The following is a 144,179-nucleotide window of genomic DNA, read 5'->3' on the forward strand; positions in this document are numbered from 1 at the left end:
AACATCTTTTAAGTACTTGTCAAGCTTAGACCTTTTATACACCAATAATATACCTCCAGAGTAATTAATTTGCAATCCTACAAAACGTCGGTATATTAAATAAGGACGCTTGTTTTTCAACTTTTTTTGAATTTAGATTAAGGCTAGTGGACACCTAAACGTCTACCTTCCCCTCTCCCCGCTACTCTAAATGGGATAGATTTACCATAATCTGAGTACTGATCTAAAATTAAAATGTTGAAATGTTGATTATTCTGCCAAAAAATGTAATTCCAAGTAGTCCATTCAAAATCTAAATTCGTTGAATTTATTAATGCACAATAGAATTTCAACAAAATTAATATTATAAGAAGATATGTGTATGAGAGATCTCTTAATCATTAACGCAGCCATCCTTAGTGGCAATGATTGCTTCCATGTGGTGACGAAAGGCCTGGCACCCACTCTACATGTAGTCCTCTATTATGGCGTCCCATAGGTGGCTGACAGTGGCTTTGAGGGCCCTTATGCTTTGACATTAGCACTGCAGGCCTTCCCCTTGACGTGAACTCTATAGGGGGGTAGTCGAGAGGGTTTATTAGGCATGTGGAGGGCCAAAAGGGTCAAAACTTGAGATTTCTTTCATCGGCCTCATTCACTTGGGGGGATTGGCCTGAGCTATTTTTTAACAACTCCGAGTCCAGTTTGGCCTTTTTACAGAGTACTTCTTCTTCTGAACTGTTTTAGACTTGCTGAAGGCGTAGACGGCGGTGGTCCTGGAGACGATCATTTGCTTGGAGTGCGAAAATGGAACTTCTTCAATCAAGTTCAAGTGTCATTTTCTCGACTTGTGGGTAAGCCAGAGGGAGCTCAAGCTTGTTTTGTTTTGTAAGTAATGATTTATGCTTTAACATATCGAAATATGAACTAATTTCAATAACTTAACCTTAAATAATTATTGAATGAGTAATTTCAATATACCACCGTGTGCGAGATAAAATGTTGGACTTGTTTATAACCAAAAAATAGGTAAACTTTTGCAAAAATAACAAAAAAGTACAACAATTAGGCTTTATCACAGACTTATTTATTGATATGTAATTTTATTTTTCAAAACAATTTACTTTCATATGGTCTCCAACCTGGGCCTACATGCACCAAAGTACTTCTTAGTGCTGTTTGGTCATCCAAATGAGGGGTAGCACAAGTTCTCTTCTCGACTATGCCCTAACGGCATAGTCGATGGGGGAACCGTCTGTGGAAGAGAGTAACTAAATTGACGTTTTTCCTTTAACCATTTAAACAATTTATGGGCTTCTTTTGACCTTGGTTGTTGTTAAAAGCAGTTCTTGATGCCGTCGTACATAAGGGGATTGCCTCAAATTCTAGAAATTGTCAAATCCTTAACATTAAGATCCTTGCCATACTTCCTTATCAATGTTGCCAGACTTCTGGGTATTGCAGTGTCCAGGTCCTCCATGACCCCGATTTAAGGTGTCTTACCCTGTCTAGGGACCTCATTAAGGCTCTGACTTGAAGCCACAATGCTTTTAATCTTGTAAACAAGACTCTGGGAGCACGCTACGACCATCATGATCTCCTCAACACTCACTTGAGCGTGGAGCATCCTTTTGCCTCCATACTGACAACTGATTTTTGAAAGTTTTTATATATTTTTGTTTATTAAGATTGGACTAGTCTATACTTTTAATAATGCAACCTAGTTTCGTAAAATATTCCCCCTAAATTAATCGAGATTGATTTATGTCAAGTCCAACACCATGATACTTGGCACACTCTACAAATTATCTACAATAGGAGGCAAGGATATGGTTTTTAAACTGGGGAAAAGGATTCTGTATATATATATATATATGAGTGTAGAACCGTTCATAGATGTAGTTTGCAGGAAGGAAAGGTTTGTTCCTTTACTGGCTATCTCGAATTCAAAATACGTTATTGAATGTTGTATATATATTTTTGTTTGAGTGATCCAAAATACAAACCTCCTATTAAACCTGCAACCTCAGACCTAAAACACTAAATTAGTTGATTCGTTTCCAACTTCCAAAGTTCGAAGAAGAGGAGCCAGAGATCTCGTTTATTAGGAGAGTGTGCATTTTTAAGTCTCATGGAATAATTTCAAGTTGAGATCAATTAAATATTATTTTGTCCTTCCTCCTTTTCAATATCTCTACTGTGCAGAAACTTGCGTCTGCTCAATATAATGATAGGACTCAAACATGTAGTCGCTTCCGAATTTGAGGAATTTTTATCAAAATTTTGGAGGATCTACAGTATTCTCCTAACTAGAAATTTGTAAGTTACATTACATCTGAATGAACCATACCAAAAAGCTAGTATAACTTTTTGAAAACACACAGCTATCATTTTCAAAGAATGTAAACCAAATATAGGTAGAAATTCTTCATTCAGAGGGAGAAAAAAGTATATCAGTTAATCAGAAGGTAACATTTGGGCTTGATTAGGTATAGCAGCACTTCCACCAAATAGTCAAATATCTTTGTATAAAAATGATACAATTGACGGAATTCACATTACCACAACCAACCAGATAATGCCAATGGGTAGCGGTTTCCAAACAGTGTGTCTTGAGGGAGGTTTGTGACAACCTGTCATTGTTTACAATACCTCATACTAATCCAAATAATTGGTTTAATTAAAATAGGTGTATCAAGAAATTTTTGTTGTCTTGGGCACATAAAGTTGGGTAACATCTGTCTTAGGGGACATGCAATTACGAAGTTTTCGCACACTTTCATTCAGTCAAGCCTAATAATTAGTTTGACCTGGAACAGAGGGCTCTCTATTTTTTGAATTTATACTTGCATGAGTTTTATTTATATAAAATCGTATTTCAATTTGGAAACCTTCCTCTACAAAAAAAGAAAGATTTATCTTCGAACGTAGTCTATACAAACGAAGGAGCTATCGTTATCCCTGAGGGAACTGATGTCTTCTTAGAGTGGCCAGCTACATGAGAGGCAAACTCGGAAGCCACAGATACAGCATAGAAAAAAGAATTGTACCTTACCTGGCGACACCACTTCAGCCGTCTTTTCTTGTAGCCTTTAACAGTTTATTTTTCTATTATATCTCATAATAGTTAGATACGGAAAAAGCAATAGAAATTTATATACATGAGTAAAAATTCGACCAATATTTTTATTACATATACTCGTACTATATATATATAATAAATATATAATATAAGTTTTTTTTTTTTGGTTAATGACATGTTGTACTTTAATTATCAATCAAAGTCAATACTAAAAAATATTTTTGATTTTATTATTAACTATGCTCTATTTCTTTAAATTTTTTAATTGTTTATCCTATATATGTAACTAGCTTTTTAAAAATAAAACTATTTTCCAACGTTCCTACTATTAAATTACTCGGATCTTACGTTTTTTTAGTAAATATATTGAGTTCAGTATTAATTCACTTTACAGTCAAAGTCATGTCGGGAGTCTTTAATAGAGAGATGTAGTCGACTTGCAAAGTCGCAAAAAATATGAACTCTAGTTCAAGTTGAGTCGGAAGTATCGAATCCTATCTACCTACCCTATATATTTATCATTTGACAGTTACCAGCTTAATAGAATTAGTACCAGAGATATAATTCATTCTCATGAATATTTTATTTAAATAATTCCTTATTGGTAGACAATATATGCATATATTGATTCCTCCAGTTTAAAAATCCAGACTCAAAGCAATCCTCAATTATCCATCTTCATCTCCTAACAGCCCCTTCTTTGAAAACCATTAAGCAACCTTGGTGGTCAGATCCCCTGCTGGAACTTGGGCACTACGCACTCTACGTATTAGGCAGCTGCGGCCCTGTTTGTATCGAATATCATGTCCTGGGCCCGAATTTTCTAGTGACGCCCTCGTTTAAAGTAACTGTTACCAAACTGAGCCTAGATTAAAAAGAACTGAGACCGGAACCGCTGAAACCGGTACAACCTTGGCCATAAACCATATAAAGAAGTGGCAATCGTCTCCTCTGTTTATGTTGTAACCTGTCAATGATCTTAATATGATTATTATGGTTTCGTATATTATATAAACCTTTTATCATTTTCATACCTTAAAATATTCAGACACGTCTTGGAAAATGTTGACTATTGAGGCTGATTAAAAATTCAATATATTTATATAGTCGAATGAGTGTGATTGAAAAAATCAAACCATACCATATTGATGTTTCTTCAATAATTCAAATATTGACATGATAATAGAACTTCCTAGAGTACATGCTGTCATAAAATAACTTTTTAAATGAATCTAACTCTTACAAACATAGTTGTAATGTGTTTCAGTTATTATCTTCCCATTTTCCAAAGTTAGGAATGAGGTTAATTACACTAACAAAAAGAATTAAGAACCACTGCTCTAGGATTTCAATATATATGTGGTTCATTAACACATAAGCAAGATATAATCATTTTTCTCAAAATATTTATTTTAACCTGTTTTATAACAATAAAATCCCTTACATACATATATGAAGAAAATTAGGGAACTATTGGATGTCAAATTGGGAACAACAAATAGAAGGAATTAACCCTTACTGTCTAGCATAAATCTATCCCTCTATTGCCTAGTATGATTATATATCTAACCCAAGAATGTATTAAAAATATGTTATTATATCGTAATATTTTCATATTGTAGATACAGATTAACTATTACAGTGGAAAGAATAAGATGTTTTTCTCATATTATCCGACGGTTGTCGTCCTTAATTGATTAAAAAAATTGTACAAATTAAGATATTTTCAGTAACTATTACTTTAATTTAATCATAATACCTCTATTTATCATTGGCATTTGATGGGGGTTGCGCAAGTTTTTATTAGAAATTTGTGTAATTTGTATAGAGTGGTACATTAAAATCTGAATTTGAAACCTCCACAATAGTTTATTAAATAACAATAGAATTTCAAAACATTAATACCAATCATATGAAGATGTGTATCTGAGCTCTCTGAATAATTAATCCAGCCGTCCTTAGCGGTAATGATGTCTTACAGGTAAAGGCAGAAGGTTTTGCACACGCTGCAGATGTATGTAGTCCTCTGTCATAGTGTCCCAGAGCTGGCTGATGTTGGTTTAGAGGGCCTTAGTGTTTGGATGAAGGACATCAGTCTTTTCATAATTTTGTGGGCCGATCCAACACTGACGACAGGTTTTTATTAACTGACGAGATTGTTTGAGTTTTGCGAGCATAAAGCGTTAGGGCGAGTACAAGGTTTATTCATAGATAAATATATTCTCTATGGGTTGTTTGCTGGTACACTGTCTTGTTGGAAGGTGTAATTTCTTCCTTAAGCTAAACCATTCATACAGGGAATATAACCTAAAAAGTACATAACTATTACAATGGCGATGCTAGATCTGCACAAGGTCTCTCGTTCCTCTCAAAGCTTTCGAAACCGTGTGGCTGGGGTTGTCAAGAAAGGTGAATTTCATAATGAATGTCATTAAATGTAGCTTTTAAATCATAAACGTAGGGTTCTACCCCATCTTGTAAATTCGTTTCAAAATTCATCTGGACTACCCTGTATATCCAAATGTTAAGTAATCTATGATATAGCACGTAATTTTGTAATTCCTCAAGTGTGTGTGCTTTTTTTTTTCTAGAAACGCGAATTCATCTTGCGACAAATCCCTCATATTTGAACCATGTAAAACATCAAAATAGAACCTTTAATAACAATACATACATCATATGCATTCTAAACGTATTTTATAACTTTTTTTAATATATTTTTTTAGGTGCATGTTGAGACCATGCCCTATACCGTTTGTCAGCCAAATATCAACAACCTCAAGGATACCGTAGCCAAGTGTATTGTAGCCAAGACCTCATCATCATAGTTATTTTTATTTTATTGACATAACCTATTACAACTGGTTGCTGAAATATAACTTGATAACGTTCTAGATTGAAAGTGTTAAGATTTTTTCGCCACACCTGGTATTCTATAAAGTTTTTATGGGAGAATAGCAAAGAGTAAAATAAATCTGCAATTTATTTTTTAAATTTAATTTGTAATCATCCGAGTCAATTAACCAATTAGGGATTCAGAATTTTATTTTAGGAGGATTGGTATAAAATTCCAAGTAGATCAATTTCTGATCAGAAGAATGGTATAATCTATAGGTCACTTTCACAAGAAACATTCTAATTCATATAGGAGTTTACAAACAGATCGACTAAGTTAAGTTCATCTATTAATTTCTTAAGTATGGTTACATTTGTCTATGATTTTTTTGTTTTGTTTTTCAAGGTCTCCATTAAATCACCATTTAGAATCGAAGGGTGTGTAACTGTCTTCTGTCTATGGAACGACTTTTCATTTGGGCCATAGGTGTTTATTATAACTAATTCCGAGTCGGCTGTGCATTACCTAATATTATGCCTATCATCCTTATTGGAATATTGCTTAATGCTTTTAGAAGTTTCCATTGACTTAGATATCAGTGTGAGGATATCTGGGCGTAAGTTAGATCTAGTAAAATAACTTGAATAATGCAAAGGAAGGAAGAAAAAGTTTGAAATGCAACACAATTAAGTAAAAAAATAAAATTAAACACAAAAATCTACACAACGCCAAGAAATTTGGTTATCAATTTTTCAGTTCTATTGGATTAGTCAACTTTGAAATAATGATCATTTATGGAGTGTTCATCTCAAGAGGTTTTTTATTGAGCAAGACCAAAATTATAAAAGTAATCCCTACAATTGAGTGTTTAAAGTTTTAAAGACACTCTCCACTATCTCTCCAAGATTAGAGGGATTCTGCAAACGCTCAAAAGAAATCATCAAGTGTTATGGACCATCTTTGGAATGGGAGATGCCGATGAAGGAATGTTTATATCCAATAGAATTTAGAACCCATGATATGATATGTCTTTTTTAAAGGCTTTACGACTCAATTATTCTACATTTCCCAAAAAAATTGAAGGGCATAGACGAATGTTGCCATTCATATTAAGTTTATCTAAGATTTCAGTATCATCCTTGAGAAAGTGTACTCAATCCCCTCAACTAAATCCTTCTTTGATTGAATATCTGAAACAAAGAAAAATCAAAATAATTATTTTTGGAATATAACAGCGCCTCACTTTTGCAAAAATTCAATTCAAAAACATGAGCTGTGACCATTTTTAAAAAAATCAAAGGGATAGTTGAATGGAGTTGAAAAAGTCAAAAAAGCTTTTTTTGATACTTTTTTTTATTTCTACAAAAAAAATGTGCCTTTTTCTAGCTCTAGTGAGTAGAAATACTGGTATAGGGTCGTGAACAGTAAATAAAATTAGAATGGAATCGCCATAGCTCATGGGCAGCACGTTCGGGAGTTAGTTTCTTGACCTTAATGTGTGTACGTTCACGCCCTGGTGATTTATAGAGAAAGAAATATACTTTATGTATATGGATTTCACATAAAGATTCCTAGGTTAGATGGAGTAATTGTAATAATGGAATGTTTAATTGTACTTAATCAGGGCTACTCCATCTAACCCATTCAAGGAACATTAAAAAAAAAAAAAAAAAAAATAGAAAATCTTATAAGACATCATAAATATGCAAAGGGAAGGAAGATTATTCCATCTATGATGTGACACTCTCAAAAGTATATAATGAATTTCAATTTGGATTTGGTGTTCAGTTTTTTTTTTTCTCCACTGAATAACTTTAAAAATCAAGTTATAGAATCTACTCTTGTTGCTCAGGATGAATTACTTCTTATTATTGAAACATAATTGATAAATAATCCATATTTACTCAGAGACATATTACAGGATGCTCACGATCAATTGGAACTACTTTAAACTTCATCCAGATCCATAATGTGGATATTCGGAGTTAAATTGTAATAATATAAAAGGTTGCGTGAAAAAACTACTATAACTTCCACCACAATTGTTTTGACAACAAACAATAGTCATCATTGAACAATCAAGGAGAGACGCCATCCTTGAATTGGCTCGCGCGGGACACAAGCCCTCTGCTATCGACAAGCTTCTTAACTACCCCAAGACCACGGTGTACCAGATCTTCAATGCCTGGGTGGTTGAGGGGAAGGTCTGCCGCAAGGCCCACAACATGAGAAGTGACCGAATCCGCACTCCCGTCCATCAAGGTTGGACTTGCAAGAACCGTGGAGTGAGTAAGCAGCTGGTCTCCAAGGCTGTGAATGAGGACCTCGGGTACAGGTCATACCGAATGGCCAAACAACACATCCTCATGGCATCCATGAAGGCCACCAGGCTCACCAACGGTAAGCGTCTCCTCAATGACCTGAAGAGCCATGGAGGAAGAATCATATTATTCTCAGACGAGAAGAGTTGGACTGTCGACAGAAGCTACAACGTCCAGAATGACAGGTGGCTTGCCCAGGAGAGAGAAAAGGTCCCTGCAGTCTTCACCACAAAGTTCCCGGTCTCCGTAATGACCCTGGGTGTTATCTGCAGCACCGGTGAGATGATGCCACCTTTCTTCTTCAATACCAAGGAAAGCGTTTACGCGATAAGATACTGCGAAGTCATGGAGGAGTTTGTCATCCCCTGGATGAAGGATACGACCGCTGGGAAGGAGTTCATATTCCAACAAGACTCAGCGCCCGCACACATCGCCATGAGGACCACTAACCTCTTCTACTCCCACGACATCACTTTCTGGGATCACAACACCTGGCCCTCCAACTCACCCGACCTCAATCCGTGTGATTACTACTGGTAGGGGAAGTTGGAGAGGGAGGTGTGCAAGGCCCTGAAGGGCTCCATTACGAGGGAGTGGAATGCTGTCGATTCCGTGGAAGTCATCAGGACATGCAAATCCTTTAGGGGCAGGATGGTGGCTGCTGAGGGAGGACATGTTGAATAAATTTATTGTTTAATTTCATGTCTAACTTTTTCATATTAACAAATCCACTCCAAATTCCATTTTTATCAAGCAGGTTGAATTTTAAGACAGTTCCAATTTATTGTGGACACCCTGTAGAATTGAGCTCAAAAGAGTCTAAGAGGAAAAAAAAATGTTACTATTATTAAGGCATCAGAAAAGAAAAGCTTTTTTTATAATTTTTTTGAACTTGATAGTAATTTTTTGACTTTATTATGTAGTCGGTTTTGTAAGTATAAACTCATGAAGTAACTATTGACGGCATACAAATATTAATAAATACTTATGGATTTTTTATTCATTCAGCTATTTATATGATTAAATTTTTTCAACTACAAGAAACAAATAGCGATAAATATGCATAGTTTTTAAATCTTTGAATAATTAGTAAATTAATTCATGAAGTCAGACTTTTGAAAGTTTTTACTGAATTTTGATCTTGAATGATTTGTGACAATTAAATCTTTCTGTCTTTTCTCTTGATCATATGTTTTCCGGGATTAGTTACCTTTATTGTATCATGCAACCTTTAACCCAAAAAGAAACAGGAAAAAGACTCGAATAATCGGTTACATTTAGCCAATTAAGTCAATCACACCAACTTCTATTAGGTTATTTTCGTCTTAGCAAGGTAAAACCCCCTTAGATGACTGCATCTCCTCACATCTAAATAAAAATTTGAAGAAGGAGCACCTATCAATCTCGTATATAATTATTAGAGTTGTAAATCTTAAAAATATTTGGTATTTGAAAAACTCCACAGAAAGTCATGGTACCCCTCACAATTTAAAAAATGTTTTAGAGGAGAGCAGCGGACAAGACGTTTTATTATTATAATAGCTAACAGTAGGCATAATCGTAAGGAAATAAATACAAATAGCAATGCAAGAAATACTCCGATGTCGATCCTCAATTCTACTTTGAGTTCAATAAGGACTATACTTAAAACTCCCCAACAATCCTCAGTATATTATCTATCTTTTATGAGCACATGTACATTAATCTTTCATAGTATCTACATATGTTACTGAATCCAGGGAAGCAGTTTGGCCTTCATAACGTCAATGTACCAGGCTTCCGTGAGCAAGGGACCATATCAGGGGTTGTAAAATCCCGTTGGAGGTAAGAATGCGTAGTGCCATAAGATCCCTCCTTCCTCTCTATGCTTTCGTTGGGGTATAGCCTTTTCTTAACATTGTAGATGGTTCCGTCAGCCTGACAAATTCTGTTGGAGTGCTACTCCCACGAAGAAGAATTGATGCCCTAAGCCTTGAATCTCGCTGTGAAGAAATTTCTTCATCCTGTGCTTTAGGTACATGGCTACCTATACAATTACAGAGAGTTATAACTTCCTCATGCAGAACCTCTCAAAATAACATAATACAAGTGTATAAGTTTCAAGTTTCCAAACAGTATTGATAGCTAGAGTCATGTCTGTCTTAATTTATTCACTTCAGTCAAGTTCTCTGGACCAGACCACCATACAAGGGTACTGGAACAAAACTTATATACCTTGAATATTTTCATAATAAGGAGGCTATGGATTGGGTTGCTGCTCGTCTTCTTGTACAAAAGTAGCAAATTCCTGATAAAAAAATTATAAAAACAAAAGTAAATAAAATCAAATAAATTCTCATAAAAGCGAGACTATATTTCATACAATTTAGAAATCCTTCTCTAATATTATTTTCCTATTACAGTGCACAATTATATTTCGTATTATATATTTTGATTCCCTTATAAATATAATTCCCTAAAATATATTAAAACTCTCTTTCTAAAAAAAACAAAAACAAACAAATACAAATTACATCATACATTGAGAAACTATTTTTAGCTCTATAAAAAGTAGTATTGCACACTACAGAATTTATCAAATTAAATACATCCTTTTAGATTCTACAAAATTCCTAGAGGATATGCTGGTAAAGTATAGTGCATAATTGACTTGATTCCGAAAAGTGATTTTAGAGTATAAAAGGTAGTAGTTCAATACACATAACTATTGAATATACAGGGTGACCCAGATAAATAGAGAAAATATTTAAAGACTTGTAGCGAATGTACAAGATGGGGGTAGAAACATATTTTTATTATTATTTGAAAGGTATATTTAGTAAGATTTAATTATTGTCTAATGAGATCTTTATAACTTTGGCCTATCGGCGCAGGAAGATTTATGTGCCTTACACGGGCGACCTCGTGCTGATTCAGGTTTGCTATTGTTATAAATCTGCGCTTTTAATTTGCATTTCCCGATGGAGGAAGAAATTACACCTTCCAACAAGACAATGCATTGATCCACAAGGCCAAACAAGTGCAGGATGTCTGGGCCACAAAATGTTCTCTCTTTCCGAGCCCCGATTTTTGGTCTACAAACAGCCCAGAGCTAGACCCATGCAATTTATATATCTAGAGAGGGTCAAGCATGAGCCCTGTGCCAAGTAAAAATTGTCTGTGGAAGCTTTGAAGAAGTCCATTAGCTGTAACATGGCAAAGGTGTCTTCATAAATAATTGAATGCATTAGATAAAGCTAAATATAGCTTCAATATGGTTAAAACCCATATAGTTCATTCGTTATAAGCCTTTAAATATTTTCCCAATTTAACTTGACCGCCCTGTAGATAATTTGAAACGAAGCAAGCAAGGAATCATCTCATTTACCCTGAAAGACTAAGGATTCTTATATTAGAGGAAAAAACACAGTTACACGTGGTATATGTTCTAATCATCCTATCACGACAATGAGAAATAAATATTATATATAATATACAGAGGGGGACACAAAAGTAGAATTAATGAAGATTTCATCCTCCTTACCTTTAACAACTAGGTTTTATTACTCAACCCAAAGAATGCTAAAGCAAAAAGAAACAAGTTTGTCTTTAATCTGTGTCTCTAAGTGCCCAAATGTAGGAGCTACATCAAAAAGGCAAAAAAGGTTTATCTTCTCCTCGCCGATATCAGTACCGAGAAACTCGCAGATACCGTTGGTATCCCTTTTTTCAGGACTGCTTAAGATATCCGAAAGTTCATTAAAAATAGGAATGGTGTTGAAATGTTTTTACATCCAAGAAAAACCAAAACTTCTGTAGCAATAATATGGATGAATGCCTCCAGATGGCCTTCCTCCAGCCATTACAATTAACCATGTGCACTTTAGTGTTTTTTTTTTTTTTTGAATAATAACGTCTGCCGTACCTCTCATCTCGCTCTGAGATGTCATCATGAAAGAGTGGTACTCAATGGACAACGCCTTCATCTTCAAAAGCTGCTAATCTGTTTTCAATAAAAAATATAGCCAGATATAGTCACAAATTGGTTTGGAGTCTTTTATGAATTGTATAGGAATGATGCTGTGTCAGCCTTGAAAAGGATGCAAACTGAATAGAACTGCCTACAACATTAATACGTCCTTCAAGGATGGGAATGGTATTGAAAGCTGGCCTTTGTAGATTAGATTGTCTTGGAGAATAATGTTTCCCGGACCTCTGATACCGATTTGGATTCGCTCCAAGCTGCCATCATGACAGGGTGGTACGCCACCGACAATGACTTAATTGTCACGACCTGACAATTTATTCACTGGCGTCTGAAGGCTGTTAATGCTTTTGAAGGAGGACGTTTTATAAGAATAAAATAATGGTAAATATACTCTTTAAAAAATTCACAATTTGCAATTTTGAGTTGTTTATTCTTGATTCCAAACAAAATCAGGTATTTCGTAATTACATAAGTCATACATCTGTAAGCTTTGGAGCCCAACTCTATAAAATTTGGAGTGTATTTCCAACTTTTAGCTTGATGAACTTCATTTAGCAGTTTGCCACTATGAAGAGGCTTCCCATACGGGTGAGCTCAAGGAGAAGACAGGAGCGAGACATATAGTACTATTAATTAAAGATTTTTTAAATAAAATCAGCTGCCTATTATCTTTTTATTTTGGAGGAGGTAATATAAAGTACTTCTGCTCTAGAAATAAGACTCTTCTATATTTCAAATAGAACTAGACTTTCATAATGTCACACAGAGTTAGGCGGTAAACTATAGATTTTATATTGGGGGGAGTGGGGAGTATTATTACAATAATGATGAGTCAGAGAAGAGCAGTGAATAAAAAAGAGCACACCCAACAACAGTTTTTTTCTTTTCTAATCTCAAAGTAGATATTTATCTATACTTTTTGCAGAGCTTTAGCTGAAAGTATATTTTTTGTACATTATTTAATTGTTCGTTGTTGCGTTAGCTTCTTCCTCTGAAGTAAACATATCATTGTTGTAAATCGTTTTAAAGAATGCATAATAACATAAATATAACCATAACATTTTCCCAACAGTCATACTATTTTAAATAATGTAGTAGATTCTTCTTTTTTAGTAGAAAATTCCCAAAAAATCAATTAACAGACAGCAATACCAAAAGTGTTGCTCTTGCCTTCTTCTCCTGCGTATTTTTTCTCTACAAAAATGACATCCCTAGGCATACATACATATTTAGTAAACTCGTTTTTTCTTTGCTTGTTTCAATGTAAACTATTTTCAAGACATTTAATTCAATTTGAGTCTAGTTCTAACAGATTGGTATTTTTATTGTTTATTAGTCAAAATGAGCAAGGTAGTTCACGGAGTGGCTACCCGAATTATTCAACCTAATTGTACTTTTAGGTGTCAAAATCAGATATGACCCTGTAAATTGCTAATTCACTGTGGAAACCCAGCACATTCTTGGAATACAACCTGATATATAATGTACATATTGACTGCATGTTAGATTGCCTTGATATATTAATAAAATATTCACCATATGTAATGAATGATACATGAGTGTTTAGAATCATGTCACAAATTGAGTTATAGACTAAAAGTGACGGGGGGGATTTTTGGGAAGCATATTATGCAGACGTTTAAATCAAAAAATATATATACTACAGCAACTTCTAATTATTCGGAAGAGGGGGGTAGATATCGTATAACACGCCATCTATGTTTAAGAAAAGAACTAATAAAATTATAATAATTTCTTTTGTCAAAAAAAAAAAAAAAAAAATAACATATACTACAAGTTAAAAAAAAGTCCTTAAACTTTGGATTTACAAAAAAAAAAAAAAAAAATCTACGTTGGACAAAAAAATTCTTTTTTGAAATTATACAGTTGAGTAATTGGTTTTAAAGGCTAAAGAGCTCTATTTTCCAGTGGTTCATAAATGAAGAAACTAAACTGTCGCAAGGGTTTGTAATTTGATTATATAATTTTGTAAAAAAAATGGGAGACTTCCATAATCCTGATGTCACGTAATATCGCTCTCTCTATATGTTGCCAGGCTTTTATAACCGTGCATAGTTTTTAAAAAGATTTTTAAAATAGTTTGTGGCCATGGTAAATATTCTTTTTTTGTCACTATTGCTAGTACTAGACGTGGAGGAAGAAGAAGACTCTTCAGAGGATAAAGGACTGGTTTTTGGTCTTGAAACGAAAGCCAAATGGGTTGTTTGATAGCCAGAAGTTTTTTTTATACTTCTTTCTACTTCTCCAGCCATTAAATATCCATAATTGCTGTCCTCCCTTGATAAATCACTCGATAAAGTCATCTGTAAGAAATAATAATAATTAAGGATGGATCATAATAATATCATCTCTGAAAAATAATCAAACTGTTTTGTTTTTTGGCAAGTTTTAAAAGGTTTTCTTTATAGAAAAATATTAGATAAATTATGTATACATAGAAGTATATATACAAAATTTATTTTCAGATAAATTTTATGGTAGGTTAAACAAACTACTCCCTCCCCGTCTCTGCCACCATAATGATGAATAAATATAAAAATATATGGGAAAATGCCAAAAAAATGAAAATTGTTCTGATATTCTTGAAGTTGATATGGTTTGATGGCTTGAAAGCTCCTTGGAACGAACTCTTTGCATTCTTTTAAATCTGGAATATGTGTCTAACCATATTATATGTACGCTTTACGTTCATAACACTTTGAATTTGAAAGATATGTGACGTGTCAACATAATATACCATTAAGTACATTTCTGATTCGATGAGTATCAGCCTATTCTTTTTTAATTTGCTTTTATTACATGTGACCAAAAATTCAATATACATACAATGTTATTAAAACAAAGAAATATATTGATTTGGATTAAGAAATCAACAAATTCTAATGACTGTACTTTTAAATGAGAGCCATCATGAAAATAACCTCTATTTCGACAATTGACTTTTGGCTGATACCGAGTGGTCCATACAAATCTGACCACTTTGTACACTTCAAAGTGAAATAATTGGAATAAAATTAAGACTCTAAATAGATGTGTGTCTCAGCTTTCTTAATCGTTCATGTAGTTACCCTTAGGGGCGATGATGGCCTCTAGGTGGAAGTGGAATAAAACCACCTCCAGTGTCATGGCCTACCAGTGCTGGCTGACAATGGCTCTGAGGGCCTCCATGTTTGGATGACTGACACCAAAGGCTTTCCCCTCGAGATGCCCCCCGAAAGGTGTAGTCAAGAGGGTTGGCATTAGGGCATATTGCGGGGGAGGGGGCAAAAGTGTCGAAAAAGAGACTCATTCAAAATCTTTGGATTTTTGTGCAATATTATTTTTTATCGAAAATATGGAAGAAAGAATAAATACAAGAAGCCTCACCGTGACAAATGGATAGTTTGACTTCTTAAAAATCCCTTGAAAGCGGAGGAAAGTTTGATTTGAACGTACTATCATTTTACCTCTGGTTGTGCGTCTATGATTAAAGAAAATAAATGGAGTTAGGTGGATAAATAATAGCATTTACTAATTAAACACGTACTTTTTAGTTCCGACGACTTCTGTTATTGTAGCCTTATTTGATCGAAACCAGTCTGGAGTAATGATCCAATAACTCTTTGGAGTGGCTTCTCCCCAACCATCTTCCACATGTAGCTGCACCTATTGGATGAATATATTAATAAATATTTTAAAAGTAAACTTGAGAACGGGACGTGAGTATAAAAAAAATATCAGTAAATTGATTTTGTACAAGTGAAATACAATAAAAATGAGATTATACAGGGAGCGGGGATTAAATTGTCGCCAAAATATTTTTCTACAAAAAACAACACAAAATATACATTTTTTAATTTTTTCATTAAAAATCAAAACTATGACGAGCATATAGTTATGGAGTAGTCATGCATTCGATATAATCACGTTGGCATCAATAACGGTTTCAATACGGCCTCTGAACCGGCCGCAGGCTCTTCTGACCATCTCATTGTCCATGTTGCCGAATACCTCCTTGATGGAGTCCATCAGGCTGGCCTTGGTGCTATGGGTATGTCTGTTGGTATGTCTCTCGACATAGCCCCAGACAATATAGTCCAAAGGATTAAGGTTGGGAGAGTTAGGAGGCCACAAATCCTTGGTTACAATGTCATAACAGTTAACCACTGCATGGAGTTTTTGGACACATGGCAGGGTGCTGAGTCCTGTTGCCACGCCCAGGGCCTGTCTCCGGCCACCCCTTGGATTCAGTAGGACCTGGTAGGGTCATCCTCAACCATCTTCTTCACCTTGTCGACAGAGTCGGTGTCCCTGACCTTCCTTTCGGCGCCCTCCTCCTTGGGTGCCCTCTTTATGGTGGCATCAACATCCCAGGTGTCCTCTAGCTTCTTACGGATACGCTGAACAGTCCGTAAATTCACTCCTAAGGTTGAAGCAATAGTGGAATTGGAGATTTCACCTCCATTATTAACCAATGCCATGACTACGACGTACCTCGAAAGCTCCTCGTTCCACTTATATATATATAATGATGCATATATAAATAAATGAAGTTTATACGTCGTTATTGTATATATTTGCTTAAAATTGATATTCTATTTGATTTTTTTTATGTCAAAGTATGAAATATTTATTACAATCAAAAGGACTAAATGTTTTTTTTTGTAGGAATAGTAATGGAATATATGTCTCATATTATGCTTGTGCGTCAATCCATGGGTCTTATCCATTTTGAATAATCCATCATGTATAATGTTAATTACTAACAGAGAAGTGGTTAACGATTCTTTTATTTGAATCGAACTGTGCATATTTATTTTGTTTCTCTTATTATACTAATTTGATTAGCTAATTTATCACTGGTTCGAATTCATTACATAATGAATTTTTTTTGGTGGGATATACATTGAATTTTGGGTCATTATTCTATGATTTTTTAACGGAAAACAACCATTTTAAGGGTTTTATAGGCAGTCACATTACATATTTTGATTAAAAAGTTGAAGCAGAGAACAACATCAACTTCAACCAAAAATTACAAAATAAAACGTATAAATCTTATTTATTGATAAATTAAGGGGATACATCCTTGAAGTAATGAGGTATTAAGGCGAAATGGTTAAAGGAAAAATTTCCCGAGGCAAAACCCCGAGGCACCATTTGTCTTCAAACTATGCGCCTCTGAATAAAAAAACAACAGTTTTCAATTTTAAACAAATATAATTCGAGTTGAGAAATGATGGATATGTTTGAAAATTGGCTTTAGAATTAAACTAAACACTAGGCTTTGAAGTACAAGTATGTAATTTATCTCTATATTCGACACCACTTACTTAAAGAAACTATGAATCTTAAAAATAATCCAAAATTTTTTATGGTCTTTGCTAAAGATTATGAAGCCAATAGAGAAAAAATAAGGGCATATTTGGAATCTTTGATATATATCGTTCTTGTACCATTTTTCCTATTGAACAATATTATAGATGTGTGATATGCGCGTTTAGTACAACAAAGGATGATACTTTCTAAGAAATTCTAACAAACAATGGAAATACATTTTCTTTATTCCCGATAAGTTATTTGAAATTTTATTGAACCTAATTGGAAATAAGTAAGCATCAACTCCATTTTCATCTGATTATTTATTTCTATTAAATTGTAAAAGTTGATTCCGACCTTCCCCAATCCTTTGTAGATTACATATAAATAAATAACTTGATTAAGACCAATTTTATTTGCTTTTTTATTTCTTTGACTTAAAAAAAAAACAGGTCAAAGGGGAATTCAGGAAACGAACATATATATATTTGATTTTTATTAAATCTAATTGAAATAAATGTATGAAATTACTTTCTATATTTGTATTAAGGTAACTCACTAGGAATTATGAATCAACAGAAAACTATTTAACTACTAGGTTAGACAGAAAAACGTAGACTGTGAATTAATGTTAATTTTCTCATTAATATAGGAAGGTTTAGTGATTATTTTTTGAAATTCCTATTGAGCCATCTTTTGTGTATAAACAACAAGCTGTAATAAACGTCTCGTAGTCATGAATGATACAAACGCTAAAAGGCATCACATCTTAGATCTTCTAGATGTGTAGGTTGAATGAACGAGGACTATGGTCATTGTAAAGACCTCCAGGAGCCTGGTTTTCAAGGTGAACAAGAATAGGAATAGTGGAGAAGATCTCTCCTGGAAAGGATGGAGTAAAGACTACAATTTATAGAGGGCCCATAGTTTCTGTTCATCTTGGAAACGAAGATCAAGGAGGAATCCACCTAATCAATGAATTCCATTTTTTTTATGTCAATCATTCCTTGCGTGTAAACGTGTTTCTTTCTGGTGCATTGATAGTATTTAGTGTTAGTGAGTAGTCACTATAAGTGTGGACTTATTTATTTACGGTGAATTATCGATTGTTTATGTGACACTGGAGATTACATCTCTTTGTTTTTAAATCAAAGGTCAGACATCTCGGAGCGTGATTTGGAATTCACCGCTGTTATCCGGAGAATCAAGCTAAGAAATCATTTATTAAATATCCATCACTATTTTGAGAAAAAATGATTTATATAACACAGAAAAGAAGTTCACCTAGTTATATACAAAGCCACTACTTGGCCTCATTTTCTTATAAGAGTGATGTCAGAGGAACAAAAATGGCTTAAAAAGCTATTTCACCAATGCTTTTGATGCCCCTAAAAAGTGCTAAATCACTCATCGGAGGCGGAATTACTATTTTTGGGAATATTATATCCAAAATTAGTATCAAGATTTTTATAGATATGGCCGGGGAACCAGACATTAAATGGAGGAGGCAGGTTTTATCTAGTAAGTTCTATCATAGGCTTATGATTGGTATTAACTTCACCTATGAGAAAATTGCTGCTCATTCCCGGGTATACGTTGCAACTCAACTTATTCCTTGGACAACTATTCCTTTATTTGATGGAGATTATATTTTGGATATAATCCGAGCCAAGGTTCAGAAGCCTGTCTTCTTTAGCAATCTTAACGCTCTAAATAAATTAGAGGAGAAGTCCTGAAAAAAAAAATATTTTAACCTTTCATTACATAAAGACGCAAACTCCCCTTTGCGATGGTTGTTTTTACTTCCCTTTAAAAAGAGTAACACAGGATTTTATTGTTCCTAGACCCTGGCATCTGAAAATAACATTTATTAGATAAATAGGCAAATCTATTTGTGATTACTACTTAAACTTGTTAGGACTTTGAGAAAATTGGAGAAAAATAATCTTTATCTTCCCTGATGTATTATTTCAGATCTCTGCCCATTGTATCAAATTTTATACACCATGCAGAGATAGAGGGAAATTTTTAATAATATACTGCATGCCTTTATGGATTGCAGGACTGTCAAAATTCGGCAAAGGATTCGTCGCCACCAACATCAAGGGTCTACAAAATGGACCTTCGAATTTAATCAAACTGGAAAGTATACATACTATGATCTAAATTACTCTTACGAGCTTAAATCAATTTTTGTGGCATCCCCTACTAGATATACCACCCTTTCCTTCGAAATCCCCAATGCTGATGACACCTCCTGTATCCCGGTAGCTAAAGATGTGAGATTATATCCATTAGTATCCCTCCAATATAAGAAGTTACTCAAATTAGTCCTTAGAAGTTTAATCATTTCTAGGCCCTGCAATTATTCAACCTATTAATCGGGAGCTTAAAGCTATGGGAAATAAGCTATTTTTTGTTTGTTTTTTTCATCTGGCCTTTTTTATATAAATATTTAAAGGTTCTTATTTGAAGTAATAACTTTAAACTATAATGTTTATTTATTTATGCAAATTACTTTGTACATATAAAATAACCATGAAAGATAAAAGAAAAATCCCCTCACCAACGGCTTCTCCATGGCCGCTAGGATAATCAGGAAAAGTGAAAGCAACTTGAGACTATTCTCATCCAGGAAGATCCACAGCCAATATCATGACAGGAGGTTTGAGAGTCAACGTTTTGTAGCCCTAACCTGTATGTTTGGGCTATTTACCATCGTTTTTTATTGATTCTTTAATAGCCCCTGTCCTCTCAATTTTGAAAATAGAATACACCAAAAATGAACGAGGTAATCCTTACAATTTGAAGTTTTTATAGGACAAAAACAGCTTAGTAATTTTATGAAGTTTCATTAAATTAACTGTGAGTAGCCGTCAGAGGAAGAAAATAAACACTCATCAAACATTTTTTCAAGGCAACAAGATCACTAAACACAACAACATTGATTCATATACATTGTGTAAATTTGCGATGTTTGAACGTGGTGTAACTTGGATAGGTGCATTGTAAAGATATTGATCATCCAATTATTCCATTATCCTTGTGGGTTTTCATTAGAGACGCTTTAATTTTTTTGTCCGTTAGGGGAAAAACAACACCATATTTATTTATTTATCTTTGACATTAAGAAAATTGATTAGAATATATTTCCGCAAGGAGTAATATACACTTGATCAGCGATTGAAAATTATCCAAATATCCGCTCAATACATTTTCTGATTTTCATTACAAAATCATATTCAGTCATGAAGCCGATTTTTGACTCAAAGGCTTTGTTAATAAGCAAAATGTGCGTTATTGGTCAGGCAGCAATCCACAATTGATTCTTGAGACATCATTGCATCCCGAAAAGATTACTGTTAGGGTTGGACTTCATGCTGGAGGGATTTCGCCGTTGCACACTACTAACTTATTTTTTTGGTTCCCAATTATTTTCTTTGCGTTCATGTAAAGTCAATGGTCTACACCAATAAGCAGGCGACGTTAAAAAAACTCTGAGAAACGCAAGATTGTTGCATTATCGATCAACTTTTTGGATAAAGTGGTTCGAAAATTGGTTTGAGCTTCTTTAAACGTGCTCGTGGTAGTCATACTAGAGAAATCGATTTCATACATAAATGTATATGTTTATAAATTGTACTCAAGAAGTAAATTGGGATTTTTAAAAAAAAACTGTATATGTTAAATTTATAAAAAACGTTGAATCACTCTAAATAAAATCCCTTTACGTAGAACAATGTTAATTGCTTTTCTAACATTATTAATCTTATTATTTTTAAATTGATTAAAATCAATAAATTATGACTCATGGATTAATTACAAATAGAACAAAGGTTGTTCTATTTATGAATATAGCTTTGGATAATTTAAAGGGTGAGGATTTTAAATCTGGAATAATTGCAATCTCAATATGCTCATTTGATTGAGGAGCCCCAAAACTTTGAATGAATAAATACAAAATCATTAATATGTCTTCCGTATACGCACGTAGTTTGTCCATTATTGTACGCATCCGTCCCAGGCGTACACGCAAGGATGCAAATAACTCCATAAATAGTTATATTAAAGGGCTTAAACTGATGTTAACAGGTTTACTGTCATGATATAATTTTAAATTGATGTAGTTTGTCCAAATAGGCTAATTGAAACCGTATTTATTCAGGGAAAACCAAGATTTTTAAGACTTTTATGTCTTGGGTAAAGGAAATTTGGGCTCATAGCTCGTCGAATCTGATATTTGTATTATTTACAGTCTTTTTTTAGTATTCCTTTGATATGAGTTGAGAAAGTGTCACATAGCAACGTGTCCTTCCGGTAAGTAAAAATGAAATAAAACCAAAATGAACTTGATAATCCTAACAATTCGAAGGATGTTTGTAAGGAGAGCAGCTTAGCTTTTATAAAGTTCCATTAGATTAGCTGCAATCAATAAACGCATCTCCTACTTTGTAAATTGTACATACACCTATGATCAGTAAGAAGTCTTTCTTTTCGAATTCAACTCTCAAATTATTTTGTTACTATGTTGATACACATTTCCACCACCTATCTATGTTGACAATATCCCTCATTTCGTTTGGTTAGTTTGTGATTGACTGATAAAAAAATTAAACATAATTTATTGTGCTCCGCAGTTTTCTACTATAGGAAAAAAAGGAGAGAAAAAATCAATTTAGGGGAAAATTCGGGAAAAAACTTTTCAAAGAAAGTTTTTTCTTTTAAAATAGTTACCAATTAAAAAATTAGAAATTTGTAAGAATAATCAATCCATTCAAAGTTTTTAATTAATTACCTCTTTAATTGATTTATTCTTTCTAGTTGTGTCAATAGTAGAAATTTGCATTGCAAAGAAAAACACGTCTAATTTTTTTATTTATTAAACCAGGTGACCAGTGACCAGGTTTTATTACGCAACACGAGGGACAGTGAAACAAAATAAAAGTTTTTTTTAAAATTCCATGTCTCTAAGAATAAAAATATCCGGGCAGTAACAAAAAAGGCTACGCGTCTGACTGCTTACGACAACAAGAAATCATTTACATCTCATTCAACCAAGAAGAACCGAAAATTATATAACGATAATATGAGTGACTCCTGGCCGGCCTCAATGTTGCCCTCCTCTAGCCATCATGATAGTTTGGTGCGTTATGGACACGAACTTCATCGTCACCAGCTGCCAATATATATGATAATAATAGTATTTCAGCCATTCACAAATTGGTTTGGAGTTGTTTTGTCTGGATTCCATAAAATCAGGCTTTTTGTAATGATTGACCGCCATAATTCCGATTGTGCAACAATTTATATTTGGATTATTGAATATAGAATCAAAAAACTTCCATTATAAAAAATCGATCTAAAATATTCTATAAAAAACAAACTTTGCTGTAGTGCAACACAACATTACTGAGCTAGGGAAGATCCAACGTGTCACGTAAAAGTCCTCCATTGCCATTCTTTTGTGACAAAACGGCAAACTTTATGCTAATATATATGTATAACTAATTTAAAGAGAAAATATTTAGCGTTCAAATGAACTCTAGCGTGTCTCTTTATGTCTAAAAGTACGGTATTGTCAAGCATTTGAGTGATTTTGATCATTTTTAGTTTGACACCTTAGGAAAAGTGTTTTTTTTTACAGCCTTAGTTAGTCTGTCTAGTCCTAGGACCGGTACTATCAGTCCTTGGATTTTTCACTGTGAATGTCGATGTTTTATTAAGACAAATAAGAAGTATGCAATATGTATTAAGAGCATTGACCATATCTTGTAAAAACTGATCCTGTTTCGCAATAATACAATATAATATGGACATAATATATTTTTACTGATTCTATAGTTTATTTATTTACATAACGAAATTTGTAGTTAAAATAAGGAGAAACCCCCTCAACGACGTCATGAAGGATCGATTTTACCTTCTTTAAGAGCTGAAAAGCCACAAAATATGACCTATGATCCCCAGGAGCAATTATACTCGTAAGTTCAAGTATGGACAAAGTTTGAAGTCATCAAGGCCATACATGCAGCTGGGAAAGGTCACTGCCAGATCGATTAGTCTATGGGGTACTACGTAAAGAGTATTCAAAAGGTCATCAGGTCTCTCAAGCAATGTGGCAAACCAACCCTCAGGCTCTTATAGACAATATCAGAAGGGCCTGAGCCACTGTCTGGGACACGTTCAAAATCACTTCATGTAGTTATATTTAATTAAAAATTTAATATTTTGAGTCCCCACTCTGTTAATTTGAGAATCAAATTAGGTCTGAATTTGGAATGATGAAATAATTGTTTTTTTTTATCAGACCAAGTAATAGTATATTTTGTTACATTTGTTAGAATAATCCTTCTTTCAGTTACAATAATATAATATGCATTTACTAAAGAAAGTAAAAAAAGAAACAATCCATCAAAAGTATTTTTTCTTATATAATATTTACTTACTTATTTTTTTTTATATTCGACATGATAAACTTTGACAGAGAAATATATTATTTATTTATTTATAATGATAATGGGAAGAGTATATTTAATATAGATAGTTACTCACATTATTATGAGCATAGTAGGGGCGACGGGAAGACTTTTGCAAAACCTTTTTCTCCTGTGTTAATAACTCCCAGCTGGTTGGACTTACTAAGTACTCGAAAAGTGACAAACTTTTTGGTGTGATAGTTTTAAGTAGTTTCTATTCATCTCTTTAGTTAAGAATAAAGAGTTTAAAGTGGAAAATGACAGACATTAGAAAGATCTAGTCTGCTCCAACATTCTTTTAGTCGGTATTTCTGGCCAAGACATCATAGTGTCCATGCCCATGTCAAACTCGGGTGAGAGTCCTTTGATCATAGCCTTCCCTTTTTTTCCTCAATTACTTTTTTGACAGCCTCTACAGTCACATTTAGCCTTGCTAAACGTGACCTAACCATCTCAGGAGCCTTAGCAATCCCCTGGTACAGGATTTGGTAGACAGTCTGACTTGAAACAGCTGATTTCAGCCAATGTCTTACCCCGGGGAGAAGGGACTGAAATGGATTCCCCCTGCTCCATCTGAGTCGTTGGATTCATGTTTGCCATAATAATAATCATAATGAAATGCTTGACCACTCTGTTTTATAGATATTTTCTAAATGTCAATGGATTCACTGATTGCCTGATATGAGCCAATTACAAGGCTACATCATTTTTAACGGCAAATTTAAAAGTGATTCATTTTAAGAGAAGACACTTTTATTTGCGTGTGCTCCTTAAAGGGGTAGAATAACCAGGAGGGATGGTTAGCAAAGGATTCTGAATGTTTGGAGGTTTGGGAATTTCTTTTATGAGAAAATTTAGTAAACTGTAGTTTACTAAAGTGCAATTTGAACCCAATTCATGGTCTTGAAATGAATATATATGAAAAAGAAAATATATTTTTAACTATACGTAAAATATGTGTTAATGTAGAAGCATTGTCTATATTAATTGTTTAAATTAGACAAAAGAGTGGTTAGACTATGCTTGTTTTAGAGGGGATAGATTCAAACCATTTTTATTGAGGGGGTTGATGGGGTCTCTCAACAACTCGAGGACTGGTTAACATTTCAAGTCTTTTTTGGACTACGAGTAGCTTTGAAGATCGATATGGGAGTTAAGCTTCCCAAATTTTTTGATTATTTTTCTCTCTTTCTTCATGACAGCCGCTTGTAACTCATATAATGAAGCGCTATCACAGCAAAATACTCTTCCTACTGTCGAAAATTGTACTTTGTCAATTTCCCTTTTTTTTAAACATGTCCATAATGTTGATGGACAAACATGTCCATAATGCTGGACAAACATGTCCATCTCAGAAGCATTATGGACATGTTTGTCTATCAACATTTATGTAAGTCGTGCGTATTTTTTTAGCTGGTCCAGTTTTGGTGATTTATTGAATTAATACAGGTGTGCGCGTCTAAAACTGAACACTCCTTTAAATTTTACAGTTTGAGGGCTTGACAAGGGGTTCTCTTGTAGACCTGAAGGTCCATATTTTTCTTAACTAGCCGGTTCCTGGTCCTTCTGCTGACGTTGAACTCCCTGGAGAGGCCACTGACGGTGACCTTGCCTATCTTGTCCTCGACATTCTTTTTCACGGAAGCAACCATTTTGTCCGACCTTCGAGGCCTTGACTTAGATCTTGTGGTCGCCTCAGGAACCCTTTTGGCTACCATGCTGTAAACGGTGATGTGGCTGCAGTTCAGAACCTAGACAATTTCAGTGGGAGTTTTTCCCCGGACAGAAAGTTCCAAAATTGTAACTCAACGCCTCTCCATATTATCGGCTGTTGTTTACCTGTTGCTCTTTAGATTTTGCTGGAGTTTTGTTTATAACTAGTCCAGATCCTTGCCCCGAACTATAAATCGGTTTCAACTCAATAAAATCACGAATATGTGCATGGGATAAAATTTAAAGGAGTGTTCAGTTATAGACGCACACATCTGTAATCTGAAGAAAGAATTTTCATATCATACACTGTTCTCATAATTATTTAATTGGGTGAGTAGTCAACTTCCTTTCCTTCATATATTTGATTGTATTGTCCAAGACGGTTTTCATTACTCTTGAGGATTAAATATAAAGTAACTACATGTGGGTATGCTCATAAAAGACAAAGAAGAACACTGTGGATATTTTTTGTCCTTGATTACTCTCACGGCTCCTTGCAGCTAATTTAATGAAACGTAATTACTCTAAAGCTACTTCCTCAAAAAAAAAAAATCAAATTGTAAGGATTATCATCTCCATTTTAGCTTTTCTTTAGCATAACAACAACGCTTAGAATAGACAATTATAGTCAAACAATCTCATTTGTAGCTTCTTTTAGCTCGCCCGTTTTTTGGGGGCAGCATACCAAACAGTGTCTTTTCTTTTCTGTAGCTGTTGTCATTATTATTTAATTCGTACCAAGGGGTCTTCCTTTCTTACTTCCTTCAATAACCTTTTCTTCAGGATTTGTTGCGGTGTTATAATTGTAAGTCCTTGTTTACCTCCTTCACCCATCTCATAGCTGATTGTAGCTCATCGAATGAAATATTATGAGAGCTAAGCTGCTGCTGCTCTCCCCCAAACAATTAATCAAATTGTAAGGCTTACTAAGATTAGACCATCATGTAATCGGGCTTGCTAGAATTTTCAATCTGATGTATTGGACCAATTGATGGGCAAGATTGACGGATTTTGACAAAACACGTAACCAATTATAGTCTATGACGTCACTATTTCTATAATTTTAAATTTAATGTATCGTACCGACTGCAAGGCAAGACAAACAGATTTTGACTAAGCACGCAACCACTTATACACTATGACGTCAATATTAAAAGCGTTGTGGAAGTCAAGCATCAGTCATACAGGCGTTATGGCATAACCTTGTATTTCTATTAACCTTGAGGGTTAACATGTGAGCTTGGGTTTATTTTTTAAATGGCAAAAAGGGCAAAAAACAAGGCCTGTTTTTTTTTTGAATTGTGAACTTAAAGAATGAATTTTCTTTTCCTCAGGTTAAGAATCCTAGTTTGATTTTCTATCAAGGACTCACTTCTACAGCGTACCTCAAAGAAAAAGTTTCCAGATACACTCCTATATGGAACCGGGCCAAAGAAATCATAGGCCAAAAGTAGGAGTTTAATACAAATAAAGCTCTCTGGCCTTTTTTTTTTTAAATTGTGAGCTTGAAGAATGAATTTTTTTTTCCTTAGCAGATGTCATTATTATTTAATTCTTGAATATCGAACATCCTTTCCGAAATCGATTCAATTATATTCAAAACCTGTTTGAACGTTAGTGCATGCCCAACAAAAGGCGGAGATTACCCTTGAGGATTTGTTGCGACTCGGAGAAGAATAGAGGAATAATGATTGCACATGTCTTTCTTTGTTCATTGTAGCTGATTTATTACGAAACATTCTTCAAATTGCCTGTTTTTTCATCTTCATTTTTGTTTCTTTTTTTTTAACTTGCCACACGATTTTCATCACGATGTCGATTTTATGGCTCGTCCTAGAAAAAGGGACGGCTCCTGAAACAGGTCTCATCTTGCAACTGTTCTCAGTCTTCCTAACTATATACAAACTAGATCCCTTTCTCTCGACATAAATATATGACATTTATTACTTACAAATATGAAAGTTTTTATTTTATTTTTTCAAATATTATTACTGCGACAGTTTTTTCCTTAATTTCTACTTATACATATATATATATGGTCAAATTGTCCTCGTTTTTTAATAGCATATAATATGTAATATACAGGGTATACATAATACTATTCTTGAAGGGATTACATTATTATTATATGTATACGTAGAGCCTATTAATAAGTCCTACAATTTATTTTTAGATCCTAGTCATTTGATAAGAAAAATATAAAATATTTATGTTGATAAAAGTACGTTTGATAAAAGATGACCAAAGTCATGTCCCAAGAATAACAATAATACTACGATTAGAGATGTAGAAAATATGATTTGCCGGAAGGAGCGTTGATAAGACCCCAAATAATGAAGACTCCTGCTTATAAACATGGATGAAAATAATTATGTGTTAGTCATGATACCGAGTGGTCCATTTAATTTTGAACACTTCCTGTTGTGTCGTATCACTAAGACCGTAAGTATCTTAAGCGGTTTTTTTATATAAATGTAATTAAGTTTGAAATTGCCGATAAATATCCTGGCAGGCTAGTTACTGCCAGGTTGTATGACCTTTGCTACCGGGCCGTGCAAAATTATTTACCGATGATGTAAATATACTTTTTAAGAGGTTTTGTGGCAACCAATCTGATTGTTTCGTATTTTTACTGTTAAAATAAACAAAAATCCTTCCTGTGAGAGCGTAACAACTTCCACACGTGAGACCATGTCCAATCAGGAAACAAAGAAGATCGAAATTGCAGCCTCCTCCAAGCGGGAGCGCCTCATAAAAACATTAAGGAACAGGTTGGGACCTTGTTGAAGACAATTTACAACGTTTCCAAGCGCTTGGAGGCTAGGGGTGATCTCAAGCATTCCCCTGGGGTGGCAGGACGTCCACTGTCTCAACAAGGCAAGTAAAGGCGGTGTTCAAGAGGACTCCCAACAGGTCCATTGCCGACATGGCCAGAAAGACGGGAACGTCGATATCAACTGTTTCAAGGGCATTGAAAAGGGCTGGAGGAAAGTCCCTGAGGCGTACTGAACGCCCCCTGCTAGCTGAACGTCAGCGAGAAGTCAGACTTGAGCATGCCAAGAAAATCTTGAATGATATCAAGAGCTCATCTGGACGCATCATCATTTTTTTAGATGAGAAAACTTTTACGGTGGATCCTGTTTTCAACAGGCAAAATGACCGTGTTGTGAGCTTTGGAGATGTGCAAGATAAGCACCATGCTTCGGTGATGATGTTGGGTCTTGTGGCCTCAACAGGAAGGCCATGAAGCCGGTATGGTTCCCACTGGCTACAGATTAACAGCGGAGGATTATGTGAAGATTCTGGCGTCCAAGGTCCTTCCGTGGATCAAATCCATTGTTGGCAACTCTCCTTGGGGTTTTCAACAAGATGGAGCACCCGCCCACGCTTCCAAGAAAGCTCAGGAGTGGCTCAAGGACAACATGAATTTTTTGCCCAAGGACTACTGGTTCCCTCAGAGCCAAGATCTGAACCCACTAGACTTCCCTATCTAGGCGCACGTGGAGACCAAGGCCTGCAAAAAACGACACAAGAACATAAATGTCTTAAAGGCTGCTGTCAACAAGGCCTGGGCCTCCATGGACGCCGATTACATCCAAAAAGTCTGTGGCAGCTTCAGACGTCGCCTGGCCAGTGTCATTGAGTCAAATGGTGGCTACATTGATTAAATTTGATCACACACTATTTTATTATTCTAAAAATGTATGAATAAATTGTTTCTCAAGTCATTCAAATGTCATTATTGTCTGCGATATGTTCTGAACAAAAGTCGGTAAATAATTCTGCACAGGGCCCGGTATAAAGAGTTACACATAATAAGTTTCTTCCCGTCTTTCATTCTCTTTCCATTGGTAACGTCACTCCAATTTGAATTTTAGAATTCAGCAATATATAATTCATTAATTCAAAATAGAATTTGAATAAAATTAATACAATAAATCGAGGTCTGCCTCAGCACTCTTAATCATTAATGAAACCTCCCTGGAACTGGCAATGGCGGCTTCCAAGCGGAGGCGTAAGGCCTGACACACCCTATGCATGTAGTCCTCCGTTATTATGTCCAAGCTCTGGGTGACAGTGGCTTTGAGGGCGTCGGTGCTTGGATGATAGACACTACAGGGGTTGGAATCAAGGCTGCACAGTACCAAAAGTGTCAGGAAAGAGTTCAAAAAAACTTGTGGCCTCTCCACCCTCACAAGGCTCTTTCTACCCACTTTTTTAATAACTCTTTTGACAGTATGGTGTGAAATTGTGAAATTTCTTGCGTGGCCCCTCATGGAATGAAGGGGATTGACCTGCCCTGTATTGTTTAACTCATCTCTGTCCTTTTTGACAGAGCCCTTCTTCCTCTCCAACGTTTCAGACTTTCTGACGGGCCAGACTGTGGTCCTGGAGACGACCAACTACTAGAAGTGCGCAAATGGAAATTCGTCGATCACGTTCAAGTGTCCTTTTCTGGACTTGTACCTAAGCTAGAGAGGTCGGGTTGGTTTTGTTTTGTAACTATTTGTTTCTGGTTTCATATATTGAAAAATGAATTACTTTCAATCCCTCAACCTTTATTAATTATTGAATTTGAAAGTGATCAGATTTCAATGGATCCCCCTGTATAGGAAGATAGACACGTCGGTCATCAATTCTACTCCGAGTCCATCAATGACTTGCACTTAATCTTCATTATTGTTACTCTTCGAGCTAAAGCATTCCTGCATATAATTCAAAGGTTTAGTGTTATTTTGTCAAAACTCAAAAAATAAAAATGTAAATATTGTTGCCAATACGTCATCCTAATACCCTGATATTTAGTTATAATATTTAGGAATTGAAAAATATAGAATAAAGGAATTTATGACATCTATCAAGTAAAAAGGAAATTTTGATGTTGTTTCTTTAAAATTATCAATTTGAATCCAGTTACAGAATTTTTAATTATTAAGTATTATAGATGAAACAGATGTATGGGAACAATATATTAACAATCTTTCCATTACTTGCCCCAAAGTAGGATTTTTTATTTGCAAGCTTGCAGTTAATAAATATATATTCTCTCTTGGTACCGCGTATAAAGCGCATTTTTGTAGACATTTCCAATCTTTTTAACTAATGAAATCACGTTTACAACAACTATCAATAAAACTTTCAAGACACGACTTTTTATTTACTATTCCTTAATTTTTAGTCGTTGATATATATATATATATAAAATACTGTTCAGGTCCCAACTAAAAAGGGGCTCACACGCGTTCTTTGTCTTCTTTTGTATATATCTTATGTTCAGGTTGTAACTCAAAACAATTACAATTGTTATAGGTCATATTTGATACAATTCTAAAAAATAGGCTGAAGAAAGGAATTATTTTTCATAATGCCCTTCTCGTAGAAGCCCTTGTCTCTATTGGAAACAAAGTCGGACAACCAATTTTCACAGGCCTCTATTGCAGTCAATTTTGTATTTCCAAGTGCGTTGACTATAAACAGGAAAAGGTGGTAGTCACTTGGTGCCAGGTCTGAATGGTAGAGTGGATGCGTAAAGACTCCCCATCCTAGCTTCCGGAGCTTCTTGAAATAAAAAAAGATTGTAGTATGCATTCACAACTTTATAACCTCTTATCGTATACTCCGATGTGACCAAATTTGAACAAGATATATTTAGTTAAAAAAAGAAGCGGGAAATACAAAAATTACTTTTTTTCGAACCTGATATAATTATTTTCCCCTTGTTATTATCTCAGTTCAGCTCTTTCCCAAGGTGCCTTTTATTTGTTTGTTTGTTATACACAAAACTTAATTTATAATAAGAATAATGATGATGAGGCTGAAAACGAGGAGGCTGATAATTTCAAAGGGATTATACCTAAATAAACGTGTATATAAAATGTACATGGGTTGTTTAATATTCCCAAGAGAAATTTGGTCGTGGTGGTTGTTAGCTCAACGGTATGTGTATTTACAATCTACATTCATGTTTGTATTTATCAGGAACCTCCTTTGGTCTTCCTTATTTCTTCTTCTTCTATCAATCGTATTCTCTATTGACTAGGGTTTATCTCTCAGGTTCCCGTTTTCCCGGGTTTTATCGTAATTTTAGACTTACATTAATTTTCTTGGTAATATTTTAATTATATATAAATATTAGAATTTTTTTTTTTTTTTCATCGTGATGGTAAACATATTCATTTTTGTTTTATAGAGTTTTTAAAAATGATACATGATAGGTGGCATCCCCGGTTTTGAATAAACCGAATTTCAGTATTTTAATATTTTAGTAATTAGTGATTTTCATAGTTTTTTTTTGTTTCTCATGAAATCATTTTAAATTGAGAGGTTATAGAGAGAACAAAAAGATGCTACATATTATCTTTGATGGTTATATATGATTTATTTATTAAAAAAAGAATTATTGGCACTAATTTTAGTTCTTTAGTATGATTATTTGTGGAGACATTTGTCTTTGAAGAATTTTACAAATTTGAAATTATGAAATTGAATTGAAAAGAATCATGTTTTTATGCTACAAAATGAATCAATTAAGGGATTTTTATAAATTACACACAAAAAAAAAAAAAAAAAAACACCAAAAAAACAAACAGAACAACATCTCAAGAGCAAAATATCAATTAGTTAATTTTTAGAAATGTTTTTGTTAAAATATTTTTGGTAATATTTATTTTTATAATATACGTTAATACATAACGTATTTTTTCCGAAGACAATGACATAAGTTTTATAAGGTAAAAAATGATTTCTTTTATTTACAACGTGCATTCGTTGCTTAAGCATAAAATTTGAGCACCTGAAACAGTTGTGCATGCAGAGGACTAACGTTTGTTTGTTATTCTAGTGGCTAGCCAGAAGTGTTAGGCATCAGTTTAAAGAAAATGGCCTGGATTTACAAAGTATTTATTCCCCAATCGTAGAAAAAGGAGAGTGTTCTTGATGAAATCGGCGCTGGACGAGATAATGTTGAGATTGGAACCTTCTTAAACATAGACAGGTAATTTGTTGAGAGAGCCATGAATCGATTTGATGGTCACAATGTCCACCAATTTTTTTCTGTTGATTGGAGCCATAAGGAAAGAAGGTCACATGATTCCACCATATTTTATTCCCAGTGGCCTCAAAGTCATGCCACCTTTTTTTTTTGTATGTATGTCGAGGGGTTAGCATTAGGAATGTAGAGGGGACAAACGTCTCAAAAAATAATTAAAAAGAGCTCAAAAGAATCTTGCAACGGAGTAGATGGGTTTCTTTCATTGATGGAACCAAAAGTGGTCTGTCTCTCCACCCTCATGAAGCTCTGTCCACCCACTTTTTTGTTAGCTCTCTGGACAATCTCGTGTGAAACCCTGAGATTTCTTGCATAGACCTTAATGTACTTGAGGGGATTGTCCAAAGATGTTTTCTTTAACTCCTCCGGATCTATTTTAGCGTTTTGAAGAGAGTTTTCTTCTTTGGGACTTGCTGATGGCTTAGACGGACATCCTGAGACACCCATCTGCTGGGAGTGCACAAATGAAAATTGGTTTTCTATTCCCACGTAGTTGCCAATAGTATTTAATTCCTGAGTATTGAACATCCTTTTCTAAATAGATTTAATTTAAATATTCAAAGCCTGATCAAACATTTGCGACTGCTCATAAAAGACAGAAAGTAACCTTGAGGATTTGTTGTGGAGTTAAACTCTAAGTCCTTGTCAGACTCAGAGTGGTATTGGAGATTCACATCGGAGTAATTCCTACCAATGAGCTTGTATATTTCCCCCCTTCTCTCTTGCTACTGCTGATTGCAGCTGATCTCCTTCAAAACATTCCTTAAATTGTCAGGGCTACAATGTTGATTTTTCTTTTTTTTCGCCAGGGCAATTTTCTGAGCACGTGTTTCTGTTCCTCCTTATTTAAAAAAAAATTACGTATCAGGCTGGAAGGATCACTATAGTTTATATTTAGGTATGCTGCTAATCTGTAGAATTTTGTCCATGTTTAAAAAAAAAAGAAAACCAAAAAACAACATGATAATCCTACAACTTTGGAGACTGCTTTAGAGCAGAGCAGTTTAGCTATCAGAAAGTTTAATTCGATCAACTACAAGCTATTACATATACATATTAATATACAACTATTAAACGCCATGGCAGTGCCCCAGTTTATTTTCGGTTAATACTTTAACATACCAGCAAGCAATATTTTTTGAATATTTGGTAATCTCTGTCAGCAGATATGTCTTTTCTTATAGCTACCATAAGGGATTATGTCATTCTATCAGCCATAGTTTGGTCGCTCACTGCAATTTAGATAATTTTTCTATACCTAATCATGTATTTGAAGGACACCATTCTTAAAAGTTCAACCATGGTTAGTTAGGTGTATGTGCCTTAATATAACTTGGATTTCAAACAATGAGATAGAAAGTCAATGGACTGTTTGTCAATCCCTAGATCCATTGGACGACTAAAAATCAATGGATCCTATAGAATCCATAAAATAATGGAGCACACACAAAGCTATTGCTTATTGGGGAGCTTGTAACTAATTAGAAAGCTTCCCACAAAGGCTATGCTTCCTATTTTGCATCCCTTTATACTTCTTCTTAATCTCTGAATGTCTGTCACTTGTAGATAATATTAATTAGATAGAGACTCACTTTATATTTTGTTACAAAAATAATAGAATATATCCATGTATATATTTAATTGTGTTCCCAATTTTCATTTGTCTAAGAATAAAAACAAATATTTGTCTGTTTGGAGTGTCCTTCAGCTCACTTCTTCTTTAAGTGGCCAACTCCTTATATGTATTGAAGAACAAAAAAGATCATTTATTCAGACTACTAACTAAGTTCCTGTGTTTTTCAGAGTTACAATATGACTTTTTTAAAGGAGAAAGCGGGCTTCCAAATATGTATATCGTGCGTCTATACGATTATAAATAAATATATGAGTTTGGGTTAGAGTACCTTTCAAGGAGACTCCCTAAATAATCAACAAACAAAAGTTAATTGATACAGAATGGGTACATTAAATCCTGAAAATTTAAAGATAATATATTTTACAATTTATTTACCAAAATAATTCAACAATTTTAACCTGAGTCTGGGACAAGCCTTGCTGAGGAACTTCTTCACTGTGTTGGCTACTCCCTCGAGAATGGAGGCCTGCAAGGAGTCAACAGTTTTATGTAAAGGTTTATTGGATAATCTTTCCAAGATTCCCCACTAGGGTGAAGCTTATTTTAAATTTGATAACTGTTGAGCTCCGAGGATCCCAAAATATGTAAATTTGAAAGGATTTACAATAATATTTAGAAATAGCTCAATGGCTCCAAAAATTTTCAACTGTACGAATTTTTTTTCAAAAGTGAGTGCTTTGAACTAAGCACTTCGTGTTAGATCAAACCTTATTACAGGAAGTTATTAACTAAACGAATTTGCTATTAAAATATGCATTAGTTTTTTAGTCACTGATTTGAAATATAAATAATTAAGGTTCTATTTCAGCAAGAGTATTTGGTTCTAGAAGGTCAATTTCAGCAGTAATATCGATTAATATTTATTTCACTTGAAGGGGAAGTTTATCGAGGCTCTGTGTTTCCAATTTTTAAGTTCCGTGATAATGTGATTATATTCTATAAAAAAAAAATAAGCAAATAAAAATTATTAAGGATTGAGTTTTTATATATTATAATGTTAACTTCTTATTGATTTTTTCGCCGTACCCGATATATGGTAAGGACGTATTGGCTAGAATTACTACGATGTACATCCTAAATTCTATTCTGTGATTTGCAATTTAACTCCCATGCAAAGTTGTCAACAGATACTATTCTTTTGAAATACACTCATGAGGATTTAGACAATTTTTCCGTCTTTGGTTACGATGTTCTTTCTTCAAGAAAGTTAAATCATAATGACAAAAGCATTGGAAATCAAATAGCCCAATAAACAAATAAACAACTAGAAAAGCCGTTCCCGCATTTTAGGACATGTTATATAAACTTTTATATATAAATAAAAATTGGATGTCTGGTAATAAAAAACTAAGTATAGCCATTAGAAAAGCAAAAACAAATGATCTCTTTCTGCTTTTTTATTTATTTCGTCATAGGTGGGCGAACATTTCCCTTGAAAATAATAATGCTGGTCTATTTTTGGTGTAAATGGATTGAGAAATCCATAATGAAATAAATATATATATGAATTTGAATATAATTAAGATATTTTCCCTGCACTAAAGTCATGTTAAATGTACAAGATTCTTTTCTTTATAGCAGCAATTCATTTTCTTTCACCAAAATCATATAACAGGCAGCTGTTATTAACAAGGGCCTTAATAAAGTAATATCATATGTTTCCCACTCCTATTCCCCTCCCACTCTTATACAAATCCCATTTCTATGCATGTATAAGCAAATATAATGATTCAATGCCATAAAAATAATTGGGTCAGTCCATTTTATGATACTTTGTTCAGTATCGATATATTATAATAAGAATCGTTCGATAATATCATTAAAGAATAAAAATTCTTATGATATTCCAATTATTCACAAATCAAGTAAGTTTCTTTTGTTATAAACATTTTAAAAAGGAGAAACGTTATTCATTTTTAACCAAAACCCTTAAAAAATGGTAGTGATGTAACCTTTAAAAAATTCATTTTCTGAGTATTGGATGGATGATCACAAAGCAAATATTTTAAATTAGCATATTTTTTTTTTTGCATAAATAAACCAACTTTTATGCAGACTATTAAGTTCCTCATCCGTCAGATCTCTTTATCTTTTTTTTTTCAGAAGAACAAAAGAGAAAATTAAATTGAAATATTTTTCAACTGGACGTAGTTTTTTTTTGTTGTCGTTCGTGTTACAGAACAGGGGTTCGAGTTATATTTCCCTCTCCACTCAATTCTGCCGTCTACTTTGAACAAATCCACCGTTTGAATCTGGCGATCGAACAGAAGCAGCCATTATTGGTAAATAGGAGATAACAAGACATCATCAAGGCTGCACATATCTTGGATGACGTACCTGAAGCTCTGGTAACCCAAATGGGAAGTTCTTATGCATTATTCCGATAGTTCCGAACTGACATCAAGTCACTACGGGCTGTTCATGTGTTTAGCAACGTGTTTGAGGCTACAAATTTGGAATCAATAGACGCCTGTGAGAATTTGTTGTCCGAGTTTTTTTGCCCATAGGGACAAGGGTTTCTACGAACAGAGTATTATGAACTTGGATTATCCTTGGCAAAAAGTCTGTAGAGCCTAAGCGGAGTTATGTCTCACTAAAGTTCGAATATCATTTATAACGTGCTTTTTGCTCGCAAAAGTCCCCAATTTCAACCATGGTTTTTTGTATCACGGATACACTCCTTTACCAAAAATGATCAAAATCGCTGATGGCGATGTCGTGAGAGTGTATACACTTGACATGGAATGCCCCAATGACAATCAATGATCATATTTTTAAAGTAGGATAATAATATTTAAGAAATAATTTACCTTTAATTTTTTTCCATCATAGCGCCACATGCGAGCACCATTTGTTCCATTCGTGACAGACTGTCCCTTTCGAATCCCCATGTCGTTTTTTCTTTGGAGAAAAATTATTAATAAATTCTTTAACTTCTGTCTTTTTTTCTTGACCCTTTACTTATGTAGATATATAGCTGTATACTTCTTATTTCACTAAAGGACAATTCGATGGACGGAGTAAAGAACTTTTTTTTTCCTTGTTCGCTTTTTTCTTTCTTTTGACCTTTTCTTTTAATTTGTTTCAAAATTATCTATAATATAAAAAAAGAAGAAAATATAGACATATTATTGTTAAACTTATATGTGGGCCGTCAACGCAAAAGTGAGCCCCCTTAAAGGACATAAAATGGCTTTCCGGTTAATTGATTCATAAATGGATATATTTTATTCAAAAGTGGTCACATTGGGGCTATTATGTGTCTCTTAAATCAAATAAGGGTTTAAAAGTATAGAATAAATTACTTTATATTTTATCTCATACCAGAAATTAGAAAAAAAAGACCTATAGCTACTTAAATATACCTGAAATATTTTCCCGTATAAATATATATTATATATATCAAAATAAACAAATATATTTGGATTTTATCGTGTTCTTGATTCGTGTTTTTATGTTGACGTTCCACATGTACCTTAGGACAAAATATCAGCGATTTTTTCACAAATGATTCTTAATGAACATTTGGGTGTTCTCCTAATTATTAGTGATGGGACAATTAATCGGAATTGAGTGTTTTTTCTGGATTCGGAGCGGCATTTGGAAAATAATTTTTAATTAGCGATTTTGATTCTTATTTGTAACCGATATTGAACTATTTATTGGTTTTGTAGGTGCTGAAAAAAACAAAAATAAAAAAGAATATAGGTCCCTCCAAAATGAAGGAATAATATTTTTTGTATTTAAAAAAAAATATCCCCCCAATATTAAGGAATTTCTGTTTTATTAATAGAAATGAGAAAATTTCATTTTCAGTTTAAAAAACAAATTAAATATTTAAAACTTAATTTAATTTTTCAATATGTTTTTCAAAAATTGAATGTTATGTGAATAATTATGTATTTCGATTTTTTTTTACAAGACTTTATACAAGGAATTTAATTTTTAAAATTGTTTTATCAAAATAATTTATATTCGAAATATAATTTTTGAATTTTTTTTCCATTTTTTTTACTTGAGAACAGCTGTTGATTTTTGAAATTGTTATTTTTTTGTGAATAGTGGTAAATTAAAAAAAAATCATTTTCGAATTGTATATTTAATATTTTTTTTCTTAATATTTTGATATTGGAAATATCTTTTGAAAAAAAATCCCCTCCCGAAAAAAAAATAAAATATATATAACCCTGTGGATGCCCCTCATAGTAAAATGTTACTCTTTAAATATTATTTAAAAGATTAAAGAATCGGTATCTTTATTAGAATTGCATTTGAATGGGGATATTTTTTGGGAATTGTCTCATCACAACTAATTGTATTGAATATAGTTAAGACTGCTCGTCTCAATAAAAAAAATTTGTTGAAAAGGGCTATATAGGAGCCAATATAAGGCTGTTATAGCTTAAGCTCTTGTATTTGTTAGATCATTCCACAAATTTGAACAATAAGGCTATAATTGAATCAAGTACGTATATTTTCATAAAAATTAATATAGGATTTTCTCCTTTTTTGATTTTTGTACCAGACTTTTTTTTATATTGACGCACCACCATATTTGTATTTTTCGATAAATTATCGTCAATTTTATCAACAAATTGTTCTTAATAAACGATGCATTTTGGACATCAAGTTTTATACCATTGTAGTACATATTAGTATTTTTAATTTCAAGAACATTTTATGATATAATTTTTGCAATATTTGCAAAAATTACCTTGTTATTGAGGGTTTTTTTTTTCAACGACATTATTCTCCATAACTTTTTGCTTTTGCAAGTACAATTATTAGCTAATGTTTTGAGTACAAAATTAGTCAAAACAGTTTTTTGGCAATTTTTGTGCAAAATAAATGATGGATTTCTCATCTTAACAAATTTTTAATGCATACATTTAATTTGAAGTTTATCCGTAGGCTGCTGTATTTTTTTCTAGACTAATAATAAAAATGCGAATACTTATCCTCAGATACGGTTCTATTGTTTTTCAAAGTATTCTCTAACATGATTTATACGCTTCTGCACGTGCTCAAACCAATTGTCGTAGCTCTTTTTCCACTCGGATTGAGGCACCTACAAAACATGGTTTTCAAACACTATAACAGCATCTTTTGGCGGCGAAAATCGTTGACCATGCATTTTTTCTTGATGTATGCAATAAAAAGAAGTCATGGGGTGCCAAGTCAGGGATGTATGGTGGATGACCCATCAATTTGCCGTTTTGGCTGGTTAAAAAAGGCGCTGTTTTGAGACGATGCGTGAGAGCTCGCAGAGTCATGGTGAACAATGAGTAGTTTTCTCTTGTTCGTTTTTCGAATTTCTCTAGGCAAACAAATTGTGATGTACCACTCAGAACTGACCGTCCTACGATGGTCTAGTTGAACAGTCGCCATATGACCAGTTTTGCCGAAGAGACAGGAACCCTTTGCTTCCACGAACAACTTTCGTTGGATTTGGCTCGCTTTCGAAGACCCCACACGATTGTTGTTTTGTTTCGGGGCCATACGCATAGATTCATTACCTGTGACGATCTTATAAACGTCTTTTGAAGCATCGCGAGTTTTTTTTTTTAACATTTCTTTTTTCACCAATCTATACGAGCCTTTTTTTAGAGCGATTGCCAAATTGTGCGGTATCCAACGAGAACAAAACTTTTTTATTGCCAGCTGGTGTACATGCAATATCGAATGTATGCTGGTGGAAGAAAATCCCAACGATACCTCTATCTCACGGTATATCACATGACGAAGCATTAAAATAATAAACTGAGATTTTCTCAGTTTTATGATTTTTGTTCTTGTTTGTTTTTATGTCGACACTCCAAATATTATCATTGTCGTTGAGATTTTCCCTATAAATTCTCTCCATGTACCTATTTCTTTTCAAAGTACTACATACATAATATTATAATGGAGCATATAGATAGATAATTGAACCATTTATATAATGACGTTTTTAAGGTACATAATATATTCAATTTATTATTTTTGTTATTATCTAAATAGACATACATTTATGAAGAAGTGGGAAGGAATATATTTTGTAGTAAATTGGGAACGTGTCTAAGATATATTTGAAAGAAAAAATACATAGTTACGTATGTTTTCCGACAACACAAAAGTATGGAAGACATGTTTTTTCTTATTATATTTAAGGTACCGTATAGAAGGGACCTCTATATAAGTCTTTTAAATCATAAAAAGGTTCTGAAATATAGTCTCGCGCATCTTTATTTATCACGGAAATTTGGATATAAAAGATATTACTGACGGAAATATGTCACTGAAAATTGGACACTACGTACTGGGGGTGAAGGGTATTTATTTATATAAAATAGCGCTCTTTTAAATAGAAAATGGAGGTTAATGCAGTCAATAAAAGCAGTACTTATGCTATTTAGATGTCCATACAATGAAACAAAAAAACATCGAATAAGAAATGGCGAAACAAGAGTGACATTGACAACAGGTATCCACTCTCCCAGACTGCCAGATATGCCAGACTGAATCAAAAAGAGATATCAGCTCTTTTTGGCGTGTGGAAATGGACGGAGTAAATCTTAAGATAGGATTAAGACATCTCCCTTTGTTCTAAAGAGTTACTTTAAGGAGGATTTTTTGAAAAGGTTCACGGTAAATCCAATCAGACACAATGCGCGCGAGATTAAAGTGACCCATGATGCTATCAGGAGGGCCATAACTTCAATAGAGCTCAAAATACTTGATTGAACTAAGTAATATCTTTTCATGTGAGTTAAAAAACAACAGAGACTTGCTATATATAATATGATTTTGATCTGGATGTAACAAAGCCCCATTTTCACTGAGAAAAACTATTTCAACAAGAAGATCTTCCTAAAAGATCAGTTCCACATCAGACGGAATAACTGGTGGCTGGCAGTGGAGAAGAATGATCCACAGACACTATTGATATTGGGCATCATTGTCAGTGGAAAGAAGATGCCGCACATTTTCTTTGGCAAGGATGAGAAATAAAATACCGAGGTGCACTCCTGCCTACTCTGTTATGACGTTCCATCCAGGAAAAACAAAAAGTATCCGTTTATATTTTAGTAGGACCTACTTTTTCTCAAAATTTTGGCCTCCTCATCCCCAGACATAAACCTGCTGGACTATTTCTGGCGGGAGATTATACAGAGCAGCGCCAACGCTCCTCCTCATCCGAATTTGGAGTCTTTAGAGGCAACTATCTAGAGGGATTATACGGAGTACAAGATATTGGCTACTTGTAGTAGTTTTCATCGCCATGTCCAGACTTTCTTCGTCGTGAAGGGATCATATTTTGAGTATTAAAAAAATAAAATAGCCATGTAGGTTTATTATATATATTTTTTTCTGAATCTACGAAAAAAAAAAAAAATTATGGCTGATGTCGTCATTTTACCTTTCAAATTTAACCATCCACTCAATATGTATGAAGTATACGAAAGAAATTGGGAGTTTCTACTCTTCTGTTGCGAAGTTCTTTTTAATTCCATTCACCCTCTTGACTTAGAGCATTGTTTATCTTAGATGTAATCAGCCTATTTATTTTCCACACAGCCCTTACGATAACATTCTTATTACTTGGAGAATATAGAATAGTTTGAATATATTCTCTCAAGTTTCTGTTTTCGTTTTTTGAGTCAGAATATTTTTCAATTTTGTTTATAGTAAGATATTTCCTATGAAAACAATATCTTCAAATAAATGACTATGCTTACCCAAGGAGTACGTTTTTTATTTGGAGCGAGTGTTAATTTTTCGGCCTTTTGCGTGTTTGGGCAAAAACATATGTTAAAAAAAGTTGTATTTATTTAAATAAAAGAACTCAAAAAATAGTAATAGGTCATATTATACTTTATTGAAGAATTTTCTCCAAATCATTTAAATAATTCTATAGTTATAATTATTATTTTAATTGAATTTTGCTTTTTTTTTGTTGAACTATTCTTGTTTAAGGCATAGGATTTGCTCTTTTTAGTTTTATGAATCATGCTATTATATCAATTTAAAAAATTTAAAACTTCAAAACAAAAAAAGAAGCAAAGTCAACCGAGAAATAAGAGTTTTATAGTCGAAAGCATGGAGCAATACAGAGCTGCAATTATGGAGCTATCTGCGGTGCGTAAAATCACAATCAGATATCTCTAAACTGTAAAGTGTACTGAGCGACTGCGAGAGTCCCATCAAAAGCTTCTACTCAATCCAAATCAATGCCAAAGATTCCTAAAGAATTGGTTCAGACAGTTAAAAGCACCATCTGAGTCTAATACACAACAAGGCCCAAGTGAAGGCCGCAATATTCACTCCTTGAGTCGAACCAAAACCTATCTTTGTAAAACACTGCTGTGATAAGTTCCACACTAGGTCGTTTAGGAGAAAGGCAGCTATATTGAATGATATTGATGTTGCATTTTATACGGAAGAGCCTGTATACAGCAACAATAATAAATAGAACCAAAAAAGTATCAAGAAACCTCAACCATGTAAATGGTTGTGTCTTTAGAAAAAATTATATATATATATATATTATATAAATCTTTCTGTCAAAAATTTTTTAAAATGAATGTAGAAACAAAAAAGTTTATCTTTATTTAAATAAGTTATTCTTAACTCTTTTTCTTCATTTTTTTTCTACCTTTTAGCTATACATTTTCTTCTTCAACTATTTCAGAAGAATATATCTATATATAGTAATATAAAAGTTATGTTTTTTTCTTCTCAAAAAGTAATTCAAATCAAAGTTGTGTTCAGTTATAGAATGAAGGACAAATATACATCTAAGTTTTAACAAAGAGATCCTGCACTTTTATTATTCTATTACACTCCATGGTACCTTCGCTGGTCTAAATAGTGGCCTCGAACGGTCCTAACCCGTGTAAAGGACCTGGAAACTAAACCCTGATCTAAAGTCTTGCATTCCAGGTACTTGATCAGATACTTCTTTGTGGTCTGAGAAACTCTGCTTTCCTATGACGCTAGGTAGCTTCAGACGACATGAATCATATAATTGATGTCGGGAGATCTTGGAGAACAAATATCCTTGCACACCCAGTCGTAGGAGTGCTCCAAGAGCAGGGAGAGAGTCATATTTATAGAGCCACGGTTTTAGGGACGGTATCAGTCGATTTCCTTGATACAGATGAACCCCACAGACCCCACTGCCTCAAGGTATATGCCACTGTAAACCTTTTTCTGTACTGGAACACATTGTCATTACTCCACTGAGTTCCTTGATCTCTACCAGGGCCTTCCTCTATTCCAACAACCCTTCTCTTTTATATCCCAGTCATCTTTGAGACTTCAGCATTTGTAATATCCAAATCGTTGATCATCAAAACTATCATACCAGTGTATCTTCCTTTCTGTCTTTGAGTATGTAGTAGGTTTGAAATCTTCTGCGATTACCTCCATGGTAGTGTTTAGGTTACTTAGTGAAACGTTTAGATGTACATTTCCCCACAAAAAAAAAAAAACCAAAAAAGAAACATTGCACAATTCCGTCATTATAGGTATATACCAGAGAAATCCAGAAATATGAAGCGCTGGATTTCGTTGTTACAACCTGGATATAGTGATGTAAAAGTTGAAAATTATTTACAATACAAGTTGTATTCAATTTTACAACGTAGGACGGATATCAATACTAGTGTCGGATATCAATAATAGTTCAACGTGGAAATGACAGTACTTGTAAATAAAAACTAGTCACATCTCTCCAGGATCTGGCCATAGTTACCCCACAAAATTTAAGGCATTTTTGACGCACAATTGTTATGTAACAGTCGTTTGAGTGATTTGATGTGAATATTTTTAACATATTCTCCTTCTAACTGTACACATTTCTCCTAGACATTCTCCCATCTCTGTGAGCCGTCCCCTCTATAAATTCGCTGGGAGAAGTGTGTAGAGTTATATAAAGGCTATTTTTAAAATAAAAATTCAGATTTTTTTCTTCAATCCACTCAAACGACTCTTATATAACAACTGCGGATCCAAAATAGCTGATACTTTGCTGAATAACTGTCAACAGATGCTAGATAAAGGTGACTAGCTTTTGTTTAAGACTGCTGCCATCCTGTCGTTCCAATAGTAATTATCTTTAATTTCAAAGAAATTTGGGGAAAAGTGGCAAAAAAACTATTTAAATAATTATGTTTTTTTTACAAGATATCTATTTCATAAATAAATTAAAAATCTGCCTCTGAAATAGAATCCATATTCTGTGTCAACATAAAAAAAATATATAGATACCCATGAATAGTAACTATAAATTAAAACTTTCATTTGATTATAAAAATTCACGTTGGGCCTGATTATTGCCCCTTATTTAGGGTACATATAGTAAGTAACTTCAAATTCCCTACTCTTTAAAAAATAATAGATTGTTCAATATTAGTAACATCAGATCATACGATAAAGTGTTGTGATGGTGTGAGGGTATACTACAAACGTTTTTTGAATGTATTGCGCTTTGCTGGTTCAGTGAGGAATTGTTGTGCGTCAAGTATGGAGGTCTCAAAAGAAGAAATGCGCTATATTTTACAATTTTGACTATCTTATAGGGAAAAACGCGTCGAAAGAGACCAATAAAATTTGCAATGTATACGGGACCGATACTCTTCCGGTTCGTGTTGCACAACAGTTGTTCTATTGATCTGGCCTCTACTGTGAACAACTTGACAATTAGAAGCTGGCGATTGAACAGTAGTAGACAGCATCGATGAGTAGGAGACAACCAGACATCATCAAGACAACGCTAGACCGTACACATCTTTGAAGGCGCGCCAGTACCTGGGATGAGAAGTTCTGATGCATCCACTTTACATTATGGACATGCACCAAGTCACTACCCCCTGCTTCTGTCTATATCCAACGCGCTTGGGGGGGGGGGCATATTTGCCCTTAATAAATTCCTTTGAAAATTGGTTGTACGAATTTGTTGCCAATATTGACAAAGTCTTCTACGAGAAGGACATTATGAAGTAGGATTCTCGTTGGCAACAAGTTATCAAAACTACCAGGGAATACTTGGCTTAAATTGGATGATTTTAACACTTCTTATAGAGCATAAGAATAGAAAAATGAATATTCCCCCAACCTAACATATCCATTTCTTATTCTTTTAGTGTCACGATTAATTGTAGCTATTTTAATTGCAATTGACAGCAAATCCAAAGGGTTCATTAAAATAATTTATTGATAGAAAATAACTGTAAAATGAAAGTTAACTGTTCATATATACAGCTGACCGTTTCCTCCTAATAATCCCTTTCCACATCAAGGTCATCATCGACAATATGTCAAAAAACAAGTCATATATAATTGAATGACAGAGTTTTTTTAATGGTGGTAATAATAGCTATTTGTACAGTTCATTTTAACAAATTTATTTTTCACTTAAAAAAGTTTTGTTAAAAGGTTATGGGCTTATTTATTTTCTTGAAAGACGAAGTGTACTTTATGAAAGAAGGTAATCTGACTTATATATATTAGGGTTAACAGATAATTACTATAAACATACATAAATATAAATCTACTGTACAAACTCCAAAGATTGTCCAATCCTACGTGGAAACTTATTCGAGCAATTGGGATCGATTTAGTCGGGATCCCTCCCCCTTCCACTCCAATTATATATTTCAGTTTCTCTTAATTATAAAAAGTTAGATGTTTTAATTTCAACTTTTTGCCATCATTGTCTCCAATTATGAGATAGAAAAAGAATGTATGACGTGTGGTATATACCCAATCTAAGTTTTTTTTAGAGCTTTTGAATACACCACGCTCTAATTCTTGTCTACAAAGAATCTAAAAGGAATATATTTATATATATATGTATATTCACATAGATTAATCAAATATATCAAAGAGAATTGTTTTGTCATTAAAAAAACTTTTTGGAATAAATCCTTGGAATTTAATCATTGTTCATTGATGTTTCCATCTATGACATATATAGTTTTTAAGTATTTGAAGATTTTTAGACACAAGGTCCAAGAGTGGTACACACGACTGTTCTGATTTTTGGTAGAATGAACTATTTTGGTCCTACAAAAATTCGTTCTGTGTCAGTATTATTTAAAATTTGGTGTAGACGGTATTCAGTATGTATATTTCCTCCCTCTCACCACAACCTGTTTACAGGTGATCTAATACATTATCTAAGCTGCTCACCTCTCTAAGATTCTTCAAAATTGTTCGGATTATAACGTTCATTTTTGTCTTCTTTAATTTTTACATACCCGGAGGACATATTTTATGCATTGATAGAGTTGAATAAAACATGTCCTATTTAGCAGGAGCGGCTTTTCTCCTTGTCCATTTGGTCAGTGTATTTTCCAACGTCGTGGTCATTAATACGAGGGGGGGGGTCTGAAAAGTCTCCGACCTAACAAAAGATACAATTTTTTTTATGTACTTTTTATTTTTCAACGATGCTCCCATCTCTGTAACCCATCCAAATGACGGGTTTGACAAAAACCTTTGTCAGCACATTAAATCCGATTTTTGGCGCCGATTATTTATTGTAGATTGTTGGATAAACCATTATATAGGCTTAAACAAAAATACAATCCAAATAGGGGACTACAATGGGGGCATCAGCCGAGTGTTGCAGAAAACTCCACTTCCAAAATGGCTGAAACTTGGTGAATAACTGCCAACAGATACTAGAAGGATGTGAGAATATATTATGAAAAGTCTTTAAAATATTCATCATTTCCCCTAGTCAAATCACACAACTTCCAATTTAAATAAATTTAAAATGATATTCCAGGAAAATGTCTCATTCCTTTTCATATGTGAAATATTTCAAACATACATATGTTTATTTCATATAATTTATTTTCTTTCCCCATTACCCATTTCGATAACAAACCTATAAATTTAACAAGCTTTCACGAACAGATACATAAATATATATGTGTATTAGGGTGGCCCTAACAAATCAATGTTTTGCTTTGACTTGTCTCATCCCCTTCCATTTTGTTCCCTTTAGGATAATTTAAGGTCTAGTAAAAACAAAGGGCATTTTGGCTTTCCCTGAATGTTTATCTCATTTGCACTCAAAACAGTGCTTAACTAACGGTCAAACTCGACAATTTCTATTATTGCATCCTCTTTTGTGACAATTGGCCTTCAAGGGCGTGGTATATCAGAAACAAAAAACAACTCTATTAAGATTTTCAGCCGCGGGGCTTGCGTTTTCGCCTTATTTATAGACTAACTTTAAAATATGGGGTTTTTCTCTTTGTTAGTGCCAATCCTTAACGATAGCTCAAACAAATCTGAGTCTAAAAATAATACAATCGTCCAATAAGTTTTTTTTAGTACAAAACCTAATCTTTCTAATACATTTTAGCCTAAACGGATCGCACTTATATAAGGTGAAATATGCATTACTAAAGTAATTATTTCGAATAAAAATGACTAACTAATTTTTAACTATTATAAAACACATTTAGTCTTTTTTTTCTGCAGAAAAAATGATGTAATGATGCCCCAACTTCCAATCCATACCTATACCATTGGAACTCGGTCCAGCAATGATTTTTTTCTCGGTTCGGTGTTAAGTGATTTTTCTAGACCGATTTGGACCGATTTTTCGGTTGAGATATGAAATAACATTTTCTATCTTCTAGATCAACCATAATTCATTGAAAAAAAAATATCTCAAAAGTACACGATAAGTTCTAGAACAAATACTGTGTATATATAAGAAACAGGGGGGTCAAAATGTCAAAGCTATCCCCCTTTTGAACTTCGTATAACGTTATTGTAGTTGAAAAATCATATGATGTCATGTTACAAACACTTTATCTGTAAAATCGGTCAAGTCCGATTTTTTCCTTTGGACCGATTAAGACCGAACTTTTCCTTTGAACCGATATAGACGGAAATTTTATATGAGACCGGTCAAGGAAATCTAGACTGAAATCCAAGATTAATAACTACTCTGTAATAAGCTCAAACCAGAGACAAAATAGGTAATAAAATTTGTATACTAATAAAAATAGTGAAAAACGACCACAATTCGAATGGAGGAAGTGCTAATCACTTCTCTGTTAGCAAATATTATAAAAAATGATTGATTATTTATTTTGTTAAATGCTCAATGGTAGACGAACAAACATAGTATGAGGCAAAAGCATTATTCCAACAGAGAAAAATAACCATTTTATCTGCATTATAGTAATACACATTACATGTTTTGATTAAATGATTTTGGAATATCAACTTCCACCAAAGTAATCAATAACGACGTATTTAAACCCAATTTATCCATGTGTATATTAATACAAAATGCCTTTAAGGTGTATTGTTTTAAACCAAAATTTTCTGAGGCAAAATAGCTTCAGGCGAAAGCCATTATTTTTAGTTAGTCCAATTAACAAATAATTGTATATGTATTTGCAAATAAATAAAATCCATTAGTTTGAACTATTATTCAATAGTTGGAAGAATGGTTGAACTACCAACTAATTTTTGGCCTGGATTTTCTTCTTTTTTGAGGAAAGGTTGTGAATAACAATAAAAAAATAATAATAATTTTTTCCTTAAAATATAAAATGCTCATTTTTCAAAATTTGAACACCTTTTCTTGCTCATTTTGGCAAAAAAAATCACTCAAAATCCTAAATCTAGTAATAATATTCAGTTTTAATTTTTGAGCGTCAGTAATTAGAAAAAATAAAAACTTAATACTCATCTTATTTTATTTAAGTCGGAACTTTATCTAAATTCCTTATCAAATTCGTGAACAGTATCTCTCGAGCTTTAGTTGCAGATCTAAATCCAAAAGTTGGGATACCCAAAATTTACTCAATTATTCAAGTCTAAAGATCCGGTCCAAGAAAATTTGGATCTACCCTATATATTTACCTTAGAACCTACTGATAGGGTGGACGGTAATATAAATATACAAACATTGATTTTTAGTTACAGCCTAAAATAAAATAAATCATAAACTATTTTGTAGTAAGCTTTATAAAGGCTTTAACTGTTTCTTTTTGTAAGGGCTTTATATATTATGTTGTAGAAGGGTGGTATTAGGCAATGAATTAAACACACTTATGTACTTGATGACAGCTGAAATTTCCTCGCTATATCATTTAGAAGTGTAATTAATAAGTTGTTGAAGCTCTGCTTTTTAAAATGGGAGAAAAGGAAGTCAATTAATCTTATTTTTACGAGTCCTTCTTGGATTCAATTAATCTTATTGTTCGAGTCTTACTTTTTTAAAAGCTTTTGTTGAGAGTATTTCCATAAATTAAAATCATTTGCTTCTCGTCAAAGTCTATTTTATTTGTAGATACGTTTTAATAGATTCAAGATCTAACAAATTCAATTTTGTTTGTGTTGGAGGGAGGAACTTAACTTTGATTCAATTATATTGAAAGAAGATAAAGAAGGCTGACATCAAAGAAGAAAAAAAAAGTTTGGTCGTAAATTGGTACAAAATAGCTTTATCCTTTGAATTATGCGTCTTTTTTTATTCACGATTTGAAATAAATACAAAATGGAATTATAGTTTACATATATTTAGAGTTGTTGTGTGTCAACTTAAAAACAACATTGAACAAAAATAAAAAGTAGGGAAAAATTACCTGAAATCATTGATCTAAAAGTCAAATTTCCCTTAAGCAATTTAATAGATAAATCCCCAAAAAACCTCAGTTTTACTTTCCATTTTCCATGAGAAAACTCACAGTAGATATTAAATAATTAAGGGTATAAAAAAAATTGTGTGTATAAAATGGGCCCATACAAGAGATATCGGGCTTTCACACCAGACTCTCAGGAGAACTATCAAAAAGTGGATGGAAAGAGACTTGTGAGGGTGAAGAGGTCACTTTACACACCAGCAATAAAAGGAACCCATCTCCTCTGTTGCAAAACTCTTTTGAAATAGTCCTTCGAGTTCTTTTGAACTCTTTTTTGACACTTTTGACCCCTTGAAGCCCGGATTCCAACCTCTTTTTATTCCCAGTCATCCAAGCGCCAAGGCCTTCAAGGCCTTGGTGCTTGGATGCTTGTAATTTTGTTGAAATTCTATTTTTAATTACTAAATTATATTTTGTTGAAATTTAAAATTCAAGGTGTTCAGATTCTAATGGACCACTCTGTATCTTTGCCAACAATTCATACTTTCTTATTCTATCTCAAAATTGGAGACAATGCCAGGGGAAAGTTGAATATCATTGGAGAAGGAGGGAAGGAATCTAGATTAATTCGATTACAATTTCCACATAGGATTAGACAATCATTGAAATTTGTACGGTTTGTTTCTATTTATGTATGTTTATCTTTTTCAAGAGTTAATGCACTGGGATTCAATGACAGAGGACTGCATTTGAAGCAGATTCCAAGCCTTTCGCCCCCGCTTGGAAGCTACCATTTATGCTAAGGGCGGCTACATTAATGATGAAGATAGCTCAGAAAAACATACTAAAATGTATTATCATCTTTGAAATTCTATTGTTAATTAATAAATTATATCTTGGGGAAAAAGGGCTATTTAACCTTTTCCATACCTTGAGTACTTGACCCATTAATAGATTCTATATTTGTAAGATAAAAGGAGAAAATAATCAATTAATTAAGGAGTCTTATTTAATTTCATACTACCTAGTAAATATGTGTATACATAGGGGTATATAAGTATTTATCCTTTTTCGACTAATTAATTATAAAAAAAGTGCATTCAAATTGTGAGTTTATGTTTTTTGAAGAGTAAATGATCTCAACGTAGTTTAATTATGAGATAACCTCGTTTTGTATTCTATTGCATATTATACTGGGTGCGTCATGAGTCCTAGAACACTTGGGACTTTCTTCAAAAATGAATCATATGCAAGAAATCCTCGTTGTTACAGAAAATATATACTATACAATATATTAATGAGAATATATTTGCCATTTTGCTCCAAGAAAACTATTCCCTTAGCTTTGGTGCACGCCTCCACTCGATGGCCAAAGGCCTCGCAATATTGATCAATTTTGGACTCCTTATGATATTCGTCCATGCGTTCTCAACATATCCTTTGAAGACATTAAATATCGTTGTGTCTAATCCTAAAAGCCTCCTGCTCAATTCACGTCTATGAAGTGTAGTTGTCGAGTGGGGTTGAGTTACTTGATGAGGGTGGCCACATCTCCTTCATCTAAAATCGGCTAGACCCAAACTTTTTGATGATGTACGTCTGCGTGAGGATTGGTTTGTGGAAGGAGGTCCGACTCATTTACCGAAGTATTTATAGAAGGCTAGGAAAACCTCATGACTAAGGATCAATCAGTATTTTGCTGCATTAAGTTTTTTAAAAATATATTTGAAGTGGTAAACGTAAAAGGCCGTCAGATCGAATAGGTAGAGTTTCCCATGTTAACTCACTCATTAGTAGAATTAAAAGTGTAAGCAGCTTTTTTTAAAGCTGTTATCATTATTATTTAATCCTAGAGAAAGGAACATTTAATTATAAAGTCATTAGTAATACGTGTGCACTTGAAAGATGCAGAGCACCTCTGGGGGTTTACTTTGAAGTTATAAGTGTAATTCCTAATTGGACTCGGAGTGGAATTGAGGATTGACATCAGAGTAATTATTGACCATGTCCTTGTTTATTTCCATCCTTCCTCCCCCCTTCATCTTAGCTGCTCGCAGCTTATTTAATGAAATGTTATGATAGCTATGATAATCACCTCCAAAACATTCTTCAAATTGTTGGGGTTACCGTGTTAATTTTCTAGATTAACATAATTGTACATTAAACATCTTGTCATGATGTCAACAGGTGGGTTTCTATTAAAAAAAAATTACAAAATATATGCAGAAATAATTTTAATTACTCACATATAATCTCTCAACCTTCAATAGAGCCCTACCTAAAGATTTTAAAAGTGTTCAACGACTAATGACATACATATTAGCGAATGCATGCTTCAAATTTGGACACTTATAAAATAGAAGAAGAATAATAATAAAAAAGAAGAGGTTACACATAATTCTCTCCATCAGCTGAAATACTTTGTACATTGACACTCCCCTCCAATCAATCAAAAAAGGGGCTCACAAACAAATTAAAGAATATGCTCTAATTTTCTTAGAACACACCAACAGAGACCCGAAACTTGACTAAGGCAAGCAGACAGACTATTTACAACGTCGAGAAGGCCATTAATGACAGCATTGAAATTAAAAGAAGAATGGATGTGCTGTGCAACATAAAATATATTCAGATGACATTAAAGAGGCTTCTCAGAACATCCCAACACAAATCTTTCCGAGCTCATGCCACATAATTCAACGTTTGTAAAGGCAGCATCCCTTTTGCAGTTACAAAGGCAAGTGAAAAGATAATGTTGGGCTTCTGTTATTGAGACGAAAGTTCGATGAAGGCTGGTTGCATCATCCCTACATGCCGAAACCAGGGCCTACCGGACAAGAGTATTTGATATTAAAGCAGTCAAGCCTTTTGGAGCTCGATGAGCTCCAATTACATTTTTAACACATGTCAACGTGAAGTTTTAAACCCATTATCAAAGTTGTTGGAGGGTACATTGAAGAAAATAAATGGGTCAACACATGTGTCCATTCTCTTTGATGTTGAGTTAATCTAGCCCCTCCTAGTTTCCCAAATGAAGGTTGTTCATATTCCATATTCAATGTGTCAATTACGAACCCGGTATTTACTTTTACTCTGTTTTCCTATTCATTTCCCCTGATTAAGCTTGATTAAAAATAAAAATAAAATGAAGGAGAGGCTTACAGAAAAGTAATTGAGTAATATTAGAAAGTTGCGCTTTTTATGGAATTGCTACATGCTACACTTATATAATATGTATACAAATATACACACAAACACTTGATTAAGTTTTTCCCGAAAAAAACAAAAGATTTATTTGATCCATTCACGTTTTTTTGAGAGCCTTGTAAATGCTAATTGAGAGTAAATATATATTGTAAATACCTTAGATGGTTTCATTATAATTGCAGCCGCAAAGTAATTTTATTTTCAGTCCTATTTTCATTATTTAGATCAATCTATATTCTCTTTTTCTGTTTGGAGTAAGGATTGCGTGATACGTGTTGTATCTCAGCTCTCAGAACCATTGAGAATTGGCGTAAGAAAAGGAAGGATGAACAAACCCTTCCAAATCAGAAGGGTCGAGGAAGGAAGAAAAAAATTAACAAAGTTCTCAAACTGGTGATTTCAAAATCTTTGACCAAAAATAGGTAATCCACAAGGAAACTTGCATCAAGATTGACTTCAAAGGGCTATACAATATCCTAGTGTCATCTGTCCACAACTACCTGAGGCACTCTTTGAATGCTTTCCCATGCATGCCCCTGCTCACCACTCCAAAAAGGGACAAAAGTGGGGATTAGAAAAACTGGATTTTTTCTGGCGCAAAGTCAGATGGCCTGCTAACAGTCTTGATTTGTCTCCCATTGAAAATATATGAGCCTTAATCCAGAGGAAACTCAATGAAAATGTTCTAACAACTTCAGAGGATGAATTAAAAAAAACTGAGAGAAGTTTGGGAAAAAACTTCTCCAGATACTTTAAATAATCTGTATGAAGGGATGCCAAAACGTATACAAAAATGTATCAAGTTTAAAGGTCGTCATATTGGGAAGAAAATAAAGTTTTTCGCCAAAAAAAAAAAACATGTTTAGGTTATTTCATGATTAAAAAAACAAAAAAAAAAAAAAACCACCATTAATTTTTGTATATACTTTATTCTTCTCAAAGTATATTCCTTATTATTTAAAGGTTGCAATAATTGAATGTCAACTTTCCGATGTAGCTGTCTCTGAGTTTCAGATAGAAAGAGAAAGTATGAGGTGTGGGCAAACATATATAGTGTACCCAGAAAGATTCCTGGAATAAAGTACAGATTCATCAATTTGAGACGGGTTTAATAATGTTAGCGTACTGACCTTTTCAAAAAAAGAGAGCGGTTTTCATTTCTATATATCGGATTTTCCCATTCTTTATAAGAAATATAAAAGTAATAACAAATACATTCATTTATCTAAGTATGAGTACTATGTGTATCAAATATTCTTGTCTGGGTCCTTATTTATTTGTGTCAGTACAGTCTTCGAAATAGTTCTATAGGTCCTTATGACGTTTTATTATATTATAGATAAAATATAATTTAAAAAAAAAATCAATCAAGTCACAAAGGATCTGTTTTATTTTATTTAAGGACATTCAAGTGGACCTTGACCGCAGTCCTAAATAAGGAACGCGACATAACACTAGTAATAAATATTTGCTGGCTACAAAAATAAGACAATTTTTTTTTATCGAGCGTTTTCATTTGACGTCTGGATTTTTGATTTCGGTCAGCTATTTGGAGGGCCTAAACAACCTATTTTTCTAGCTAAAAACCCCTTTCTTCATGAATACTAAGGAAAATAGGGAGCTATTGTATCATGTCTTAATGGGACTAACAAATTAAATGACTTTAACCTCAAGGTCTATCAAATTTAGACTAGTTTTATGCTACATTTGACATAAATATATATTAAAAATATTTATTCCATTGTTGTATAAATAGTTAATTTACTTCGTAAATTAACTATTAGAATGGAGAAAAAAAACATTTTTCTTTAATTATCCTACTTTTTATTTCCAAAAAGTAAAAAAATAAGGTAGTCATCTAGCCATTTCGAGGGATTTTTAGTACATTTCACTTTGATTTAGTTAAAAAAATCAGTGTTTATCATGAGAATCAAGTAGTATTCAATTGAAAGGTAAAGTCTGTTTGTATTCTTAAAGCCATATGGTAAAGTTTCATCAAGATTGCTTGAAAACTTGTCCGTTATACATAGTAAAATTATTTTTGAGATCCTCAAAATTCTTTAAATATGATGCAATTTATAATATAAGTTGAAATACTTAAATACCCTCTGTAAAATATTGGAGCAAGTATCGAAATTTCTAAGAATTTTGGTCCATACTTAAGCAATATTGGATGTTTTGTTTCATGTATGGATCCGATTTATGAGTCCACGTATAGCTCAAACACAAGATAATGATTAAAACATTGCTCTATTTTTGTCTGTACAAGACATCAACTTGATGCTGAATATAAATAAATATAGCTTTGAGGACCTAACGCTTAAAAATTTATGAAATAATATATTCTAGAGTACATATCTTTTTTTCCTTTAAAATTCCACCAAGCAGATTTAATTTAATATAAAATGGGCTGAAAATGAATGCTAATTTAATTTATTACGTGTGAGAATATATCTATATATATATACTTAAAAAAAACAAAAAAAGAGAGGAAAAGATTTACATATTGATTAAACATTTTTCTCTCATTTGAAATTGCCTAGGGAATGCCAATAATAAAGGAGGTCGATTGTATAAGAACATTGTAAGAATCAGAAAATATTAATATAATATCCTATTATATTTCTGCAATTATTCTTTTTTTGATCATAGATTATATAGCAAATTAAAGTAATATCCACCCATAAAAAAAATAATACAGGTAAAGGTTTCTCTTTGGGAGAAATCCCACATGCGTTCAGTCATATTGTCATTGCCTTATCGTATTAAAAAATCAAAAATGAAGGTGGTCACCCAGACAATTATTTCGTCCATAGGGGGCCATAAGCATTGGCAGGCTAGGGCAACCTCATGCTAATTAAGCATTGTCATTGTACAGGTTGCCTTCTTCAGGGTAACCACATACTAATGAAACTTAGCACAGGTTTCATACTCGACCTTCCTCCAGAGATAACAATCCCCTGAACTCAGGTACGGGATGTTTGCATGCCAAAAATCCAGGCTTCAAAAGTGATTATATTTTGTGGACAAGATACCCTGCACTTTTTGGGCTTTTTTAATTACTTCCTTGGACTACTCCATCCATCTAGAGAATATAAATTAATAGTACAAAACTATAAACAGTACAATGGCAATGCTGGGTCCGTAAAAGGTCGCTCAGGCCAACCAAATCCTCCAGTTGGCCGAGGTTATCAAGAAAGGTGGATCTAATTATGATTAATTGATTATCAAATAATGTAGCTTTCAAATAAAAAAAAATATGGGTTACGTCAATTTGGATCGTTCATTATAAGCCTTATAAGATTTCCCCAATTTATATGGACCACCCTGTACATTGATTTTTATTGAAATATAAAAGTTTATGATTGCCATTAAGAAGTACTTCTTGCGGGTATGAAGTATTTTTGCATTTTTAAAGGTATTTGTTGAAGTTTAAGGAAGATTTATTAGAAATCACTTCAACTTGACAAACCCCATGATGATGTCTACTTCAATGGGTCATCTTATTTCTATACAGAAGACACAAAATTAATTATTGAATCAAAGTAATTAGATCTTTTTTTGTAAACTCTTAAAGCCATTTGACAAAGTTTTATCAATATTTATAGGAAATTTGTTCATTTTATATACATATATTATAGATATCAACTTTAAGCCGAGAAGACGGCATATCCTTCAACTATGATTCAATTTAATTGGCCAGGGGAAAATGCTCTCTATATGTATAATAAAAATTATAAAGATTAAGAGAAAACAATTATTTTTCCTACAGATTGTTTTAATAATGTGTATCTCACATTGTATAAATGCGATGGGTTCACGCTAGAGGGCGTTAGAAAGATACAATTTCGTACTACAAACTTATTATACTGTTTTGTCATTGTTTGACACAGATTTGTTTGAGCGGTTGTCAAAGATATACACGAGCAAAGAGAAAAAACGCCATGTACTGAGTGGTCCATTATAATCTGAACACTTTGAATTTTAAACTTCAGCAAGATATCATTTATTAATTAACTGTACATTTTCAACAAAATTAATACTATTAAAGTTGTGTCTCTGAGCTCTCTTAATAAGTAATGTAGCCGTCTTTATTGGTAATGATGACTTCTAGACGGCGGGGAAGGCCTGGCCCAAGATGGGTTTCTTTTATTGCTGGGTCCAAAAGTGGCCTCTCCACCCTCAGAAGGCTCTTTCCACCCACCTTTTAGATCTGGAAACTCTGGTGTGAAGTCCCCAGATCTATTGCATGGGTCCTCATAGACTTGAGGGGATTGGCCTGGGTTGTTTTATTTAACTCCTCCGGGTGCAGTTTGAGCTTTTCGGCAGAGCCCTTCATCGTCTCTAGTGTTTTGTACTTGCTGATGACGTAGACGGTTGTCCTGGAGACGACCAACTGCTTGGAGTGAGAAAATAGAAATTCGTCTATCATGTTCAAGTGCCATTTTCTGGACTTGTACGTAAGCTAGAGATCTCAGGTTTGTTTTCCTTTGTAACTAATTGTTGATAACTTAATAGATCGAAATATGAATTAATTTCAATCACTCAAAGTTAATTCATTGAATGAGTAACTACTCAATTTTCAATGTACCACCCGGCATTAGACTCTTTCTTTGAAAGAAGGCGAAAGCACATGTTAAGCTGCTGAAAATGTGAAAAATGAAATTACCCTGATACTGTAACAGCCAATCCTGATATGTTTTGTTAGTGTCAATTCTACTCCAGCAACTTTTTTATATCGAAGATGTAAGGCAACTCTCGAAAATGTGGATCAAATAATGGAAATTGTGGAGTAGGACCCTCATGTAAGCACAACTTTGTTTGTCATAGATATAAATATTAATGAAAATAAATCCATTAAAAATAATGGATTTATTTTTACTTCCCCCAAAATAAAGTTTAATAATTCTTTTTGAGTCCCCAGTAATAACATACTCTTAAGAGGGGAAAAAGGTAGTGTAAATAAAGATGCAAAAAACATTTTTATAGGTTTGTTATGAAATGTGAGTAAAAAAAAAAAAAAATAATAATATTACAGACCATTAACTTAATTTCTCGAAATTAATTAATGTGCTGTCAATGACAAAAAGAATGTATTATTTTTAGGTTATATTGGTTGTGATATATTGGTACTCATTTAAAAAAAATACATTTACTCTCAGTCCGGGAGTGTTTTTGGTAACGACATTTAGACTGGAGACACAGTAAATATTAGCTATATGAAAATGTTTTACAAAATACATTCTTATATAAAACGATTTGGAGAGAACCATTTCTTGGGTTCACTATGTTGGAAATTGAAGCTTGTACATATGTCAACACAATAGCCAGATATAATTATTTTATTATAATTTATTAGAGCCCCGATGCACCCCACCTCGACTACAAATTTTTAGTGGATGTCAAGGGGAAGGCCGGGAGTGTCCGTTATCCAAACAACGAGGCCCGAGTGGGTCGCTATGGCAGAAGAATACAACCCCTGTGGGTGCGAGGCCTTGCACCGCTACGAAGAAGCAATCATTACCGCTAAGGGCGGCTATATTAATGATTAGGAGAGCTCAGGGCCACTTCTATTTAGAGTATTATTTTTTTTGAAATTATATTATGAACTAATAAGTTATAGATTGTTCAAGTTTAAAATTCAAAGTATTCAGATTTTAATGGACCACTCTGTATATTTAAAAAGATGGGAAATTTCTCTTACGTCAGGGTTTTTTGAAAATGGAATAATTTGTGTCCTCACATATGTATGTAGTCAAAAAATAAAGAAAAGTAAAACAACTGAAATAGAATTCTGCTAAATCAACGAATATTTTATTCACTCTTCTCTACATATATTTCACACCATTTTCTCGAATCCTCTAATTGAAAAAAAAAAAAATATATATATATATCTATTTATATCCTACAATCCTCGAAGAATAATAAAAAACCTTTTTTAGTATTTTTAGTAAATCTCATTATATTCTAGGGCGGTTTGTTTTCCAACTTTTTTTCCAATTTTGATTACAGTTAGTCCGGAAAATTTGTGATATAGTGGAAAAAAAAATTACCTATTCGAAATTACATATATTACCCTGTAATATCATTTTTAAACAGCACATCTCGTTCAAAGTTTCAAGGAAGACAAAAATATTTTATTGTGTGAATACAGATTAAAATACATCGTTAATGATTACTTTGCATAAATGAATAATGATAGCCATTATTCCAACCTATAAAAAAGATTTATAATTTTTTTTTCTAAAGTTAGCGGATGGAGCAAAAAGTGAGAATACACTAAGACAATTATGACATTTCCTTACGAAAAAGTATAAATATGATGCACATTACGTGGGGCATCAAATTCACCTAACTTTTTTCTCTTTTTATTGTTTTTATTTTTATTTATACTGCAGGGTGTCTCCTAGTTTTTGGAGTTACCACGACAGATAAAGATCCGAAACAGTTCTGCTATCATATCCTGGAATATGGAGCAATTACCTTCCAGCTTAGAGTTTTGTCTTGTATTTCTAATTTTATTACAAACAAGTGTGTAACTCCTAACAATTATAGAAGGCCTCCCATAATCCTAAGGCCAACTAACTCGTGTTCAACAACTCTCCACAAGAAACCTTGATCCACATCGGTCTTCTAGGGCATCTCTGGGATATTTGCTAATACGACCAAGATCTGTACCAGAGGCAGATCCAGTCAAGTTTACACGCAGGACCTTCCACCCCACCTCGACGACATTCTTACTTGTTGAACCACAATTGAAATGTTAAAATTTCAGTGTTTTAAGTGTTGGTTATGAATGAAACGCTTTAGCGCCATCCATTTTAAGGCTACTGGTTTTTCTCTCTTTTTATGTACCATAGGTCAATTTTAGAAAAAAAACTTTATTATGCTTTTAATTCGATAAACAAATTTATATGAAAATCATTTTATACAAAATTCTCTTAATATCTATATTCATTAAGTAGAGAGATTTGTCTTATTTCATAATTTGATCCAGATGTACGACCTAATGATGGCCTTGTAGGACAATGTAATATTGCATAGGTAATTTTCATTCCATATCATCATAAGTTTTCCGTACTAGCCATCATCGAAATTCGAAAAAAGTTAGAAAACTAATCGTCCTAATATACACTCACTATATAATAAATATTTGATTATAATGTAAATAATGATCGAATCCTATCCCTATATCATACAAGGGAGAAAGAAAGAAAAAAATATTTATAACCTACTGTAAAGTAATTAAAAATAAAAGTTGGGAATGTAAATAAATATTGAACTTCTTTTGATATTGCTACTTCTGCAAAATTATATATTACATATAATGGTAAAAGATAAAAGCAAGGGGGCTATTGACACAAAAGAATACTTTATCATGACCATTTCTATAGGCCTAGTGCTCTTTCAACAAAAAGGCTAGCTAGAATGATTTTGCTCAAAATTAAATATGGATTACAATTGTATTCTTATTCAAATATGCACTATTTTCTATATATAAATTATCTTTATTCACTCCTTTGGGTGTGCTGCAAATTACATTTAATCTTCACAATTAAAAAATGAGAAATAATTTTATAGTTGAAAGGGGCAACTAACTATAAGCCCAGTTAAAATGATTGGGTTTCTTAACCCATATCACAAATTTAAATAAAAAAATTATAATAAAGTATAACATGTGTAGAAAAAGTAGAGAGATCTGCCTCTAAGTAGTCATTAAAATACTCATATTTAATCAGGATGATGTTGTACATAGTAACTTAGTATTACAATGCCCATTAGTTATGAATCTGACCACCATCAGCCTCAATAACAGCCTCCAACCGCCTCAGGAATCACTTGCACACATGTGCAAGCTAGTCTTTTTTCATGATCCTCCCCTGCTGGTTAACGGAGGCTTCAGGGCATCAATATTTGGGTGGTACATATTGCAGGCCTACTTTTCAATTTACCACCAAATGAAGTAATAATCCAGTGGATTCAGATTTGGGCTCTGAGTGGGCCATAGGTTTTCCTACCCATCCACTCTACCGCATATTAAGAGTATAAGCCGTATACCCATCCTGCTGAAATACGTACCCGGTCTTGTTGAACTTCTTCAGGGCCTCGGTGATCTATGGGACCCAATCAGTTTCTGACGTCGATACTTGCAGTTTTTCTTTTAATCTTACTTGACACATCCTCACCAAAAGATTCACTCTATTACACTCGTAGAAAATATGTACTGAGGTACCAAAGTTTCACAACTATAGGTAAAATACTTGGGTGTCTTAAACCATCCAATATATTTTAATTATAAGCCTGAAATTGTCTCAAACATGTTTTGGGATATTTGCCTGTATTTAATATGAAATAAAAAAAGATGTGATTTGCTTTTTTCTTGGTTTTCGTTCTTGCAGAATATTTAAATGCTGATGTACCACATAAATTATTTCCTAAATGTGCTGTAAGCAACGTTATTATTGTTTTACCACTTATTTTTGTAGCATATTTATGTATGTAGAACATGAAAAAAGAATGTATTTCTTTTGCCCATAGGCTATACACTTGACTTACTTTTGTAGTCAAAATATACAAAGATAGGGATATTTATGTAAATAAACCGGGATCAGCAAATGTACAAGTATTTTACATTATTATGTATGTATGTTCATTGTACACGTCCTTATATATATGGTATCTCGCAACCTTTCCTATAAAAAAAGAAACCGGTGAAAAATGTCCTTGAAAACATTTGTAATTTGTCGATTCTTCACAAATTTGGAATTATTATTCAATAATTATTAAGAATTGTTCATTGTAATTAAACAATAGTCATACAAAAGTTAATCAATTACACGCCATAGAAGCATAATTGTAAGACACAACCTTTCTTCCAAAAATAAACAGAAAGAAGGCCTAACAATTGCTCTGAAGAATGAAGCTATTGTTCAATGAGTAAACTTAACAAGGGATAATTAAAATTTAAAGAATCACACATCGTATTTTTATTGTATCAGTACACTTTTCTTCCAATGAGCATCAATAAAAAAGGCTTAAAATCCCTTAGTAGTTAGATAATTCTTCGGACATATGAAATTATTATTTGAGTGAGCTTGGAAAATAGTTTGCATCTGAATAAGGGAAGGTTCAAATTTAATACACTACACTTTGTTACCAGAGGCAGCCGTAGGGGCTGAATTTAGGAATTTTAGCTCTCTAATAGAAAGTTTAATATTTCAAATTTTTTGTACACAGTTGTAGGTTTTTGAAATTTTAAATATTTGAATTTCACCAAAAAGAAACCAAAAAGGCCCGATAACTGTTGGTAGTTGGCCAATTCCTCCCAATTATGGAATCATGATTTAATAACTGTAAAGTAGGTAATGCTCACAGCTTAACAACGGTCAGGACACTTATTAAGAGGAACGACGTAGAAACATCCACAGCTAACAGCAAACACATTATATATGTGTTAACAAAGTAACACTATGTTGAAATACTTCATTATGTGAATGAATAAGTATCTGAGTGAATTGCTCCATCTGCATTGAACTTTTTTATATTTGATATTTAATATTTGAAATTTGTTTTCCAAAAATATAATATTAGACTTTTGATTTAAAAAAATTTTATATTTGAAGTTTAATTTAATTTCAGATTTTTTTTTCTTTTCATCATGGATTTTCCAAATTTTTCTCGTAAACTTTAATACTTTTTTATTTCAAAAAATTTTATAATTAAAATTTAATTTTTAAAATTTGGTAGATAAAACTTTATTTTTTTCGGAAGAGCTTGAAACTTTTTGAAAGCTATTGATTTTTGAAATTTTGACCAAAATTCAATTTTTGAATATGGAGGGATATTTGAAATTTTTTATCAACAATATGTTTTATTTTTTTATAGTAATTTAGTGTTTTAAATTTTTTCAACACATTCGTAATTTCTGGATTTTTTTTCAACAAAATTCCAAAAACTAAGAAAGAAACAACACAAAAACATATTGTCTTGGAGACAACTCTGTTTCATTTTCATCGAAAGTAATGAAAAACTGATTGCTTTATTACAAATATACTGATCTTCCCAACCTCTCCCTAATCAATATATCCCAAGAAAAGTGAGAAAGTTATTGATTTTTATAACTTTCATCTGCCTTATATTTTACCATCTTAATTTAAATTTTGTACCCAATGATTTTTAATTACTTCATCAACAATGGTAAACGGAGGAGGTTACGTTTCCCTCTCTGTTTGTTAGTTTATGAGTCACCAGGAGAATGGAAAAAGTTACAAATCAATTTTGAAATAACTGGATAAATATGGTCACATTAATAAAGCATTTAATTTTGATTTAATGTCAAAGGTGAAGCATGTTGGAAGAATTGCCTCGATAACAACTGATTTTGGGCCTGTTTTTTTTTGTTAGTTTTAGAATGATAAGTTGCAATGTACAATAAACAAAACGTTCAATGTTATTATGGCAATAATTTTAATAGTCTTTTGCCCTGTCTGTGATATAACTGATTAAAAAACTATTTATTTATGTCAGCTAGGACTGAACTTGATAAGTTTTTGAGCTGATATTCAGGATAGAACTAGACTTGACCAAGACTGAACTGAAGTCTTCAGTCTTAAATATAGACTGGCACCATTTTCTAACAGTAATTACATTGGGTTATTCGTCTTTTCGGAATAAGTAATCCATAAAAAACGTCACCTTAATCCAGAGACTTATTTATTTATGTTCAAACTTTTGGTAAAATCCTTGTTACAATTGGAGACAAGTATCTGTCGAACTTTGGTTTTGGAATATTTATGTCTCAACATCTGAGCCTACCTGGATCCAAAGTAAATGTGGTTCTGTTCTAAGATAAATATGGGTTGTCTTCTTACAATCCTGATGTTTGTTCAAGATTGTTTTGATTTAGACTTATCACTTCTCCTTAACAATATCTTTTATTATCTTATATATATATATTAAGATGGGAAAAAGTAATTGCGTATTTCCTAGCCCTTTTTTATGCAAATATATCTTGTTCGTTATTGGTCACATCGGATCATACGATAAGACATTCTAAAGGTGTGAATGTATTCTATAAACGCTTTTTGGAAAGTATTACACTTTGGCGATGAAATGGCGAATTATCAAGTGTCGAGTAAGTAAGTCTCAAATTAAGAAATTTGCTATATATTACATTTTTACTATCTGAAAAGGAAAAAAGTGTCAAAAGCGAACAAGGACATTTGCAATCTATACGGGGTTGATAACCTTTCCGTACATTTTTGCACAACAGTGGTTTGAGCGACAATGTAGGCTGTACACATCTTTAAACATGCGATAGAAACTCTGGGAGCTCGGATGTTAAGTTCTTATACATCCACCCAACAGTCTTAATCTGACACCAAGTGACTACCACCAACGGGCTAAGGGGTAAAAATTTGGCCTCAATAGAGGCATCTCAAAATTAGTTTTTGACGATAAGGACAATGGTTTCTACGTGATGGTTATTATGAGGTTGGATTCTGATTGCCAACAAGTTCTCAAACATATCAGAGAATACTTTGCTTAAATCGGATGATTGTAACACTTCTTGTAAAGCATTAAAATAAAGTTATACATGCGAAATTACTTTTACCCCAATCTATTATATAGCTTGTATATTTCTCTATCCTTTGAGATGAATGTGAGAGTTTCATTATTTATTTTAAAGTGTCAATAACAAGGGGGTTTATATATATATATATAAACATTTACTTTTATCCAATATGGAGGTATAATGGGGGGGGGGAGATGAGATGCTCTGTTACATTACAATCAAAGGGCAAATCTTTTGCTTCTTTTCTTTTGATCTCACATCTTGAGAATAAAAAGAAGGAATGAACGAATGTTCAAAAGGAATAATGTGTTGAATCATACTAAATTTTCGGCTGCCCTTTTTAACGAAAAAATAAATTACTTTTTTTTTTTATTATTCCTTGATTTCTTTATATACTTACATACATAAGAGAAAATCAAGATTCTTGTTCTTTGTATAATTTCTACATTCTTTACGTTGTTGATGAAGGGGGTTTCATCAGGTATTTATTTATTCTGTAGGTCTATGTACTACAAGCAACTTGATTAGATATTCTATTGGAGTGAGGCCGTTTTTATTCCTTCTTTTCTTTTGAATATTTGAGGTTCCAATCAGAGAAAGAAAGTCCTTAATGAAAGGGCATTCTCTCTCAAATTCAAGGGATTTCCAACTTTCTAACATAATAGTTATTATGTCAACATACAATTAATCTTGTACAAAATATAAAAGCCAATAGAGGGCAATATTTCATAGACGTTTTTGAGCCAATTATAGGCCTACAGCTTCAATTTTTGGGACAAGGTATAGATACCTCAGAATTAAATCTATAGCTTATAACCTTTATGTGATTAGAGAAACTTATATTGGCCCGATATGGCACATTTCAAAAATAAAATCCTTTAATTTCTCCTTCTTTAATTGTCAATTTATTCAATTTTGGCATTTTTAAGTCCAATTTGTGGGGTTTAGAGGGGTAATTAAGAATTATTGGATGATTAATATTGACTATAATTTGTAAAGCTGAAACAAAAGTAAACAATTTTTGTTTTTATCCCGTGTCTCTAAGTGTTAAAATGTCGGAGCAATCACAAATGAGGCAACGTGTTCGCAATCTCCTCTGTGCCGGTATCATTTTCACAAATGCTGCAAAGACCAGTGACAACTCCATCCTGTCTACCTACATCATCAATATCCCCATTACTGCCCCATACGACCAAAAGGTAACCAAAATTTTGAAGAAACAAAATGGCTACTTTTTCGCCTGCCTCCATGTGACCCTCCACAGCCATGACCTCCCCTGGAAATTGGAGTTCGAATGTCTTGGAGAAAATATCTGCAGCACCTGTCCCCAGACTATTGCATCCAAATTTGGATTCCCTAAGAGATGACACCTATTCTCTGTATGTGATATAAACATAAGTTATGCAACAAATTCTCTGAATGGCTTTGAACACATAATCAGCCAATATACTTTTGTCAAGACTTACTAATGTATGTCACTTCTTTAAGGATTCATTACTCCTCATACCTTTGGTAGATTCTTCCCTAATAGACATATTTATAAAAACGACATTATGTAGCCATAATATCATTCAATTATTAATGACGTTATTTGTTTACAACAGAGATAACCTTTCTTAATGGACTTCATTATTCATCCACTTTCATATAATTTCTAATAGTTTTACATATCATTAGTAAAAAGATGAAAATGGTGTATTTTACGTTCCGATAGAACCAACAATAAGCCATGCAATGTAGTCTACCAGGTAATCAATAATATCATTCTTTCCCGTCTCTTAGAGACTGTTTCTGATCGCTCTTTTATGACCTTAGATAGGAAGGGAAATAGAAGTTAATATATTATACAAAAAAAAAAAAAATTACCGAAAATTATTTTACATTCTCATAAAAGATTCAGGAATTCAGAGTTCTTTATAGGGTTTTTGTTTTTTCTGTTAGGATGGCTCATATCCTGTACTCAAAAATCTATGTTTTTATGTTCATTCTATGCAATTGGCTCTAATAATGATAATCATAGATGAAAATAATACAATACACCCCTATGTTACAAAAAACAAAAACAAACACAAAATAAACCAAAAATTCACGTAGTGACCTTGACTAATTGAAGAATGTTTTGAAGTAAAGCAACATAGCTGTCAGATCGTTTCATTAGATTAGATGTAAGTAGCTGTGATGTTGGAAGAAGACAATAAAGAGTAATTCCACTCCATATCTAGTATGGGTACACGAGACACACCACGAGGCTAAGGTGAAAAGTCCTCGTTATGACACAAAAGACTGCAACTTTTGATTAAAAAGTGATTTTATTTATCTACATACTTAACTTCCACACACTTGATTCAACGTGTCTTTAAGATCGGAAGTGACTAAAAGGCTGTGAAAATATTAATCTACGACTCTCTTACCTTCTATGTTGGATGCGACACGCTTCCTAGAAACAATTGTTTTTTAGGTTTATGAACTGATGGAAAGTCTTGGGGTATCTAATCCGGAGAATGGGGGATGGCTGAGCAAATCCTATTCGAAATCCTGAGGTTTTGTCATTGCACTCTTATGTTCTGGTGGGTGGTTGTCTTCTTTAAGCCAACCCTTTTTTCATGAATTTTGGAATCCACCTGTCCATGAAGATTGCAGTAATATTTCCCTATAATTGTTCTGCCTCTCTTTTCTTTAATTCCACTTTTCTAAATTATTTTTCAATTATAAATTATTGCTTTCTAAGTGAAATTGATAGCTACGACATGTAGTGTTCTACTGTTCCAAGGACTGATAAGTTCTAGACGTACACCTCCTACTTTAAACCTAAGGTATCTTGCCTTCTTGAAAGAGGTTAAAAGCAGAACAGTGGAAAAGACGTATGTAGTAACTACATTATTTAAGCTGTTGTAATTATCACCAAAGACAAATCAAGACCCGTCCTAGGACCCCCAAACTTTACTAGGACCGGATTCATAAAACTCCAGTATTCTACTTTTTTTTAAGACCCATCCAACACTAACTATTTGAAAAGTTCACATCATTTCTTGGACACATTTCCAAACACAAAAATAAACTCATTACACGCAACCCTACCTTGTGCGAAAAGTGTGTGAGTTATCTATGCTGCAATTTTGGGGCGCCTTCTTCAGCAAACGCAGGCACAGGGAATGTCGATTTTTTTTTTTTTTTTTTTTTTGTAAAATAGCTTGTTCAAACTTTCACCAGTTGGAAAAAAATGGAATCAATCGAGGAATTTGTAGTCCCAAATATTTAGAGAAGGCCTGGTTTTTGATACCGGCAACAAGGAGGTACGATAAGTGATAGTAAAATGTTAATTTGTAAGGGCCGCCCTAATCTCTATCCTGTAGGCTTTGTAATGGAGGTATATGTAACTATTTCCCTTCAAAGCTATCAATAAAAATACTAATAAAGTTATACCCTATACCATAACTCCATATCTAGGATGATTACCCCTCCCCCCCCTTCCCCCTCCCACTTTCCATCATTGCGATTCCACTTCAAAAAAGGAAAATATGTGAAAGGGGTATGATTAAAAATTCAATTATAATTTTTTCTTCTGTATGATTTGACAAAAAAACTTTGTATATCCCAAGGTACATTTTGTATGGAAGGTGGAGATTTAAATCTAGAATTTGCCAAAATTAAACCGGCAATCCACAAATTGTTTACTTTTACATGATGAGGTAAACCTATTTAAAAATATATCTTTTTGAATTTTGATAAGTTTTCGCATTTTTCTCAAGCTTTAAGATGTGAAAAGCTTGAAATTCATTCTTTTAGTGATCTGAGTATGTTCTAAATACTCTGCCTTATCGGCCTTAAAGTTTTTAAAAATGCCTTTGGGTATGATTTTGCGTATTTTTTGGACAAAAAGATTAGATAAAACACCTCATTGAATGCCAAAAAAAGACAATGAATTAAAATAAAACCATTTTTGAATACTACTTTTTATATATATTTTATTATCATATTCGCTTTGCCCAAAACATAAAGGTCTTAAAAATATTGCTTTTTTTCTGAATAACTCCCGTTCTAATCACCCAATTTGTACAAACAGCATCAATTTAAAATTCTAGCCTGACACATAACTCTAGTAAATTTAATTATGGATTTATTTGCGTCCCTGCGTATGTGCATGGAAGGTAATCACTGAATAATGTCTCCACGGCCATTCGTATTTGGATGACATCTCAAAGATTACGTCTTTTTCCCTATACAGTTTTGTTAGCTAAATCCGATGAGCACACTAACTTAATGATCTTTGGGCTATCAAGATATTGAGGTCTTAACTTATTCCGAATTTATTATACCTACTCCGTACGTATGCCAAGTAGTGATATTGGAGAAAAAAAAGTCATATAAAAAATGGACGGCTTTGTGTCTATTCAGCAGTAGATAGCTTACCAATTTTATTAATGTTTTCTACTCCAGAATTCCTTATATTATAATATCGGCACTTCAAAAGCTTGGAGACAATTTTAAAATTTAATAACCCGCCTTATATTTCAACAATTATATTTTTTCCTCTTTTACAGAGAGCCCAGAGTCTCTTCTTTTTGTTAACGTTTAGTCCACAACTTTAGAGCTTATTATTATTGTTCAAGAATAACCGTTTGTGAAAGATTGTAACCTTGCTTCTTCCTAGAAAGCCCCCAAAAGCAGTTAATGCTGGCAAATTTGGATCCAAGGCAATCATCTACCGTGTCAAGGAGATCGTAAATAAAGGGCAAGGATCTCAGAGAAGTCCGAAGGAGTGATCGTCCAAGAAAATTGATTACGGAAGCATTAGTTATAGTTTTTAACGAAAAGGCCGGTCTTTTCCATCACTTAAGTTGTAAACTTTTGCCCCTCCCCCAATCTTCGGATCAATGTTTTATTCGTTCATTTTAGTCTGGAAACTTTGGCCAGGCCGTGCTTATGACTGAGTCAGGTGATTTCTTTTAAGTTTTGTCTATTTGTAACTTTATGTAAAAAACAGTGAATAGAGTTACTACCTTTTTAAAAGGTCTTTTTTTTTTTTGACATATCCGCCTTTTTACAGGTATAACTGTGTATAAATAATTAACTAATAACTCTATCAATTTCAAAATATAACCATATACTTTTGAGGATATAAAAAGTAAAGACAACATATATGAATAAATTATAATCAAATTTGTGGCTAATGTTTTAAAATCAAATGGATCAATATGACGTCTCTTGCGTGTTGGAAAGTTTTAAATTAAAGTATTATTTTGTCGACTTTTTTTTGAATGCATACACACACAATAATACTTTCTGGAAAAGCTGTATGTTAGGATTGTTAGAGCAGCTGTTGTCCCTTTCTATGTACAAAAAAAATAATAATACAGTCAAAAACAAAAGTTTTCTCTATGTTTTGTTTAGTCGAAAGTTTTTGTATTTTTGAAAAGGTAATTAGAATCCTGTTTTTCTGCTACTTACAGCAATTTCAAAGGCTTAACCTTTCTAATTGTATATTTCTCTATACTAGTAGAAAACCATGTTTCCTTTCTATAAAGGAATGATAAGTATATTTATTTATGATCGATTTATATGAAATATAAATTGTATCTCCATGAGTATTATTTAGAAAATAATACTCATGAATTTTTAGTCCGATTCTCCATTTAAAAAATAAAAATGTATGAATGGAATTGAACGTTTTTACATAATTACATCAGAATTGAAAGTGAGGCCATCTTGAGGACTTATAGTTGATATTTTTATTACATAAAATAAACACATATCCTATGTATTTAGATGACACCTTATTAATTGCCTTAAAATGGGATCTAGCAACAGTCGAGGTATTCCCTATAATCATTCATCTTTTATTTGATTGATGTACAAAGTACTCATTTTATCCATAATTATATTGTTATTACTGTTTATATGTAAATTAAATTATTCCTTGAATAAATGAAGATATTTCAAAAAAAAAAGTGTATATATTAATCGATCAAAAGAAAGAATTGTTCAACGTGACAGATGAACAGAGATTAATAAAAGATGTGCTAGAAAATATGAGTGTTTTTTATAAATTCAAAACTGCTTTGAATATCATTTAATTTTTGAGAAGGAAACATCAATGTATATAGTAATCACGAGTGCGTGTCACTTTTTCACCTCCTTATTATTATAAATTTTCATAAAAGCAGGAGAGATTTTTTAGTTGGTAATCTGATGAGGGTTTTTTTTTTTTAATTTTCCAAAGTCGTTAATATTTAAATATTGAAAACAAAGCATCATTGTATAAAGTAACAAATGGGGCTTGTGCTCTCAAAAGAGTAATAATGAGGGCTTGCTCTGGGGTTATAAGGGCAAGTCCTCTCGTATAACCATTGAATATCGACATTGGAGTAGTTCCTCCGTATATCAAGGCTAGATTCTGAGTGAGATTTATACTAATGGTGCCTGGTAATTTTGTCTTAAAATATTTGGCCCCAAGACATTATGCCTTTAACCATTTCGCCTTAAATTCATTTTGTCTCAAGGATATTTTGCATCAAAACATAAATAAATGAGGTTTATTTGGGAATTTTTTAATCAAAATATATAATGTGTATTACTGTAGAAATAATGATATTATATTATATTATCATATTATATTTGGCCTAATTATAATTAATCTATAACGGAGTGGTGATTATATCATCTTCCGTTCAAATCTTTGTCCCATTTGTTTATGTGCCTTATTATTTTACTAATTTTATTAACTATTTTGTTGTTTGTTCTAGTGAGATTTCCATAGTATTTATGCACTGATATGTTGAAAATAATTCGATCATCATTTATTCATATTTTAGGGCAAAACATCCATGAGGTAATATGGCTCTCTGACAAAATAGTTTAATGACAAAGTACATATTTTCCCCCTTATTATTCTTCTCGCAGCTAATCTAATGAAACGTCATGACAGCTCTTCTCCAAGACATTCTTTAAATTGTCCGGGAATTGGCAGGAAATTTTTAATGCGTTATAATCAATGAATGCCTCTAGACTTTCTCAAAATTTGTAAGAACATTTATAGTTTTTCGTAAGTCTCTATAGATAGATTTTCTGTCGAAGATAAAACACCGTTATAAGATATTTAAAAGAGAAAATAAACAATTGGCACTGTTGCTTTTTTTTTTGTTGTTGTTGAATTTATGTTCTTTCTATATTAGATCCTTGTAGAAAAAAAAAATTCCACTAAAATAATAATTTAAAAATTCTCACATACCTTTGTTGTAGATTTTTTAAAAGAAAATGTTTAATAAAGACTTTATGAAACATTTATGCCATTCAATACTGAAATTTATCCTACAAGTAGAAGGTGATCTTCCCTAGAGAAGTAATAGACCTTCAAATTCATAATAAAACATGTCGTTGATGTTAGCTAAGGATATTATTCAACTCAGCATATGTCAATTTCCTTGCACTTTACAAAAGTCACATCTCTACCTATATGAAAATAACTTCAAGAGAGGAGGGTATGAGTAGGGTTCTATAAAATATGACTTTCTGGAATGTAGTTGGAACGTTATAAGAAATGGAATCGATCAACTAAGTATCTATTTCATAATTATGGAAAAGACAGATTATCCTTGTTGCAATCATCATCGGAGGAGCAAATGTTTATATTGAAAACTTCTTAAACCGGTACAGGTTTTTGTCGAGAGAGTCACAAAAGAACTTGCATAGTCTGTTGGTGATTAGGAAGCAACAACAAAGCGTGATGATCACAATAGGAGGTCAGACTTCCAGAGGGATCAGGGTTTAATCGCAAATTTGTAAAAAAATAATGGATGATTAGCCCTCAAGGTCATAGAAGATCATGTCATGCCCTTGATTGAGGAAGTTGCAGTTGGTAGGCCATTAATTTGACAATAAGACTCTGCACTATTACATACTTCAAAGATAACGTTAACCTGGTTTTGACAATTTCTTGGAAACTTTGTTGGAAACAGTGTTTGCCCTTAAGGATCCCTTACCTAAGTCCTATGGACTTCTTTGTGTAGAAATCCTTCTACAATACAAAATCTCAGCTGATGTCCAAGATCCAAAACCAATTCCAAAATATTTCAAAGGAGACTATTATCAAGCTCTGACCCCGTTTCTGAAGTCAAGTCGAGGCCTTTCTTGACGTCAAAGGCGATTATATTGAATAATATTTTTTTTACTCAGCCTTAATTTGGTACTGGTTTTTATTTTAATCTGACGATTAGCTTAAGAAAAAATCTGCAATAAAAATATTGCGTTGGTTGTCAAATACATACTGGTTGGTCAATTGAAATTAGAACCCTTACTAATTAAATAATTAATGAAGTTTCAGTGATTTAAATTAATTATTATTTCGATGTATTGAGAATAAACAAGTAGTTACAAAACAGAACAAATCAGAGCTCTTTAGCTTACGTACAAGTCGAGAAAATTACACTTGAAAATGATTGATGAATTTCCATTCGCACAATCAAAGCAGTAGGGGCGTCTCCAAGACCACCGTCTACGTCGTCAGCAAGTATGAAACGTTAGAGAGGAAGAAGGCCCCATCAAAAAATCCAAACTGGGCCCTGCAGGAGGGAAAGAAAACAACCTTTGCCAATCCCCTCAAGTCATGAAGGACCATACAAGAGATCTCGGAGGTTTATTCCAGACTGTCCAGAGTGTAGATGTTGGAAAGGCCACTTTTGACTCCAGTAAAGAAAGAATCCCATCTCCTTTGTTGCAATACATCGTTGAATGAACCTTTTGAACACTTTTTTGACAGTCCCCTCCACCCCTTCAGCCTTGATGATTTCCCTTTCGACTACAACTTTTGGGTGCATTTTGGGGGTGGGGGAAGGCCTGCAATGTCCATCATTCAAACACTGAGGCCGTCAAAGCTAATGTCAGACAGCACTGGGATGCCATGATGACTTTTACAAGGGGTAACAGACCTTCCAATGCTGTCTGGAAACCATAATTGCCTCATAGAGAGGTTACATTAATGATTAAGAGAGTCATGCCACACATCCATTTAGATTATTAATTTTGTTCAAATTGAAAAGATAATTAATAAATGGTACCTTGTTAAAGTTTAAAAGTCAAAGTGTATGGATTTAAGTGACCACTCAGTAATATACTTAGAGTCCAAATAAAAGCTGGGATTGACCCTATTCATTGATGTATATACGTTCCTACAAACATACATATATCTTAGGAATTCTTGAAACTTTTATTAAATGTATTTTCCATCAATGGTACTATCTAGCTTCCAGAGTCAAATGTCCTAAATGTGCTCGAAATATAAAGAAATTTATTTATATTCACACTATGTCAACAGGGGACAGAGTATGCGTGCACTCACTTACTCAATTACAGTATATTTCTTGAGTCAATATTGACAGTAGAACGAAAAGAAGATGAAGAAAAAAAGGATATATTAAATAAAAAAAAGTTTAAAGATAAAGTTTGACTTCTAGAACAGCTTAATGAAATTTTTATTTACATACATTTATATTATATATACATAACTTCCTTTCTTTTTAATGCATGGTCATCAGGCTGGAGAAGTAGAAGCGGGGGTGGGCATATATTCAATCTAAAGGCAAGATATTAAAAATGTCTTGGAAATACAGTCAATTGCTTTCACGTGTTGGAGTAATGAGGAACGGTTGTTTCCCTTCGGAAATAAATATCCCCATAAAAGGTTTTGAATATTTTATAATGTTAAAGAAATTGCAGTTTAACTCCTGAGTTGAATTCGTGCTATTGTTGAAAATATTCAGTTAATTACTTCAATTTCGAATATACAAAAAACAATTTTGTGAATTCATTCTCATTATTTAAAATTTACAAATTTGTTTGAATGCGTTTTGCCTCAGCGATACTAGAGAGATACAATTAGTGTCATTGGATCTAGGTATGCAAGGATTGTATATCGGGGCTATTTTTTAAATCCTAAAGAAGCCCATTATTTTGATAATTTATATAGACCTGTTTTTTAATTAACGTTTCTTTTGTTGGCAATCAAAACAGTGTTTACGTGACGTTCAACCTTGACAAATTCCATTTTTTCATTCGCATTTTGGACAATTGTCCTTCCAATTCGTGGTGTGCCTGATTGGATGTTACTGTATGAGGGCAATACGCAATTTTCACATCTGCAATACTGAATCAAACAATCACCAAACTGTCTTAAAAAGTTTTTTTTACTACAAAGTCGTATTATTTACGCCATTTAGCGTATACCAATAGTTCTTATATAACAAAGATACATATTAATATAGCCATTTAATGGAAGATAATGGATTTCTTATAGGCAGGATTCATCATTCAGAGAGATATATGCATATGTATTAACATTACTACAATTTCTTGAACAATGGACAAATTAGAACAAAATAACGATAGCACAAACTATTTTTCCTGTTCTAATTATTAGAATAAATAAATATCTGTTTTTCTCTACAGTTTGCCCATTCCTATTCATTTGTGTATTATATTAATAAAATATACTAAAGAATATTCAATAAATATGGGCGTAATGGGAAGTTTGACATTATTTGAGTGGTATATATTAGAGATATTTGAAGTGTCTTTATAAAAAACTTTAAAATAAAAAATTAAAATTAAAATACGTTAATAAATGGTGTAATTGTGTAAGATTTTGAGAATCTCTCAAAAGTAAATATACTCTATAAAATATTCAAAGAAATAGTTTGGATAATGGAGTCTTATTTGTTTATCTTAAAACTTTAGAAAAGTAAAAAAAAAAAATTTTTTTTTTACTCAATATTTATTTTTAGAATATAACTTTTATACTTACAATAAAGAAATTTTCTTTACTTTCTTTCATATTTTTTACTTGGAAATAAATCATTTTGATAAAAAGATTTTTCTGTATATCTCTGTATGCCCTTCATTTTTGACTATTCAAAAGCACTTTTCATAGTTTGAGTTGTAGCTAAATAGGGTGGCTCATTCTTAAATGGTGTTTTACGTCATCTATCATGTGTAGAGTTCTAAGTCTGAATTATTCTGCATCATACAAGTTCTTTGGTCGTTCACAACCTGAACAGTGTTTTTATTAAATTTTTCTAATGCTGCTATCATGCTTCCTTAATTATTGAGGAGAGAACATCCAAGTATATACATTGTGTAAGCACGAATGTGTGTTCTCGTGAGTGATGGAGAGTAAAACAGAGGAGTTGTAGGGAAGTTATCTGCAGAAATCGTTAAAATATGTCTTAGAAAGCAAGAGTAGCCTTTTGTTTGTGGGCGATCTGTGTTGGGTTTTTTATTTTTCAAAGATGCTGTCATTATTATTAAATTATTGTGAATTTTTTTCCATTGTCGGAATCCTTAATATTTAAATATTGAAAATAGAACATCTATGTATAACGTAATACCTAATACATGTCGAAATTAAAGATGGAGTTTAACAAGGAAGGTTATTCTAGGGAGTTATAAGTTTAAGTATGGGTTGGACTCAGCGAAGAATAATTGAGGATCGACAAGGGAGTAATTTCACCCTATCTACAGGGTGTCCACGATAAATTGGAACTATCTTAAAATTCAACTTGCTTGATAAAAATGGAATTTGGAGTGTATTTGTTAATATGAAAAAGTTAGACATGATATTAAACAATAAATTTATTCAACATGTCCTCCCTCAGCAGCCACCATCTTCTCTATCCTACCCCTAAAGGATTTGCATGCCTTGATGACTTCCGCAGAATCGACAGCATTCCACTCCCTCGTAATGGAGCCCTTCAGGGCCGCGATGCTCTTGTGGCTGACCTTGCACACCTCCCTCTCCAACTTCCCCTACCAGAAGTAATCACACGGATTGAAGCCGAGTGAGTTGGAGGGCCAGGTGTTTCAATCCAAGAAAGTGATGTCGTGGGAGTTGAAGAGGTTAGTGGTCCTCATGGCGATGTGTGCGGGTGCTGAGTCTTGTTGGAATATGAAATCCCTCACAGCGATCGTATCCTTCATCCAGGGGATGATGAACTCCTCCATGACTTCGCAGTACCTTATCGCGTTAACCCTTTCCTTGGAATTGAGGAAGAAAGGAGGCATCATCTCACCGGTGCTGCAGATAACACCCAGAGTCATCACGGAGGCTGGAAACTTTGTGGTGAAGACTGCAGGGACCTCTTCTCTCTCCTTGGCAAGCCACCTGTCATTCTGGACATTGTAGCTTCTGTCGACAGTCCAACTCTTCTCGTCTGAGAAGAATATGATTCTTCCTCCATGGCTCTTCAGGTCATTGAGGAGACGCTTACCGTTGGTGAGCCTGGTGGCCTTCATGGATGCCATGAGGATGTGTTGTTTGGCCATTCGGTATGACCTGTACCCGAGGTCCTCATTCACAGCCTTGGAGACCAGCTGCTTACTCACTCCACGGTTCTTGTCCAACCTGGACAAGGAAGTCCCCGGCCAAGCCTTGATGGAAGCGGGGAGTGCGGATTCGGTCACTTCTCATGTTGTGGGCCTTGCGGCAGACCTTCCCCTCAATCACCCAGGCATTGAAGATCCGGTACACCGTAGTCTTGGTGTAGTTAAGAAGCTTGTAGATAGCAGAGGGCTTGTGTCCCGCGCGAGCCAATTCGAGGATGGCGTCTCTCCTTGCTTGATCCATGATGACTTTTATTTGTTGTCAAAACAATTGTGGTGGAAGTTATAGTGTATTGTTCACGCAACCTTTCATATTAGTATGATTTAACCCTGAATATCCCCATTATGGATCTGGATGAAATTTAAAGTAGTTCCAATTTATCGTGGACACCCTGTATATCCAGTAGAATTTCTGTTAATTTCCATCCTTGCACGTCTCCTTGCAAAGGATCTAATAAAATGTCAAGCAAACTTAGCTGCTCTTCTTCTGAACATTCTTCAATTTGTCCGGATGAGTACGTTCATTTTTGGTTTCTTTTATTTTTAGATAACGGCTCTTCATATGTTTACATAAATCAAAATTCAATTAGGTGTATGTTCTTGTTGGATTACAACTAGAATTGAGGATCAACAACGGAATAACTCCTACTTTTTTCCTTAATTGATACGGAGTGGGACTTCAGTATATTTACTTGACCTCATAGCTGCTCGAAATCAAGGACCCTGAGCACTGCACAAACATCTTGAGATAGTTGAACATTGGTCAAATTCCTCCTCTGCGATTTTTCTCAAACGAAAAATTTTTGACTGTCGATGTCCAAAGCAAATGGAGTAACGATATGTGAATCGCTGAGAGAAAAGCAAAAGTCTTCCCGGAGCAGAAATGAAGCATCACGCCTCCATCATGATCCTAATCGTCATTGCAAGTGAGGGAGATTTCTTACCGCCTTTATTTTCCCGGCGGAAGCATAATTTTCTTCCACTTTTACGTCTAGGGGGAGTGAAAGGACCATGCAATGTCTCACCCCTCTGTGAATGCTTTGTTGGTCAGCATTGTGTATGAAGCAAAACAGCTGGATCCAGCCTACCTTCCCTAGACGTCTAAGGGGTTCATATCAGCGGAGCTAGGGTTCCAGGTCAGGTCAAAAAATGCTTTTCTTAAATAGAAAGCAAATACGTAAGTAAGTAAATTCAATATTTTCTCAAAATATAAATATAATTTGAGCTCTCTTATGGGTATTTTTTTTAACAAAAAATACCCCTACCCACTATAGATTCATTGTACAAAACTATATAAGTTTATTTTGCAGCGTGAGGCATTTTCAAGAGGGAAACCAACAAAACTCCACACTTAAATGTGGACTCGCTGAAGGCTACCATAATGGCTGTGTTGGAACACTTGTCGAAGGAGTTTGTCGTCAAGGCACGTCCTCTGGCGACGTGTAAAGGCTGTGATTGACTAACCAAGTTTACAAATATATATGTTTTGTTAAAATTATTATATTTGTTATTATTGAAAAAAAAATCTTTTTTTATGAGTTTTTCCCCAGCAACCTCTCGAATCCACGTTTTTCTGCCCAGCCCTCTATATAAACCTACTTTTACATCTGCATAGTTAAGATCTGTTTAGTAAACGTATACCCTATCCCATTACTATAACACACAAACTCTACGAACGCACAAAAAATGCTTTCTTAAATAGAAAGCCAATACTTAAGTAAGTAAATTCAACAGTTTCTCAAAGTATAAATATAATTTGAGTTCTCTTATGGGTATTTTTTTAACGAAAAAACCCCCTACCGACTACAAATTCATTGTACAAAACTATATAAATTCATTTGAAAAATCGTGAAAGAATAAACATGTACATATATCTACATAAAATATATGTATATATGTATTTTTTTTATTTGCTTGTATTTCTCGGGAGAGCAAATCAATAAGAAGATTTCCTTAAGGGGTATTCAAGGAGTATTTAAATTCATATATGATAGGGTGGCCTTTACATTATATATGAAAATTAGGGTGTCTTTAAAAATAATTGTTGTACTTTGATTTGTTTCAAACTCATTCATTTTGTTTCCTTCATAACACTATTTGACTCTGTCCAAATAGTGTTATGACTTTGTGGAATATTTAGTAATTTATAATATGATTTAGGGTATGACTGCTCGTACACAATTGAATTTGTTACTGGAAAAAATTATTTTAATGTAGAAAAAGAATTCTCTAGGTTAATTTTTACGTTAACTCTGGAGCTATCTGTTCATGGAAAATCCCAATGAGAGCTGGGCTATAACTCCAATACAGTTTACGGTTGTTTTCAACTATATTTTGGTTTTCTTATTTCTATCAATGTTTTTATCCTGGAAAAAGGTATATTTTGATAATTTTTTTTTATTGGTTTCTTAGCATTAAAAATCTGTGTTGTGTGGTTTACTTAGATTTTTGCTTTTGGAGTATCTTTTAATGCTTATATTTGTTGAGACAAATTTTTACGCCAGCTGTCCTATCAAGATTTAAAAAGTAAAGATTGTTTGTTTTGATATATACTTTTTTGGAATCGGTAGAGTCATTTTTATTGTAAATTAAGGCATTCTAGATACTTTATCGAAGTATCATACTGTCATCAACCGTGTGCGTTATATTAGAAGAGAAAAGAATGTGTATGAAGTTGTAAAAAGTATGATTTGGGCACTCATTTTTATCAACGAGCGTGTGTAAAAAAAGAAAAAAAAAAAAGAATTATACTTTTAGATGAGTTTTAGACGCAAAATATAACAAAATATTTTTTACTTATAACGTTATTTTGTTTTTAATTTCTCATATTCTGATCATTGTATTTAACTTGAAAACTTTTATATTTCGATTACCCTTTTTATTTTGCTTATTTCTTTAGGGGTCATACATTTATGACGCCCAGAAAAAAGGAGATTTTTTAGCCCTTATTCCCCCTTGCCGGAAAATTTCAATTATTCCTTTTGATACTTTTCCAAAATGGATTCCTTTTAGGAGAAGTAAGTAAGTGCATCATTGCTTATAATGTAAAAAAATAAACTGTAAATTTTTTATCCTTCGGCTTCCATAGATTTTTATGGTTTAGAGCTTCCCACTTAGAAAAGTGCAGTATATTGTAGGGGTATCTGATGCCAGTGGATTGGAGGGGCTTCCCCTAAAAAAATAAATGGAATTTCTTTTATGGATCGACTTTAAAAAAAAAATGATTTTGAAGCTTTCCTAAAAAATTAAAAAAACCAAGCCCCTTACTCTCTCTCAAAAAAACAAACAAACCAAAAACATCGAACGCCCTTGTATTGATATGCATTGGAATAAAAGATATATTGATTATCTTGAAGACAACTAATAAACTTAATATTGAGAAAGTTTTCTTGAAGAGTAAAACAATGATCAGTTCTCAAGTAGGGGACTCCAAAACATACCATATCTCATCCCCCTCATTTGGTACCCCTCCCCCTGTCAACTGTACTTATGACCTCTATTATGTGTTGCGGAATGTGCTAAACTTTTTACTTTGCAGTATTTACGGATTTTAATATATTTGCTGGAATAAAGAGCTCAGTATTGCAGGATCGAGGCCTTATTTCATTCTCTGATAAAATATGAACTCACTCTTCGGGGATGGTCCATAAGACACACTCAAGATACAACCCACCAATCATATATACAAGTCAAAGAGAGCAACTTAATGACAATGATTTTTGCAAAAGTGGATCACATGAAAGTTGAAGAATTCTTGGAAAAGACCGCGTTTTCCACTATCAATCAATTGTCTGCTGAAAAGATACTTGGAGAATTGTACAAAAATGCTTCATTTTAATATCAGCAAATATCTCAAAAAATAAATGGGATATGCAAGAGCCATGGGTTGTGCTTAGACAAGATCACAATTAAAAGGGAAAGTAAGGACTAGTGATGGGACGATGATTTATAAAACTTATTTCTTAAAATAACAATTTCTGCCCTTCTGAATTATTAAAAATGATAACCCCAATAGCAGTAATAAATAACAATATCAAAGAATTAGAATCAGAAGAAGCATCCACCCTCCAACTCCAATTAATTGTACCATCACTAGGGCCTTTAGTAAAATTTTAGGTGATTCTTTGGCACTAATTTAAATAAATGCAACCACATTGTCCAAAAATGGGATGAAACCACCTGCAATTATTTATGCAACCACTTAGAGCCCCTCACAACCCATATTTATCCCGAATTGTACGGGATGTTTCGGGTACGGCCGTTGTGTCCTATTCAACAATTTGTCGTTCGACGTTTTTGACCTACAACTGTACAGAGATATATCTTTTGTTTGACGAATTTTTTAAGTAGATTTTTTAACACAGAGAAAGATTTTGCCATGTTCATGTAGTGCTTTCGTTTGAAAATATGTGGACACCTCATTTTAAAATTATGATTATTCGTAAAGATACGCCAGCTGCACGAAAAAAAAAAAGAGTGCCCACCATCTCTGAATGTCGCGCAAATGGTACAAATTTTGGCAGGGGAATATATTCTTACTATTAAAATCGATGGAGAGAATGAAAAAATAAAAATAAATAAATAAGACGTTGATTTTTTAAGTAACCAATAAATAAGGCCCACCCTACAGGGTGTCCACGATAAATTGGAACTATCTTAAAATTCAACCTGCTTGATAAAAATGGAATTTGGAGGATATTTGTTAATAGGAAAAAGTTAGACATGATATTAAACAATAAATTTATACAACATGTCCTCCCTCAGCAGCCACCATCTTCTCCATCCTGCCCTAAAGGATTTGCATGCCCTGATGACTTCTGCAGAATCGACAACATTCCACTCCCTCGTAATGGAGCCCTTCAGGGCCGTGATGCTCTTGTGGCTGACCTTGCACACCTCCCTCTCCATCTTCCCCTACCAGTAGTAATCACACGGATTGAGGTCGGGAGAATTGGAGGGCCAGGTGTTGCGATCTCAGAAAGTGATGTCCTGGGAGTTGAAGAGGTTAGTGATCCTCATGGCGATGTGTGCGGGCGCTGAGTCTTGTTGGAATATGAACTCCCTCCCAGCGGCCGTATCCTTCATCCAGGGATGAAACTGACTTCGCAGTACCTTATCGCGTTAACCCTTTCCTTGGGATTGAAGAAGAAGGAGGCATCATGCATCACCGCGCAGGGACCTCTTCTCTCTCCTTGGCAAGCCACCTGTCATTCTGGACCAGTTGCTGCGGAGAAGAAGATGATTCTTCCTCCATGGCTCTTTAGGTCATTGAGGAGACGGTTCATGGCCGTGAGGATGTGTTGTTTGGCCTATGACCTGTACCCGAGGTCCTCATTCACAGCCTTGGAGACCAACTGCTTGCTCACTCCACGGTTCTTGGCCAACCTGGACAAAGAAGTCCCCAGCAAAGCCTTGATGGACTTCCGGAGGCCTTCAAGGAAGCGGGGAGTGCGGGTTCGGTCACTTCTCATGTTGTGGGCCTTGCGGCAGACCTTCCCCTCAACCTCCCAGGCATTTAAGACCCGGTACGCCGTGGTCTTGGGTAGTTAAGAAGCTTGTAGATAGAAGAGGGCCTGTGTCCCACGCGAGCCAATTCGAGGATGGCGTCTCTCCTTGCTTGTTCCATGATGACTATTATTTGTTGTCAAAACAATTGTGGTGGAAGTTATAGTGTATTGTTCACGCAACCTTTCATATTAGTATGATTTAACCCCGAATATCCACATTATGGATCTGGATGAAGTTTAAAGTAGTTCCAGGGTATCGTGGACACCCTGTAATGTACAATAAATATGTATGCATAGAATTAGGGGTTACATACATATGTATTTAAGGGAGAAGGGATGATTCAAAATGATATATGAATAAAAGACATGATGATTGAATTTATCATGGGGAGAGGGATTCTTATTTTATTCTGACATATTTTATTTTGTAAATTTATCATATCATTGTCTCTTATAATATAAGGTTGAAGAAAAAGTAATTTCAACGCTATATAAGAAGTGTTACAACCATCCCATATAAGCCCCGTTCTGTTAAATAACTTGTTTCCAACGATAACCCAACTTCATAATAGCCCTTGTCCCTATTAGCACAAAACATTGGACAACAAATTTGATTGGTGATTGTCAATTGGTGCCAGGTTAAGAGTGTGGGGTGGATGTATAAAAACTTTCCATCCAAGCTCTCAGAGCTAGTGACACGTCATCAACGATAAGTGAGGCCTGGTGTTGTCTACTTGTCTCCTATTCACCAGTGCTGGCCATTTCTGTAAGATCGCTAGTTTCAAACGGTTGAGTTATTCATATAGAAGCCAGATCACTCCCTATGTGCAACACGAACAGAAAGATTATTGAACCCGTATATATATTGTAAATTTTCTTGTTCCCTTTCGACAATAAAATATGGGGAATTTCTTCCTTTGAGAACTTCATAGACGACGCACAATAATTTACAACTAAATTAGCCAAGCGTAATACTGTTGGAGAAGCGTTTATAGTATACACTCACAACATCATATCGTATGACTCTAAGTGATTTATAATAATGAACTAAATATACTTTGTTTAAAAAAGATGTGAAATACGAAATTACTTTTTCTATCGTTAAATATAAAGAGAATGAAACGAAATTAATTTCGTTTCACCAAATGTATTGCAGAATCATTTTTATTGCATCACTTAACCTCTCATTCAAAAAAAATAATACGACCAAATTTAACAATGTATATCTATAGTAATAAAGCAAAGTTTGTTTTTCTGTCAATCTTGAATGTGATGTATATATTAAAACAAATCATCTTTTCCACTACATATAGTGCTCCTTTATGTATATCATAAAGATATTTTTGATCCAAGAATGAACAATGAAGACGTATTAATGAAACATTGCAGGCTTGCGCATATAGCATTGAACAGGTATACTGGGTGCACTGTATATAGTGATAGCTGATGTATATCATGTTCATATTTTTTGATCACGGAATTAACATTTTTTTATTGATTTCTTTTTTTATATCATAGGAAGGGATCTGAGTAAAGAAAAAAATAACTTTAGCGATTACAAAAAGGAAAAACTGTTGTTGCCTGTGCTCTTCTTTTTTTGTTCATTATTTAGATGTCTTTGTGGTGCTAACATTTCCACCTGAAGAAAGAATTACTACCTATTTTTGGTATAAATTGTTTGAAAAATGTATAATGAAATTAATGTATATGAATTTAAATTTGTGTATCCAATATGTTCCCTTCACAGATCCTAACTTATTTTTAATAATAAAAATCCTGGTTATTCTGGAATAAATCCTGCTCCAATTGCCCCAAACTGCATCTATTTAAAGTTTTTTATCATACCAAAAGTCATAACAACAATTTTAGGAATCTAATATAATGATCTGAAGAATGATTCTCTTTCAAATAATTTTGAAAATTTCCAAGTATGAAAATAAATTGGAAAAATCATTTTTCGTCGGTTCAACTTTGAAACAATTAATATTTTTTCAACTTATTACAAATTCAGGAGATAAATTCAAGTTATTCTAATAAATAAAATATTATGTCAAATCCTTTTTTTAGAAATATTTATCTTCGAGGGAAAACGACTGTTCTTCACTACTCCAGTGACGTAATCATGGAGCCACGAAAGGTGTTCTTGGTTATTATGCTTCAGTGCGTCTATTTTGCATTGTGTTTTGGAGATTTAACATTATATCGTGAGGATGTTACAATGAGCCAATCTGAGGGACTCAATCTTACATAAAAGTTTCTCCAGACTTCTTCATCCAACATCCTGAGGATGGGGGTAATTTTTAAGCATTAGTGGAATAAATGAAAAGAGTTCTCTAATTCGTTTTGGCAAAAATAACAATTAAGGATCTTCCAGGGACTTGTTTGTAAAAATACAGGACATCCTCAGCCTGTACCTCAGCCAACTTTGACGGGTGTTTGTTAATGGGTTCTTCAAAATGACGTTTGGATCTGTATGTCCCATGTCACCACCTATACCAACCCGTTCAAGCCTTCGCCTTGTGATTGATAAAGGGTCCTTCTCTTCACGAACAATATTAAGAGTCGAAGCTTGTCTTATCATTTTGTTAGGAAATACTTCTAATGCAATGAATGAAGGGGTCGGAGGACCAAGATTTGAAATCTTGTCCAGACAACATCCGCTGTGTTCTACAGATATAAAGAAGTTATTCAATGCTGTTATTCAATTCCTGTCTGATATATTTTGGCCTGCAGAAGTAATCCCTGCACTATTAATTTGGAGGTCTTAACATTTCATCAAATCAATTCATTGCCATCATTAACAAAAAAGGAAGTCACGTTGCCTGACCCTTTACATCTGTAAAGATCCTCCTATTTATTGTTTGATTTGATTAGGATTAAGTTTATTGTAACGTTCTAATTTCATTATTTATTTATGTAAACAAACTTCCCTTGCTTTCTATATATATTATATATAAAAAAAAAACAAATACCGAGTGGTCCATTGAAATCTAAATACTTACTAATTCAGAATGAATTAGGGTTGAGTGATTGGCATTAATTTCATATTTTAATATACTAAAACATAAACAATTATTTAGATAACAAAAAAAAAAAAACCTAAGCTCTCTAGCTTAGGCACAAGTCGGAAAAATTACCTTAAAAAGGATTGCAGAATTTTCATTCAGGCACTCCAAAGCAGTTGAGCATATCCAGGACCACCGTCTACACCGTCAATACTTCTATACGTTAGAGAGTAAAAAAGGCTCTGTCAAGAAGGCTAAACTAGTTCAGAGGAGATATAGAAAACAGCCGAGACAAATTCCCCCAGTTTATGAGGGCCCAAACAAGAGATCTCGGTGCTTCATACCAAATTATCCAGAGATCTATTAAAAAAGTGGGCGGACACAGCATTGTGAGGGGAAGAGGCCACTTTTCAGGCTAGTAATGAAAGAAACTCCTCTCCTCCGTTGGCTCTTTTTAATTGAGTTCTTTTAAAATATTTTTTGACACTTTTGGCCAGCACTGACGCTATAACAGAGGACTACATCCCCAGCGAGTGACAGGTCTTCTGCAGTCGCCTGGAAACTATCATTGCAGCTAAGAGCCAGACACTTTAGTGATTAAGAGAGGTCAGCCACAAATTTATTAGGGTATTAATTTCGTTAATTAATAAATTATATGTTGTTGAAGTTTGCAAATCAACGTTTTGAGATTTTGATGGACACTCGGTATGAAAGCATCAATGAAAAAAACATAAACAGTAGACCTGTTTATATAACTATAAATGCTTACATTTACAAATAGCAATACGTTGTACAAGGTTAGTAGCAATAAATGAATGAACAGATGTGGGTAGTTTAAACAAAAAGTGAGATTTCATCGTTTGTATGTACATAGAGAAATAAATGAAATAAAAAAATCGTTAGGAGATTGAAATTAAAGCATCTGTAACATGATACAGACATATTTAGTTTCGTAGGTACTATAATAATGATTTAATTTACAAGAGAGAAACGAAAGGTTAAACCTATAATAAAATAATACCTATTTATTTTTAAGAAAGATACAACAATATTTGTCAATTGTAAATACCATGTTCATTACATTCTCCATATTCCAATTTTTGAGATGATTAACGTAGCACTCTGCGTGCACGTATTTATTCCTACATCTATTCCGGTATTATTGAACTCTTTAACTTCATGTCTTCGTCAGCTCCTGGATACATAAAGAAAATCCCGTCCTTCTCCCTCACTATTACTCCACAGCCTTCCTTAACCCTTTCCTCGAACATACCCTGTATCTCCGATAATTTCCGCCAACACACGAAGAGGCCAGAGAACGTTTCCACTTTCTCCTTACATTCACTACATTTTCTTTCTTATTCCAGGATGTGCTTGGAATTCGTATAGAGAGAGCCTGTCGCCCATCGGTATAGAAATAACTTCTGATGCGAGTTTGCGAAAGGGTTATTTAAAATAAGTTTTGCATTATTCATAATAGAGTCGTCAAGAGCCCCGTGACTATGAAGTAGCCGTTTCTCCATCAATTATCTGGGATTGTAATGTCTTAAACTCCTTACTAATTTTAACTTTTCTATAGGAACATTTCTAAAGGCCAAAAGACAAGGATTGTTGGGTTTATAACAACTTTGCTTATCTTTGGAGCTCTCCTCAATATGACCCCAGTTCAAGAATGAAACACACTTATAACCTTCATTCATGAGCAAATCCACTAATTATTTCTTTATACTTCATTTTTCTGTCATCAAGTGTAAAGCGTGTTCATAAGAGAAAAACTAAGAAATAAATGGAAAATGAGAGGATTTTGTCATAAGGTCCTTATAGAATTAAGGAACTATTGCAGTAAAGATGGACTCAAGGATAATAAATATAAAAAGGAAGACATTATGCGTGCTTAATGAGTGCGTAAGCACTTCAGTGAACCCATCTGTTTTCCTTTTTAATCAAAATCTTTAAAAAATGGTCGTGGTTTAATCTTTAAAAAGGCCGCTTCTCCAATTTGGATGATCGATAGTAAATATTTGAAAGTAACATAATTATTTGCATAAAAACAACAACTAACTTTTATGTGCATTATTGATTAGGACTGAGCTCCTCATCAGTCTTATAAAGATTTCTTCTTCCTCAGTGGAAAAGAAAAAGACAAACGTATGGAAATGAGAAAAAGAGAAGGTGTTGATTAATTTGGAACAGTTTATTCGGTTTGATGTTTGAATCAGTGTGACTTAGTCACTAGTGGGAACCATATAATTATCAGGTAATTAATTGCCATTACACCCGTTATGTCAAGTAAAAAACATAGACGAGAAATAGAAACCTTGCCCATTATTATATTCGATTGAGGATTAATTATGATTCTCCAAATATATTTTTAACTGACAAAACTTATTTGAAGCGTAAATTATAGGACTGTATTGTACCTTGATAATGATATTAAGTATCAAATGATTCTTATTATAATATATTAATACTTTACAGATCCGCTGGAACTAGTATCTTTATGTTATTGTATTCATAAATTTGCTAACGGATAAGGGTCTAAATGACAAGTTCTAGAAAGTGAAAGGGACTTTTTCTGGTAGGCAATCTGAAGAGGCTTTTTTATTTTCCAAAACTGCACTCATTATCATTAAATTTTTGACGACAGAACATCTCAATATAAAGTAACAACCTGGATGTCTGCTCATTCAAGACGTAGACTAACAATGAGGTTTTGCTTGGAAGTTATAAGTGTTTGTCCGTGGGGGACTCCAATGATAATTGAAAACAGGCATCCGAGTAATTCCATGCTATATCATCGTTATTAACTGAGTCAGATTTGTCTTTGCTGTTAGAAAGCTAATCAATTAACACGTCATGACAGCTAAGCCTCCCTTATTTTAAACATTATTTAAATTGTCAAGATGATTGAATTAATTTTTGGTTTCTTTTATTTTAACAAACTGGGAGGACATGCTTTGTGCATCAATGAGTATAAGTGTTTAGTATATGCAGCAGCATAATTTCATTTTTTCAAAGGGAATAAAACAATTTGTATAAGTTTGCATTTAAAGTGCATTATATAAAAATTTAAAGTATTTAAGATGAAGTAAACATTCACTCCGAATGCAATGAGGACATACACTTATGATTCCATTACCAACTTTCATTGCATCTCTCCATCCTTCACTAGCACACCCACAAGTTGTAGTTACTTTAAAATAGGATCTTCCCTTCTCCATTAATGGATAATAATGTAGCTTTGGAAATTTAAAAAAAATATATATATATTCAGCCTTTCTAGGACATTCTTTACAACCCTCTGGTAATTTGTATGTCTTTAACAACCAACCATAAATAACTAAATTAATAGTTAGGAAGGCTGATACTTAAACACAAGAACAGAGATGATATCATTAACTCAGTTAAATGACTTTGAGTAGTTATGAAATAAAGAAAATAAAACAAGGAAATGTTAATTCTACTCTGGAATACACTGATAAGTCCGCTGTTGCCTTATAATCAAGAAAAAATAATTTATGGAAAAATTAAAGAATAATCATAACAAAAACTTTTCAAATGGCAGTGTGTTGCGATTTGGCAAAATAAGAGTGTGTTTTCTTTTCTCAGCCTCTTATCATTTAGATTTCTACTACATATTTTTTACATACAAAAATTTGTGTGTGCTTAGTAAAAAGAAGAGCTTAAGCTTGGGGATATGTTGTAGAGTTGTCATTCTAAGTCCTTGTTGGATTCGGAATAGGATTGAAAACAAACATCGAAATAAGTTTCACCTATGTTCTTTTTGATTTCCGTCTTTCCCTCATTTTGCCCCAGCTGATTATAGTTGATCTTATGAAATGATAAATAGTGATACAAATCGTGTTATTAAAAAACAAAACAAAAACTGAAAATGCACGTGATCCCTCTGACAATTTGAATAATGTTTGGCAGAAGAACAGATTGCTGTTTTGACGTTTTATTGGATTACTTGCAAGTAGCTATTAGATGAGAGGAATAATAAAAAAAATCCGACTCAGTATCTACTAATGCTATAAGGATGAATTAAAGCAAAGTCGGTCCTCAATCCTACTCCGAGTCCAGCATGGTGTTACAAAAATCATCAGTTACTCTTTAAAGATTCTTTATATTTATTTTTCTTTCTTCAAGAATAAAAAAATAATGATGACAGTCACATGTATATAAAATATGTCCTAGAAAGCGGGAGTGGTTTTTTTCAATTGGAAAACTGAATATGTCTTCTTAATTTCCAAAACTGTAGTCGTTATTATTTTATTCTTGAGAAAGGAGTATCTAACTATAAATTAAAAACTAGTACATGTGCTCATGCAATGCCAAAGTTTTGCTCCTCGGGAATTTTAAGTGTAACACATTGGCTCAAAAGTCCCGGGATTAACAAAGGAAACACATTATTTCTCGTTCCAAATTGTTTTGCAGTGTATAATTCAAACAAAAATTGTTTTTGATTCATTCCCTTAGAAATGTTAAAATGAGCGTTTCATTTAGTACAAAAAGTGACAAGATAAAAAACTGATTGTCATGAAATTTTGAGAGCTATTTTAACATACAAAAAATAAACATGATTTCTCTCACTGGATATACCATTGTCAACGTTCGAGGTTTCATTCAAGCTTTGTCCCATAGATTAATTTAAAAATAGGTTTCACACAACCATTATATTATATATATGGACCTTATATTTTTTATCTAGGCATATCTCATGTTGTCAAGAAAGTGTTATTAAAATGTCATTTCCATGTTTTAACCTACTTACAACCTTCTTGGAAAATAAAGTAGAAAATAATCTTATTTATGAATGCACATAATTCATAACATATGTCAATCCATTTTCGTAAAACAGGTAGTTTTCACCTTTAAAGACTCGAGAGTGACAAAATACAATTTCATAAATTTAAAAAACAACAAAATTTGTCTTTTTCTAGCCTGTTATTTTATAGCTCAGGTAGTAAACATCATTTAATAACGCGATAATTGAACTGGGTCCAAAATAAAGCCTATGTAATTACATAATAAACAGTTAAACGATTATAATAATTACACCGTTCAAATTTTGGATTATTTTTTAAATATTTCATCCATTTGCTCTCATAAATATGAGTTTAAATACTAAAAATACTCTACATATATGAAGCATCGAAATTTTTCTAATTTTAAAGTTTTTTTAATAATAAAATGAGTTTGGGGTTTTAATAAGATACAATTTGTTATTTTGTTCTAACTAATCATAAATCATGTCATTTTTTTAGAGGATTACTTAATGAGAATTTTGGGTAATCAAATTTGTATCAATCAGTTTTGATGAGATTGCGTGTGTTACATAAAAAAATATCTATAAAATTTGTAGGAACCGTTACATGTCGGTCCTTACATTGAAAAAATAAAAAATAATGATGTTTGAATCTGGACTGACTAATATACTTAATAGTTTTATATATTAAAATCCTACAATACTTGCATTACGACATAAGACATTGATCATTTTTAATAATAATCTTAAGAACAAGAAATTGGGGTTTCAAAAATCTACAATTTGTTATTCTTAGATAATAATAAATAAATTCTTATTTTTGAACTTTATATGAACATTGCTTATCAAATAAGTATCTATTAGTTTTTGATGAGGTTAAGTGAATAATATAAAAAAAATAGTTACAATATTATATTTTTGTAGCTATCTTTGCACGCTTCAGGAGAACTCTGAAAAGTATTGGTAATAAATGTAGATACATATATTGTAATAAGAAAACCTTTTATAAATCTTAGGTTTTATAATAAGGATTATAACAACATTTCTATTTGAAATGTAATATTTAAACCTTGTACTTTTACGAGATATTTTCTTTTGTCTGGAAGCCATAGTCTTGAATTGAACAAGACTTTCGATTCGAGCTAGACTTTTCAGTAATACCACAGCCCAGTCAAAAATTTATATTTTTCAATTTTATATTATATTCATCCTCCATAGTAAACATCTTTTTGTTAGCGCAATTACCGAGATGGATATATAATAACCCCCAAAATAACATGTATTTAATTAAATGACAAACACAGTTAAAAGATTATATTAATTTCGTCATTTAAATGTTGTATTATTTTTTTTTAGTATATAAACTATTTTACACTTGTTAATATCAATTTAAATGCTGCTAAAACTTGAATGATTATAAAATTTCGATAAAAAATAAACCTAGCAAGTTTGGGATTTCAATAAGATACCTAAAATTTGTTATTCTTATAGTCGAAACATTAAATTTTCATTGTAATTATAAATTACTGTAGATATTCATTATTTTATGAAAATTTTCGTAATTAAATTTGTATCTGTTTTGATGAGTCTTCCTAAAAAGGCAAGATAAATAAGAGTTGCACATAATCGAATTGAATGTTTCAGAAGCTTATAGAAATATAACAGATGGAATTCAAAAGACAGCTGCCAAAATTTCATGACCATATCTCTTTATTTTATGATTTATTGTGCAAATTTACACGCTACTTTTGTTCTTTTCAAAACATTTTTTTGAATTGTGTCTTGATAGGTAAAAATACTGTTCAAACTTATCAATGTCTAGAAAGTCGTATGAAGAATCTGATCCATAAAGCGAATAAAAATAAAATAAAAACCGGTTTTTCTTTGTGAAGCCCGGGAATTTTAAGCCCATGTGTTATCGGCGATCTGGGTGTATCTTAGCCCAGTTCATTAACGGAGTATTAATTATAATAATAATATTGCATGTAGATTGAAAATAAATTATTCAATGGGTTGTAATGAGTGAAATGCGTTTATGTAGAAAATCTTCTTACTTGTATATGTGAGAAAAATCTTTTAGTTCCCTTTTCTCTTCGTTTCGAATCTGCAGCTTGAGGGATTCCGCATCATTTCTGCTTTTTCTTCCTGAATCATTCACCGACAACACTTGATCCGCTCTCCCTCTTTCTCTACTCTTTAAAAGCTACTATGGTATATGGCATAATAAAATCTTGTAATATTTTAAAAGGGGGGGGGGGGATAAATAGTTCCCGGCTTTCTTTTTCTGTTTTTTTCCTTCCCTTCTTTTTGAAGCCCCCTTCTTGGAAATACTCCTTGTAAAAAGGAAGAGTTTCACGACGCTACGCCAACAACACGATTTTTATGTATTTTAAAGCATCGCTCCGTGTAGTAAATATTGTAGTAACAAGAACAATAATAAAAAAGGTCCCCTAGAAAAATATGTATATGAAAAAGGCGTGCTATTATTCGCAAAATTTCCTCCCCCTTAATTTATCTCTCTCTCCTCTTGGCATTAACTTCCCTTCTTTAAGTCTTTGTTTCTCGGTAAAGTATCTATGTAAAGATTAAACATTTATAAATCATTTCGTATTTAATAGTAGTGAGGACTGTTTGATAAAATATTCATTTTTATATATGGCGTTGTCCAGGGATACGCACGCACAATCCCTTTTTATGACCCCTTCGATAGTTTGAAAAAGATAGGATAATTATGAATAATTAATTACTTAGAAGTACAGGTACTGGATCTTGATTAATAAGGGAAGCAAGTAAAGAATTGTCATTTTAACTACAAGTTCTAATAATACAAAAATTAAATGTGTCTCCCATCTTCTCCTATCATTCTCACGATGATAGGAGCTCTACGTCCACGGAGGAGACTTTATCCTAGTAATTGATGTTGGAGGCCTTTTTGTGAATTGGCAGAGAAGAAGTAATCCATGGGATTCATAACCGGTGAGCTAGAAGGGAAGGTTTGGGGCTCCAAAAAATGCCTTTCCTCTTATTTCAACAAGTTTTGATTCTTGAGGGCCTTGTTAGAGACCCCCAGTCTTGTTGAAAAAGGAATTCGGCACCATTGACCTCAGCTTTCATCCAAGGTGTCACTTGGTCAGCAAGGAATTCAGAGTACCTTTCATCACCTCCCCTCTCCTTTAGCCTCTAATGAATATTACGATTGACTGTAGTTCAGTTTTCTTTTGTTTCTCTATTTAAATTATAAAATAAGTGAAAGAAATAAAATGGACCAAATTTCCTAAGGAAAGCCCTGAGAGCTATGATAGAAAAGCCAACCTAACTTTTGGCATAAACATACCCTTACATATCTAATATATGTTGCCACAATTACATTTTTATAAGAATTTGGCATTTTTTCTTGGTCATTATCAATAAATAAGTGTATAAAAATAATAAAATACACATAAATTAAATTCTAATTTAAGGGATTTTAACGAACTCATTTATTTTCACGGGGAAACTTCTTAAAGTATAAAAATTTGAGTTACTAAAATGGTAATTCCATGTATATTTCCATAAATGATTCCAGTGATTGCTTTGCACGAAGATGACGAGGAAAGCTTATGGAGAAGATATTTATCCATCAATTTTTTTTTTAAATTGACTCCTGGAAAAATATGAAACGATACTAACTATCTGATACTATCTCAGACTGAAACACTACCTCCACAAATGTTTTTTTTTAATCAAAAACTTTTTTTTTTCAGTTCAAAAATGTTGTTGTTGTGGAAGAGATTTTAATTAAACCATGTGACTTCACATAGATTCTATGCTAAAAATGATGACATCAAAATGGGGTAATATTGTACAAAGTAAATCAAGTTTTGCCATTTGATTTTGAGCCACAAATCTTTTCCCAACATGAGGTTGAGTGACTGAGCCTTGTTCCTCTCCAGATATTAATAGAACACATTGATTATTATAAAAAATATTAATTATCATTGACAGTAAAAGTAATCTATGTATGGGGAGAAAATTAAAACTTTAAAAATTACTTAAAAGTACAAGACGAAAAAAACAAAAACAGTTTTAAAATGTTAATAATAAATATATAAATATGTAACACAAAAAAATAATTAGCCAACAATCGCTTGAGGTCAGCCTCACTTTCTTGACGAACGAAGGCGTAAAGATATATAACTAAGTGATTTATAATATAAAATATGCTTTAAAATGTTTATATTTAGTTTGTGGAGGTAGATGGTGTTGTGATCAGAGAGCTTTTGTATGGATAGTTATTCTTTACCTCCCTATGAAAGAAAAAACAACAAAAACCTAAATTGTACCTTTTTCAAAGACTTTATCAGATGGTTTCAGAAAGGTCTCCAGATTTACAATCCAAACATTATATTGATAACAGAATACTTGATATTAGTAATTTGTGTTAAAATAGTCAATAATTAGGTTAATTATAAATTGATCATTCATAAAGTATTAAATTATTGCCTTATCATTATGATAAATTCACTATCAATTGTTCATTTCAAATATTTCATTTTTGGGTTGAAAAATAGATTAGTAGCTAAAAAGTGAAACAAAAATGGTAAGATGTAAACATTAGAATCGTAAGTTGAGCGTTTTAGTCTTTGACTATCGTTCAAACATATTTAAATATATATAATAACCATGTAATTTTGATAGATCAAAACAAAACTATAGTTTTAATTAACTGTGTGGGTAATAGATTGACCGTCGTTAATTGAATAATGCATTTTAAGACGCAAAAATGGCTATTGGTACCGTTTGGTTATACAAGTTACGACTTATACGGCCATTTTACTTTATTACATGATGAATAGTTGAGTAACAGTAATAAATGTGACGTCATTAAAATTTTGTAACATTGGTTGGACTATGTATAACATTCATTTTGTAATCGTAAATATCAACTAATCTTAAGAACATGAGTTTGGGGGTTCAATAAGATATCATTTGCTATTATTTTAGTGGAAAAATGACAATAATAATGACAATGTCAGTGAAATATTCATTGCTTTATCTCAATTTTGGAAATCAAATTAGAATGAAGAGTCTACTGATGCGTCATAATTAGCAAAATTGGGGCTTTTTCGTTGTATCAGAATTGGTCCAATAATGCTGATTTCACCTATAGCTATTCATAATTATCTATTTAGACAATAGGCCTTATTCGAGCTCATATTTGAAGGCAAAATTACAGTTACAAGCTCCGATTAGCTGACGAGTATGCTAAAAAGTTCCGGCCATTAAATCCATTTTAAACAAATTTGTAACAGTTTTATAAAATATGGGGTACATAATAATTACTTCACTGAAGAAGGTTTAATTTTGATATTTGCAGCTGTATTCATTTATTTCTATGGGTATTTTAATAAATACGGTTGTATTTTAAGGCTTTAAATAATTTAATATGGATAAATAGCTGTACCGGACCACTCTTAGACAACACATTAGAAAATTAAATTAACATGATGCCCCTTCTTTGATGCACATCGCTTGTTATATCATCTGATTGATTTTAATAATATTTATTTCACACACACGCGCTAGCCTTGGTGTGCGTTACCTGTTGTTTTTCATTTATTATTTCACATCGAAGTCTTTAAACCATGTATCTATTAAATTGTTAGTACGTTTTCACTTTTAATTTATTTAGAATTGTTCAATTCTTACTTTATCATTGTTAATTTATTATTATTGTTTTGCACAAAGTTAAAGATGTTCCTATATAATTGGTAGTTTTTATAATTAAAAAATAAATATCGATAAATTCTTGATAAGTTACAAACTCCCAACCCCAAAGAAAATAAAACTCATAAGTAGAAGAATGAAGGCAAGGAAGGATGAACTTGTTCAAGCGTTCAAAAACTATTAAAATGATATGGTATACTATGTTTCCTTGGTGAAATATGGTGTATACCAATGGGGTGGATAAAATGTTTTGCTCTACGTGTAGGAAATATGACATCATTGTCACTGGGTCCCAAAATTATAGAAATCCATAAGTCACATGGTGCAAATATGAATAACATACATCAAACACAGATAAGTTGCTAGCTAAATCTTCTGCCCTAGGTTCCTCTAATGCAGAAATTACTTCTGAATGTCTTAATAAAACTGCTTTTAATGGTTATGCCATTGTTTTTTAAAACATCCCATGCATTGGACAAACATGATAGTCCATACAAGGATTTCAATTGTCTTTATGATCTTGAAATAGCCAAAGGGCTTTATATTGACTCTATTTATAAGAATGATAAACGAGAACAGAACAGCATAACTGAACTATATGATTTATGAAAAATAATTGTAAATGCTAGTTCAATTTTTATTTTTTATTCAGGATCTTTTTAAGTTGTGTTTCCCAGAATATATAAACTTTCATTTTGTATTCCCAAAACTTAGAGTATTTTAGAAAACAATAACAAAATTACCACATTATACAATTTCTGTACTAGTCCTAAAATTATCGAATAATGTGGTATTGTGGTAATACACTTTTTATAGGACTACGCAAAAAAGTTTCACTAGCCAACAGGCTAGTGGCTAATTTTAACAACCGTTGGGTTCTAATTTTATGTATCTAAAAAATTTAAAATGAAACAGGCCATCAAAATTATTTTTTTAAAATCTTTTTAATTAATTAAAAAAGTTCAATCATACATTTTTTTCTAAAGCAAATCTGGTTTTCCTGTATTTTAAATTTATATGTTTGAAATACTATTACCCTCTCTATAAGTTTAAGACAACTTTAAAGTAGCCTTTTATAAGTTTAAGACAACTTTAGAGTAACCTTTTATAAGTTTAAGACAACTTTTGAGCAAGAAAACAGTCAGTAATACACATGAAAATTTATTTATTCTTTGCAAAATTCTAGGATAATTTCAAATATTTTGAAAAACAATTTAAAAAACCACTTTTTTTTGTATTTTGTTTAAAAGTAATAACAAAGTGGTTTTTCATTTATTTTTTTTTTACAACAAAGGATTTTTTTTTTCAAGAATAAATAACACACATTTCATTTATATAAGAATATTTGACTTCAAAACGTCTAGTTCAACTGCAATATCGATTTATTTCAATTTATAATAAGAATTTTATTCCTTATTATAAAAAAATTGAACTTTTTTTTTGCATTTTCTATAAGATATACAGTCAAATTTCCATTCTTGAGATGATAAGTTGACATTTATTCGTTTAAAAATGCATTAATAAAAAAATGTTCGAATAGGAAAAACTGCTATTTTTCAGATGAAATGTTGACTATATCCCAACATATATTTAAACATTAAATCATCCTTGGACTAATCGTCGTGTTTATGTTAGTCTTCGTTGGTGTAAATATTACTTCTACGTGTTGAATAAAATTATATGGTATTGCAGTTGTAGTAATTCTAAGTTTGTAGAAAAGGATGAGCACTTTTATAATAAAAATTAATTTCATCTTGATCCATGTCAATTAAAGAAAAGTGACTTTGATATAAAATATCTCCATACGTATGGAGAACCATGAGATGTCTTTTTCTTGCGCCTTCATATTCTGACAAAAAATAACTCTATGCAGGCGTTGCAGTAAAAATAAAGTATTTCCCTGGACTCTTTCCATAAATACTTCGTTCGTAAGCGTATTAGTGCCAACTATATACTTAAACCATTAAATGAAATGATTAAATTTTCCATTATATAGACTTTTAAGGATTTTGTGAGTTGATGCTTCATCTTTCACCGAGTCTCTCTGACGAATAACCTGTTAAATGTATTGCGTTTTGATCGGTTTGTCAACTTGTAGGAAGTGAACTGTACCATTTTTAATCCCTTTTATATCGTTCAAAAAGTGTCTCTGGGACCTATTTCATGCCTCTGAAATATATTATTTTTGATCATTCTTCGCCTTTCCATTTTTTGATATTCCATTAGATTCATCCCAGTATTGAAGATCTCACAAACACATTCTAGTTTTTCGTTGATGGACATTCCGGTCAAGTAAATAAACCCTCCATTTTTCTGCACAGGTTCTTGCCAATTCATGTAGGAGAGGACTTTCGAAGATATGGCATTGCTTATGACAGCAACGCTAGTCTATAACGGATTTTTCGTCTTCAGCCTTTCAATCACTCAACCTATTGAATTACTAGGTGTTCAGACTTCAATGTACCTCCTGCTGTACACCTATAATGAGTGATTAAAAGTTGACTTTTTTGGATAATGTCTTTCATTGCACTAGGTTTAGTAATAAAGAGGTCCATGTACAACATATTTTTTCTTGCTCTCATAACTTGCAACAAGCGGGGACCTCGTGTATATGAATTGATTTTGTTTCTATTATTGTTGTCTTATGTAGTTTAAAAGGAAAACGTCATGAAAATGAAATACATCGACAATAAAGCCTTATTTTCTTTCAAACATTAATTTAAAATACATACATGTACCGTAATAAGTATTTATGCACTAAATGATTTTAATTTATAATATTTTAAAATAGATATATTTATATTTTTGGCCAATAACATTTTATTTTTCAGTTGAATGCACAAAAAACATACAAAAACACGTTTATTTTGTATCATTTTAAACGTTTAAGATAAAAAAATATACTTTTTTTAGTTTTGTTATAAGAAATATTTTCTTAGTCAAAGCTCTGTTTTTACTCTTTGATACTACAAACATGCAAACAACAATACTATTTTAAACTTTAAAACAATACCTAAATGCACACACAGTTCACAAAAACAATAGAATTTTAATGTAGTAAAGCTATATGTATAATCTATTTGATTACCAATGTTTACAAAGTATTTAAAAAAGTTTAAAAATAAAGTCCCTTGACGTCATTTTTCTTCTTTTTTGAATATTTTTAGAAGATATCATCTCTTATACCCTCTCTGTTAGTGAACATTCCTTTTATATTGTGTTTTAGTGAACTGGGTAAAAAATAAACACCAGAAATAGAATATATTTAACTCTTTTTTGTTAAATGGGGTTTTCTATACCTCAAAATCTGTTTAAAACAAATTTTATATTTGAAAATTTAAGTATGCCTTCTTTTGTATAAATGAGAGTGACGATTCAGAACATTTATTCTACTATTGCAAATACATAACTTAAGTAAGGATTGAAAGTAATATATTAAGCCGGGATGCGTATGAGTTTGAGCTTAAAAAAATCCAATTGGCGGTGGTCACCAATTAAAGAGCCAATGATGGATTTAAGATCCAAACAATCTTCTCGAAGACGCTCTTTATAACGTATGGCCCAAGGACTAACGGATCAGCTATTTTGAGAGGTTTTGAAGAGATAATGAAGATGCACATAAGATTTTTTGTTATTTTTGGTGAGGGAGGAGCAAGGATGATAGGTTTGGAATTGTAAGGGAATTAACAACATCATTGTTTTTATTTTTCTATTATCTTATTCTTTGATGAGCAAAGGCTGTGGTTTCACTACTTATATTTAATTAATGATGATTGTAATGAAATAAATAATATTATTCTATATAAAAAAACTATTTTATTTATTAAATGGGGGGTTCTGTACCCCATCCTTTTTAAAACGATACAAATTTGTTTAAGACAAATTTTAACGCTGATATTATTAATATATTCCCTAAAACACTCTTCAAAATGGTTTGTCCTTTCCTTTTCTTATTTCCCTTTTGTTCAATTTAAGGTATACCAAGGTTAACAGAAATCAGAGGTTATACCATGGCGTGTTTACAACAGATGATTGACTTTCACCCCGCTTTTTATAGTGACGTCATAGTGTATAAGTAGTTGCGTGTTTTGTTTACATTTTCCATCGTATAAAAAAACAAAAACAATCTACATTCTTGATTCAACAATTTGACATGGTCTTCATTTCGTAACAGACATTCAAATTGAAGCTAGGTCTCAGTTTCTACAGAGGATCATTTTACCATAGCGGACTACAGCAAGGAACGAAGAAAATTGTTGGATTTCACTCAAATCCATTAAGAAAATTAAATTGAAGGCATATTAGTTATTACTTATGAGTTACTCTAGGTTATCTCTTCGCCTTGTCATCATCAATTCTATCATTCAATCCAAGAACAATATATTCAATCCATACATATATATCGTAATTACTTATAAGTTATTTGTATTGACTGTCGTTTGTTAGGATGGCTATAAATTATCATAAGCATTCTTCATCAAATAGAAGATACTAGATGAAGACTCCTTCGAAAATGTGTGGAGTTTAATCTAACAAAAGATCGTGCTACTTCGTCACTCCCGGCATTAAAGAATAGGTCATTGTCATAGAGTGCAACATAATTACATATACTAGGGATCATTAATTAAAAAAAAAATCATAATATGCATTGTTATGTAATGATTTAACAGTATCAGTGCCTTAACAAACTCCTTCTCATTCCATTTTCCAAACCTCTTCCCACTGATATTGAGATTTAGAAAAATCTCTTATCCAGTTCTCTTTTCATCGATTCCTTAAAGTTAGATTTGGAATTTAATAATCGATATTCCGATTGAAGGATTTCCACTTTTTCGTGTAAATCTGCATTCTGTTTCCTTAGTGACTGGATTTCTTGAATGAGTGGATCTTTTCTGGTATTAGAAGCCCTACTAATTTTGTATAATCCGGGACATGCTTGATTAGATGCGTTAACCTTTTCTAACATAAGTGTTTGAGTTGATTTTATGTTGGTTTGGGATGATTTGTCTAATGTCTCCAAATTAGAATCTTCTTCAAAATGGTCCACTATCTTAATTCATTTCGTTTTCCTTGGAGCTAGCTCAAATCATTCTCCAGGTATAATACCTCTGGAAGGGATATCATCTTCTTTCAATTTTCTTTTTGTAAGTAGTCCCAGTAATTTGCCTTTTAAATCCCCTTGATAAACATTTTCCTTAAAATGATTCTCACACATTCTAGAATATTTTCCTAAGGGGTCCCTTAGATGACGAGCACTTTCCCATTTTTTCCCTCCTTGATGGATCCTTTGGAAAATGATGATAAATTATGTTGTTAGGAGAATCACAAATGGCAACTGCACAACTGACAGTTTTATTGCGGGGAATGGCAAATGGGTACTATTATCGTCATAATAATTATCAATTAGTAATAATAGATATATATTGTAAAATGTAAATAAGATATAATATCATACTCCAAGAATATCCGACTTATCTCTCTTGGACCACAACGTAGTCCTAGTTCTTAATTTTGGCCTTTTGTGAATTTGTATTTGGTACCCTTTCTATTCTCTATGACGACAAAATCCCCCTCTTTTGGCCAGCAATTGAAAATTCTAGCAAGCCCGATGACATTATGCTTTAACCTTGTATTTTTATTAACCTTGAGGTATACGAATTGTTTCAAATTATTAAGTACTTTTTTGGTACCTAAAATTAACTATTATGATCATAAATTATATATTATATTTTCTTTAATTTTTTTTTCTCCTTGTTTTTAACAAATATTTAGTATTTAATACAAATAGAAATAAATTAATTTAAAAGTCAATGTTAACTCTGTATCAAGCAATATAATTTATGTTTGAACGATTATAATAGTTAGATCAATTAAATTTTGTATAATCAATCAATTATTTCATTTATTTGGTAATCTTAAATTACGATTGAAATGTTCTTGTCATTCAAACGACTTACAAATTTTTGTGATTTTTTGGGAATTAAAAAAAAAAAAAATTATAACATATTTGCTGAATGGATCTGTATGGGTCCATAGGAAATTTCTGGAGTAGTGACAAGATTGGGTCATCAATGGAAGCTCAGTGCACTTTATAGAACACTACGATTGAGAATGGCCTCCAATTACTAGCTTCAAACGAACCACTTCTGCAGGTCAATATGAATCAGATAGGACACGTTGTTGAATAACTTCTTTATATCTTATAGATCACAATAGATGTACTAAGAAACAGATTTCAAAAGTAATTATCGCAGTCCTACAACCCCCGCTTTTTTTTTATCAAAAACATGATAACAAATGTCTATAATTAAGTTAAATATTTCTTTTGTACTATTTATTATAAAGATATACCTTTCGGCATTAAAAAAAATGAAATGCCTTAGAATATTTGTATAAATATAAAATATCTAACCAAATAAATCCCTATTTAATAAAGAATTTTAACAATATCCGTTTATGGTTTTAACAAAAAATATATATATATATAATAAAGAACATTATTCTTGATAAACGTTCATCATTCAAATATCATTTATTTATTACATCATGGGAATTTTAAATAAGATATAATGAGGTATAAACTAATAGCTAGAGTATCAGTAACCATTGTACGCCTCAGTTATCACAGAAAGCTTGTTTTTTGAACTGAGGAAAGATAAGTTTACTTTTCGTTTAGTTGTTTTCATACATTTTTATACGTTGGATTTTGTATGGTTTAGAATAGCTAACTGAAACGTATTATGAATTCAAAGAAAGTATAACATAGGAGAGGGATTTTAAATTAATCAAGAGCCTTCATTTTGAAATTGTGTCAATTCAAACTCCAGTATATATCCATAAAATATATATGATCATTTATAATTATTCTAAAAATATTTTCTTAGAGTTTAAGATAAGACAAAAACAAAATGACCTTTCCCTTTTGACGGTCTAGGATGAGAAAAGCTATTCTTGTGTGTAAAACACTTATTGCAAACATACATTTTTGATTGTTTATCCTGAAAAGTATAAATGTTGATATATTGACATACATATTAATTGATAACAGTATTAGTAACTATAGAAAAAAATGGTTTAATCAAAATAAAGAGGAATGTATAATGAATTATTGGAATGATATCTTGCTAAAACAGAGTTTGATTCTACCTATATACGTTTTTGAAAGGAAAAAAAGTCATTTCTAAGATTATTATCAATGTATGTATATTATAATTAATAACAATTTTCAAAGTAATAATATTTTTTTGACATTGATGCACCACAGGATTGGGCTCACAGCTCACTCAACCTCAATACTATGAACTTCTTTGTCTGGGTACAGTTGAGCGTCATCACATCAAAAATTCTTCTGCAATAAAAATCAGAGCTGATGTCCAGTATCGGGGAAAAATTCCGGAATCTGTCAAAGGCGACTGTCATCACGAACTGCTCCCATTTTTTAGGTTGGGTCGAGGCTGTTATTGACGCCGATGGTGTTTATATTGAATAGTAATATTTTCATCCATTTTTATGGCTGACTCTAAACATTTTTTAAGAGGAAAAAGACATTTTCTATGAGATTTCCAACACTTTCACTGATTGATTCCGTATTTTTCATCAAAGAAAAATGTCCCTACTTGGGCGAGCCCAATTTTTTCTTTTTATTCCTCCTGTAGTTTCTAGCAATCCAATTCTAAAATTATTAAATGAAATGGAGCACTATTTAGAGTCAACTATTTGTTGATGTCACAAGCTTTTCTTTTTTTTATTTAACCCAAAAAAGAAGAACTGTCTTGAATCATTATGTACCAGATGATTCTTGGAGTCGTTGGTATTCTCTCTGCCAACTCACCAAGAGCCATCCTCTTTAAAAACGTTGTAAATGAGTTTCTCTCGACTCAACAGTTTTTTATATATTTTGGTTTTTATCAAAGAGGAGGACATTCTATTTATAAAAAAATAGTTTTGTTGTAAAATGGAGGTCGTACCCTGTAGCTCCATTTTTTGTATTGATTTCAATCAAACTCCTCTCTCAGTATGTGATGAAATAAAGAATAAAAGGGATCCGATTCCAAAAAAGCTAAGGGGTTCATTCATTGGGGATCAATAAAAGTTAATGATGTTTTTTTTTACTTTAATGCCTTATTAATATCGACCATGAAGTGTTGAGTGGTTCTTTTAGCAACGGTCTCAACCATTTTACATGTTTGATGTATGACTCTATAAACATATACAAATATATTATGAATAATGAATTACCCCATGCCCCATATTGAAAAACCCGCATATTTCAAATAAAATCTATATTATTAAAGCAAATGACTATATTGAAGTACTCCCATGCAATCACATGTTATTTTTAAAGCAGTAATATTGTTTTTTTTGTTCTTGAGGATAGAACTCCCAAGTATTGAGTAACTAAGTGTGAGTGTGCACATGAAAAATGTAGAGTAATCTGGATGATTTGTTCATGAGGTATCGTCTTTATTATTGAAAGTTTTTTTGTCTATTAAGTCGTTTAACAGACAAACTACATTTTCAATGAGCACACTCACAAATCATAGTTACTCATTTTTCATACTTGGGGGAGTTCTATACCTAATTACTTTTTTGTAAGTAATTCCTAATGCTTTAAGATATCGAAATATGAATTAATTTCAATTACTCAACCTTCATTAAATATGAAATGAGTAAGTGCTCCGATTTCAATGAACCACCTGCTACTCCAAGCTATAATATTGTAAATATATATTTACAAAGAAAAGTCCTTCTTTCTTTGAGTTTTTTATTTCCGTCTTGAATGAGGTATCATTTTTTAAAACGAGCTCATATTAAAAATGAAAAGAAAAGGAAATTAAAAATAGGGAATTAAAAAAATAAATGAATGTGACCTCTAATGAGGTCAGTCTTTTGGAAGGCAAACGGGATTGTACTATTGAATTTGCAAGAGATAATCTTAAAAAAAGGTATTAATAGAAAATTATTATAACTATTAATTATATTGCTAATATATTAATAGACTTATAAAATAATGTAATATAAATCCGTCTCTTGCAAATTTACAAACATTTATGGTATTTGTTGGAAGAACTCGACTGACTCACTTTCTCCGATGATAAAGTAAGTTTAACTATAAAAAGAAAAATGATTCGCTCTCTCGAAGTTAAGCACAGGTGAACAAAACTTAAGCAATGATTTTAAATATAAAAATATTTAATACTTTCACAAAAATAAGTCAAAAACAAATCCAGGAGATTTTGAAGCTGCCTGATAGTTTTTAGAAGTTGACCCAGTGAAGACTAAATGGAGGCATTGGAACAAGTTGATTCGCTCCACGAATGCAATGATCTTGCTGAAAGAGAAGTGGGGCTCATCACAGAACATAGTCGGTTAATAACAAATGCCAATTCATAACTTCAATGTCTTCTACAAGTCGTGAAAGATCATCGAAGGATCTACCACAACACCAATAAGAAAATACTTGCCAAAAGTCATTAGCATTTTTCTAAGACTTCCTATGTATAAGAAATTATTGATATTTATGAAAATATAAAAATATACTGGCTTGAAAATAATTCTACATAAACAATTTAATAATTTAAACTCCATAAATCTTGTGTCTAAATATAAATAAAGTACTTACCTGTTCATTTATTTGATATACCATAAAGGAAAAGAATAAAAATGTATCCAAATGGTTTTTTTTGTAGGTACCTTCTTCGATTAGGGTTACTTAAATTTTTATTTATGGTTTTGATGTGTTAAAATTGAATTAAAATGATCAATTTCTGTGATAAGGTTATCAAAAAGTCCCTATGGCCATGGTTATTAAAAATTTAAATCTTTTCGTTGAATTCAAATGATTCAAACGTAATCACAAATTTTCATATTTATCAATCCAAAAAGTTGGATGACAATATTCTTTAGAAATAAAAAAAAGGTCATGAGCTAAGTTTCAATTAACGTTATTTTGAATATATAAATATTATTTTTCTTGGAATAATTATAAAGGTTATTTTATTGTAAATTTAGTAAGCTCAATCTATTCCTTGTGCAAAAAAGTTTTAATTTGAAGCATATGTACTGTATTCAAGAAAATACTAAAGTTTTTTTTTTTTAATGTAAATTTTTAAACTTTAGGGCCATTGAGCTGCCTCTAAATATTTTACAAACTGTTCCTACTTTCTTTAAATGTTTTTGTACAATAAGGAACCATTTTTTAATCTAAGCCATTTACTTTTCCAAAAATTTATGGTCATCCTATTATGCATCGATGAAGACCGTGTACATTGCGTACAATCTGTTATGATGGCACCTCTGAAAGATTCCAATTTAGGATGGAAGGTGCCGTAGACATTCTATAAATTCTATATTCATAAACTATAGGGATTCATAGGAGCTCTTGATTTTGATATTGGAACAATATTATCATAAAGGATTAAAGAGATTAAATTAAGAACGATAAAGAAATGTATAAAGAGGGGAAATGAAGGGTGATTGATTGAATAAAGTAATCAGCTGATATTTACAAGAGTAAAATGTATTTAGTAGTTACTAATGGTACAACTGTTTCTCACGAAATCAATTATGTTTTATTATTGGGGTTTCTTTTTTACCTAGTTCACTACTATCAGTGTTATTAAGAGAACGTTCACCAAAAGAGGGTTAAAAATAGCTAGTAAAAAATCAAGCTTGAAATGGCTCACACCTTCTGTTGTGACCAGCTTGTATCTTAAAAAAACAAAAATCAACTCCTATGTTGTTACACTCGTATTTCAAGATATTACTGTATTTTGCTTCTAGCCTTTGACATATATGACGTTCATTGCTGGGGTCTGAAGATTTTAATCTACTACAGCCTTACTATGATAAACTCCCAATAGAAATCCCTTTGTCATCCGTATGTATTTATTTCTCTTTAATCAGAGCTACTTCAATCATTTGTGGGTCCTTCCTTATTTATTCGGTTCAGTCCATTGTTAGGACAGGTTCTTAATACGGTCGGCTCTTTGGATTATCAGTACTAGAAATGATCAAAAAAGAGGAAATAAAGCTGAATAACAATATCAAAGACCAGACCTTATAAGTACTGGGACTAATATGTAGGACTGAACCGCAGTCTTCATTCCGAAATAATGACCAAAACAACAATAAATTAAAGATACTTTTATGGCTATTTAAGTATACTTAAGTCATTAAAAGTTAACTTAGTACGAAGATATTTTTTTTACTTTATAGTAATTTAATTTAATTAGTGAATGCAATTGAATCTCAGCAGCAGCAGTTATAACAAGACTTTAGTTTGTAAATAGTTATATTCTCTTCATAAAATGCCTTATGCGTCATATATTAAGCTACAGAACTTTAGACTAAGTTATTGACTCACACCATGTTAAACATAATTTCTTAATCCCCCTTTAACAACTACAAAAACCAATGGAAGTAGTCTCTTTTATTAAAATATTTACTTCTTTTTGATACTTTGATCAAGTTGGCAAATAAATAAATCCAATAGCAATGGATTGTTAATTGCGAAATATTGGATAACATATCCTGGTGTCAGAACCAAAAACCAGTTACAATTTATTTTATAAATCTGGGAAAACTACTTATGAAGTTTGAATTGCACCTGATGGATAGACCATTTTCATCTCCAAGTCTAGTTTCAAGTGAGCTGATACTTCCTAAAGCAAAATTTTAACACTATTAAATGATATATTTCCCTTGATACAAAATATTTTTTTACGTTTTTCGAAGGTTGATTTTCATCAAAAAAATGTTTATTATAAATTTGGTTTGATTATTATTAAACGTAGATGATCATACAAATTTTGCTTTAATATTGAATATAAAATTGTACCTCATGGTCAAATAATGTCACATAATCCTACATCTTTTGGTTTGAAGAAAGCAAAGATGAAAGCAAGTATTGTGTTTGATTTTTTAATTACCCGGTGATGAAACTTAATTTTATAATAAAGAAGATAAGGACTGATTACATGACTCTTGAAGGCATACACTGGTAAATTGATGCAGCTACACCAGTAGAAGTAAGTTAATCTGTCGATAATTTGAAGTTTAAGATATATTTGAAAAATTTATGTACATGTGTAGATTGAGTATTGTGGGATTTAGCAAATCTCGAATAGCTCTAGGCATGAATAAAGAAACAGATTCTAAATTTTGAATCAATGCCATCAACTCATTTGACATCATCTATAGGACCAGTTTAGAAGGCATGGAGTGATAAACAAACAATAAATACTACCAATCTAATTGCAGATATATACTTTTAACAACATATCTTAAATCTCATGAAATACGTACTGGGGCTTGAAAGCAATCATTTGAACTAATAACGCCATTGATAAGGATGGAAATCTCCTACCGGAAGTTACTAGTATTACTGTTTGAAAGAATACTTTACGAGTAAAGAAACATACAGTTCATTCGTGAATTGTCCTAGTCACTTCTTGTAATTGAACAAAAAATTGAGTAATAGGATCCCTACTAAGCTTTTTCTTTTTTATGCATTGGGCCTTTAAAGTATTTTGAGGTACAAATTATTACTAAATATAAAGCCCAAAATTGATGTCTGTTAAAAAATTATTTCATTGTTTTTTTTTATTCATTATATAGGATATTTTAGGCTGGGGGAAAAGTAATTTCCCTCCCCTTTTTCAATATTAGTCAATCAGATCATACAGAAATGCTGTGGTAAAGGTGTGTCCATATACTACCAACGTTTTGGTAGCTTGGTCGATTTAGTCGTGCATTATCCTGGGTAAAATATGAAGGCCTCAATGAAAGAAATTTGCCATATTTTACACTTTTACTACCTGGAAGTAAAAAACGCGTCGAAAGCAACCAAAAATTTTTGCAATGGCCGAAAATCTATCAGTTTGTATTGTACAATAGTGGTTCGAGCAATCTGCCTTCCATTGTGAACAACTCAACTGTTGGAAGCTAGCGATCGAACCGAAGCAGCCAGCATTTGTTAATAGAGGACAAGAAGACGTCATCGAGACAACGCCAGGCCGCATGAATCTTTGATGACCCAACACAAGCTCTGGGAGATAGGATGGGAAGTACTTATGCATCCATCCTACAGTCCAGACCTGTCACCAAGTGACTACTACCAGTTCCTGTCTATGGCCAACGCGCTTCGGGACACTAATTTGGACTCATAGAGTCCTGTGAAAATTGGTTGTTCGAGCTTTTTTGTCATTGGGGACAAAGACTTCTATGAAAAGGGCATTATAAAGTTGGTTTCTCGTTGGTAACAAATTATCAAACAGAACAGGGCATAATTGTCTTTAATCGGATGATTGTAAACCTTTGATAAAACATTGAAATAAAGCAAAAAATACACTTTACATATAGTCGTAATACTTTATTTTAAGTCCCGTATCTTGATAATAAGTTCCAATGGTTGAATTTATTAAATGGATTCGGTATAATCAATTAATTTGCTTCTTCCACTTATGATATTTTTGTTCAAACTTTACAAAAAAGGGGTGGTCTGGACAGTATCCTACCTAACAAAGATACAAGGCCTTTTTTCTGATTTTATAAATTATATATCAACTCAGTCTTCTTGTATCTCTACACTCTTCTCCAAGTGATGCACCTATCTCTGTAATCCGTCTATATAGTACTCGAAGTTCTTTCTTCTAAAATGATTGTTGACAAAGGTATTTCCCTCTTCATTTGACAAAAATCTTTGTTGTCCCCTTTTTGAACTGTATTTTTGATTTGAGCATATTATGGCGTATCAAAGTTTCATGTACAGTAATGAACTGGCGACAAAAATTAAAAAGAACTGTAAAATAACAACTACACGTCTAAAATGGCTGAAACTTTGCTCAGTAACTGCCAACAAATGATATATAAATGTAATTGCCTTTTATGTACTAATGCTGACAATTTTACGTTGAGTTTAGAAACTTTTCAGACCATCCACATAAGTACCTAATTAAAAGAGCAAAGGAGAAGATCCTAACAAAAAAGTCAAAGGCTTCTTCGTTACATGAAGAACTGCTCTATCAATACCATCTTTTTATGTTAATAAAATACTCACAAATTAATATTTGGATAAAAACTATTAATGAATTGAAATACTCATTTGACAAATAAAGGTCAAATAAAACTTATTTATTTTTTGTTTCATTTAAATAACTTTTTTATAAGAGTTTTTAAAGGGAATCTTATAAATGACAAAAATAAAATAAATGTAATTTTAAACATATTTTATGTATTAGTGATGGATAATTATTCGACAAAATAATCAGTAATTATTGGTTCTGCAAACATTTTAAAAATATTGGTTCTTTTTTCCAGAATAAATCTAGTTTGAATGACTTAATTTGGATAAACTGCAAAGGAGATAATCATTCAGTGGAAAAAAATATATATATTTTAAAAATAACGGATTTATTTTAACTACAGCCAAGATTATCCTTCTGAAATAAGAAACAGAAAAAAGGTGATTCATACTTTATTTTATAAAATTTATATTATTAATGGGACAAATGTCCTATTTCCAACAACCCTACTTTGGAGGAATTAATGGACTCCTCTATGTATATATGATAATTCCTTCAAGAGAACAAGTAAGTAATTACTGGAGTTTGGATTCTGGTCTAAAAATCATCTATACAGGACCTGCTTTTGCCCCCTGCATTTCAGTGGGGCCTTCCTAATTAACATTAAGAAACCCATCGATAAGGAAAATAAAATGACGCAATCCATGTTAAGTGTAAGCAATTTTTAGAAATATCTAACATGGTCATCCCATATTTTGGAAATTTTTGTTGAGGGTGTTTATATCAACAATGGAACGCTATTTCTGAAATTTTAGGTATATGGGACCCGTTTCGGAGTCTATTAAAGTTGTGGCCTTTTTGAAGGATACTTCAGTGGGACAAAACTCTCCTGAAACTTACCAGACTAAAAGAAATTCCTTTAAAATAGTTTAAAAAAAGCCATCAATTTAAAAAAATATGTATATATTTATCCAAAAAATACCATACAGGCATTATTGCAAAATATTAATTATGGTTCCCCAACCAAACTTTAAGTTTGATTGATCCATTTCTTTGTTAGAAAATACAATATAAGTCGGCAAAAAAGCTTAGAGTTTGATCCCATCGGAATTATTTTCATTAAGACTTTGAAACCGGTTCTCATATTACAGACATTATGCTCTATTGTAGATATAAGCCCCCTCGCCAAAAATGATCGAAATAGGTATTGGAGGTCATGAGAGTGTGTACGCTTAACAAGCTACAAATTTAATAACTACCCAATTGAAGCAGCATCATTTGAAGATTGACGGTGCTTTATATGCAATATGAGAGTTTAATTTGTTCACATCAATCAAATTTCTTAGTTAATGGATTCTAGAGAAGTAATGTTCATACATTATTGCTTTTATGTTGACGGAGAACATATGCTTTTGATTAATTAGTTGTTTAAGCAGACATATATATATTTATGAAAAGAAACTATCTCTAGTAGGTAGTTGGATTGGTATATAATAGAAGGATTATAGAAAATCTCCCGACTTTCATTAGAAAGCATTCATCAAAATAAAAGGAAAAAGCAAAGATTCCTTTGTACGCTAGAGCGCTATAAATACCGACCAAAAATATTTTATATATTTCAAGAGCCAAGTTGACACGTGAATAGCAGGCATTGTGAGGAATTAGAGCAAGAATAAAAAGTAATGGCTCAATGTATGTAACTTTATGACTACACTCTAAAACAACTTTTGTACTATAAAAAACATGGTCATAAAATAAAATTCCTTATCTAAAAATAAATATGTTTGTATGCATGGCTAGAGTTGTATCAAATATGACTGCCATCCCAATACGTAAAAAGGCAAGAAACTGAAACCATTATTTTAACCCTGAGAATGGGATGAATGTTTCATTTTCATGTTAAATTAGTTAAAAGAGTAATGAAATAAACACAAACACAACACCGTATCTAGCAAAGAAGGAATTACTCAGCTGTTGATATTCAACTCCACTATGAGAAAAACAAGGATTTAGATTTTGAACCTCTCCAACCAATCCTCTGAGTTGCTCGCCATTTTTCATGAGCACACACAAAAGTTGAGTAGTTTTAACAACATTCCAAAATAATTTTGCCAATAAATATTCTGATTCTCTTTCAAGTTTTAAGGTCATAATTACTAATGGAAGATTACATCTCAACAAAAGAATAATAACTGAGTTGATTGTTAGCATTTGTTCTGAAAATTTCATATAGCTCTGAGACTAATTCGATCCTTTAACACTAGAAAGACAAGAGGTCGTTTTGACCCATTTTCCATTTTGATTTTAAAATATTAGCCAGAAATATTATTGTCCTAGGCCAACCGTAACTATTTACCCATTTTAACACAAAAAGTATAAAAGTCCAAGCAGAATTTAGGGTGAATTTGGAAACAAGTTTATGAACTATTAATAATTATTAATTGAAACTCAAAGAACGTGTTTTGGTCAATGTATTCCCCCTCAGAATTGATGATGAGCTCAGGGCGATGGTAGAATCTGCTGAAGGGCTACTAGAAGAAAATTTGTTGAAAAACTAGGGGCTCATTGGGGCTCAGGCCCTATTAACGGAGGTCTTTGCAGTGCTGTTATGGCGTCTCCTGAAGGCCTTGTACTCCACATACGTATATATGGAATAGTCTAATTTTGTTATCGTCCAAATGTTTTATTTTTGGTGGTTCTTTGTTACACAGTTCACTTACAAAAATAAATATTTATATATTAAATATTATATTATATATATATACAATATTGGGCAGCTATGCGTTGACTCGAGTTATAGATTTATAAATACATCAATAATATTACATTTTCAATAGTAGGCAAAAAAATGATGTTAACAAAACATGTCGACAAGGCATTTGCAAAACTTTTTTCTTTCAATATGGCGACCTTCATTATCAACCACAGTCTATACTTTTCACCTGAAGGCCGTGCAGGAGTTTGTGACAAACTCCTCCGACAAGTTGTCTCATGTATCCACTATGGATGACTTCAGTGAGTCCACAATTGAGTGTGAGGTCCTGTTGCTTTTGCTTTCCAATGTGGCCTATATAGAAAAGTCCAGTAGTTTCAAATCTGCTCAGGAAAGGGACCATATCTCTTCTGACCAAAAACGAGCTATATTATCTGCTAATAACTTTTGGAACTTGCCTGATGAGTGAGAGTGGTACCAGCCTGAGTCCGGGTAGTTGGTCTTCAACCAATGCAAGAGGTTGTACCTTAGCACCTTATAGTTGACCTCCTGCCCGATTTTCTGTTCAGCCTTGAAAAAGAACAGAGGTATCTTCTTTCCATTACAGGCTACAACACCGAGGTACATTGTTTGGGCTGGATAATTGGTGTTGTAAGCACCTTCTTTTAATCCTGCAAGCCAGCGGTTGTTTTGGTGATTGTAGAATTGATCAACACGGCTTTATAAGTGTAAGTCCATGTTGGACTAACTACGAATCGGAGCAAATCATTGCTAGATATAGTGTGGGATTTGAATTTATTAATGCCCTCTTGATAAGCAATCACGGACTTGACATGCCGACAAACAGATTGACAGCTATTAAAGATGAATTCTGTGCTCATGGCAGACCATCCTGTCATTATGTTAACTCTGAGTGAATCCAAATTGCGATAAAAGGTACAGCAGACATTCTTTACAAAGGCGCTCGAAATTGCAGTGTTCAGAAGGTTTAGGTGAGGGATAGAGGAGGACCACATGGAGAGAGGGCTTGGTTCTTCTTAGCTGAATCGGAGGGGCCCATTCATAAAGAAATTATTAAAGTTGTAAGTAATCTCTGCAGGTTTTTTGGGACACCCACTTTTATATTGCCACATTTTTACCCTTAGAGACATGGGGTGAAAACCAAACTGGTTTATTTTTGGTTCAGATGTCCTTTGGTTGCGTTATGAAACCTCGTAAGTTAAGTAAGGGGGATAAAATTATTTTGATAAATACCTATGCAAGTTTGATGTTCCCACTCAATATATTAAAAAAGAACAAAAAACCCCGATTTATTGTAATAAAGTGTTGATATTTGTCTCTTGAATAAATGTCTTTACTCTATCAGTCGGGCTTTCGAAATTGGAACCCTTACTAATTCCATAATTAAAGAAGGTTAAGTCATTGAAATTATTTCATATTTCGATATATTAAAACATAAACATCTAGTTACAAAAAATACAGCATTGATGCCAACCCCTTCGACTACAACTTTTGATTGCATCAAGGGAACGCCTGTACTATCCATCATCCAAACACCGAGGACCTCAAAGCCTTTGTTAGATAGCACGGGGAGTCCATGACAAAAAAATAACTACATCCGCAGCGGGTCCCAGGCCTTCCTGCTGCCACCTGGAAGTCATCTTTGCCGCTAAGTGTGGCTACATTAATGATTAATATAGCTCAGGTACATATATATTTAATGTATCAATTTTTTGAAATTCTATTGTTAATTAATAAATGATATCTTTTTGATGCTTAAAATTCAAAGTATGTAGATTTTAATGGACCACTCGGTAATTAAAGGCTCTTTTTTGAATGTGTGTATATATATATATATAAGTGTGTGATGTGGAATATTGTTATTTGACTATGTAACATATTGTGTGAAAAAAGTCTTTTTGATTTTATGCGTGTGTATACGAAGGGATATAAGCTTTTAAATAGGATATTGAAAGAATATTACATATCTTCAGTGAACACACATATATATATATTAGGGTAGATAATAGTCACTCCTATTATCTAATGAATGAATGTAAAACATTTTATTTGGAAATTGAATATTAATTTTCTTCATTATGTAGATTTCATTCTTTTTTTTTTTTTTTTTGGGATAGCATCAAAGTAAAAGCTTAAAGAAAAAGAGAGAGAGAAAAGAAAGGAACATTTTTTGACAAAAAAAAAAAACATAACAAAAAATGAAGCAAACAAAACAAAAAAAACCCACAAATTTAATTGCTTTTGTATTTATCACATAAATGCAATTAAATGTTAATTTAAATTGCACACAAAAACACATGAAAACAAATCCTGTGATTTTAGTTTTGACTTTTTACACCTCTCAAATGTACCCCCAACGCCATATAATGCAGGGCGTCGTTTAACATGTCTTTGGCCTCATTTAAAAAAAAAGTGGCATCATTCAACAAAATATTTATTTCCCAATTGTAGGAATGCCAGAGTGTCCTTGATGCAATCCGCCCTGGAAAAGGCAATATTGAGATTGAAAACATCCTCAACCTGGATAATTCCTTTGTCTGAAGTGTCAGGAAGGAAATAAAAGTGTCTGAAGGAGCTTGATTATGGCTCTGTTCCAACCCGGACAACAAAGAAAATTTTTGACCTTGTTACAACCTTTTTTTTTGAATTTGTTGGACCGAGTGCTTATCCCTAAGTTTACTGGACCTCACCTACATGGGCTTCTTTGTATGGGCACGGTTGAGTGACAAAGCAACATATCCTCCTGCAACAAAAAATCCTTGCTGATGTGTAGGATCCGCAAGGAATTTCGGAATCTACCGAAAGAGACTGTCATCAAGACTTTATTTGATCCCTTTTTGGAGGTCGATTTGAGGCCCTTATTGAGACGAAAGGAGATCAAATTGAAAATAATAAAATTTCTTAAATTCAACTTTCAATGTTGTTATTGAAATTGGATGATTGTTTCGGGAGGGAATGCAATTTCAAAAAAATATGTTGGTTGTTAAATAGAGGTCCCACCATGTAAGACTTTTAGGCCTTGAAATGTTTGAAACTACTCTAGACCTTTTTCGAGTTTGACCTTTAAAATATGTGGCTATCTATACATTTTGCAACCTATCCACCACTCATCATAGGAGGAATATTTTTTCATGAGTGCATTCTATGAAAATAAATTACTTAAAGGGTATATAACCCCTATAAAGTTGAGCCCAGAGGCGAATAATATAAATTATTTTACTATATTAATCATAAATATAAAATGTAATCCTATGTATATTGAAAAAAATAGGAAATATAACGAAGAAATATTTAAAGATAAAATCAGCCATAACCCGGGTGTAGAAAAAGTAATAAGACCTTCTAAAAATACAGTTTTGAATAGGTGTTGTTGATTAAATCTTAAATTTCCAATTATTTTTGAATAGGCTAGATTCTAAGCCTTCTGATTAAGGTACATATTGTAACCAAAAATTATGTACAGGGTGTCCATGATAAATTGGAACTACTTTAAACTTCAACCAGATTTGATTAAAGTGGATATTCGGGGTTAAATCATACTAATATAAAAGGTTGCGTGAACAATACACTATAACTTCCATCACAATTGTTTTGACAACAAACTCCTTGCTTGTTCCATGACGACTATTGTTTGTTGTCAAAACAATTGTGGTGGAAGTTATAGTGTATTGTTCATGCAACCTTTTATATTAGTATGATTAGTATAGTATAGAGAAAAGTAGGTCTATTCTAGGTTTAAGAGCTTGGACACAGAAGCTCAAATACCACACTCCACGTTAAGCCGTGATCTGTGTTTATTTTTGATACAATCGGCATAATAAATAAGTTGTACAAAACAGTATACGTAAATATAAAGCGGGTTTAGCAAGCAGGGGGCTACTCATTCATCACAGACATCGTCAAGTGTCCTAAACTATCATCTGTTTGTTTTGTGTTTGGTCTCATTAAAGTTGAATAATCACATCTTTTATATCAAAATTCTATGATTAGCTGTGAGGTTAAAAGGGGTGTATTCTGCTATGTTCATATGGAGCACCATCTTCTCGGATATACTTTTTAAAATGATCTGGAATAGACATTTAAAAATTATTTAACATTCATCATTATTTATGTTTTGATGCCACAATTTAAATTCTAAAATATATTAATCCTTTTTAGAAATCATCTTGTGATTCTTCTGTTCTGGCCTGCGACCCCCACAGGGGTAGCAACCCCTACATTTGCCACCACTGCTCTAGAGGACTATTCTTAAATCAAGGTAAACCCATGATATAGTTCACCACTATAGCATTTATTTAAACTAGTAACACTTGACACCATGAAAAATTTGAAGCTAATATCTGAAATAACAACAAAGGTATGATGGTTTTAAGATTGGAAAAATTGATGACTCAAAACTCACTTTAACTTCAAATCCTTATAATATTATTTTTTTTTCCAAGGTAGAATCTTAAAATTTCTAATAAATGGAAAATGTACTTAAATGTACAATAAATTATTATATATTGGTAAATATTCTAAGTGATTTTGTTGTATCCTTTTTGCCGAGAATAATGATCAAAATCCGTACTGAAAAACTTTACAAAAACCGTTGTGCCGGACAATAAAACTGTCAATTGACCACTTTGTTGCATAAAAGGTTCTCCAAAATATATAATCATTATATTTTATGATAATTCATCGAGCATTAGTATGTAGCTATAATTTATTTTCGTCTCATCAAGTGTTTTTTAATTAATAATTAATTTGGTCATTTTATTATGAGAATGCTTCAACAGTTGTCTTGGCCATTACTAAATAAATAATGGGGCTCAATCAATCACAAAAAATATAAAATAAACTTTGTTGTGAGTTATCAATGTTTGAATTTTTTGGGTCAATATTTTTCGTATTGCTTTTTGCAAGGACATATGCCCCTCATTTAGTTGAAATTTCTCGTCCAATAACAATCATCTTGATAATTATAGAAACAGAAACAACTATTAATTAATTTAAACTGAATTTGTAGAAAATAATTATACATTTTATATTTTTAAATTGAAATAACATGAATGAAAATCATTATGACATTGTGTTACAGAAAGAATCTTCATACATATTTTTTTCAGTAAAATGACCGTTCAGTTAGGTGTCTGTTTGGACAAGAAGTCAATCAGCAAAGGATCCACATACGGATTTCGATCATAATTCTCGGCGTATCTAAGTTTAAATTTTTGCTTGACAACTGCTCTCAGATCGTTTTCTGGGACAATCCTGCACGGAGGGGGATCACAATCTAAATCCTGTTTTTGTAACGGTGTGCTCATATTGGGGGCTACGGATATGTTTTATTTATTCATAGGAATCGATAGCTATTTATGTTTTATACAGTATTGCTCATCGGAACATTGCAAAACAATAACTCTTAACTGATCAAATTTTGACTTATAGACGTGAGTAAATAAAAACTGTAGGTACAGTATTATATTTCATTGAAAGTGGTGGCTTTCTATGAGCAAAAAAAGAGCGACTCTAAACAGCTGACATGATGAAAAAGAGAGGTATTAGTTCAAGTCAATTTTTTTGTTTATGAATTCATAGCCTCCCCAATCATTTGATCTAATTTCCCTGGATTATAATGATTGGTATCAAGTACAGTGTGCAGCAGGGAATCGGGCAGTAATTGATTCCTGTCTACAATTTCGCTCTGATTTGCCGGAATAAAAGAGGCAAAAAATTGAATTTTTATTGAGATGTCATTAGCTATATCATTTCTCAAAATGGCCTTCCGTGCCCACCAGAAAGGTATTGATCCTGGAGAGGAAGGCCAATCACGTTTTCCAAACAAATTCCTTGCCTATGTACTCCCACTCATTGTCTACTGCAGCCTTCAGGGGCTCTACATTGGGTTAAGAGGTCGCACAAGCTGTCTTCTCGATGGCCCCCCACACCCAATAGCCTATGGTGTTCAAGTGCAGGCTTGACAGCGGTCAAAAGTTCTTTCACCAGAATCCCTTCAAGGGTGTCTGCAGTATAAAAATTTGCGGGGGCTTGTTTTTTGGATATTTTTAGAAAAAAAAACGATCAAAAAATTGCAAAAAATATAATTTTTTGGAAAAAATTTCAAAAATGGTACTTCAAATATTCAATTTTTTTTTTTAAATTAAAAAAATTCATTGTTATTTACAAAGTTTTTTTTAAACTTCAAATATAAAATTTCAAAAATTGGCCATCTTTCTCCTGCTCTTCATTGCTTTTCTTTTTGACCAAGAACAAAAAAGCTGGAGTCCGACTTTTTTTACCTACCACTGCTCAAGCCATCCTTCTACAGCTTCTTCACCTTGAAAACAAGCCTATTCGATCAGCCAACGATCCTTACAATTTAGACTGCCTTGACATAGGCGTTGAACAAGTCAGTTATCTTCTTTTTTTTTTTTTCCCTCCATCCTCACTCCCGATCATAATACAAGTTTGTTTTTATTTATTTATTAAATGTTCTAATTGGAATATAGAACTAGCTCATGTAACTGAAAATAAGGTGTACAAGCTCGAAACAAGTTTAAATACTACTGCATGATTCGTTGCCATACACTGTCCATATCAGAGGTCTAAGTCAAAAGCACCTGCAGCGAATCCCTTCACCGGCTGACGCTATTATTTCTGCATACAGTGGTCAAATTTAAGAATAATTATCTTTAATATTAGGTTTGGGATTAAGTTTGTAGCTTGGTTATAAAAAAAAATGTTTTGTGGTTGCAGCTCATTTTTCGGCCAATTCACGACTTGTTTGCCGACTGTTTTTCTTTAAAAGTTCTATGAGCCTCTCTGCCTCGAATTCAGTAAATTTTGGGAACTATTTCTGTGCTGTAAACTCGTTTTTGTCACTTGTTCCGTATAAGCTACTTATGCCTCGTACTACTTCAATAGATTTCTAACCTCTATGAAAAGAAAGGAATAGCAGATGGCGAAATTGTTGATTTTTGCCTCCTGGATACTCAATTTTTAAAACTAAAAAGTAATTAAAATTTGAATGAATTAAAAAAGAAGCTTTGTAGAGGGGAAAGAGTTGTATCAAATTTATAACTAATATATTTCCTATGAGCAAAAAAATTGTTTTAAAACAAACGTAACATAAAAACCCTACAGATATATTCCCGAATCTCACAGTTATAAATTATACTAGTAAAATTTGTTTTTGATATCAGATGTAAACAAAATTAAGTATGATTACTTCATTCTCTAATTATATTTTCAAAACTTTTGCATGCTCAGGTATGTCAATTTGGAATCAATTATGTACTTCCTGTATCTATTTGTTCGGGAGTGGTATGTTATAAATATGAAGTCATGAACCAACTCTATAATTAGTAAATATCGAGATAATAATTATCATTTGTATGTTTTCTTTTCTTTTATTAACTCTAAAAATACAAATAAAAGAATTATATATTAATAAATAAAGACAAAATGAGTTAAACAGGGTGGCCTTTTGAAACGGTCCATAAATAAATTTAAAATTAGTCAAATGTCAAATAGCCTGATTGAGGAAGTCTATTAATACATTTTTAAGATTTCAGTATGAAAATCTTAAATTTACCAAAATAACAGGAAAGATGTACTTTTGGTCTAAACAACCTTTGCCGTACCAAATTTATTGGAATTTAGACTTTTTATGGTAACGCACAAATAATATTATTCTATCAAACCAAATTGTAAAAAGAAAACATTTTATCATTTTTATAAAATGTACGAATAAAAAGCCTAATATATAACTTTTTAATGAGTGCTTTCTAATAATGAGGAACTTATAAATGTGCGCATTAAAAAGTTATATATATACTAAATAATAAGAATTTGGTGTTGTTTCTTTTTTACAATTTTATATATAATTTTAATATTAAAAAACTTGGATTGTAATCAAAAAGTAATATGAACTTTACCAATCCACATTCTGCAAATAATTTTTTTTTCGAACCCTTGATAATAATTAGATAAGTTCTAAACACGTGGAACTTATTTTTTTCTCCTTGAAATCCATTAATCGATAGTGTTTGTTTTACTAAATTATATATTTAGTTAACATAAATACATTTTTTTATATTATTTTTCCATTCATGTTTATATTATAAAACCAATTGTTTTTCTATAGATGATTTTAATCATGTTTATATCTTGCTGAATAAGTGGGATCAGTTGATATTAGACGGTGTTAAAAAGATAAGATTTCATACTAATAAAACTTTCTAAACAGTTTTGTGACTGTTTGACTCAGATTCGTTTGAACGGTCGTCAAAGATGGACACCCTCAATGAGAAGAAATCCTCATAGAGATTTTCCTACCACAAGACGAAAAGCAAACCCTGCAGATAAAAATGTGTTAGTGTCCACTCCCCCCAATGGTAGGATTGCTTTTCCTTTTTATTTAATTCCAAACCTGAGAATTTCTTGTACTTTGGGAAGAAGGTAAGTAAAATTTCAGTCCTGTTCTTCAACTCCAATTCCGAATTCCCTTCCACATGAATAGTTATATCATCGGCATGTTTTTTTTTTGCCAAAATTAACTCCACATCCAGAGTACTTCTATTCCCTTGAACTCAATGTGCGTAGGTTTGCGCCCCGGTGATTCTTAGAGAAATAATTATACATTATGTATATGGATTTCACCAAAAGGATTCCTTGGTTAGACGGAGTAATTGTAATACTATAATTATACTTAATCAGTGCAACTCCATCTAACCAATTAAAGGAACATTTAAAAAAAAAGTTTTCCTGTAGGATTTAAGCTTTAAGTCTTGCTTCACCAAGTGGCACATGGTAGTCTGGCTGAGGTTTCATTCACAAGTAACAGCATTGTAGTTGTCATTGCCTCTTCCTCCTGAAATAGTGCCTTTAACTGCCTCAACCATTTTTTTGGTCTCTTTAGCATTGATTTGGACCTTTTGGAACCTTTTGGTTTACCTATCGCAGACACCTAGTACACAGTTATATCCCAGCACTTTGTAAATCTCTTATATGGATTTTTTAGACAATTATTTAAAATAAGTTATTTGTCTAAAACTTTGGAATGGAAAATATGTTAAATAAGACAAATATTCACCATTTAAAAAAAGAATTGTATGTTGGAAGGGGGAGCCTGTATGTCAACTTACCATTCTTTTATTGTGTCGATCAGTTTAATATCCAAGAACTTTACCTATTTTAATCTTCCAATCTCAATAATTCTCTCTGTCAAATAAAGAGATTGTCTGATTTAAAAGGCTTTGTTGTTTGGAAGAGAAGAAATGACCCGTTAGTAGTTTTTGTGCTTTGTAAAATTAATTGATCATGGCATTTTCTCGCCTACCAACATGGTGTATTTTAAATCACAAAACCTTTTCATTTTGAAATAGAAAATTATTGAAATATTTAAGGATAATAATAAACTAATTTTATAGAAATATATTGTTGATACACGCAATACTTAAAAAATAAATTTTTTTATTTTCATTCCTCAACCACATTATCTATTGGTTTCAGGAGTGGTTTCTGTGTCAAAAAATTGTAACATTTGAGTGACATTTGTTAAATAATTTTTTTATTTAGCAAATGAATGAGAAGAATTCACGCATTGTGACGTCAACTGAGAGTTGATATTACACATTAGAGATGTAAATTCTGGGTTTTTTTTAGCTGACCCGTTTTGAAATTGGTAATCGGAAGAATACATTTTATTTTCCTTAGCAGTTGCCATTATTATATAATTCCTGAGTTGTGAACATCTTTTCCTAAATATATTAAATTCAATTCAAAACCTGTTTAAATATTTGTATGTGCATAACTCTGAGGATTTTTTTGCAGTTTTGTAATTATAAGTCCTTCTTGGACTCAGAGTAGAATTGGTAATCGAAATCGGAGTAATTTCTGGCAACGTCCTTGTTTATTTTCTTCTTCCACTCTTCCCTGGTCACACCTATTTGTAGCTCATCTGCTCTAAAACATTCCTCAAATTTTCAGGATTACCAAGTTGATTTTCAGTTTCCTTTCTTAAACATGCACATTATACAGAAGATTTTCATCCCTGCTACATACTATATATTTGAGGGAAGAAACAGAGAGGTAGGTACGAAAAGAGATGAAATAGTAGAATTTAAAAAAATATTTTTAACACAAAAGAAACGTAGAATACATTTTTTAATTGCCTTTATTGGCAAACTTATTAATTACCTCATTGTTTATCGATACAACTATTTAAAACTTTTTTTATAATTTTAAAATATGCCAAATTTAAAGTTTGAATGAACATATAATTCTTTTCAAAAATAGTGATCACTCTAATTTACTATTGTATATTTATGTATAGATAATGCTTTCAAATCTAAAATGTATTCATAGACAATATGTTGTATAGAAAGTCGGGAAATAAATTTATATTTCCTCTTCCTGTATTAGTTTTATTCTATTATCTAAGGATATTACTTACCGTAGTAATCATTTACCATTTTTTCACAAAAAGAATTGGAAAAAGAAGGAGAGGAACAAAAAACAACAAAAAACATGAAATATAAGAACAATAATCCATATCTTTTGTTTTAGCTATTATTCCCCGCTCTTTTTCTATTCCTCCTGAGACCAACACACACAATCCTGACAAACAAAGTAGGGTGGTTTGTTATTAAACTTTTTTCGAATTGTGATCCCAAAGCAAAGGTTCTTGTCATGTGGTAAAATAAAAACGTATAAAGGCATTCACAAACCACGTGACCTCATAGTGGGGGAACCATTCGGACTAAAACCACATTTATTTTCAACGGGGAATAATGATAGTTAATGTTTAATCAGGTGGACTTGTATAACACGCCTAGATAGCAATATTTATCACGCAACAGGAGCGGAGTATCCGCTTTCGACTGATATATCATCTCAAGGGTCATATTAAAGAAACATAGGCTATAATTATTTTAATTGAACAATACATCAAATTAACATAATAATAGTCTAGTCATTGAAGTTTAACTATTTTTAATACATATTATAACTCTAATGGCTGTAACTTGCGCGTAAATTCTGAGCTATCTTTGTTGCCCTCCAGACTTGATCTTGCAATCCTCATTATCTGATTCCAGTGTTCATGAGTGAGTTTAGTACGCCATTTATTCTTCGCCACACCTATCTCAGAGAAAACAGACTCGGATCCTTCATAAGTATAGCATCAAATGAAAAAGTATAAATATATATAAATGATATGCGTAAAATATAATTTTTATTCAGGTATATTTATACACTTATACGTGTACAAGAGCAATAGATGTGGTGACCTGCCTTTACTCCAATACATATCCTCAATTCTACTCGGAGTCCATCAAGGATTAACAATTATAACTCTGGAACAACATTTTGGGTACATGTCGAGGGGAAGGCCTGGAGTGTCCGTCATATAAACACCAAGGTCCTCAAAGCCACTTTCGCCCGACACTGGACGCTATGACAGAAGAATACATCCGCAGCAGGTACCAAGGCGTTTGCCACCTCCTGGAAGCCATCATTGCCACTAAAGGCGGCTATATTAATGATTAACAGAGTTCAGGCACACATCTATTTATGAAAGTTATTTTGTTTAAATTCCATTGTCAATCAATAAATTATAACATGTTGAAGTTTAAAATTCAAAGTGTTCAGATTTGAATCAACCACTCTGTATTTGTAGGCGTTGTAGATACTGACAAGAACTGGAAGAGCTGGACATATTTAACTTTCATATAAAGGATCGATGCAAACCCTCGAAATATCTGTGCTAAAATAATGATGGCATTTTCTATAGGTTATTGTCTCACTCCATGACAACAATTCCACATTACTCATAATGGAAATTCGGAAAAAGTTGAATAACAAATCCCCCTAACACTTGCATGGGTATATCTATTAAAGGTGTACTACAAATACTTACATATATCCAATTCTATAATGAATAGGTTATGGATAGTTTGTATGATGAACAAGAAATATATATACATATTATAAAAAAAAACATCAAAAAATAAAACAAAAAAAAAAAAGAATAAGTTTTTATTTGTTTTGTTTTTTTTCTTCCTTTTTCTCCCTTTTCTTTCCTTCCCAATTCTTAGAAGCTTATCTCTCTCTCTATATGTACATAATATGAAAAGTATTTTAATACTTTATTCTGCTTTTCTACCTATTTTACATAAGTGAAGATAATTTCTCCAATTAAGCACTTTTATCCTAAAAGACAAAATAGAAAAGAAATAAAAAAATTTAATTCCTTTTTTTTCTTCGTTTAATTATCTTGGGTGAATTATGCTGTTTTTTTGTATTTTGTAGAAATTATGCATATACATACACTAGAAAAAGGTTTCCAGTCGTTGCTTCGCCTAAGAAGGAAGAGGGAAATCACATTCAGAATGTATTTCAGCAAACTGTTGTAATGGTTTACGTCAATAAAATAAAATTAACTAACATGATGTCTTGGCTACTCAAATCATCGATGAAGCAATGATGGTTCTCCTTGTGGATATGGCCATCAGATATGACATCCCAGTACTGGTTGTCAGTGTCCTTGAGATTGTTTATATTTGGGTGACGGACGGCCCAGGGGTTGGACTCAACATGCATTCAAAAAGTGAAGTCCCATGCTTGTTGTCTGGTGAGTAGGGGGCAACATTTTCTTTGATCAGAGAGTCAAGTTGTCCACTTCTGAGCCTTTTTGGACGTGCGTGCAGGCGCACCATCCTCCTGGAACATCATGTTCATGTTGGAGTTCACGTTGGAGATCACCAACTGCTTTACAATCTCTGTTGGTTTCTTACCAGCGTTCAAAAGTGCACAGACCGAAATTCGTTGGTGACGTTCAGATGGAATTTTCTCGGATTCTAAGACAGTTAGGAAGGTTTAATTTCTTTTTTTTAGTATTTGCACTGAACAATTTCATTGCATTCGCAAAAATCTTGAGTAAAAATGAAGTGTAAATATTATTTATATTATATTATTTTATATATATATTATTATGAATATTTTTTTGTTTTAAACTTCAAACAACAGATTTCTGTTTTTGATTCTTGTCAGCAAATTTTCAATGCAAAATTTGCAAAAAAACATAAAAACTGTTTTGTTCTAGTTAAAAAAAAATTATAATAATAATAGTACAAAGTATTTATTGCCATTGAAAATAGGAACACAACCCTATCAACATTTTTTTTGTACCTGCAAAACCAAAAAAGTCGAAGAAAATAATGTCGTCGAAAAAATAACGTTCAAACACTGATTCATTTAGCAAACATTATGGAATCGAATGTTGTTAAAATTGAAAATACTATTTGTTAATGTTAATTTTTAAACTTTATCTTTATCGTTGTGTAGTATTTCATCTTAAACATTGAAGATTATTGTTTGATAAAGAAAAGAGAGAAAAGTGAAAAAGTTATTCAGAGAGTGACCAATTTTTTAGCAAAGATTATTCAATTTTATTGAAATATAATTTTTTTATTATTAATTTTTTTACGATATTCTTCAAACTTTGAATGTTGGATTTTTATATTTTATGTATAACATAATGTTATGCCTGTGTGTGTTTTTTTTTTTTTACACTGAGAAGATTAAATTAATGAGGGGAAAAAAACGAAAAACCAAATTAGCTACGAGCACCTATGAGAAAAATGAAATTAACACAAGCCCCATTCTGTGTCTAGCATTTATATAGGCAGAAATTATTCGGAGATTAATGTTCAATTCTAATCCGTGTCACAAAAGGACTTTCACTTTTTTCTCCGTAACAAATTCTTACCTTTTAAGAATATAAGAATCATAGTAATATAAAAACATTAGAATAATTGAAGTTTGAATAAAATCGGATTTTTATGAAACGACGTAGGTCAGTGGACAACTCCCTTGGCAGAAACTGTTATCAACAAATCAATGTTTCTAGGTTCGGTTCATGGTCGTTCGTGCAGAAAGAAACATATATTATGTACTTGGTTCAGCAGCAATATAAGAAGGTTTATTGATTATATTTTGAGATTCTATTTCAGCCATCAATTAGGCGTTAACAAACTTTGATAAACATTTCGTCATCTTGTCATCATGGTTGAGCAAAATGCCAAAAGGCAGCGCATTCAGATCTTCTGGAGGCTGAAGTTGAGGTGGCAAAGATTATGGACATTATGAAGTGCTCCATGAGCCTGGTTTTCCATTGCCTTTTAGTCTCCATTGTCGTTGTTTGTTGGTGTATCTCAACCAATAATACAATATATGAAAGCTGATACAAACAAGTTTGTATTAACAATCAAACATCCAATTCCAATAACAATGGCTTTATAAACGCTAATTGGAACAGAACGATTTGCTTACGCACACGGGAGTTAATTAACTTCAAAGTGAAGGCTTATGTTTCTATAAAGACATATTTGTGATTAATTGTCCATGATATTTTGAATGAAGAATCCTGATATTAACAATAATTCATTTTTTATTCGAATGCATTTACTTTTTATGAAATGCATTGAAAGAATTATGTATGACGAAAATTTGAGCAAATCATTGACGCGTGCAAACCTAGATCTAATTTACAATAAATAATAAATCAAAAATTATTATATAACGTAGTTAGGAGACAGCTACTTAAGATGGATATATAAAAATATGATCCTTATTTTTCATTTTGTAGAAAAACAAATTGTAGACCGACAAAATACTTTGGAAACCCAAACAATCAAATCCCCTTTACAGACCTCCAAATCGAATCAAATAGGTATCCAAGCTAACTCATTCATTTTATTGATTGGGGCTAAAATAATAGAAATGACTTGTAAGTGTAGGGCTAAAAAACAAATGCATATATTGTTGGACAACGGATAATATGGGGAAATGTTTATGACGTAGGAGAAGATATAAAAAAAGTAATGTTTGTTTGTAAAAAACAATTCAATATTGCGGAAATTTAATGCAGCTTAAACTTTCATACAAATATCCTAACAAGTATTTTTGATATTCGTAATGTATCTTTGGAACATTTTCGGATTGATGTAGGCAAATATAAATTCCTTTTTTAGATTGCATCCAGATTAATTATGAGTGAAAATGTGCAATGTACAAATATATACGGTCAAAAACTACATTTCATAGTACAATACAATGAATTTTGAGTTATTAAACTATACTATTCTTTTAAAAGAAGCCATTCACTACTCTCAGCAACACTTTGGGCATGATTCAGAATGATTGATTGGTTAGAGTTGATTTTTATTCATCTTTCAATTTCCAAGAGAAAGATAACAAAGGATGCTATTTTAATATAGTTTCAACTTCCAAATTTTCCAATTGTATTTCTTTATGTTCTCCTTACTTTGTCCAAGAAATCATTTAATACAATTCCGAACTTTTTTGGAATGGGATATGATCTATACTCAAATCTAAAGACATATATTCTCTGTTGATGGAATCATTCAGTTAATTTCAGAGCAATTACTTATGTTTGAATTAATTAAAAGACTTTTGACTGGGAAATATCTTGGATATCTCAAGGATTTAATGTTTTCAAATCAAGATAAAGTGACTTCATTTTAAGTATTCATTTATTATTTCAAACATTTGTGGATATTGGTAATCGAAGAAAAAAAAGTGGTTCTGATCGTTTGAGTATTTGAAGAATTACGTTGGGGTAACAATTAGGATTATATTCGAATGTATCACTTGAGAAAAATAACTTTAGTGCAGCTTTTGTAATTCAAGAATATAATTTTAAAATTCAAACTTCTGAGTCCCCCCTAACAAATAGAGAATGTCATTAAAAAAAGTCATTTTCAAAATGGCTAGATAAATAGAAAATCCGAAATTAAGACTGAAACTTTAGAAACATAATTCATTTCGCAAATGAAGAGAAGATTAATCTTTGATAGGAAAATGCGTAGCACAATATCATGGACTAGAATTCAAGAAGAAGTTATTGTGGGGATCTTGGACTTGTAGACACCAAGAAATCCTGGATTATGGGCAGTTACGAAAAGAATATATGCTTATGATCTTCATGACAATTCTGAATATGGTCATGCCGACCTTATTAAATTATTTAAAATTAAAAGAATCTTTTGTTGTGCTAAAGGTGCTGTATGTTCGAAGTTGCTTAAGAATGTTTTATTGACTTGAAAGGAGCAGAACCTCTAGTTCGAAACCCAAGAGTATTGCAGATCTTTGGAGAACACCGTCAGAAGAAACCAAAGAGCATGGAATGTGGTGAGGGATATAAAATTGGAGGAGTTACAAAATGATGGGCTCATTTTGATAAATGTATACGCATTTAAAAGAAATGCATCATTGGTTTGCCCTTAAAGACATGTGAATTCATTTTTCCAATCAATAAGGAGTGTTTCGACGGAGAGGCCCAAGAACTTTATAACTCCACCTACCTCATCTGGTTTGAGGCTTATCGAAAAATTTAGGAAGATCCGGGGGATCAACAAATGTGCCAAGGTCATTTTAAAAAGTATTAAAAACCCTCTGATTTCTCATTACACATAGTGGGTAAATTATAGACTGATTACAAATTCACTGCCTACAAATAAATGGGCAAAAAAACCAAAAAAAAACGGTACAACTATTTGTAGACTGTGTTAGGAGAAAGAGGATGATAATATTTATTTATTTATAAAGTGTCCTTATTCGCAGAATAAGAATAAAATAATATTTAGACATGTTTGATGAGGGGGATATCTACTTATCGTCCGACTTTCTGAAAGTTAATATTTTTACATTGAAATTTGTGCCTATAGTTGATAGACTATTATCGATTGAAAAGAAAAATAAAGCTCTGGATGGAAGTTTTATTGATTATGAATGCTCTATTTTAAATTATAAACTATTTTTAGATATGTAAATATTTTATGTGTGCATTTTATAATTTATGATAAAATATACATCTTTATTTTGAGTATTTGTTTATTTTCGAGGGTAGGGATGTTGCTGATACTTTTATGTGTTTACTTTGAGGACAATAAGCCACCCTAACTCAGTGGCAAGAAAAATATTTTTCCCTTGGATTAGGATGAGGTGTTGCGGATTACTTTTACATCGAAAAGTATGGAGATTATCTTTTTTGCTCAAGTTTTTGGTTATGTGTTCTACGGTTTTATATTTTAATATAGGTTTATTTTGTATGTTGCATTTTTAACTATAACTTCAATAAATGATAGATGGTGCTAACCCCCCCGTTCCATAGTTTTATATGAATTACATGTTCACTAAGACAGAGGTAAATTTAAGTATAAGCTCGCTGATAATCAATCTTAAATGATATATGGAAAATACTCAATCATTGAATATTATTCAAAGTTAAATTGGTTCACCAAAAGGTCCAGTCCTTCATTTCTGTATGTTATATTTTAACAGGGTCTTTTTCAGTCCCAAATGAATTAATACTTATAAGTTGGGGTAGGATGTGGGTAAAATGTAAGGTGAGACATGTGATTTTACTTAATTCAGACCTTGGTTAACTTCTGCCTCAGTTATGTTACTGGGAGTGGGGGGTAGTGAATTACAGGCGTATAGAGGAAAATCTTCTATATTTAAAGAAGCATTAGTGTAGAGAAAATATTATAAATAAATTTAATGCCAATTCGCCAAGCAAAAATAATAAATTTATTTGCTGATATTTAAAGTCAGAAAGGACATAGGGGTGGAGGAATATAGATTAAGACTTGACAGAGTACATCATAGCGTTAACACATTTGCTCTAATCCATTGATTCATTCACATTGAATCATTGATTGATATATTCCTTTTCTTCGGTAAAGACTTATTTTCTGAAAAATTAATTAATTAAATTATTGGATGATTAACATATTTTTTGTTCTATTAACGATTTGAGCCAACTTGAAGCATCCTTGAAACGAAATGAATTAATTATTAATTAATTCATTAATACTTAATTGCTAAAGAAAAAGCTGAGATATGATGAAGGATTTGTTGCAATTGGAAGAGACATTCATTTTATCATGTTCATTCAATTAAAAAGGAGAAAGGTTTTACATTAAGGTTCATCCGACCCCCCAAGGGAAAATTATTGCTTCGGCAGTATGAAAAAAATGTTCTACTAATTATAAAAATACACCGTATAAAATATTTTAAAATTGGAATACATTTGACTTGTTCCACATTATACAGTATAAGAAAAGTGTTTTACCTCACAAGAAATAATTGTGTGGAAATTTTATAAATGTTGGTTAACATTTACGGAGCACCCATCAAAGTTAACAAATGGGAATATGACAAGATTTATGTCCATAAATGAGACCGAAGTAATTTATATCATAAGAAATATAATTCCCGTTCATACTTTCTTGCACTATACATAGAACATCAAATATTATTATTATTTGTTTTCGATGTTAGTAAAAAAATACTAGAATTTCGTTTTTTTGATGGGCAAAGTCCGAAATAAACAAATCAACAGTTAATACATAATCTACAAAGTGATAATCTTCACAGCTACATATGTTTACACACTATTAGATGATCTTTCTCTTGCATCATCCTAACTGGTTCTATCTACTACCTGTAAATATTCTTTACTTGGAGTTTTGATTTACAATTATACATACTCCTTAATTTTTGTGATTCACATTTTAAATCTAAAAAAAAAAAGTATATACTTACAGTCCTAGATGATGTTCGATTGACTTATCCCTTGTTCGCCTAAGGGAATCAAAATAATTCATATTGAGAGGAAATTGATATTTTAAAACTCTTGGTATTTACTTCAGGCCAACACACAATTTTTTTTAATATATAATTTTTAATTACTAACGTTCTCAATCAAATGTAAATATATGTCATTCGATGCATGAGAGATGGACTCCCACAGAGCTTCGAGGTTTACATAGGGATATTAATTAAAAGGCAGAAACAATTAATATTTTATTAGCTGTTAAAATCACACGGAATTGACTTTATTAATGATGTCCGATAGGATTATTTGCTTATCTACAATAAAAACCGATCCAAAATATTACATAAAGTGGTGAAACGATTTCCCTATGAAAAATTTGGCTAGGAGGATAATTTTTCCAGCTAGGGTGTGTACCAATGGAATTAATCTATAGCCCAATTAATAACTTGATAATTTCAAAAATGATTCAGGCCTAACAGTGAACCCTGGTAAAACAGAGGTCTAATGAAAAAGTATTCATTACTAGTCTCTCAACTCTACTCTCTTTTGGGCTTAAAGATTGACGTCTCAGGGGAGAGGCTACTATAGAAAGAAAGGAGACATAAGTCATTTTAAAATGATAACATCGAATGAATTTTTACTCATATATACAGTTTTGGAATATAATTATTATTCTAAAGATTATACATCTGCTAAGATTCATTCCATATAACGAAGGTGCCTGTCGAAAAATAGATCATATTCGTGATAACTTCTTCTGGAGGAAGATATGATTGGGGGATAGGATGTTTTAACAATGAATCCCTATGAAAATCCTTAAACTACTTGTGGTTTTAAAGGCCGTTGGAAAGCAAGGACCTTTGGGCTCCAATGAACAAGAATAACTTTTTTCTGAAGACAGGATATGAGCTGACCGAAATAAATCATATGAGTAAAGTAGAACTTACAAAAACAATAAATACTTTGGACTCCTTCTGGGCCAAAATGGTGAGCTCTTGGAATTCTGTTTTCCCATACGTCCTTTCTTTTTTAGGTTAGCACGAGTCTTTAAATTATTATTTGAGGTTACATATTAATGAAAACGTTTACAAATCTTATCAAATCACCTTATTCGAATAGGCAAGGGTAGGAAGCCTTCCTAACTACTCTGGGTATTATATCTCTGTCTACTTTGAGCATTCTCAAAGTGGAGAAACCCATTTCTGGAAGAGTCCTTGAGAATAACGCAAGATATTTATCAAAAATATGTCTGAATGAGTTAGGTATCCCCCCCCACCATAGTACTTTAAATAATGAGGGATGTATTATGCAAAATCATCTAATCCTTCCTCTATAAATTATTTACAAGGCCCTTATTTACAAATAATAAGATTTGCAACCCGTCGGATTAATATTGTACCTAATCGAAATTGAAGTTTAGTTCCCTCCCCATCTATTCTATAATTGCCCCAGGGTGGTCTTCTTTCGAAAGGTTGCAGAAGAGTTTTAGTGTTCAGCACTTTTGGAGTGATGATGGGCCCGGCAGTGGATGAAAATATGGAGTTTGACTGTATAATAATAGATTTCTACTATCAATTTATCAACATCAACAGAGCAGCAGTAACTATCTCGCGCCTTACATAGTCAAAACATTAGAAAATTACAGTACTTGATGACCCTTCTTTGATGCACTTTGCTCGTCTTCCTTTATAGTCTCATTAATTTTATATTATCTATTTTAAACACACGCCCTAGCTTTTTTAAATCAAAGTTCTACCTGTTGTTTCTGTTTAATTTATGTTTACTAGGTATTTATTCCTAGGAGTCTTTAAAATTAATAATGACGTATTAGATCATTATCCCTCGGTAGGTAGAAAAAGAGAGGGGAAAAAACTAGATTAAAAAACCTAGTATAATGTATTAATATAAATGTAATTTTGTTAAATATTTTTCATTTTTTTTTTTCGGCTAGAAAATTGAATTAATGACACAAGTGAATAATTAAGGGGATGGTGAAAATTTTGTACAAATGAAGACAATAATCGAATTTATCTGTGATCATAAAATCCAATACTGACCTTTCTTTTTTTCTCAATCATCATTATACTAAAATATCTGAGATTACAGTGATTTGGGACTATTATCGTTCAGTGTTGTTTTTTACCCTTAAAACAAATCCAAAGTTAAAAAAACGATTAATACATTTTATATAAATGTGTTTTTTTACGACTAAAAAGTGTTATTATTGATTATGTTTCTTGTTCTGAACTAATTTATTCTCATTTTTAGACTGAAAAATGATGAAAAACAACACTTTTCTTCAGTGGATCTTCTCTCTCCCTTTGTTATGTACATAAGCCATTGAGAGTAGACGATGTTCTTCTCTCAATACATATTTGATATATTCATTCTTTTTTCTTTCTATCCCAACCTTTGGCATAAAAAATCATGAGTGACTGAAAGGAAATGGCTGAATAATTTAGTATTACAATTCAAATATAATCCTAAATAGCAGGGTTCCTAATTAATTACTCGAAAAATATCAGTAATATAATTTAAATAAGAGTATCTTGTGAAAAAAGTTAATACAACTGTATGAATGCTAACAAAAAGTGTTTCAAAGATATTTTTATGCTGCTTTTGCAAATATTAAATTGATATTAATTGTCCATGATTTACTTTGGAATTTTATTACAAGAAAGAAAGAGGAAACAACAACATTAGAAGAGCATTTTCCTGGACCCTCTGTTGTCGAACCTCGTCATCAAAGCAATATTCCCTTCAATAATAGTTTCACAGCCTTTCGATGGAACAACGTAAATTATGTTTAGGACACGTGTAATTAAAAAGTCTATATTAAAATGACTCGTAGGTTGACGTGAGATAGTGATTACTGGGGTTGCCAACTGTTCCTTGAAAGACGGAAACGGTCCGTATTTAGAAAAGAAAGCATACTGCTTTCACACCTGTAAACAGACACACTTGGTCCCACACATTAGTATGAATATATGGTTTGATTCAGGACATGAATCAAAGACCTTACAATTTACAACGGCTATACTTATACAGTAAAAATGTTAGAGGTTAATTAAAGCGGGAAATACAATGTTTTTGATTTTTTGGGAGAAATATTTTCCTTCTCTCATCTGTTGTCGTGATGTCAACGTATTTCCCCGGCTATTATTTTGTGTAATCACTCTATACATTGTATCTCCATTCAGAAAAACAAATCTTGTTTTTTATGTTTCAGCTGTTGTTGGATGGCTTGATGAAACCTTGTATTGAAAAAAAATAATGAAGATAAAATCACGATTGAAAGTGCTGAGTCCCCTCTCTGTGGAATAAATCACTTAAGACCAAACCAAACAAAATTCGGTCTTGGACCCAGTTCAACACTAATACATTTATCTACACAAGTCTATATAAAGGTATATATCCAAATCTCTTAAAAGCCATAAAGTTTTCAAAGTGCATCTACATACTTCGTTCCTCTACTCAATCTTCACATCCACCTCGTCATTCTTCCTTTTTTTATTATAAAGCATTAAAAGCTTCTAACAAACCTAAAAAATAAAAAAAAGTGTATAAAATAAGGAATAAGAAAATATTTGAAAGAAAAAAAAATCAACAATTTATAAGCTTTGCTTTCTTTCTTCTTTATTTTACTTTATACAAATTTAATTTAAAATTAAATTACTTTATTTTTTTTGCTGAAGGTTGTGAGTAAGTATGTAAGCATGGAAAAAAGAAAATAAAGTAAAAATCAGCATATTGGATTACTTAATGAATTCCTGTGAAGTGGTTAAAGGCCCCTCCTTCTCCTCCTATTTTTAAATGGAGCGCATTTGTCCAATATTTTGATGTTATAATCCTTATAACTTACTCTAAATAATTGTATTATAAAACTTTAAATGAAAAATAAGCAAAGGCAATCGAGAGATAAAAGCGTCATAGCAAAAATAGAACAACGCTGAAGGTATCCGTGCGTAGAAATTTTTATCAGAAATCACTAATGTCCTAGGCTGTGACCACTTTAATGAGTACTTAGTGACCGCTTGAGGCACACCAAAAGCTTCCACAATATCAGTGTCAAGGACTAAATAATTTATTACGGCAGTTAAAGCCACGATTGATGGCAAAGGGGGCAATTGCTCTTGAATTTGAGGGCGACACTTGGTGAAGAAAGACTTAAATCTTAATGCCTACAAAACAACTCATCCACATGATTGCAAGCCTTTGGATTGAGTCAAGTGTGTGAACTGTTGCAAATTCTTCTCAGCATGCGTGTAAAGAAATACTATTGGCCTCCCTATAGCCCTCACGGTTCCCCCTGAAATGAGGTTTTTTCCGGCACCTTAAGGGAAAGCTTTCTACTGTGCAAAGTTCTGCGTTAGGGCAAAGCTCGTTATTAAGATAAAAATAGCTTTATTAATAGACAACGTAAATAAGGTGACCTTGGATTGTAAGTAGGAACGATATTTTACAAATTTGATGATACTTTTGAAATATAACAATATTTGTAATTTTCAAGAAGTGTACAATTTTTGACGGAGAAGCCTTTAATGTATGTTGGTCCCATGTTTACTAACACAAGAACGTTGATGATCTTAAAATACTGAACATTGAGGACTGCTGGTATCAAAAATGATCCCACCTGTTATTGAGCATAGTAAATTATTATTGGAAAACAAGAGAAGCAGTACCTTAGGAGTACCAGCTCTAAGTCTGTAAATGTAAATGGCAACCCTGACAATTTTAACGAAATAAACACTCATCCCACTCCTTATCAAACAATGACATAGGCAGGAATTATTCTGTTTTTGATCATCCATTTTAGTCTAAGTTCAACAAATACTTATAATTCGTAAATGTATATCATACTTTATTCTTTGGAAAAATTGGCCAAGTAAGTATGGAAAAAATAAAAATGAGTAGAAATCTGCATTTTGTATTCTTTAATGAAGTCTTATCAAGTGGTATGTGTTTCTCCTAGGTTTATGTACACTAAAACGTTGACGGCCGTATATTACCTCTACCATATTTTGAGAATTGGAAATTTGGAAGTTTGCTAAATTAGGGGTGAGTTAAAAAGCCAATATTTCATTTCTGAGTAGGAACATTATCAATACTACAACCTTTTTTTATAAACTTGAGCTAAATCCGGTTCGTCGAAAAATTTGAAAAATCAATACCATTGTCGTTGTTTTGCTCTTTTTTTGGGGGGTAGGTAAAAGTTTACCATTTTTTCCCCATCTGATATGTATTTAAAAGTCAGTTTTGGTGTAATCACAGTTGGAATCCAATATGGTCCAACAGATCAGTTTGAAATTTAGCTAGTAGACATATATAATTATCAGGCATGTTTCTATGATAGCTTTTTGGGCATCAAAGGTCATTAAGAGCCTGTTTTGGAGCAAAATGTAATCTCCTTTGCCTTCTCTTTTTTATATCGGTCTCCCCTTTTCTTTTCTCCTTCTGTATCTTTCTACATCTCTCTCTCTCTTTCTAATTTCTTCTAACTTCATTCTTTGTTTCTATTCCCTCTTTTCAGCCCTGCAACGGGAGTACCCCCTACTAGTATATATATAAAAACATAAGATTTAATTAAATCTCCTAGGATAATGGCAAAAATCGGTCCAGCGGTTCCAGTTTTGAAACAGCGTGAATTGGAACCGACAAAGTCGAACTGAGACACCAATATATTGCTTATTGGTCCCAGATCTTGTACTTCTGTTCCTATATAGAGTATACAAAGAAAATACAATATATATATATATATATATTATAAAAGATAAATTAGCTTGAATCAATAAATCAATTTTTTGAGTTTTTTTTACTGAATTGCAGAGTTTTACAATGATTTTTGTACATCGCCGGGATATCAGAGTTCAAAATTGATAAGGGCTTCTAATGGATATGCAAAAAAAAGTAGTTTTAGGGAACAGATAGTGTGAATAAAAGAGGTAAATTATGAATTCACGTACATTACTAAGCCCTATAATTTGATATCTATAATATTTCTTGGTTTCCCAAGCTTTACTATTCCAAGGCCCCCTACAATAATAAATTTTTAGTTGATACCCTCTATAAAAAATGTGTATATTATGTATTTGTATGCTGAAAGCATTCCTCAATTCTCCATCTTCATGCGCCCCCCACCTATCTAGCCTCTCCTCACTGCCCCACATTGAACCCCATTGTTTTGAGCAACCTTAGTTTTGATGGCCTCTGCTAGAACTTGGGGTTCTACGCACTCTGCGTATAAGGTAGCTGCAGACCTCTTTGTATGGAATATCATTTCCTGGTCCTAAATTTTCTAGTAACAGGTACTTTTTTTAAGTAACAACGCTGCTGGTGAATACGCTACCTATCTAAAAAATTAAGGTTTTTCGTTACCTGTGATCTGAAACCCACATATCTTACTGTTATTTTAGTTGTAAAACATAAAAACTGACCATTCAAGCCTTGAACAAAAATTGATTTGATATTTAGGATCCTTTAAAAAAGCTTCAGAACATAAACCACGATTCTTGGAAACAGGGATGCAAGAAAGTACTTAAAGTATCCGACTCCAATATACAATAACATGTTTTATATCCTATATAAGTACTATTGAGTCATTTGAATGTAAAAACCATCAATATATATTTATTTTTAACATTAGGTAGTTATTATTATTATTATTCTGTACTGAATAATTTTGCCAGGTATAAAGAAAGTTAAATGAATATAAAATATTTAAGATTATGAAAAACTAACAAAATGAATCAAAAGTAATGTTACTTATATCTGTTGATAGTTCATTTATAAGTTTCAGAATATAATTTATGGGCTCCTAACCGAGGAAATAAAAAAATATACAACCTTTCACTGCAACGTTACAATTTTCACTGATGACATTCACTATTCACAAAAAATAACAAATGGACTAGTAAGGCTAGTGGCTACGCAACATAATGATTTCGCCTTGAGAGGTGTGAAGGAATTGTGATTTTTTATAGAAGACGTTTGCATTTTCTTAAGTAAACTTAAAAATAGTTTTAACTAATTTTTAAATTTACTTCACAAGTTTATTAATTAATTATACTTCAGAATAATACCCATAATTTATAATCATTTATATAAAAACTCAATGTAAGCCTTAAATAATAAATGAGTTTTATATACGTAAATTATAATAACCATAGTTGGAATTGACAATTTTTTATTTATTCCTGATACCACTGTTCAAAAAAAAAAATAAAAAAATAAACTCTGATTCCCACTCCGTAGCCCTACTTTAGACACACATTTTTTTATTATACCAGGATGATCCCTACTCAATATGCATAAAGCTTTCTCATCGACCAAGAAATCAATTCAATTAGCGCTACTGATCTCGTTCAAAAAAGCAGTGATGATTGACAATCTGTGTTTCTAAAAAAAACATATTTCGTAAAGCTTCAGGATAAAATCATTTTAGAAGCATTTCAGCAATGTTACTAAAATTGATTTAAAAAAAAAAACGTAATTAAAACTTATAAAATCAATACTCTCGGACCTAAAAAAATTACAGTTTCCACAGTAAAACCAAATTAGTCCATATAAGAATAAGTCCCACATTTAAATTTTGGATACTTCTAAAATTCCTTTCAATGCTGTGTTTGACGGAAGGTACTTAATTCTTTCTCCAGCGTAAATCCACGAAACAATCCCCAAAGATGGTACTTAAAAGGAATGTGGAAGATATTTTGCTGCTGAGAGCAATAACCTTTGCTCTCGGCTAATGAGGATCGAACACATCATTATTTGTTATTTGTTTACCAGGTGCGTTACAAGTTTTCGTCATTTCTTTTATATCTACTTCATAAATTTGAGCCTGATCTGTTCCACTGTCTTGGATTAGTCTGAGATACTCAGAAAATGTTTCTGTCAGGATCTCAAAAGCATTTTTATAAAAAGTGGAGGTGGGGGGTACATTTAGTCGGGGTCAAGTTCCCTCTCCAAAAGTGGCTATCGTTGCCGTTTACTCTTAAGGCTATAGAGTTTAATAAAGCAAAATCGAAAATCCCTGTGTCCTGATGCGGCTTCTTATGTTCCTTATGGCAATGTGGAACAAAGCCATCATACCTTTGGCAAAGTTAGTATCAAAAAGGTACACTCCTTTTATATTTAGAGGTACCAAGCGTTTTATAATACCACACCGTCAAAATTCACAAAAACAGGATACACCTTTTTTACTCTATTTTTTTTTAACTTCTTAGAGCCATTTGATGAAGTTTCAACAATATTTATTCAAGATTCTTCAATTTTATGCCGTAAAGATATCAATTTTGAGCCCACAAAATGACGTCTCAATAAATTATAATGCAATTTATGACGTCATTGAAAATGCTGCATTTGTTAGTGTTAGGTTTTTACAACCTACCTGTAGTGCTTATAAATGTACAATTCTAACAATAATTCATACTAAGTAGGTATTGAATTATCCACTTAAATAATACTGTTGATTGACATCCTAGTATGCATTCGTAACTTTAAAACAAATTTTATTCGACAATTTAAATTTAAATTTTGTAAGTAATGCTCAAAGTTAAAGCACTTAAAGAGTATATTTAGTATTTAGCTGTACGTTAATTGCCATTACCTCGACTTATAGATAATATTGTGTTACATAGTATTAAGAAATACGTGATGCTTTACTGAAATAAAAGAATAAACTTATATCTTGTATACAAGTGTAAATACTGTAGACGTTGCAACCCAAAAATGAGATGTTTTAATTGTAAATAAAGGATTTACTGATCTTGGGACAAGGATGATTAAATAATTGGATATTCTACAGAGGATGTATATATTATTAGTGGTTTTTTTTAAATGTTTTATTCTTCGACTTCTGGAACAGAAATTAAATGCTACATTAGAATGTGTTATTTGTCTATGAATTGCCTTTCAAAAAGTTTTTTGAATTTTATGTGCACAAAAAACTTTTAAAGGAGTATTAGGAATCCTTATATCAAACTTCGCTTGTCAGCAGGATCCAATCAAATTGGAATCAATAAAATGATATGTTACAATAATTAATGAGTCTCATAATAAAAAGTTTAGTAGGAATCAAAAGTACTGCTTCGAAATTTGTTTAATATCTTCAAAATAGTTCGATGTGATTACCAGCTTATTTCTCAAAAACATACAGGGACAGTGCACAATGCAAGATGGATCACGATTGCATCAAATCTCTTGAAAATTTACATCCAAACAAGAAATCCATCAAAAGAACTTAAGTGTTTAGTCGTCATAATTCCTAATATTTATGCTCCAACATTTTTTAAATAAAGTAGTATCCTCATATTAAGTATGTTTCTAAACACTTTTTCTTTGCTTTAAGTCAAGCAAATAAACATCTAACAAAAAGGAAAAAAGTTGTTGCTAAAATTACATCCCAAGTGAATTCATTCCTGCTACACCCAGAAAATTTAATTATAAGTGCTTTATTTGATTCGGATAAAGATACCAGAAGGAATGTCGTCAAGATAGAAAAAGAAGAAAAACAGCCAATACATACGATCCAAGGATCACTTGAACCTAAATGCCCATAGTTATTTGGAGCTAGTGGACTTATCAATAATTCTAATTTTTTTTTAACTGAACCTCCATTAACCTTGACATAACGAATGAAGAACTTCTGAACTGTGTAGAAGAAGAAAATTTGAATCTACCTGATATCCCCTGTCATTCACAAAATGTGGAAAGATGTGTTGCTCCAACTACTCAAGAAGCCAAAGTAAACGTAAATGAACTGAAAAGACAACAAAGATTGCCAATGATTCATGCTTTAAGGTCAAAATTATCTAGGAATTTTCAAAAGTCATACTTACAACCCTAGCTCCAAATGAGTAAATTTAGTTAATTTAATGGCATTGTATGTACATGTATTTTAATTAAAACTAACTATTGAATTGATTTATGCTAAAAACCCGTTAGATTTAATATAGAAAATACAATTTATTATATGCCAAATGTCCATTTATACGTAATTCTTTTTTTTTTTTACAAATTAACAGGAGAAAAAAAAAAGAAGAACAAGCAACGTATGTAGTAATTCTATATTTGCTACGGTACATGGATTATTTAAATGAATGAACTAAATTTTACCTGTTTTTAATCAAATAGTCGATTTTTTGTTATAAAATAATTTTTTTTTCCATCAAATTTTAATCATTTTTGGAGGAGTTATATTACTGGCCCAAAGCTTTGACCCGAAGCAGCCCAAGGAAAGTGTAACATGAGTTGTGAGCCAGAAGGAAGAAACAGTTAATAGCAAAGGCCACACAGGAGAAGATGAATGTTGTGGAGGAGATCAGCTGTGACAAGGGAGAAGGGAATAAACAAGGACAATGTCAAGAAATACTTCTATGTCGATCCCCAATTGTACTTCTAAGGAGTTAAAACGGCTCAGGCAATGAAAAATCATTTTTCAGATTACCATTTTCAGAAAAACAGGGCAGCTATAAAATACCCAAATATATGGTTTAGTTAAAAAATATTTAGAATGTTGAAAACCTTTTTTCAATTTCAAAATGATTTTGTATACACACTTTTGTATTGCCCAAAAACAACTAGGATTATTTTTGATACACATTGATAATAAAAAGGGATGTTCTATATTTTTATCAGGGATCTTTAAGATATTTAGTGCCTCTATGTAAAAATTAAAGAAACGGAAAATGAACTTTGGAATCCAGACAAATGAAAGAATATTAGGAATGTGACCAGCTTTGCTGTCACGACTTTATACTAGATAATCTACAAATGGCTTTGAGATGAAGGAAATAAACATAAACCTGACTCAATATCTAACAATGATATATGCCCATAAGCACTACCTATTACTTTCTTCTTAGATGTTCCACCTCCTTCAAAACTAAATAATAATAAAAACAGCTTTTGAAAATAAGACCATCCTATTCAGATTCCCAACTACAAAAAGATGTTTTCACTTTCTTAGATATATTACATAGAACTCTACACCAGGGGGTCCATTGAAATTCTTAACAATAATTAATTGAGGTTAAGTGATTGAACTTCATTCATATTCTGATATATTAAAGCATAAAACATTAATTACAAAACAAAACAGACTTGAGTTCTCCAGCTTACGTATAAGTCAAGAAAATAACATTTGGTCATGATCGACGAATTGCCATTCGCGCACTCCAAGTGGCAGGGGTCTCCAGGACAACCCTCTACGACGTTAGCAAGTCCTTAACGTTGGAGAAGAAGATGAGGTCTGTCAAAACGGCCAAACTGGATCTGGAGGAAATAAAGAATACAGCCTAGCCAATCCTCCAAAGTCCATGAGGATTCAAGAAAGAGATTTTGGGGCTTCGAACTAGACATTCCAGAGGGCTATCCGAATAAATGAAGACTGATACAGAAGATAACATGACATCTGTTTATAATTTTAATACTTACTGGATGTTTTTCTCGCCTTGGATTTCAAGGTAAGTTTTTATGAGCGGAATAATTCGATTAAATTTCTCATTACTTAAATTTGACTATATTTTTGAGGCAATGAGAAACCTACAACTTACCTAATACATTATAAGGTATATTTTGGCCTACTTACACAAATGTTACTGTTCTGAATCACGAGTGCAAGAGTTTGAATACTCTCAAACATATGTTGTATGTTTCAATATCTTTGTATAATATTGAAAATGTGGAAACAAAGATTCCTATTAAAAGTTCTACATATTTTCGGATACTTAGGGAGGGTCTATTTGTATAAAACGAGGAGAAGGCGCGAGGAAGATTTATAGTACAAATGAATAAATCTCTTTTAAATTTCAGCTATCTAATATATGATTAAGGGCGAAGTATTGAGTAGAATTGTATAAAATATGATCTAGAATAAGTGCAAGCTAAACAAGTTATTTTTTTCCAAAACTGTTATCATTATCGATCAATCAAAGATTTAATTATAAAGTAGCAGGGCTTATAAATTGCGGAGAGTAAAGTTAATGATAATATAAGTGTAAGTTGCATGGAGGGTCAACATCGAAGCAATTCCACTCCATGTCCAACCAAGTAACAGATTGGGATTAGTGTTCATTCCCTTACTTTAAAAGCTACTAGAAGCTAATTTTAAAAAAATGTCATGAAAGTTGAGCTCCTCTCTCTTTCAATTTTCTTTTTTTTTTTTAAAGGTGTTGAAAACATTTTTGTTAAATTAATATTAACAATGTAAAAATAAATATCCTCCAATATAGCATCACTGAATTAACTAGTTAAACCCATTTAAAAATGGTCCTATTATGAAATGGTAAGAAATGAGCTGAAATGTTCAGCCCAATGTTGAATATACAAATTAGACGTCTTAGATGAAACAATATACTCCCCCAAAGAAAAAGGCTTTTTACGATCCCAAAGGTCTAAGCAGTAATTAAACCATCCATCAATCATGTCATAATTATGATATTGTTTTTTTTTGTTTGTGGAGGAAATGAGAAGGGGAGGGGGAAGACAAGCCATAGATCCAGAGATGATCTTGGGGCAGTTCTAAACAAGATGCTGATACACATTATTGTTCCTTGCTCCTCAAAAATACCCAAAAATTCTCATAATCATCTTCACAAGGTCTTCCAAACCTCTGAGCATAGCTGACCCAGAACGCCTTGCAACATACAGCACCTTCGAGATGATTGCTTTGATTTTAA

General features: G+C 32.4%; 1 protein-coding gene and 1 long non-coding RNA gene across 3 annotated transcripts; both read right to left on the minus strand.

Annotated features, from left to right (window-relative positions):
- Nucleotides 1-4,782: 4,782 nt before the first annotated feature.
- On the minus strand, nucleotides 4,783-5,250 carry LOC139906557 (uncharacterized). Its single transcript, XR_011782173.1, has 2 exons — nucleotides 4,967-5,250; nucleotides 4,783-4,905 (listed from the first exon to the last, which is right to left on the minus strand). It is a non-coding gene; the product is annotated as an uncharacterized lncRNA (long non-coding RNA).
- A 5,293-nt stretch (nucleotides 5,251-10,543) lies between these two features.
- On the minus strand, nucleotides 10,544-92,630 carry LOC121126466 (uncharacterized). Of its 2 annotated transcripts, XM_040721796.2 has the most exons (6): nucleotides 92,465-92,630; nucleotides 37,339-37,471; nucleotides 37,188-37,278; nucleotides 15,733-15,851; nucleotides 15,573-15,666; nucleotides 10,544-14,509 (listed from the first exon to the last, which is right to left on the minus strand). In XM_040721796.2, the coding sequence occupies exons 3-6, from the start codon at nucleotides 37,266-37,268 to the stop codon at nucleotides 14,246-14,248; spliced, it is 558 nt and encodes a 185-aa protein (XP_040577730.1). In that variant the 5' UTR covers nucleotides 37,269-37,278; nucleotides 37,339-37,471; nucleotides 92,465-92,630; the 3' UTR covers nucleotides 10,544-14,245. The 2 variants fall into 2 exon arrangements, with proteins under 2 accessions (XP_040577730.1, XP_040577729.1); XM_040721795.2 differs by having other exon boundaries at nucleotides 37,188-37,471.
- Nucleotides 92,631-144,179: the final 51,549 nt, after the last annotated feature.

The sequence above is a fragment of the Lepeophtheirus salmonis genome, chromosome 11 (genome assembly GCF_016086655.4).
Source record: "Lepeophtheirus salmonis chromosome 11, UVic_Lsal_1.4, whole genome shotgun sequence".
NCBI lineage: Eukaryota > Metazoa > Arthropoda > Copepoda > Siphonostomatoida > Caligidae > Lepeophtheirus > Lepeophtheirus salmonis.

What these genes read in the sequence shown, in the direction of transcription:
- LOC121126466 (XM_040721796.2), bottom strand. Translation starts at nt 37,268, where the DNA reads ATGGGGATTCGAAAGGGACAGTCTGTCACGAATGGAACAAATGGTGCT. An exon ending in ATGATGGAAAAAAATTAAAG is followed by an intron (nt 15,852 to 37,187) that starts GTAAATTATTTC and finishes TTCATCCAATAG; the next exon opens with GTGCAGCTACATGTGGAAGA. An exon ending in GAAGTCGTCGGAACTAAAAA is followed by an intron (nt 15,667 to 15,732) that starts GTACGTGTTTAA and finishes CTTTAATCATAG; the next exon opens with ACGCACAACCAGAGGTAAAA.